This window comes from Oncorhynchus masou, chromosome 1 (assembly GCF_036934945.1).
Source record: "Oncorhynchus masou masou isolate Uvic2021 chromosome 1, UVic_Omas_1.1, whole genome shotgun sequence".
Taxonomy (NCBI): Eukaryota; Metazoa; Chordata; class Actinopteri; order Salmoniformes; family Salmonidae; genus Oncorhynchus; species Oncorhynchus masou.
In genome coordinates this window covers 27189577-27333755 of record NC_088212.1, presented here as the reverse complement: position 1 = coordinate 27333755, position 144179 = coordinate 27189577, and the positions used below count along the sequence as shown (strand labels likewise).

General features: G+C 42.5%; 1 protein-coding gene and 1 non-coding gene across 3 annotated transcripts; both read left to right on the top strand.

Moving 5' to 3' along the window:
- The first annotated feature begins 26136 nt into the window (after positions 1–26136).
- Positions 26137–26206, top strand: trnaa-ggc (transfer RNA alanine (anticodon GGC)). Its single transcript has one exon. It is a non-coding gene; the product is annotated as a tRNA-Ala (tRNA).
- A 55034-nt stretch (positions 26207–81240) lies between these two features.
- On the top strand, positions 81241–143491 carry lmx1bb (LIM homeobox transcription factor 1, beta b). 2 transcript variants are annotated; one of them, XM_064967113.1, is made up of 9 exons: positions 81241–81432; positions 81707–81826; positions 82631–82817; positions 134812–135044; positions 136564–136739; positions 137570–137647; positions 138071–138137; positions 140596–140757; positions 142060–143491. In XM_064967113.1, exons 2-9 carry the CDS (start codon positions 81763–81765, stop codon positions 142209–142211), a joined length of 1119 nt encoding a protein of 372 aa, XP_064823185.1. In that variant the 5' UTR covers positions 81241–81432; positions 81707–81762; the 3' UTR covers positions 142212–143491. The 2 variants fall into 2 exon arrangements, with proteins under 2 accessions (XP_064823185.1, XP_064823184.1); XM_064967112.1 differs by lacking the exon at positions 81241–81432 and having other exon boundaries at positions 81691–81826.
- The last annotated feature ends 688 nt before the right edge of the window (positions 143492–144179 follow it).

Here is a 144179-nt window from a genome sequence, read left to right as displayed (position 1 = left end):
CAGTTGAAACTGGAGCTGCAGCACGACCAGGTGGACTGGGGACAGCAAGGAGTCATCAGGCCAGGTAGTCCTGAGGCACGGTCCTAGGGCTCAGGTCCTCTGAGAGAGAGAAAGAAAGAAAGAAAGAAAGAAAGAAAGAAAGAAAGAAAGAAAGAGCGAGCGAGAGAGAATTAGAGAGAGCATAATTCACACAGGACACCGGATAAGACAAGATAAATACTCCAGATATAACAGACTGAGCCTAGCCCCCTGACACATAAACAATTGCAGCATAAATACTGGAGGCTGAGACAGGAGGGGTCAGGACACACTGTCCGACGATACCCCCGGGCAGGGCCAAACAGGCAGGATATAACCCCAGCCACTTTGCCCCCAAACCCCCAAACCACTAGAGGGATATCTCAACCATCAACTAGCCATCCTGAGTATACACCACAAAGATCTCCCCCACGGCACAACCAAAGGGGGGCGCCAACCCGGACAGGAGGATCACGTCAGTGACTCAACCCACTCAAGTGACGCACCCCTCCTAGGGATGGTATGGAAGAGCACCAGTGACTCAGCCCCTGTAATAGGGTTTGAGGCAGAGAATCCCAGCGGAGAGAGGGGAACCGGCCAGGCAGAGACAGCAAAGGCTGTTCGTTGCTCCAGTGCCTTTCCGTTCACCTTCACACGCTTGGGCCAGACAACACTCAGGGGCGGCAGGGTAGCCTAGTGGTTAGAGCGTTGGACTAGTAACTGAAAGGTTGCAAGTTCGAATCCCTGAGCTGACAAGGTACAAATCTGACGTTCTGCCCCTGAACAGGCAGTTAACCCACTGTCACTAGGCCGTCATTGAAAATAAGAATTAGTTCTTAACTGACTTGCCTAGGAAAATTAAAATAAAATAAAAAATAGGACCTACTGAAGAGATGAGTCTTCAATAAAGACTTAATGATTAAGACCAAGTCTGTGTCACTCACGTGATTAGGCAGAACATTAGATAAAAATTGAGCTCTATAGGGGAAAACCCTGCCTCCAGCTTTTTGCTAGGAATTCTAGGTTCAATAAGGAAGCTTGCGTCTTGTCACCGTAGCGTATGTGCAGGACCAAATCGGAAAGATAGGTAGCAGCAAGCCCATGTAATGCTTTGTAGGTTAGCAGTAACATTTTGAAATCAGCCCTTGCCTTAACAGGAAGCCAGTCTAGAGAGGCTAGCACTGGAGTAATATGATCAAATTGTTTGGTTCTAGTCAAGATTCTAGCAGCCATATTCAGCACTAACTGAAGTTTATTTATTGCTTTATCCGGGTAGCCGGAAAGTAGAGCATTGGAGTAGTCAAACCTAGAAGTGACAAAAACATGGATGAATTTTACTGCATAATTTTTTTGACAGAAAGCTTCTGATTTTTGCAATCTGTCCTTGAAACAGTCTTGATATATTCGTCGAAAGAGAGATCAGGGTCCAGAATAACGCCGAGGTCATTCACAGTTTTATTTGAGATGACTGTACAATCATCATGATTAATTGTCAGATTGAACAGAATGTCTCTTTTTTTCTTGTGACCTAGAACTAGCATCTCTGTTTTGTCTGAGTTTAAAAGCAGAACATTTGCCGCCATCCACTTCCTTATGTCTGAAATACAGGCTTCCAGGTAGGGCAATTTTGGGGCTTCACCATGTTTCATCGAAATGTACAGCTGTGTGTCGTCCGCATAGCAGTGAAAGTTAACATTATGTTTCCGAATGACATCACAAAAAGGTAAAATATATTGTGAAAACAATAGTGGTCCTAAAACGGAGCCTTGAGGAACACCAAAATGTACAGTTTATTTGTCAGAGGACAAACCATCCACAGAGACAAACTGATATCTTTCCGACAGATAAGATCTAAACCAGGCCAGAACTTGTCCGTGTAGACCAATTTGGGTTTCCAATATCTCCAAAAGAATGTGGTGATCGATGGTATCAAAAGCAGCAATAATGTCTAGGAGCACGAGGACAGATGCAGAGCCTCGGTCTGACACCATTCAAAGGTAATTTACGACCTTCACAAGTGCAGTCTCAGTGTTATGATGGGGTCTAAAACCAGAGTGAAGTGTTTTTGTATACATTGTATATATTTGTCTTCAGGAAGGCAGTGAGTAGCTGCGCAACAGCTTTTTCTAACATTTTTGAGAGGAAATGGAGATTTGATACAGGCCGATAGTTTTAAAAATATTTTCTAGGTCAAGGTTTGGCTTTTTCAAGAGAGGCTTTATTACTGACACTTTTAGTGAGTTTGGTAGGTCAACGAGGTCAATGTAAATGTTAAGTAAATGTTAAGGTCAACTACGAGACAGCCTATAGGGAGGAGGTCAGAGACCTGGCCAGATGGTGCCAGATAACAACCTATCCCTCAACGTAACCAAGACTAAAGAGATGATTGTGGATTACAGGAAAAGGAGCACCGAGCACGCCCCCATTCTCAACGACGGGGCTGTAGTGGAGCAGGTTGAGAGCTTCAAATTCCTTGGTGTCCTCATCAACAACAAACTAGAATGATCCAAAAACACCAAGACAGTCGTGAAGAGGGCACGACAAAGTCTATTCCCCCTCAAGAAACGAAAAAGATTTGGCACCAAAAATTCATAAAGAATCCTGCAATGAGATTTTCTGGACTTTTTTTTCCCATTTTGTCTGTCATATTTTTTCATATTTTTTAAGTGGGAGAACTTGCACAGTTGGTGGCTGACTAAATACTTTTTTTCCCCACTATATGCATAGTCGCTTTAACTATACATTTATGTACATACTAACTCAATTGGCCCAACCAACCAGTGCCCCCGCACATTGGCTAACCGGGCTATCTGCATTGTGTCCCACCACTCGCCAACCCCGCTTTGCGACAGTATCAAAAATACATTTTGAATTGTTCTTATTTTCCTCAATTAAGTTGGAAAAATAGGGGGCTTGTCGATATCCATTTCCGTTCCAATTTTCTGGAAGCTTGCTCGGGTATTTTCTGTATACCAGGTAGCTAGTTTCGTATGACAAATGTTTTTTGTTTTTAGGGGTGTGATTGCATTTTGGGTATTGCGCAAGGTTAAATTTAGTTCCTCAGTTAGGTGGTTAACTGATTTCTGTACTCTGGCGTCCTTGGGTGTCTGGAATGTCATCTAGGAATCTTTGGGTTGTCAGAGAATTTATAGCACGGCTTTTGATGATTCTTGGTTCGCGTCCGAGAAGATTATTTGTTGCGATTGCAAAAGTAATAAAATGGTGGTCTGATAGTCCAGGATTATGAGGAAAAACATTCAGATCCACAACATTTATTCCACGGGACAATACTAGGTCCAGAGTATGACAGTGGCAGTGAGTAGGTCCAGAGACATGTTGGATAAAACCTACTGAGTTGATGATGACTCTGAAAGTCTTTTGGAGTGGGTCTGTGGACTTTTCCATGTGAATATTAAATTCACCAAAAAGTAGAATATTATCTGCCATGACTACAAGGTCCAATAGGAATTCAGGGGACTCCGTGAGGAACGCTGTATATGGCCCAGGAGGCTTGTAAACAGTAGCTATAAAAAGTGATTGAGTAGGCTGCATAGATTTTATGACTAGAAGCTCAAATGACAAAGTCTGGGGTTTTTTGGCAAATTGAAATTTTCTATCGTAAATTTTAGCAACACCTCTGCCTTTGCGGGATGCTCGGGGGATGTGGTCACTAGTGTAACCAGGAGATGAGGCCTCATTTAACACAGTAAATTAATCAGGTTTAAGCCATGTTTCAGTCAGGCCAATCACATCAAGATTATGATCAGTGATTAGTTTGTTGACTGTAACTGCCTTGGAAGTGAGAGATCTAAAATTAAGTAACCCTATTTTTTGAGATGTGACATATCGCAATCTCTTTCAATAATGGCAGGAAGGGAGGAGGTCTTTTTTCCAGTGAGATTGCTAAGGCGAACACCGCCATGTTTAGTTTTTCCAAACCTAGATCGAGGCACAGACACTGTCTCAATGGCGATAGCTGAGCTGACTACACTGACTGTGCTAGTGGCAGGCTCCACTAAGCTGGCAGGCTGGCTAACAGCCTGCTGCCTGGTCTGCACACTAACTCATTGTGGAGCTCGGGGAGTTAGAGCCCTGTTTATGTTCATAGATAAGATGAGAGCACCCCACCAGCTAGGATGGAGTCCGTCACTCCTCAACAGGCCAGGCTAGGTCCAATTTGTGATTGAGTCCCAGAAAGAGGGCTAATTATCTACAAAACTATTTTTTGGGAGGGGCAGAAAACAGTTTTCAACCAGCGATTGAGTTGTGAGACTGCTGTAGAGCTCATCACTCCCCCTAACTGGGGGGGGGGGCAGAGACAATTACTCGACGCCGACACAACTTTCTAGCTGATTTACCCGCTGAAGCTATGTTGCACTTGGCGAGCTCCGACTGTTTCATCCTAACATTGTTGGTGCCGACGTGGATTACAATATCCCTATACACTCGCCAGTTTTAGCTTTAGCCAGCACCATCTTCAGATTAGCCTTAACGTCAGAAGCCCTGCCCCGGCTAAACAGTGTATGATCGCTGGATGATTTGTTTTAAGTCTAATACTGCGGGTGATGGAGTCTCCAATGACTAGGGTTTTCAATTTGTCAGAGCTAATGGTGGGAGGCTTCGGCATCTCAGATCCCGTAACGGGAGGAGTAAAGACAAGGGAAGGCTCGGCCTCTGACTCCAACCTGTTGCTTAAAGAGGAGAACCGGTTGGAAGTGTCTGTCGGCTGAATGAGCGACACCAGTTCAGCTATCCAACAGCATTTCCTTCCAGAAGCCATGAGAAAATTTTCCGGCTGCGGAAACTGTGCGAGGGAATTTAAACTACAATCTGTACTTACTGGTGGCACAGACGCTGTTTCATCCTTTCCTACACTTAAATGACCCTTGCCTAACAATTGCATCTGAAGCTGGGCTTGCAGCACAGCTATCCTCGCTATAAGGCGATCGTTCTCTTGTATATTATGAGTACAGCGGCTGCAATTAGAGGGCATCGTGTCAATGTTACTACTTAGCTTCGGCTGCTGGAGGTCCTGACGAACCAAGTCCAGATAAAGCGTCCAGGGTGAAGAAGTTGAATGAAAAAAAGTTGAGCGAGGGAAAAACTAAAAATATAAACATTCATTATAAAGTAAAAACCGTAAAGTTGGCAGGTAGCAAAGTAAGGATAACAACTAACCGCACAGCAGCACATAAACAAGTCTACAAATTGTGACCTGAAATTGAGTATGACGATAGGAATGCGGTGACTGACAGAGTCGAAAGCCTTGGCCAGATCTCTTAACCTGCTTGGTAAATTCTCATAATCTGCTGTGTTAATCTTCATAACCTACTGTGTTAGTTCTCCTAACCTGCTGTATTAATTCTCATAACCTACTGTGTTACTTCTCCTAACCTGCTGCGTAAATTCTCTTAACCTAATGGGTAAGATCTCCTAACCTGCTGTGTTAATTCTCTTAATCTGCTGGGTAAATTCTCCTAACCTGCTCCGAAAATTCTCCTAACCTGCTCCGTAAGTTCTCCTAACCTGCTGCGTAAGTTCTCCTAACCTGCTGCGTAACTTCTCCTAACCTGCTGAGTAAGTTCTCCAAACCTGCTGGGTAAGTTCTCCTAACCTGCTGAATTATCTGTCATAACCTGCTTTGTTAGTTCTCCTAGCCGGCTGGGTAAGTTCTCCTGGTCTGCTTTGTTAGTTATCCTAACCTGCTGCGTAAGTTATCCTAACCTGATGCATATGGACAATTAGGAGGTTATCCTAACCTGCTGTGTTAGTGTTCCTAACCTGCTGTAGTAATTGTCCTTACCTGCTGTGTTAATTCACCTAACCTGGTTATCCTAACCTGATGCATATGGTCTGCTAACCTGCTGCGAAAGTTCTCCTAACCTGATGCATATGGTCTGCTAACCTGCTGCGTAAGTTCACCCCGCCAGCCTGGTAGTTATCCTAAACTGCTGTGTTAGTCCTCCTAACCTGCTGTGTTAATTCACCTAACCTGCTTTGGTAAATTGTCATATAGTGCTGTGTAAATTATCCTAATCTGCTGCGTAAATTCTCCTAACCTGCTGCGTAAATTCTCCTAACCTGCTCTGTTAATTCTCCTAACCTGGTGTTTTAATTCTCCTTACCTGGTGTGTTAGTTCTCATAATCTGCTGTGTTCATTCTCTTGACCTGCTGGGTAATTTCTTCTAACCTGAAGTGTTAATTCTACGAACCTAATGCGTAAGTTCTCCTAACCTGCTATGTTAATTACCCTAACATGCTTTGTTCATTTACGCAGCAGGTTAGGGAAATTATCCTAAACTGATGCGTACGTTATCCTAAACTGCTGCATTAGTTCTCCTAATCTGCTGTGTAAATTCTCCTAACCTGCTGTGTTAATTATCCTAACTTGCTGTGTTAATTCTCCTAACCTGCTGAGTAAGTTAAATTCTCCTCACGTGATGGGTAAATTCTTCTAATCTGCTGTGTTAATTCTCCACACTGCAGTTTTAATTATCCTACACTGCTGTGTTAATTCCCCTAACCTACTGTGTTAGTTCTCCTAAAATGCTGGGTAAGTTCTCCTAACTTGCTGTGTTAGTTCACCTAACCTGCTGCGTTAGTTCACCTAACCTGCTGCGTAAGTTCTCCTAGCCTGCTGCGTAAGTTCTCCTAGCCTGCTACGTAAGTTCTCCTAGCCTGCAGCGTAAGTTCTCCTAGCCTGCTGCGTAAGTTCTCCTAACCTGCTGCATAAGTTCTCCTAACCTGCTTTGTAAGTTCTCCTACGTTGCTGCAATAATTGTCAACACCTGCTGTGTAAATTGTCATAACTTGCTGTATTAGTTCTCCTAGCCTGCTGGGTAAGTTCTCCTAGCCTGCTTTGTTAGTTATCCTAACCTGCTGCATAAGTTCTCCTAAACTGCTGTGTTAGTTCTCCTAACCAGCTCTTGTAGTTCTCCTAAACTGCTGTGGTAATTCTCCTAACCTGCTGTGTTAATTCTCTGAATATGCTGTGTAAGTTCTCCGAACATGCTGTGTAAGTTCTCCTAACCTGCTGTGTTAATTCTCCTAACCTGCTGGGTAAGTTCTCCTAACCTGCTGGGTAAGTTCACCTAACCTGCTGGAGAGTGCACTCTGAACCTGTTGTGTTAGATCCCCTGACCTGCTGCATAAGTTCTCCATCCTGCAGTTTTAATTCTCCTAACTTGCTGTGTTAATTATTCTAAGCTGCTGTGTTAGATCTCCTAAGCTGCTGTGTTAGTTCTCCTAAGCTGCTGTGTTAGTTCTCCTACGCTGCTGTGTTAGTTCTCCTACGCTGCTGTGTTAGTTCTCCTAAGCTGCTGTGTTAGTTCTCCTAAGCCGCTGTGTTAGTTCTCCTAAGCTGCTGTGTAAGTTCTCCTAAACTGCTGTGTTAGTTCTCCTAACCTTCTGAGTAAGTTCGCCTGACATGCTACGTGAGTTCTCTTGAACTGCTAGGTAGGTTCTCCAAACCTGCTGCATAACATATCCTCTCCTGCTGCGTAACTTATCCTAACCTGATGTGTTAATTTTCCTATCCTGCTGTGTAAGTTCTCCTAACCGTAAGTTATCATAAACTGCTGGGTAAGCTCTCCTAACCTGCTTGGTAAAATTTCACTATCTGCTGTGTAAGTTCTCCTAACCTGATGTGTTAATTCTCCTAACCTGCTGTGTTAGTTCTCCTAACTTGTTGGGTATGTTCTCCTAACTTGTTGCGTTAGTTCTCCTAACCTATTGGTTATGTTCTCATAACCTGCTGTGTCAGTTCTCCAAAACTGCTGTGTTCATTTTCTTTACCTAACGGGTAAGATATCCTAACCTGCTCTGTCAGTTCTCCTAACCTGCTGTGTCAGTTCTCCGAACCTGTTGTGTTAGTTCTCCTGACCTGCTGCATAAATTCTCCTCACATTCAGGGTGAATTCTTCTAACCTGCTGTGTTAATTATCCTAACATGCGGTGTAAGTTCTCCTAACATGCTATGTAAGTTCTCTTAGCCTGCTGGTTTTGTTCTCCTAACCTGCTTTGTTAGTTTTCCAAACCTGCTGCATATGTTTTCCTAAACTGCTGGGTAGATTATCCTAACCTGCTGCTTACATTCTTCTAACCTGCTGTTTTAATCCTCCGTTCTGCAGTTTTAATTCTCCTAACCTAGTGTGTTAGTTCTCCTAACCTACTGTGTTAGTTCTCCTAACCTGCTGCTCCTAACCGTAAGTTCTCCTTAACTGCTGGGTAGGTTCTCCTCACCTGCTTTGTAAGTTCTTGTAACCTGCTGTGTTCATTTTCCTAACCTGCTGGGTAAGTTCTCCTAAACTGCTGTGTTAATTCTCCTAACCTGCTGTGATAGAAGAGGAGTGGGAGGCCCTGGTGCATAACTGAGCAAGAGGACAAGTACATTAGAGTGTCTAGTTTGAGAAACAGACGCCTCACGAGTCCTCAACTGGCAGCTTCATTAAATATTACCCGCAAAACACGTCTAAACGTCAATAGTGAAGTGGCTACTCCGGGATGCTGGCCTTCTAGGCAGAGTTGCAAAGAAAAAGCCAGACTGGACAAAGAAAAAAAAGATTAAGATGGGCAAAAGAACACAGACACAGAGGAACTCTGCCTAGAAGGATGGCATCCCGGAATTCGCTTCTTCACTGTTGAGGTTGAGACTGGTGTACTATATAATGAAGCTGCCAGTTGAGGACTTGTGAGGCATCTCTTTCTCAAACTAGACACTCTAATGTACTTGTCCTCTTGCTCAGTTGTGCACCGGGGCCTCCCACTCCTCTTTGTACTCTGGTTTGCGCCTGTTCTGTGAAGGGAGTAGTGCACAGCGTTGTACGAGATCTTCCGTTTCTTGGCAATTTCTCACATGGAATAGCCTTAATTTCTCAGAACTAGAATAGACTGACGAGTGTCAGAAGAAAGTTACTTGTTTCTGGCCATTTAGAGCCTGTAATCTAACCCACAAAGGCTGATGCTCTGCTCCAGATACTCAACTAGTCTAAAGAAGGCCAGTTTTATTGCTTCTTTAATCAGGTTTTCAGCTGTGCTAACATAATTGCAAAAGGTTTTTCTAATGATCAATTAGGCTTTTTGAAAGTATAAACTTGGATTAGCTAACACCATGTGGAACGGGAGTGATGTTTGATGTTTGCTGATAATGGGACTCTGTACGCCTATGTAGATATTCCATTTTCTTTTAAATTGCCGTTTTCAGCTACAATAGTTATTTACAACATTAACAATGTCTACACTGTATTTCTGATCAATTTGATGTAATTTGAATGGACAAAAAAAGCTTTTCTTTAAAAAACAAGGAACTTTCAAGGTGACCCCAAATTTTGAAAGGTGGTGTATATTGGTTACATGATTTTGCTATTGATTACTGCACTGTTGAGTAAAGCTGGCAAGTTAAGCATTTCTCTGAAAATATTTGATCATGGCCGTCAGAGGGATATTTATAGCTCCAAATTCAAGGTCTACTTATGTTCTGCTTGGTCTGTAACAAGTATAGTGACCCAATACTGCATGATGCATCCTTGACTAGGCTACAAGCTGCTAACATTAAACAAATTTCAAAAGGCACATTTTTGCATAGATGACAAAATCCCGCGTTTTTGCTTATCCATTTCACCCCCCCCCCCCAAAAACCATGTGGTCGAAATACAACATTTCAGTTAATCGTGCATCTTTTTTTTTTAAGTCGAGGAGCCTTAAGGTCTTGTAAATAGCTGTCATGTACCTCTATTACCATCATAGACCACTAGTAAGGAGGTTAACTCTAAATCTTCAGGGGATGTAACTGTGGGTTCAAGTGCCCCTCGCGTCAAGCTTTTTTTGTTAAGTAAAAACTGGTCCTCAACACTAGATTCAAATAAGGCGTATGTGACGAAGTGGATGATTATAATAATGCATATAAAACGTTGTACATGTAGTAAGTGTGGCCTACACGTCTGTTATATAGCCTATATTGTAGGGGAAATTATTTATGTAGCAGTAGCCTTTATGTCGGTCTGCAAAAAGGACTTCCGTTTGCAACACACTAACAAAATAAATGTAATTTTACATTTCAACTGGAAAAACGGTATCTCTCCTTGGATTCAAATTTGCCACAAACTGCAAAATGACCAGGAGCCATACTAGCTAAACTGTATGCTATTCGTCCAATTGCAATGTCGCACATGCTTTAGTAATATTTAATAGCAGAATTGACTTCAGTTAAGGACACTTTCGTGAAAAGTTTTCAATCATGGTCAACTATGCCAACATTTGTAATTGCCTGATGCAGATTTGTTCTCAAGTATGGACCCATTGGGTTCAGATATATTTACTGCTGAATCTCAGGTTGCCACATTTCAGCTAGCCCTAAACTGTCTGCATCACACAAGTGCAGCATGTCAAAATCTGATTGGATGCATTTGCTCTATTCCCATTTTTGTTGGTGGTGCACTCTTTGATGGTGTGTACATCTTACAGAGTGTGGCTTAATGGCAGTTAGCCTCCAACCACTATGCTGCAGTAAGGAAGAGCTAGATTGATTAGTGCACAAATTAACGCAAGAAAGAGATCATTCTCCCTCCATAAACAAATTTGCTGTCCTGGATCTCTTATTAATAAGTCAATCCAATTAACATTTCTAAAGAAATGGCTATTGCTGTAGTAAATCTACTAAATTCAATAAACTTAATTACAATAAATTCAGTAAACATTTAGATTGAATGCAGTAGCTGTGTCACTTACACCACTAGGATGCTTTAAGCATAATTTAATAAAATGGCAAAGGAACCTCTGCAAAGCCACTTAACCTTGTAAAAGCCTTGAATACACATTAAGCTAAAGCTTATTTGGACAGGAATAGATAATAATTGATCTGGATTTCTTTGCAAATATTTGATCACTCCATCTAAGTTGTTATTGGGTGACTTCACTGTGGTCGCCTCTAATTGCTGTTTGTCACTGGTCTCACTTGTCATTCGATGCAAAGCTAGGAGGCCACTTTTTCTTTTGGATCCCAAGAAGCCGGCAGAAGTCAATACTGGGGGATACTAATCTTTCTGGGTTTAGTCATGATGTAGTATGCTTTATTCCAAATGAGCGGTGATTAGAAATATATGAGCTGTGCTGTAGCTCAAAATCTTCTGTGCAGGAAGGCCATTGTCAAGTCTGCCCAACAGCACTAGACAACATGCAACATGCAGCACTACAGGAAAAAGCAGCATAATAAGAGTGAGCAAAACCTTGTTTGAATACTGTAGTTCAATGCAAGAAATAAAGATTGTTGACTCTGAAGCTAAGATTCTAGTCCACTTCTCTCAGATGTTCACCTGTGTTACACAGCTGGTTTGTGAAGGAGTGAGGGCACTACAGTATTACCTCGATAACTAGTATCCCAGTAAGGCCTTGAAGTTAACTTTGCCGTCTTTCCAGAGGTCCAGTATGATTCCTGAGTTACAGGAGACCCTGTCTGAGGCCCTGCCAGAGCTGACCACAGAGCCCATCACTGGAGTTGTTGTGGTGGTGTGCCGAAGCAAGGAACCTGCTGGATAATTTTTGGTAAGTAACTTCTTGCTTTTTTAATCATTCACTCTTTTAGATTGAGGATACATTATGAAGCATATTATTTAATAAAATATATATATAGCAATGCTTATCATGGAATATAAATAAATGTTACTGCACTTCGCTCAGCATTTTCCAGTTACTTTGACTTCAAACTCATTTGAAGGCAAATTAATTATGTTATGCATATGCATATGTTGTAAAGTAGGTACAGTACTATTTTGTTAAATTCAATACCTTCTGTAATCACCATTTGATCAAAACCGTGTTCTCAATATCACTGCTATGTTGCTGTGGATTCTACCATTTTGTTTTTGGAGGGTAGCCATGAAGCACTTGGACATGCCCTTGGCTATCACTTCTGAGTAGTGTTGTGTTTTTTTTGTGAGACGAATCAAATAACTAATTCATGCAGTTTACTTTGATGATGGAGATGATTATTGTAGACCTATTTGTTGCCATTAGTCCTTTAGCCTTACCAAAGGCTATGGTTTAACAACCCTTGGTGAATGCCCCCCACAGTTCTGGCACTGTGTCACCATGTTTGTTTAACACTCTCAGCGAAGAGGGGTTGCCGGCTGTTTGGCACCCCAGCAAGTTTGAACAATCTGGTTGTGAGAGACAGAGGAAAGTAGGACAGCAATATCACTGGCCAATGGGAACCATGTTTATATTTTTGAAAGAGTGAGAAGTGAGAGCTAGCGAGATAGAGAGAGGAAGATGTTTTGTGAATTTAGCAAAGCACAAAGCATACACAGTGATATAGCCTGAAGTGGGCTCAAGGGCAGATCTCTACTCCTTTTCTTTCTCTACCCTCTCTCTTTCTTTTTCATTCCTCTCATCCCCTTCTCTCTCTTCCTGCCCCAACCCACACAGCCCAACTGTTGTAATCTCTGGTGGGTTATGGTGGGTTGGCATTGTGACGATGCGTTGCCTACTGGCATTGGGACTGCATGCATACCACATGGCAGTGAACGAGAATGAAAATGCTGCTTGACTTCCTGCTTGGTTTCTTCAGTAGGATAGATCCCTCTGTTACTGAAGGGAATGGAGGTGTTGCTCTGGTAGTCTGGTTACGTCAATGGTAAGTCGTGTTCTTCTGCTGTTCATGTTATAGGCTAGACCTTCTTTGGTTGCTCCTTTTTGAATTTCTCTTCAACAATGACTGCTTTTTAGAAATACGTTTTATGTCGTAGTAGATCAATGAGCTGATTAACTCTTTTGCTCTCCACTACAGTGCATTCACATCTCAGAACTTGAACAGGTTGTTCCTACACAAGAGAGCAGGCCCAGATCAAACACTGCTCCACAGGGATCGGGATCTTAGCTCAAGCTGCAGCAGCCGCCCCACATCAAACACCTTAAGCGGGCACTGGCACTGACACAGACACTTAGGGCCGCAAAGGGAAGCTGGGTGTCATTCAAATTTGCCTGAGCATATAACATACTACCCTTATGAACACATTAACATAAGTTTATTTGAAGGAGTGTGTTGCTAGCCTGAGATCTGAGCCTCCTGTAATTGGTTAGGACCTCCGCTGAATCGGTTTACCAACCTCTGATGACTCTGAATCTTGTGTCCGTTTAATATACTGTAGAGGCAGGGTTGGGTAGGTTACCTTCCAAATGTAATCCGTTTCAGTTACTAGCTTCCTGTCCAAAACTGTAATCATTAACGTAACTTTTGGATGACCCAAACTCATTAACATAATTGGATTACTTTCAGTTACTTTTGGGTTGCTTCATCCTTAGAGTCATTGAAATAAGACAAAAAGGATCCATCAAACACATTTGGTGTGTCATCATAGTGGTCTCTGACTTGTTGTAAGACTCAATCACATGGAACATGTCACGAAGTACTAAGGTGAGTGGAATCAGGCGCAGAGAGCAGGTACAGTAATAGACAGTTTATTCTCCGATGTACATAAACAACGGTCGACCCAACACCCCGGGTGAATGATCCAACACAGGATCATAAAATGACCGGAGAATAAAAACCACAAGTACTCCACCAAAATGACATAAAGACAAAACAATCCCGCACAAAACAAGGGGGGGGACAACCTACTACATATACAGACACTAATTAACTAAAATACACACAGGTGAAACCAATCAGACAAAACCAACAGACAAACGAAAAGGGATCGGTAGTGGCTAGTAGGACGGTGACGACGACCGTCGAGCACCGCCCGAACAGGCAGGAGAGCCAACCTCGGTGTAAGTCGTGACAGTACCCCCCCCCCCTGACGCGCGGCCCCCGCAGCGCGCCGCCACCGTCCTCGAGGATGTCCCGGAGGACGAGGTGCTGGGCGATCCGGGTGGAGGCGGTGGAAATCTATCAGGAGAGAAGGGTCCAAAATGTCCCCCACCGGAACCCAGCATCTCTCCTCCGACCATACCCCTCCCAGTCCACGAGCTACTATAGGCCCCCCACCCGGCGTCTCGAATCCAGAATGCCCCGAACTGTGTACGCCGGGGACCCCTCGATGTCCAGAGGGGGCGAAGGGACCTCAGGCACCTCACCTTCTTGCAGGGGACCAGCCACCACCGGCCTGAGGAGAGACACATGAAACGAGGGGTTAATACGGTAATACCTAGGAAGTTGTAATCTGTAACACACCTCGTTTATTCACCTCAGGGCTTTGAACGGCCCCACACACTGCGGACCCAGCTTCCGACAGGGCAGGCGGAGGGACAGGTTTTGGGTCGAGAGCCAGACCCTGTCCCCCGGTGCAAACACGGGGGCCTCACTGCGGCAGCGCTCCTCTTCTGCCGTTCTCCCGCTAACCGTAGTGAGTCCTGAACGGCTTTCCAGATGTCCTTGGAGCGCTGTACCCATTCCTCTACCGCAGGAGCCTCGGTCTGGCTCTGATGCCATGGGGCCAGGACCAGCTGGTAACCTAACACACACTCAAAAGGGGACAAGTTAGTTGAGGAGTGGCGTAGGGAGTTCTGAGCTAGTTCAGCCCAGGGAACATACCTTGCCCACTCACCAGGCCGGTCCCGGCAATAGGACCGCAGAAACCTGCCCACATCCTGGTTTACGCGCTCCACCTGCCCATTACTCTCGGGGTGAAAACCTGAGGTTAAGCTGACCGAGACCCCCAGTCTCTCCATAAACGCCCTCCACACTCTGGACGTGAATTGGGGACCCCGATCAGAAACGATGTCCTCAGGCACCTCATAGTGCCGGAAGACATGGGTAAACAAGGCCTTTGCAGTCTGCAGGGACGTAGGGAGACCGGGCAACGGGATGAGACGACAGGACTTAGAAAACCGATCCACAACGACCAGGATCGTAGTACTTCCCTGGGACGGGGGAAGGTCGGTATGAAAATCCACCGATAAGTGTGTCCACGGCCGTTGTGGAACGGGGAGGGGTTGTAATTTCCCTCTAGGCAGGTGCCGAGGAGCCTTGCTCTGAGCACACACTGAGCAGGAGGAGACATAAAATCTCACGTCTTTTGCCAGTGTGGGCCACCAGTATTTCCCTCTCAGACTCCGCACTGTCCTCTCGATGCCCGGATGACCCGAGGAGGGGAGAGTATGAGCCCACCGGATCAGCTTGTCCCAGACCCCCCTCGACACGTACTGAGTCCCCACTGGACAGTTTGGGGGGGCCGGCTCTGACCGTGAGGCCTCCTCTATCTCCGCGTCCACCTCCCATACCACCGGTGCCACGAGACATGACGGTGAAATGATGGGAGTTGGCTCAACAGACTGCTCCTCGGTATCATAGAGGCGGGACAGAGCATCGGCTTTGGTATTTTGGGAGCCTGGCCGGTATGAGAGGGTAAACCGGAACCTGGTAAAAAACATGGCCCATCTATCCTGACGTGGATTTAGTCTCCTAGCTGCCCGGATATACTCGAGATTACGATGGTCAGTCCAGATGAGAAAAGGGTGTTTAGCCCCCTCAAGCCAATGTCTCCACACCTTCTGAGCCTTGACTACAGCTAACAACTCCCGGTCCCCCACATCATAGTTTTGCTCCGCTGGGCTGAGCTTGCTCGAAAAGAAGGCACACGGACGGAGCTTGGGTGGCACACCCGAGCGCTGGGACAGCACGGCTCCGACCCCAGCCTCGGACGCATCCACCTCCACTATGAACGCTAAAGAGGGGTCCAGATGCGCCAACACAGGCGCATTGGTGAACAGCTCCTTTAAACGACTGAAAGCTCTGCCCGCCTCTGCTGACCAACGCAAGCGCACCAGTCCTCCCTTCAGCAGTGAGGTGATGGGAGCAGCCACCTGACCAAAACCCCAGATAAACCTCCTGTAGTAATTGGCAAACCCTAAAAACCGCTGCACTTCTTTCACCGTGGTCGGAGTCGGCCAATCACGCACGGCTGTAACGCGGTCATCCTCCATCACCACCCCGGAGGTGGAAATACGATACCCCAGGAAGGAAACGGACTGTTTGAAAAACTCACATTTCTCCGCCTTGCAATACAGCTCATGCTCCAGCAGTCGCCCAAGTACCTTACGCACCAGAGACACATGCTCCGCGCGTGTGGCAGAATAGATAAGGATGTCATCGATATACACTACCACTCCCTGCCCGAGCAGGTCTCGGAGAATCTCATCTACGAAGGATTGGAAAACGGCTGGAGCATTCTTCAACCCTTATGGCATGACGCGGTACTCATAATGACCAGATGTAGTACTAAATGCGGTTTTGCACTCATCCCCTCTCCGGATACACACCAGATTATACACGCTCCTCAGGTCCAGTTTTGTGAAGAAGCGCGCCCTGTGAAATGATTCCATCGCCGTAGTGATGAGAGGTAGTGGGTAACTAGTGGGTAACTAAACCCCACTCTGATGGAATTTAGACCTCTATAATCAACGCACGGACGCAGACCTCCATCCTTCTTCTTCACAAAAAAGAAGCTCGAGGAGACGGGTGATGCGGAGGGCCGAATGTACCCCTGTCCCAACGATTCGGTAACGTATGTATCCATCGCTACCATCTCCTCCTGGGACAATGGATACACGTGACTCCTAGGAAGTGCAGCGTTTTCCAGAAGGTTTATCACGCAGTCCTCTCTACGATGGGGTGGTAATTGGGTCGCCTTCTTTTTACTGAAGGCGATAGCCAAATCGGCATATTCAGAGGGAATGCGCACGGTGGAAACTTAGTCTGGACTCTCCACCGTAGTCGCACCAACGGCAACTCCTATACACCTACCTGAACACTCCTCTGACCACCCCCTAAGAGCCCCCTGTCGCCAGGAACTCACCGGGTTGTGTTTAGCTAACCAGGGAACCCCCAACACCACTGGAAACGCAGGTGAATCTATAAGGAACAGACTAATCTGCTCCTTATGATCCCCCTGCGTTACCATGTCCAGCGGCACCGTAGCCTCCCTAATTACTCCTGACCCTAATGGTCGGCTATCTAAGGAGTGCACGGGGAAAGGTAGGTCTAACGACCCCAAGGGAATCCCTAGCCTTAACGCAAGCCCACGATCCATGAAATTCCCAGCTGCGCCTGAATCGACTAGCGTCTTATGCTGGAGAGAGGGGAAAAAAACAGGGAAAGAAGTCAACACATACACATGACCGACAGGAAGCTCTGGGTGAGTCTGGTGCTTACTCACCTGGGGTGATCTGTCACGAACCGGCTCAAAGCCCGTAACAAAGGGAGACAACGTGGAGATAAGGAGTAACAAAATATATATTTATTAACTAAAGCAACTAAGGAAAATATACAATGGTGTGTGTGTAATCAGTAATCAGTAGTGTAAGTGAGTGTTGTGCATGCATGAATGTGATAATGCAGGGTGTTGAAAGGTGCCAATGCAAACAAACAAAAGGCCACCAAGAACCACAACACAATCTACAATGGTGTCTGCATGGAGAGAGTCTCCTCCATGAATGTGGAAGAGGTCTATTTATCCTGGGACACAACTAGCCCAGGTGTTTCCCATGTAGCTGACGACCCTCCCCAACTCCGCCCACCGGCATCCTAATAAGGAAACAAGAACATAAACAGAATACGGCAGACAGAGTGGGAGGGTCGTCACAGATCGAACAGTGCTCCGCCTGCCCTCCCGACTCCCAGAAGAGTTCCTCCAGCACCGGTCAGACGTGTGCCCTCGTCGACCACAACTGGTGCAGGAGGACACTCCTCCTCCGGTCCCCCTCGAAGCTGCTCCTCCTAAATCCATAGGTATAGGGGCAGGAGGGCTGGGAAGTGGAAACGACAGGGCCTGATCCAAACGCCCGCGGGCAGCCAGCAGGTTGTCGAGACGGATAGCCAAGTCAATGAGTTCCTACAGTGTGAATGTGGTGTCCCGACATGCCAGATCCCTGCGGACGTCCTCCCTGAGACTGCATCTGAAATGGTTGATCAAGGCCCTGTCGTTCCATCCTGCTCCTGCGGCCAAGGTCCTGAACTCCAGAGCAAAATCCTGTACACTCCTCATCTCCTGACGCAGGTGGAACAGCCGTTCACCCGCCGCCCGACCCTCTGGTGGATGGTCAAACACAGCTCGGAATCGGCGGGTGAACTCTGGGTAATTATCCCTCAACGAGTCCGGACCATTCCACACTGCGTTGGCCCACTCGAGGGCTCGCCCAGTCAAGCAGGAGACGAGGGCGCTCTCCTCTCCGGAGGGAGCAGGACGCACGGTAGCCAGGTATAGTTCTAGTTGAAGGAGGAAACCCTGGCACCCAGCCGCCGTTCCGTCATACTCCCGTGGGAGCGTCAGCCGAAGAGCCCCGGAGCCAGATGTGGTCGCAGGAACAGGAGGTGCTGAAGAAGGGGTTGCTGGAGATGAGGTGGGAAGGCCACTCCTCTCCCATCGATCCATCTTCTCCATCATTTGGTCCATGGCAGAACCAATCCTGTGAATCACGCTGGTGTGATGGAGAACCCTCTCTTCCATCGATGGGAGAGGGGACGCGGCTGCTCCTGCTGATTCCATGGTGGTGCGGGATTCTGTCACGAAGTACTAAGGTGAGTGGAATCAGGCGCAGAGAGCAGGTACAGTAATAGACAGTTTATTCTCCGATGTACAAAAACGACGGTCAACCCAACATACCGGGTGAATGATCCAACGCAGGATCATAAAATGGCCGGAGAATAAAAACCACAAGTACTCCACCAAAATGACATGAAGACAAAACAATCCCGCACAAAACAAGGGCAACCTACTACATATACAGACACTAATTAACTAAAATACACACAGGTGAAACCAATCAGACAAAACCAACAGACAAACGAAAAGGGATCGGTAGTGGCTAGTAGGACGGTGACGACGACCGCCGAGCACCACCCGAACAGGCAGGAGAGCCAACCTCGGCGGAAGTCGTGACAGAACAAACTTAAAATTGCGCCTATTTTCAATGCTGAAATTAATGTCGTTGAGAAAACAAAGGTGTCAATGTATTTTTACCCAAACATACTTTTTTAATTGAAAAGTAATCCAATATGTAATCACCTAGTTTTCCAGAAGTATCTGTAATCTGATAACAATCGTTTTGCTGGTAACGTAACTGATTACACTTACAGTTCTGTTTTGTTAATCAGATTACATGGAACTGCCTACATGTAATCAGTTAATCCCCAACCCTGTGTAGCAGAATTATCATTCAGCAGTTTATTGGTGATCTCGATGACTGGGAGGCAATGTGTGCTTCACCTACGGTGCATTTGGAAAGTATTCAGACCCCTTACCTTTTTCCACATTTTGTTACGTTACAGCCTTAATCTAAAATTGCTTAAATAAATGTTTTTTCTCATCACATTTATTAAAAACACAAAACAGAAATTTAGACCCTTTGCTATGAGACTTGAAATTGAGCTCAGGTGCATCCTGTTTCCATTGATCATCCTTGAAATGTTTCTACAACTTGATTGGAGTCGACCTGTAGTAAATTCAATTGATTGGACATGATTTGGAAAAGCACACACCTGTTTATATAAGGTCCCACAGTTGACAGTGTAAGTCAGAGCAAAAACCAAGCCATGAGGTTGAAGAAATTGTCCGTAGAGCTCAGAGACAGGATTGTGTCGAGGCCAAGGTCTGGGGAAGGGTACCAAAACATTTCTGCAGCGTTGAAGGTCCTCAAAAACACAGTGGCCTCCATCACTCTTAAATGCTCTTACTCTTACCAGAGCTAGCCACTTGGCCAAACTGAGCAATCAGGGGAGAAGGGCTTTGGTAAGGGAGGTGACCAAGAACCCGATGGTCACTCTGACAGAGCTCCAGAGTTCCTCTGTGGAGATGGGAGAACCTTCCAGACGGACAACCATCTTTGCAGCATTCCACCAATCAGGCTTTTATGAAAGATGTAAAATGTGGTCTACTGTATTCGCACAATGATTTGTCTTCAAGCTCAAACATTTGGAAATAATCTACTATATCAGATTTTTTGTTTGTTTTGGTATGGCTCTAATGATATTTTGGTTTCAATGGTAGCAGCTGTCTTTCATAGCCTTTTCCCAGCTAAAGTCCCACGAGGCTGCCTATTGTAGGTGCTCGCTCTCATTATTAACTCAGTGACGTTTTCCGTCTTTTGAGCTCTATCAGGAATTACCAGTACTCCCAATAGATTGACCGATTCTATAGCAGTTTTTAATTTGTGCAGCATTGGCAGTTGGATATGTCAGTCAATCAGCCCACTTTATATGTGTACATGACACCAAAATGACAAGTTCAGAGTTCAAAGATTGATATAAAGTCAGATATGTGATTCTTCTGTTCTTCAGACTTTTGGAAAGTGGAAGTGGAAACATTCACAGCAATGAGCCCTGTTGGACGATGGGAGTCACATAACAGTAGATAGTATGAAGAAAATCGAGAGCAAATGCATCCAAACTTTTCTCCTGCTTCTACCTCTGCGACTCTGCAATTGGTGTTTCAAATTCTGGCCGCGTCACCCCCTGCTTCTGGAGCTGTGGCAGGATGACGCCTGAGGTGTCGCCTACTGTAGGAGCGCTGTGCCCTCTTACTCCCCTGCTTGACTTTGGGTTTCACACAGCCAGTCCTTTGTTTACGCTGACAGGATGCGCTGGCTACTGACCTGGAAAAAGTGGCCAAGACGGGTTGTCTTGTAAGGAGGTGGGGCTTTTGGTGATGTATGGGCTTCTCATCAGACCTTTTACCTTGTCCGCTGGAGATGCCTGCACACCCTCTCTCTCTCTTTCTCTCTTTCCCCCTCTCACTTTCCCCCTCTCTCTCTCTTTCTCTCTTTCCCCCTCTCACTTTCCCCTCTCTCTCTCTTTCTCTCTTTCCCCCTCTCACTTTCCCCCTCTCTCTCTCTTTCTCTCTTTCCCCCTCTCACTTTCCCCCTCTCTCTCTCTCTCTCTCTTTCCCCCTCTCACTTTCCTCCTCTCTCTCTCTCTTTCTCTCTTTCCCCCTCTCACTTTCCTCCTCTCTCTTTCTCTCTTTCCCCCTCACACTTCCCCCCCTCTCTTTTTCTCTCAGCCCCTCTCTCATCCCATCTAGTCACTGGTGGTTTTGCATGAGTCACTCCCTACCATGTTTTCCACAGCCAATCACCAGGGTCATTCATCATTATTGTCAGGGTGGTAATGTGTGTGTGGGTGGGTGGGTGCAGAGATCCAGGACTTCTTCGTTTGAATGAACCTCATTAAATATACTCTTCTTTGTGAAGGATCCTCTCGGAGAATAAGTCTGGCAGTCATTTTGGTGATTTACAGACGATGGCCAATGTAACATGACGTTTCAGCCAAGCTTATTTGCTGGTAGCTATGGAGAAGTGTCTGACTCACTCATGTGAGGGTCGTTTTGGCTTCATCATTCTTCAGTTCATGCACACTAGGTGGGCTGCCAACACTGTCGGTCATAGCCTTTTCTAACGTGCCTGGGCTCTTGTGCATTATGTTACCATATCCGAATGCACTGTAAATACTCAAATCTCCCCATTCCCATCAGAATCTTTTGGCAGCACAATGAAGTTTGGTTTTCCTTATTAGAGCAGATCTTTGTCAGGTTGTCTTTAATTAATCAGCCCCATCCCAAGGGATGATATTTTTAGCCACCTGTTTTGGAGGCTAAGGGTCCTTCTTTACCCACACAGGGCACTAATGAGATGGATCTGTAGCACAGGCGACCGTTAATTAAGTATGCAAGAGAAGAGGCTAAAAGCAACACGCTCACACCATACATACATTAACTTTATCCCACCTTTATCCCACCTCATGCATGTTCTTCTCTCCTTGTGTATATTTATATATATTATTTTTTTCTCCCTTTTTTCACGTAGGTTGCACAAACAACAGATGGCTCCAACCCCAACCTGTGGAAGGACGGCTTATTCAAATCCAAGGTCGCCCGCTACCTCTCTGTCACCAGAGATAATGTAAGTGGAAATGTAAACTTCTGCCTTTCCCTACGCATGGTGCAGTAACACCTCATCCCTAACACCTTTTGTTGGCACTGGCTTGCTTGGTTTGCCCTCTCTAGCATTCTCCTGTAGAGCTCTTTGATCATTGAAAGTCCAGTAATGTTCCATGAATTTTAAAAGTCTGGGATTTGAAATGAATGCAAAAACCAATCTGAATGTTGTGTTATATGATTGCATTTTATTCTTGACGTGTGATACCTTGGTGGGCTCCCAGGATTATATTGTTGACGTTCTTGTGTCCTCCAGAGAGGGAGATTTATGATTATTCATAGTATTAGAATGAGCTTTTATTTAAACTATTTCAGTTCATTCAATGAACCTTGTCCCTGTACAGAATGTGGATACCTTCCAGTTATTCTTCAAAGATGAGGCACACATAAAAAAATAAAAATAAATGACATTTTGAATATTTCCTTTTATAAGAAATGGAACTTCAAAAGCTCAGTTCAATAGGGTTGGAAATGGTGCACCTATTTCAAATAACAGTAATAACTCTGTGAATTGAGCTCTCTTTGAACGTTCTCTACAAATCAACTGGTAGACACATTTTCATGGTCTTTTTTTACATATTAAAAACATTTGAGAATAGAGAACAGCGATGCTCCTAGTATAAAATCAAAAGTTACCATGGAATATAAATATATTCAAGTAGTGGGCACAAAGTTGTTGCATAGTTGTCATCAATACATCTGTTCCAACATTCATAATTCCTTTGCTTTCCTGTGGCTAAATTGCCTATTTAATTAAAGAAAATGTAACAGTTCATAACCATATACTACCTATGCTAACTATACTATTGTTTTTTAACTTGCATAAATGAAACTAAATTTGTGACATGTGTTTACTCCATTCATCAGACTGACCAAGTAATGGGCCTACATTAAACAAGTGATGATTTAGATGGGACCTATACAGTACATGAACATTCTTCAGTCCAAAAGGCTGATAGTACGTAAACAGGATTGTAATGATTCGACAGGCACTTCAACCTTTGTTCCTTTCCACAGTTTCTGTCAGTGTCTTCATTTACAGCCTTGAGGTTTGAGTTTATCAGCTGAATGAGTGCCACATTGTACAGCCCTAGACTTTTATTTGATAATCCTATGATTTTACCTCATTGGTATACATAACAGGATTTTTAGCTACAATAAATTATTTCTGTGTGTTCACTTTGACATATTCTCGTTCATGACAAATCAATAATTTATGGTTAGACACTACTACTAATTCTGAAAATACTTACTCCATTAGAATCCTTGTGAGTGTGATTGAAACCTCTGAGATACTTGAGGCTTTGTAAAGGCACCTGTAGACAGAGCTCAGTCTGGTCCACAGTTTAGTGCGTATCACACAAATAGCTTTGCCCTCATTGCTGTGTATTATCTTAAAATTTGTGTCCGCACTGTTTTAAAGACTTTGACACAAATAAAACATGACAGAGCCATCAACAAAGGCTATTTTGTCTGCCAGTCATTGTAGCCCTCTCTGTAATTGTCATTGACAAAAACAGATTCTGCAAAATTACCCACTGAATTATGTGGAAGGGAAGTAAACAGTTTGTGATTTATCATACTCTAGGTTGGATGTAGATGGCCCTTTTGTCAGGTCCTGATGGGAAAAATCTATCTTGCAACCAAAAAAAACAACCCAAAAAAGGTTTCATGCATAGTAATAACATTCATCCATATTCCACCCTGAGTCAGAATAAAAACAATGAATAAAACATGTATCTAGTGGTAATAACTGCTGGGTAAAAGGAGCAGTGGAATCCAGATTTCCGGACGCTTCAAGTCACGGCTCGGTCGCCACACTCTCCAATGCCGCTGTGTATTATTGCAATTTATTATGGGGGAAATTTTCAAAATAATGACTGGAGGCTGGGAGGAGTCATGCTTGAAAATGACAAATAAACAGTCCCTGATTGTTTTTAACCAGTCCCATTCTGATGAACAGGCAATCCTGCCTCGCACATTGTGCATCTCTCGGAGGGTTGAGAATGATTGCAAGTTCACAGATGTATTCAAATTTTTTAAAGAAGCTATTTTGGAGTAATTACTTCCACCATCGTGTCAACTCCTCTCTTTAGAGACTTCCCAAGCTTTTAGGAAATCGCAGATACAATTGTCTTTGTCATTTATTTTCAGACCTTTACAATAACTGAATATCCCTCATCCCCCTCACTACTTTTGGAATGAGAATTGGTTGTTACAGTCTATTACAGTACATGTGAAACGTGCATAAAGTATGTGGATATGTCATTTTTTAATGTTTTCCTGTTGAGACAGTCATCAGATGTGCTCATTGACATGAGGTTGATCGATTTGAAGGACACTCTACCAAAGGGCGTTATACCCATCCAAGAAACAGTGGACACCAATAAGTAAGCAGTTTCCTCTAAACCACATCTTTGCTTGAGAAGGTGAATGTTTTATGGGTGCAGGTTAGCTTTATTTACGATAGTCTGTGGGAATAAAATAAACATTTTGCCCTGGAGGTACAAGTGAAGAGAATCATGAGTCATTGTTTATCTCAGCTGGAGCTGTGCTTTTCTTTATGAAGGGCTTATTTATTTATGTATTTATTTGGGGAGAGGATGAGTGGATGGGATGATCTAATATTAATGAAATGCATTCCTCAATGCTTTAGTGCTCTTTGAATGCTATGTATTCCCCCCTCACTATCCAGGCCTTGAAAATGTCATCATATTTTGGTGTGGGGAGTGAGAACAGCTTGTTTATTATTTGTATTACCATTGCATTTACTCTGCACTTTCTATCCCTGGTTGGAAATAAATGGGCAAGGCACAGAAGTAATATGGGCAAGCATGGCTATGTTTTCTAACAGAAATATTATGTATTGTTGGGCTATGGTTTAATGTAATTTGTATTACTTTATGTGAATCCATGTTTAATGTACACAACTAACATTACGTATGACATTTTACCCTCCATATACAGTAAAAATTGACATTTATATTAGCTAGCAATATACTATGGCTGCTGTAGGGGTTAGCATTTGTCTTTCATTTTCTAAACAAAGATGTTAAACCATCATCATTTGGTTTTTGTCAGTGCTTACAGCGTATTCTCTGTGTTTATATTTTATATCATTCTACCATGCATAGCTGTGACCAAGAGTAGAATTTGGCCTCTAGTTAATGATCCCTAATATGGTCTGTCTCTGTTCTTGCTTGTCAGAGGAGCCTGCCTTAAAGAAGAGGAGGCTGTGTGTAAAGCTCCGCCTACACGTAGACACAAAGACTGCTGTGTGTGACATCCAGATCCAGGGGATGTCCGAGCTTACCCCTGCACACTACACTTGTTCCGCGTATTTGGACAGACCTGTGGAAGGCAATATAGGAATATTGTAATTATTTTCGGACTTTCTCACTGACACCCATAGCATTGTTTTTGTTTGGGCATGCAGTACTATGCCAAGATTCTCGGTAGGCTCAGTTGGTTTGGCAAGATGGCACTGACAGACATGGCAGCTCTGCTTCTAGCTCCAAAGTAACTTTGCAGTATTTAGTTTTTTGGTGTGTTATTTCTTACATTTTTAGCCCATAACTTTTTTTTGTGTTATTACACTCGACCACTGCTACTCCCTTTTCAGATGCCCTCCCTTTAGCAAATCAGATAAAGACTCCATTTTGCTCCTCCCTTCCTATAGGCAGAAACTCAAACAGGAAGTACCCGTGCTAAGGTCTATTCAACGCCGGTCTGACCAATCAGAATCCATGCTTCAAGATTGTTATGATCATGCGGATTGGGATAATGTTGACGTATACACGGACATGGTGAGTGAGTTCATCAGGAAGTGTACAGGGGATGTCGCTCCCACTGTGACTATTAAAACCTACCCGAACCAGAAACCGTGAATAGATGGCAGCATTCGAACAAAACTAAAAGCATGAACCACCGCATTTAACCATGGCAAGGTGAGTGGGAATATGGTTAAATGCAAATGGTGTAGTTATTCCCTCCATAAGGCAATCAAACAGGCAAAACATCAGTACAGAGACAAAGTGGAGTCGCAATTCAACAGCTCAAACACAACACATGGCAGGGTCTATACATTACATTTACATTTAAGTCAATTAGCAGACGCTCTTATCCAGAGCGACTTACAAATTGGTGAATTCACCTTCTGACATCCAGTGGAACAGCCACTTTACAATAGTGCGTACTGTGTGGCTCAGTCGGTAGAGCATGGCGCTGGCAACGCCAAGCGTCGTGGGTTCGATTCCCGCTGGGGCCACCCGTATGTAAAAGTAGTGGCCCCAGCCGACTTGTAAGTCGCTTTGGACAAAAGCGTCTGCTAAATGGGATATATTTTTTTTAAATCATTTAAGGGGGGGTGAGAAGGATTACTTTAACCTATCCTAGGTATTCCTTGAAGAGGTGGGGTTTCAGGTGTCTCCGGAAGGTGATGATTGACTCCGCTGTCCTGGCGTCGTGAGGGAGTTTGTTCCACCATTGGGGGGCCAGAGCAGCGAACAGTTTTGACTGGGCTGAGCGGGAACTGTACTTCCTCAGTGGTAGGGAGGCGAGCAGGCCAGAGGTGGATGAACGCAGTGCCCTTGTTTGGGTGTAGGGCCTGATCAGAGCCTGGAGGTACTGCGGTGCCGTTCCCCTCACAGCTCCGTAGGCAAGCACCATGGTCTTGTAGCGGATGCGAGCTTCAACTGGAAGCCAGTGGAGAGAGCGGAGGAGCGGGGTGACGTGAGAGAACTTGGGAAGGTTGAACACCAGACGGGCTGCGGCGTTCTGGATGAGTTGTAGGGGTTTAATGGCACAGGCAGGGAGCCCAGCCAACAGCGAGTTGCAGTAATCCAGACGGGAGATGACAAGTGCCTGGATTAGGACCTGCGCCGCTTCCTGTGTGAGGCAGGGTCGTACTCTGCGGATGTTGTAGAGCATGAACCTACAGGAACGGGCCACCGCCTTGATGTTAGTTGAGAACGACAGGGTGTTGTCCAGGATCACGCCAAGGTTCTTAGCGCTCTGGGAGGAGGACACAATGGAGTTGTCAACCGTGATGGCGAGATCATGGAACGGGCAGTCCTTCCCCGGGAGGAAGAGCAGCTCCGTCTTGCCGAGGTTCAGCTTGAGGTGGTGATCCGTCATCCACACTGATATGTCTGCCAGACATGCAGAGATGCGATTCGCCACCTGGTCATCAGAAGGGGGAAAGGAGAAGATTAATTGTGTGTCGTCTGCATAGCAATGATAGGAGAGACCATGTGAGGTTATGACAGAGCCAAGTGACTTGGTGTATAGCGAGAATAGGAGAGGGCCTAGAACAGAGCCCTGGGGGACACCAGTGGTGAGAGCGCGTGGCGAGGAGACAGATTCTCGCCATGCCACCTGGTAGGAGCGACCTGTCAGGTAGGACGCAATCCAAGCGTGGGCCGCGCCGGAGATGCCCAACTCGGAGAGGGTGGAGAGGAGGATCTGATGGTTCACAGTATCGAAGGCAGCCGATAGGTCTGGAAGGATGAGAGCAGAGGAGAGAGAGTTAGCTTTAGCAGTGCGGAGCGCCTCCGTGATACAGAGAAGAGCAGTCTCAGTTGAATGACTAGTCTTGAAACCTGACTGATTTGGATCAAGAAGGTCATTCTGAGAGAGATAGCGGGAGAGCTGGCCAAGGACGGCACGTTCAAGAGTTTTGGAGAGAAAAGAAAGAAGGGATACTGGTCTGTAGTTGTTGACATCGGAGGGATCGAGTGTAGGTTTTTTCAGAAGGGGTGCAACTCTCGCTCTCTTGAAGATGGAAGGGACGTAGCCAGCAGTCAGGGATGAGTTGATGAGCGAGGTGAGGTAAGGGAGAAGGTCTCCGGAAATGGTCTGGAGAAGAGAGGAGGGGATAGGGTCAAGCGGGCAGGTTGTTGGGCGGCCGGCCGTCACAAGAAGCGAGATTTCATCTGGAGAGAGAGGGGAGAAAGAGATCAGAGCACAGGGTAGGGCAGTGTGAGCAGAACCAGCGGTGTCGTTTGACTTAGCAAACGAGGATCGGATGTCGTCGACCTTCTTTTCAAAATGGTTGACGAAGTCATCTGCAGAGAGGGAGGAGGGGGGGGAGGATTCAGGAGGGAGGAGAAGGTGGCAAAGAGCTTCCTAGGGTTAGAGGCAGATGCTTGGAATTTAGAGTGGTAGAAAGTGGCTTTAGCAGCAGAGACAGAGGAGAAAAATGTAGAGAGGAGGGAGTGAAAGGATGCCAGGTCCGCAGGGAGGCGAGTTTTCCCTCATTTCCGCTCGGCTGCCCGGAGCACTGTTCTGTGAGCTCGCAATGAGTCATCGAGCCACGGAGCGGGAGGGGAGGACCGAGCCGGCCTGGAGGATAGGGGACATAGAGAGTCAAAGGATGCAGAAAGGGAAGAGAGGAGGGTTGAGGAGGCAGAATCAGGAGATAGGTTGGAGAAGGTATGAGCAGAGGGAAGAGATGATAGGATGGAAGAGGAGAGAGTAGCGGGGAGAGAGAGAGCGAAGGTTGGGACGGCGCGATACCATCCGAGTAGGGGCAGTGTGGGAAGTGTTGGATGAGAGCGAGAGGGAAAAGGATACAAGGTAGTGGTCGGAGACTTGGAGGGGAGTTGCAATGAGGTTAGTGGAAGAACAGCATCTAGTAAAGATGAGGTCGAGCGTATTGCCTGCCTTGTGAGTAGGGGGGAAGGTGAGAGGGTGAGGTCAAAAGAGGAGAGGAGTGGAAAGAAGGAGGCAGAGAGGAATGAGTCAAAGGTAGACGTGGGGAGGTTAAAGTCGCCCAGGACTGTGAGAGGTGAGCCGTCCTCAGGAAAGGAGCTTATCAAGGCATCAAGCTCATTGATGAACTCTCCGAGGGAACCTGGAGGGCGATAAATGATAAGGATGTTAAGCTTGAAAGGGCTGGTAACTGTGACAGCATGGAATTCAAAGGAGGCGATAGACAGATGGGTAAGGGGAGAAAGAGAGAATGACCACTTGGGAGAGATGAGGATCCCGGTGCCACCACCCCGCTGACCAGAAGCTCTCGGGGTGTGCGAGAACACGTGGGCGGACGAAGAGAGAGCAGTAGGAGTAGCAGTGTTATCTGTGGTGATCCATGTTTCCGTCAGTGCCAAGAAGTCGAGGGACTAGAGGGAAGCATAGGCTGAGATGAACTCTGCCTTGTTGGCCGCAGATCGGCAGTTCCAGAGGCTACCGGAGACCTGAAACTCCACGTGGGTCGTGCGCGCTGGGACCACCAGATTAGGGTGGCCGCGGCCACGCGGTGTGGAGCGTTTGTATGGTCTGTGCAGAGAGGAGAGAACAGGGATAGATAGACACATAGTTGACAGGCTACAGAAGAGGCTACGCTAATGCAAAGGAGATTGGAATGACAAGTGGACTACACGTCTCGAATGTTCAGAAAGTTAAGCTTACGTAGCAAGAATCTTATTGACTAAAATGATTGAAATGATACAGTACTGCTGGAGTAGGCTAGCTGGCAGTGGCTGCGTTGTTGACTTTGTAGGCTAGCTGGCAGTGGCTGCGTTGTTGACACTACACTAATCAAGTCGTTCCGTCGAGTGTAATAGTTTCTACAGTGCTGCTATTCGGGGGCTAGCTGGCTAGCTAGCAGTGTAACCTGATTACGTTGTCTTAGATACAAAGACGTTAAAAGAACGACAATAGCAGGCTAGCTAACCTAGAAAATCGCTCAAGACTACACAATTGTCTTAGATACAAAGACGGCTATGTAGCTAGCTAGCTACGATCAAACAAATCAAACCATTGTACTGTAATGAAGTGAAATGAAAATGTGATACTACCTGTGGAGTGAAGCGGAATGTTGACCGGGTTGATGAAGTTCAATTCGGTAGACGTTGGCTAGCTGTTGGCTAGCTAGCTAGCAGTATCTCCTACGTTAAGGACGACAAATAGCTGGCTAGCTAACCTCGGTAAATAAGATAATCACTCTAAGTCAACACACTCTAAACTACACAATTATCTTGGATACGAAGACAGCAAAGACAACTATGTAGCTAGCTAACACTACACTAATCGAGTCGTTCAGTTGAGTGTAATAGTTTCTACAGTGCTAGTAGACGGTGGACGTTAGCTAGCTGCTGGGCAGATAGCAGTGTAGACTACGTTAGGACGACGAAATACGATAATTACGCAATTATCTTTGATACAAAGACGGCTATGTAGCTAGCTAAGAAGAAATTGCTAAGATTAGACAAATCAAATCAAACCGTTGTACTATAGACAATCACGGATTACAAAGGAAAACCAGCCACTTTGCGGACGCTGACATCTTGCTCCCAGACAAGCTAAACACCTTCTGTAGTGTTGTGGTGTCTCTCTTGTTGTGATGTGTGTTTTGTCCAATATTATATTTTGAATCCCCAGCCCCCTTCCCCGCCCCCGCAGGAGGCCTTTTGGTAGGCGTTCATTGTTAATAAAAAGTGTTCTTAACTGACTTGCCTAGTTAAATAAAGGTTACATTTTTAAAAAATTTAAAAATAACTATAGCTCAGGACTCAACACCATAGTACCCTCCAAACTCATCATTAAGCTCGGGGCCCTGGGTCTGAACCCCGCCCTGTGCAATTGGGTCCTGGATTTCCTGACGGGCCGCCCCCCCCAGGTAGTGAAGGTAGGATGCATCACATTTCGCTGATCCTCAACACAGGGGCCCCACAAGAGTGTGTGCTCAGCCACCTCCTGTACTCCCTGTTCACCCATGACTGCGTGTCCATACACGCCTCCAACTCAATCATCAAGTTTGCAGATGACACAACAGTAGTTGGCCTGATTACCAACAATGACGAGAGCCTACAGGGAGGCGGTGAGGGCACTGCTGGACTGGTGCCAGCAGAATGAAGGAGCTGATCGTGGACTTCAGGAAACAGCAGAGGTAGTTGGTGGAGAAGTTGGAAAGCTTCAAGTTCCTCAGTGTACACATCACTTACAATCTAAAATGGTCCACCCCCACTGACAGTGTGGTGAGGAAGCACAACAGTGCCTCTTCAACCTCAGGAGGCTGAAAAAATTTGGCTTGGCCCCTAAGACCCTCACAAACCTTTACAGATGCCGGGCTGTATCACTGTCTGGTATGGAAACTGTACCCCCCCCCGCAACCGCAGGGCTATCCAGAGGGTGGTGCGGTCTGCCCAACGCATCACTCCCAGGGACACACTGACTGCCCTCTAGGACACCTACAGCACCCGATGTCACAGGAAGGCCAAAAAGATCATCAAGGACATCAACAATCCGTGCCATGGCCTTCACCTTGCTATCATCCAATACAAGGTCAGTACAGGTGTATCAAAGCAGGGACCGAGAGACTGAATAACAGCTTCTATCTCAAGGCCATCAGACTGTTATTTAGCCATCACTAGCCGGCTACCATCCGATTATACAACCCTGCACCTTAGAGGCTGCTGCCCTATATACATAGACATGGAATCACTGGCCACTTTAATAATGGAACACTGGTCACTTTAATAAGGTTTACATACTGCTTTACTTATCTATTATGTATATACTGTATTATATTCTACTGTACTACTGTATTTTTGTCAATGCCACTCCGACATTGCTCGTCCTAATATTTATATATTTCTTAATTCCATTATTTTACTTTTAGATTTGTGTGTATTGTTCTGAATTGTTAGATACTACTGCACTGTTGGAGTTAGGCACACAAGCATTTTGCTACACCTACAATAACATCTGCTAAATATGTGTATGATTTGATTTTGATTTTACATAGTCTCCAATGAGCAGGATTCCTATTTTCCTGCTCAAAACAAACTTTTGCTGCAGCCTGCTAGAGGCACCTGCCTTGACATCAATGGTGCATAGCCTGCCAGTAGTACCTACTTTTACCATAGGGACACGAGAGAGACAAGGGGTCACTCTTCTACTCTGATCATCCTGATTTATGACATTGTTCATCAATGATATACAAACACGTTCTGTACTCTCATTAGTTATTTTTTTCAATAGTTCATAGTGCTGTTGTACTGTGCAGACAAAGGGGAGGAAACGTAGCCTAGAGAGGCAGAAACAGCTGAAGAGGAAGGGAAGAGAGCGGCAGGCAGTGCAGAGAGCTCCACCATGCCATACTGTTGCCGTACCATACCCCCATCCTCAGCTACTCTGTCTTCCCCTGCCTGGGGCCCACATAGAAGGAACAGGCCTTTGTACTGCAGCCAAATCCAACAGCTCAATTATTTATTGCAATGAAGTACTGGGGATTTCCAGAGCAAATTGTAAATAAACAATCAAGGCTCCTTTTGAGTGGCGGTGGGGAGGGAGGCTTGGCAGGGGTATCCTGCCATGAGGTTGCCAGCTTGAAGTGCTTTGTCCTGGTATGTTAGAGGCTCGGTGTAGAGTGCAATGTGAAAACCAACTACTTCACAGCAGAGATCAGACTGAGGGAGTGGTATTCAGAGGTGAGACACTGTTCATATGGCTACTCGGTGTGATGAGTGAAAGTTGCTAGTTTTAATGGCAAGGTTTAAAGTCAGCAAACTATGGTTTGACAGGAGAGACCCAAAAAATAGAGTTGTGTGAATCACAAATATTTGGGGAGCAGATAGTTAATAATGTTTGATGCCTCGAAACGATCGTGAAAGCCTAGGCCGTATACCCCCTCAACTGTTACCGATAATCCTTAGCTCTTTTGAAGCACACTTTCAAGTTGCTGAGGCGTTGGGGGGGGGGTGAGAATAAATTGCACATCGAAGCAACACACTTACACACCCCCTCCTGATGCCTGCTGCGATCACACCCTCCTGTTTTTGTATTAACATTCAAATTCATGCCACAGTGTGAGAGCCTTGCTTTAGTGCATTTCCATCGACAATGCACAGACACACAGGAGCAAGAAGGAGGGGCTGAAGAAGAAGCTACCTCCAGCCAAAGTAGACAATGCCATTTTATAAAGCCTATTTTGCTGTTCTCTTCTTGTTTGGCTGCTCCAGAACCCTCATTATAGACAGATAAACAACTAACACTGATAATGTGCACCCTTTCACTATACTGAGTATCTTGTGCTACCATACATTGCAATGTGTGTTTATGAGGCATATAGGCTATGTTTGATTGAATTCCGTCAGTATCTGCTACCAAAATAAGCATTTCTGTGTTTTCAAACTGCTGCGGTAGTTCGGTATCTGTCATTTCTGAAAACTTGGTTGCATCACTTTCCTTATCAATGTTCAGCATATGAGAATTCCCTCCCATGACCTATGCTGCCTTGGGGTTATCTATAAGAACTTTATGGCCTTTTAGGAATGGCATCCCTTAAATGTACAGTAAGTGCCTTTCACAGTCAATGGAAAATATGTTTAAAACTGATTCAATATTTGTGTAAATATTTTATGACCCTTGTAATGCTGGTGATTCCTTACATTTAAAGCTGTCAGCATCTAGGTTAAAGTTACCTAGGCATTGTTTAGAATAACCTGAGCCTCTAGCTAAACTGAAGAGCTATGATGTTACAGATGTAGAATCTTAATTTGAGCCAGTTTGCTACAGCAGGAAAATAATCCTACAGCAACAGGAAATGTTAATTAATATGTGGATTAGAATTCATGGATATCTTCGTAGGGGTTGACTCATTTTCCAAAGTGGAAATTACAAACTTCAGGAGCCTTTGTAAATCTCAAACACTTAGGAAAGTTATCCTGCAACAGGATTATCACATTAAGATCCTATTGTATTTGTACTTTTTTCTGGTCAGTTTTGTCTGGAACATCCTGACTTGCTGCGTGTTCCGTTTAATTAATATCTTTGGTCTGATGTCAACCACTTCAACACTCTTTCCATTCAGAGAGGGGCCAGTCGGCCAGTTCCTTATGTGAAAAAGCTGTGCCGTCCGGTCAGGCTTTTAATGCGTCCACAACAGCAACCCCCTCTCCTCTCCTCTTTTCCAACGCTGCCATTTGTTCTCCTGATAAAACTGTCATTTCTGAGGCTGATATCTGACCTCTAGACAAAGTGGTGGCATAAATTAGCTTTATACTAACAATGTCATGTCTTTTTCCCCCCACAGAATCAAGGTTTTTGGCATTTCTCTTAGAATAATAGCCTGGACACTGTTTAAATCAAATGGCCTAGCAATAAAAATGTTGAGGCCAAGAATCTTTTACACACTGTAACTTGACCATATTTTTACGATTTCGGTTTTCAAAACTGTTATTCATAAAGTATTTGTGTCTGACGGAGGTCAAGCACAATAATTGAAAGAAAAAAAAGTCTCAATCCCAATGCCAGGGTTGGCATGCATGCACTCTCTAACTTTTATATTGTCCTTTCCTCTGCCTTTGACACTTTCCAAAGTGTTCCAGCTGTGTGTTGGCATTGTACCTGTCACCATTCCTCGCTGCCTAACCAGCACTCTCCCTGTACCTGATTCTTGAGGGAGGCCATCATTGTCTGTGAGTGTGCTGTTTTGACAGAGCTCCCAGCCATAACGTCACCGTCACACTTCTTGAAAGCACCTTTTTCTTTACTTTGTGGAATCCTAAAAAAGTTGCAAATGTATCTCAAAATCAAGCAAATGGATGCAGAACTGTGCCACAAACGATAGAATCATCAAGTGAGATCTGATGCTCAGTGTGCTCAGAGATTCCTGTGAATTCAGGCAGCTATTGTTTTCAGCACCTGACACAAAGCTTAAAGGGAGATAATGATGGTTGAGAAAGCAGCCCCTGCAAATCAGGACTGTCTGCATGTTGAAGGTGTGGAGATGTTGTCATGGAAGAGGCTGGATGAGTGTCAAAATAAGAACTACCAACTCTATCAGAGCTCCGGCTCTTCACTGATATTATTTTTATCCTTGTCTTGCCTGTCTGTAGACTACTACTTGCCTGTCTGTAGACTACTACTTGTCTAACAGAGAGACAGCTTCATTTTATTCTACCTCATTTCTATCTCACGACCACAATATCTTCAACCATAAATTGATATTGTGCACTAGCGTAGGATCTAAACAGCTAATTGATCTTATCAAGCAATCAGCCGTACCCTAGTTTTACTTCGAAAATCCTGGCTTGAAAATGTAATGTGAGCCAGCTCAAAGTGAATCAGGTTTTTATGCATATGGGTTTTATGCATATGTGTTTGTGATTACATTCCGCATCGGTTTCATTGGGCCAATGGGCTCCTGAGTGAAGTTGTAATTGTTTAAATCTTTCAGGCTATGTTCCCAGTTTTACGGTAATTTAATGAGGAGCTACACAGTAATTAAATATTCAAATTAGGAACAAGTGTCAATATGGCTCTCGTTGCCTAGAATGATGATGAATTGTAGTCAAAACTCCAGTGGCCAACATAATCTGAGCCCAACCGCTGCCGTTGATTATGTAGCAATACACTTGCCATGTTTTTGTTTTAAGAATTAGACATGTAATTGATTTGCCATATGGTACCCTATAGCCAGTGCACCCAAATTATGTCTAGAAATCCCGGAATTTGGATTGACACAGTTCTTTGTGTTTTGTATGAATATGAACATGAAAACCCTTAGACCTCTTACTTTATATTAGAAAAAAAAAGAGTCGCAATTTATGTGAACAGTTTGCTGATTTCATTCAATCCTGTTTCATTCAATCATGTTCAATGTTCAATCTGTGTTTGTTGGAGAATCAGCTATGCCCTATTCTATGGCATTGTCTGATCTTCCCTTTTCATTCAGTCAGTGGCAACACATCATTTCGTTATGAAGTGCTTTGTTCTTAAACCAGGAGAGATGCCATTTTGAGTAGAATAGTTTTCAAAGAATGGCTAAACAAATCTCAATTTTGACCTTATCAAATTTGTGATATTTGAGCAAAGGGATGTTTTAAAATAGGTTTTCTCTGAATGCTTCATTTACATTTGTGTATCTCAATGGATCTGTTCATTGTTCTATGCAATATCATGAACCATACCGCTCAAGCGCATTTCTTCAAAAGAACGTCTAAACAGTCTTCCTTCAGTTTATCAGTGTTTGTGAAATGTCTCACGGCTTAGAGAGACATGTCCCTTCCTTTTTCAGCATTGGAGTCAACCTTTGCAAGGTAAGGGAAGTCTTCATTAAATGTGGCAATCGGTTCCACAAGATTGATGCCAACCTTTTAAAAATTCACCATTGGCCCGGATTTAACATGGCCAAATGCTGATGTAAATGAACAGGGGAAAAGTCGACCCTATCATGGCAAATAAATCAGAGTTGCAGACTTCAGCTCATAAATACCACAACCTGTCAGGGAGCTTGTTTTATTGCTTTTGATATGAATTATTGCATTTATTTATCTCATCAAAAGAGATAAAAAGGTAAAATAGTGCCATGTTGCCCTCAGAATATGCAGATACTGTCAGATACTGTATGTCGTTAGTTTTGCATTTTGGAAATTCATTGCTCAGCCTCCTGAAGATGCATTTTCCGAACCAAAAACAGAGCAAATGGGCAAACACACACAAACATACACATAATACACAACTATATTTTTTCCAAAGTTAGTTTGCTTCGTTTTTTTCTGTCTAAAGAGTATTTAGTTATTTGTTTGAATCCTTGAATTCAAGTTCCCATTAGTATGATATTACATTAACATCTTTCTCAGCGTTTCCCTACATTTTTGCACACACTGTAGCCTATAGCTACCTCAGATATGTTTAATAATGTTCTGGAGGAGCTCATTTAACTTCAAACCATGTCCAATGTCACATTATGCAGTTCTGAAGCAGAGACATTCCTTGTGCTTGCTGTGGATTTATCGATCAGTGGGGGTGAGTCGCAGGGTGTAATTCATGATAGCTTGATTGATGAGGATTGCAATCTTATCAAGTTTGTTAGCTCCAACTGCCCATGAAGTGCCTGCTTTTTTTTGTAGTACCAGCCTATAGTATGGTAAAACAGACAAGTTCTATTCCTTTAGCACGAACCATCCCCTAATCCTAGACCCAAACCATTAAAGGTCTACCAAAGCCCCCTGGGCAGTTCACACACGGGATAGCTAGTCTCTATATCCAGCACTCTTCTGTCAGCTGTGTCTTGTCCTGATCAGGTCTCTGTTTGATCTTGAAGGGAGTGTGGGTGTTGTTGTGGGATGATGGTGTTGGAATAAGAAGATCCTGCCCTTGTGAATCCCTTACCCTCCTGACACCGATTCTACACCTTGGCATTCTTCTCCAGATCTCAGAGAAAATGCCACCTTCAATGTTGTGGTACACTCGTTTGACATGGCATGCTGCCCTATCTCCTCCAGGCAAATACCTGTAGCGCTCCCCACCAGTGATGTAATGAACTTAGGAAAAAATACTTTAACCTCTTGAAACTCCCCATCCCGGATCCGGGATTGTGACTAAGCCTCAGGCTCATTAGCATAACGCAACGTTAACGATTTCTGAAAATCGCAAATAAAATTAAAATAATGCGTTTGCTCTCAAGCTTAGCCTTTTCTTAACAACACTGTCATCTCAGATTTTCAAAATATGCTTTTGAACCATAGAAATTGACTAATTTGTGTAAGAGTATGCAAAGCTAGCATAGCATTTTGTGTAGCATGTAGCACGCAACATTTTCACAAAAGCCAGATAACCAAATAAATAAAATCATTTACCTTTGAAGAGCTTCTGATGTTTTCAATGAGGAGACTCCCAGCCACATACCAAATGCGCAGTGTTTCCTGAAAGCGTCTGTGTGTAGGAGAAATCGTTCCGTTTTCTACATTGCGCCTGGCTACCGAAACGAACCGAAAATGCAGTCACCTACAACGTGAAACTTTTTCCGGATTAACTACATAATATCGACCGAAACATGGCAAACGTTGTTTGGAATCAATCCTCAAGGTGTTTTTTCACATATCTCTTCATTGACATGCAGTTCGTGGAAGCTTGCTTCTCTCTCTGTGCCCCATGGAAAAATACTGGCAGGTGACTTTTGCGCACCAATTTCGGCGCAGGACACCGGGCGGACACGTGGTAAATGTGGTCTCTTATGGTCAATCTTCCAACGATCTGCCTACAAATACGTCACAATGCTGCAGACACCTTGGGGAAACGACAGAAAGGGCAGACTCATTCCTCTTGCGTTCACAGCCATATAAGGAGATCATGAAACACAGAGCCTCAAAAATCCTTGTCATTTCCTGGATGCCAAGTCATCTTGGTTTTGCCTGAAGCTCACGTTAAAGGGCGCGCACAGAGAAGATATTTGTATTTCTGGACACGTCAGAGTGTTTTCTTTCGAACAGTAGCAATTATATGCATAGTCGAGCATCTTTTTGTGACAAAATATCTTGTTTAAAACGGGAACGTTTTTCTTCCAAAAATGAAATAGCGCCACCATAAGTGTAAGAGGTTAAAGCACTACTTAAGTCATTTTTGGGGGGTGTCTGTACTTTAATTGACTATTTATATTTTTTACAACTTCTACTTTTACTTCACTACATTCATAAAGAAAATATTGTACTTTTTACTCCATACATTTTTCCTGACAACCCAAAGTACTAGTTATATCTTGAATGCTTTGCAGAACAGGAAAATGGTCCAATTCACACACTTATCAAGAGAACATGTGGCCATCCCTACTTCCTCTGATCTGGCGGACTCACAAAACACAAATGCTTAGTTTGTAAATTATGCCTGAGTGTTGGAGTTTGCCCCTGGCTATCCGTAAATAAATAAAACCTCAAGCGAATTGTGCCTACTGGTTTGCTTAAGATAAGGAATTTGAAATGATTCATACTTTTGATACTTAAGTATATTTAAAACTGAATACTTATAGACATTTACTCAAGTAATATTTTACTGGGTGACTTTCACTTTTACTTGAGTAACTTTCTATTAAGGTATCTATACTTTTACTCAAGTATGACAATTGGGTACTTTTTCCTCCACTGCTCCCCACCAACCCCTACAGGAGGAGCACCAGCAGGTGCTGTATACCATATCAGCTTAACTGTCTTTTTATTGCACCAAACTCAACAACATATATGGAGTCTCATTGTGTAGACCCTCCTATAATATGGAAGGTGCAGATTATACCGTTTGTAGTAAGGCTTCTTGCAAATTATCTGATCTCTATTCTAAATCTGTTCAGCTCTCTCACTGTGCCCCAACTTGACCCACTGATAAATTAAAGCTAGTGTTAAATTCCACTCACTTTTAATCATTGCAGAATCAAGTTTTTTCATCTTTTTATCTGTATGTTGTTATGAAAGGGTTTCGTCTTCACCAACGAGTAGATCGCTCCTTTGGTCATTGATCTATGCATATCGTATATGTCTATCTTTTATCACAGATGGGTAAAGAGCTGTGCTTATCTGAAAGAGTGAACACTGCTTCCCAGAGGAGCTCAGCATTACACTCAAGAGAACGTTTAACAGCTGTCAAATATGATTCATCACATGCCACGCTAACATTTACCTGCAGTTGTAGGAGAAATGCTCTTTTAGTAATAATAGAGTGGAAAGTGTACTGAAATTGATCTGGGCTTGGTTGTAGAGTCAGAACTTGCTAAAACGTCGTACTGGCTGGGGTGGTGCTGCTCCAGACGAGGTGTGTGAAGAGGAGCTCAAGCAGGTTTTATCCAGCTGGAGAGAGACACCATGTGGTGAGGATTCCTCTTGTTCCACAGTGGAGAGATAGCGGGGCTGTGACATGCAGTTATCATCTCAGTTATCCCTGTCACACACGGACTGTCTCCTTACTTGTTTGTACAGATAGTCAAGCCTACCAGTCTGGAATTATATGAGCTGACAATTTGGGAAATCATTTTTGCAGTGTTATTTAGAATGTTCATGTTATTGTTTCTGCTACCTGCTACCTACCTCGGTCTATTCTGTGGCATTCCACTTGAGTGACTAGAAGAACCATGGAGGTTCAGTGCAATGCCAGAAATCATACTTTATCAATAGAGACTGTGCTCTATAATTGTACCAATGTCATTTGATGCCTGCTCTTCTATCTCCATGTCACAATGCCTACCCGCCTTTCTTTCTCTTTGAATCACTTTGTGGGGTTAATCTTCCCAAAGTGGCATACTGTACAAAGGCTTTATCTTTCAGCTTAATTTGTCTTGGAAAGAGAGCCTTCCAGCCACACGTAGTAGCCTTCCAGCCACACATTTAGATTGTTAGAGGCAGTATCTTTCCTCCTTCAGTGTGACGACCTGCAGACCAAGTGTGGGGTCGGAGCAGACGGTGGGCTTGTGTTAATTGTGAGCTGTGTGGTGTGGTGTAGTGTGTTGACAGCTGGCCAGGTTCACGTTGGTCTAAAACCATGTGCGCTCTGTCAGGGTTGTACAGGCGGCTTCTTTAGGATTGATGAATTGCCTGCTTTCTTGATTAAACCCTCTGTCACTTCCCAACAAAACAAAAACCCCAAACAAAAAAAAGAACGAGTCGAGGGGAGGAGAGGCAACATGTCTGGGAAAACTGTCATCTTCAGTCACATTATGTGCAGATGTGATGTGCAGGCGCTTTGACATTCATTACCAGAATATTAAAAACTTATTCACATTGATTTTGCAACCTTCTCTCACTTGACAGTTCAAGCTCATTTTAACAAAGATGGAGTTTTCAGAACAGCCCCAACATTTTCTTTATTTCACCAGTATCTCTTTGATCCAAGGCAAGTTTTTTTTTGCCAATTATTCCCTATACCATTGACAGGGGAGCAAGTTTTTCTTGGTGCATTTAATTATATTGAAATATGTATTTATGAAATGTGTTAGGAAATGTATAGTATTGCATCATAATGCATCTTCAATGGTATATAGTATTATATTAATTTACATAATGAGGAGTACTGTTTTATTTCCTGTTGCTTTACTTCACTAGATAACATCATAAGGTGATGGTTTTTTGAATGGAGTTCATATACTATCTGCTTTATTGTGTATCAATTGAACAGCATATTATATTCATCAGAAATCCTCATGATAAAAAGGTAAACTAATAAAAGAGAATATATTAACATTTCTATTGCGTTAATAAAAGAAAAGTGACATTGGCCCTGATCTAACCTAATATGGAGTGCAATTATTTCCCAATCCATTAAAAGAAGTTCAATTAACAGACGGGAGACGGCTCATACTTTGGCGGAGATTCAAAATTAACTTGGGGTTGTGAAATATCATGGCAAAAGGATGACAATGATTTTAGATTTTCCGGAAACGATATTAGAATCCTTATTAAACTATGTGCATCTGCTTTTAATTTGCTCCAAATAATTGGAAAATGCAATGGAGCTCTCCAATTAAAGCGCCACTTTACACTGTTTAATAATACCCTCATAATATTATATCTTATGAAATGACAGGTGAGTTGGTGTATGAATAAAACATAAAGCCCCGTAATAAGAGACAGGAAAAAAAACGAGACAGTTGTTGGGGGGCTTTTAAATGCTCGACATAATTTGCATATATTAATCTCCTCTTTTCAGCCTTATCAAGCATTCCACTGTATTTGAAGTTAAAATAGTCGTGACAGGCAGGGGTACGCTTCATTTTTCCAAGGATTTATTACTTGTATAATTCTGGATCTTTAATAAGCCAATATGACTGATCCTCTGAGTTTTGTGGAATTCGGTTAATTGTTCCAGATGGTGCTCACTGATTATGCAAAATTACTTTCTTTCTTCCTCTTTTTCCCAACTACATCATTTTTTGATTGACTAACACAGAGACAAAAGATTATTTTTAGCCCAGCACTTTCATTAAGAGGCTTCTCATCAGGTTTCAAACAAAAGTTCCATCTTATCTCTCTCTGTGGTGCTCAGCTTGCTGGACTAGCCTCTGCAGAGGGAAGAGTTTAGGCCCTGCTTATCTCCAACTCTAATCCCAACCCACTATGATGTATTTTAACAGCCTTTGCACTTGTGTGGCTATATTTTATAATAACAACATTCTTTAGGCTGAGGGATTAAAATGCACAAACTATGGCTACAGACACAAAAGTCATCAGCAAGTTCTTCTTATTCAGTGGCTTAGTGGCACCTCTGGTGGTTGATTAAAACCCTAACCAGTTTGGTGTTTTCTTCTCCTGTAAGGGTCCATACAAAGTTCACCTGGATTCTGTTTAGCATCAGCTAAATTTAGCTAAATTAATCTTGCGTGGATATTTCATGGGGGGAGGTATTGGCAGATTTACTGCAGTGTTTTAATTTAAATGATACAAGATTTAAAGTATGCAATTCCTGTATGGTAAAACTGTTCGAAATGAAACGAAGCCAAAGGGTTCGGGCTTGCGTCAAGTCATGAAAAACTGCAACGCTTCTTTCTCTAAAACCCCTTAATGATTTATTATTACGGTCAGTGTGGAGAGAGAAGCAAGAGAGGGCTAAAATTATTCTTACTCACACAGTGAAAATCCCCAAAATGTAGCTGGTGGTCATTTTACCATTTTGGTTATTAATATCTTGAATATTACAACTCTTTTATTTTGTCAATTTTACTTTGATAGCTAATTAAAATGATTTCTGTTTTGATCATCTGCTAACTGCAAAAGGTCAATGATTTAAGCATATTAATATATTTCCCAATAAATTACTTCAACGCAATGTTTCTGAACCCCATTATAGACTCAAATAAGTGACTTTGGATATCTTTGCATTTGCAGGCCTGACTGGACTCTGAAGTCACATCCCTCATTGCTCTCTATTCTTCCCTGGGATAAAAAGCAGTGCTCTATTATTCTCAGTAGCCAGACATGGAGACCATCAATGGATGGCCTATCACAGCTCCCTCATTCCCTCCATGTACAGCAGGGTTTGTTATCACACATCTAATTAGAACTTGATAAAAAATATTTCCACAAAATCCAGTCATTAAATATAGTTTAAGGAGATGTATGGTCAAATATGTCTTAAAGATCTTTTAATGGCTCTGCTGACTTGTTAAGTTTGTAATTAATGATCTCCTAAATCATCCTGTAGTGTGATTTAAAGAGCACAATGAAATTTTGGAAATGAAGTCGTTTTGGAAATGGTGCCTGGGGATATTGAATAGTTCTGCTCAGACTGGTTCTCTATGAGGAACTGTGAAGTATGCTTTAGAAATGTTAAAACGCATCGCCCTCTTTACAAAGATGGAGTCATTTGTGTGTTTGTGAACATGGCAAAGGACCTGATTTAAGAAACAGTTCCCATATGATTGGATCAAAGTCTGTATTAGACTCTTTTTAGGAGAACCATGAACATACTTTAAATGGTTATACAGTATACTGTTCGTTGTCCGTAGCTTATGCTTACCCATACCATAACCCCACCACTACCATTGGGCACTCTTTTCAAAATGTTGGCATCAGCAAACCGCTCGCCCACATGACCCCATACACACTGTCTGCCATCTGCCCAAACTGCAGTCATGGCAAGACCCTGGTGAGGATGCCGATTTAGCAGGTGAGCTTTCTTGAGATGGTTTCAGGGATGTAAACAAATTTGTGCACAAAATTACAGAAAAATTATATTTTTGTGAATATGGAAAACTTCTGAGATCTTTTATTTCAGCTCATGAAACATGGGACCAACACTTTACATGTTGCATTTATATTTTTGTTCAGTGTACAATGGACTTTTCATTGTAGCATTTCAACTGAATCAACTGTTTTGTCTCCCCAACACCAAACACTATAGGCCTCACCTCACCCACATACAGTATACCAACCTACACGGTGACGTGTATGAGCATACTCCGATGTGTCAAACTATCCAAAAGGCCTTAACTAATAACCATCACCTGTTTCACCAGGAGAGTAATGGAGTGCTTATTAGCATAATGAATGACAAATGCCGTGTCGGCATTGGTGGATTGGTTTTAGGGGGATGATGAATTGGTTGAGGCCCGGGTTAGTGGCTGCCAAGGAGGCCTCTCTGGCTGTCATCCCTCCTGCTTCCGCGCTGGCACCGCTCATTACTCACCATGTGAGGTGCCACTTTACATTGCCTGGTACTGTGAGCACCGAAAACTTAATAACGCCACCAACAACCTCGCAGGGTCTGCTGCTCTGCCCACAGTCCAGAGGGCAAGGTGCTCTGACAGGGCTAGGAAACGGTGTGAGCAGTACAGAATGGGGACCACCCCTCACTGTATTGTACAGCTGCTCTGATCACAATAGATCACACGTCACTCTCTGATCCTCTTCAGAGGGCACATGGCCATGTGACCCTCTTTCCAGTGTTCTGGAGTGTACCAAGATAGGTTTTTGGGCACAACAAATCCCTTGCATCATTACAGGTTAGTTTTCCCACAGATCCGCTAATTAAGAGGATTTGTGTAATTGTGCCTTCTGCTGTGTCCCATCCGGTGCATGCAATTTATTGTCAGCCCTCTGCCAGCTTTTACACTTGTCCAGAGAGGCGTTCCCCATTTATACAAAAATCCTGCTGCACATTTACCAGCAACCACAGCTGGGGCTCAATGATGGTGCCACTGTTAAGTATTTAAAGACAATGTGCTGCTCATCAAGTTTTTATGTTTATTCAATTCCCAGACTTGTGCTGTGGTCCTCGTGGTTAGCCTACATTGGAAATGTCAAACTTTAACAGTGATGTTTGACTTTGTTGTGCAATTACCAATCACAATATATACAAGCATAATGTGATTGATCCAAACATTTGAATTGTAAAAATTTGTGAGAAGATAGGTCCTCTATGCATGATTGATCATTATGCCTTAGCCTCCATTTTATAGAATTCTAGGTGTCTCTTGTGTCATCATGTGCATTTAGTGTCCATTGCAGAAATGGAAAAAATATGGGCCCTCACATAGGAGGAATCCTCTGAAATTAGACTGCCGCTCTAAATATCCACTGTTGTGCTGGAGTGTTTGTGGCCAACTCACTGTAGGTGTTACTCGCTCTGCCTACTTTCTGGAAGACTGATGGACCAGCACCCTACTGGGACTGCCTCCTGGCTTCCAACCCAGAACCAGATTTCAAGGGCTGCTTGTCACACAGATGGAAAAATAACTCCACTCCCTCCTTGCTAAATGCTCCTCCATTTCCCCTGCTCTCTTTCTCTGTGTAAACCTGGGTGTTTAGCAACCCCACTGCTGCCCCTGAGGAGTCTACACAGACACTCATATAATCCACCTACTGTATACTAATGATCAGCTGCACTGAGACAGAGAACCATGCCCTCCAAACTATCTGGGACTTGTAGACCCCTCTGTTCAGTATAGGAATTGGCATTTCACAATTGTCTCCATTTCATGAATGTTTCTTTGGAATCTATTTTTGTTGACTGCATCTATTTAACTGTTAGGAGGGTTGTAATTCTGAATTAGTAAGGGCATTGAGCCAAATGCCATTTTGCATTTACAGTAACCATTCAAAAGAGCACTTTTTTGCTTCTCCATGGGAGATTTTCAGAATTGCTTTAAAGAATCTCCTCCCCGATCTCCCCCTATGCCGCCTGGAGGAATGAAAAAAAGAGAAAGGAAAAAGAATGGAATTCATAGAGCCATAGTCATTAAAATGATCTGAAAATAGCAACGCGCCATCATCTGTTCTCATAGCACGGGTCAGGAGCTTTGACATCTCCAAAATTCCTCCTGTCAGGGTAGGGGGCCATTTGTATTCTCTCTCATTAGGCAATTTGACTAATGACCTGCCGTGGCTGCAGAACTACTAAGGGACCCTGCGCCTCACGCCCTCTCTCCTGCAGCAGCCTGAGCACACAGCCTCTATTGGAACGGCACAGATGGCATGCCCGGGCGACAAAATAAACTACAATATGTCTCAGAGATGCTTTCGGGACTGGCCACTATTTCTCATGGCAGAGTCTAGTCTGGGTAAGGGCTGTGAGTGGGCAGAAGAAGTCATCCTCCACTTTCTTTATGTGAATCCACTCTCCATTTACCTTAAATGAGGCAGAGAGCATGGAAAGTAACCTAGAATAGAGTATTTGGACACTGGTGTGGTTGTGCACAAAGTTTATATTGTAGAGTAAGGATCAGAAAAATATATATAGTAGGTGCATAAATCCTCAAGAAGGGATACACGGTTAAGATCATGTCTAAAGGGAAGTCCAAGTGCTTGAATGGAAAGTGGAAACTCTTTCACAATAGAGTTAATAGAGGTAATAACTTTTACAAACTGAGTCTGTGATAGATTTTGGCCAACGGGGAAGATTCAGTTGGTTTTTCATCATATTTCACAAACTCGCTCCTGCTGTCCACTCACTGTATCTCAGCAGAATTACCACAGCAGTGGTAGTGTAACCCAAACATTACTGTGCATGGATTCATAGTCACTTTCAAAATAGCCACATGCATATAAGATTGTATTGAGTAAATATTCAGTACTTACACATGATACAGGAGTCAGCCTGATTCAGTTGATAATTACACTGGTCACAGATCAGAATCATGAATCTTTTTTTATTCAACTTTTATTTAAGCAAGAAAGACCCTTGAGGTTAGAAACCTCTTTTACGAGGGGGACCTGGCACGAGGTCAGCAGGAAGTAGTCAGCATGTACACATTACACAAGAGCACATTACATAAAAATTGCAATGGTCAACAACATTTTCTTCTATCAGAGCTTCAATCTCAGACAGCAACACCCTCTCCTCCAGTTGTAAAGTATTGTGTAGCTCATTCCAATACCAAGAGGCATTGTAGGATGATTTTTTTTGCATATTTCAGTCCTTGTCCTTGGAACTGTGAATTAAAGCCCTGACTGAGAGTGGAGGCTGTAGGATTGTGATGTTGTTGCTAGCAAAGATATGTGAGGAGTAGCCCAAGCACTCACTGCCTTGTGCCAAAATACATGCCAATGCCTTCTGGTAGGAAGGAAGGCCACTTCACCATGTTGTGTAGTTCAGTCTGGCATTGGTTATGAACAGCACCGTAAAAAGGCAAAGCCCATAAAATGGACCCTTAAAAGATTCCTTTTGTGATCTGTCGAAACTCTGATTTCATGCCCTCCTGTGCAACACACTGGGTTCTGTCAGAGGTAGTTTTGGAACCAATCAAAAGCTCCAGAAATAAAATCATGTGTCTAACCTATGCAGCAGCAGATTCACTTCAAGTATGAAAGAAAAAGTTCATCAACATTATTTTGTCGTTGATAAGAATTGTGGTTCAAGTTGTATGAGGTACACTACTGTATAGTGTATGCTCGATCACCCACGCAGGGTCTTCCATTATTCAATGTCTGAGCATTTCCCAGTAATCTGTGTGTGTGTGTGTGTGTGTGTGTGTGTGTGTGTGTGTGTGTCAGTCATTGGCTGAATATTACCCTGTCGGCATTAATCTGTGTGTGAGTAGGTTGTGTGTATGTGCGTGCGCGCATGTGTGTGTGTGCATGCATCTGTGTGTGGGTGTGCGTTAGAGCCCTGGAGATTCTGTGTATGGGTCATAACGGGACTGAAGCTGAGGTCCTCGGTGACAATGTATCCAACAATAGAAATATGAGGGATTAGTGCTCAGCGCAGTGTACGAGGAAGCCCTTCCGTCCTAAAACAGTCATTTGTCTGCACCAAGGGGCTGGAGATGACAATGCAGCCATTCCTCATCGCACCTGACGAGCCATTAATAAGGCAATGATCCACACGGGGCGCGTGCTGACTCCGTTCTTTACACTACCATCAGTCAGGTCACAGGGCCCTTACTCGCTAACACCACTGCACTCATCTTCATCCTCATTGTTATCATCTTCATCATGATCAGCATCATAACATCATCATTTTCATTAGGAGAGTCATAATTTGAGCACCTGCACATTTTTGCATTTGCTCTGATTTTATAGAAATGGCATCTACCAAATACATAATCACTCTATAATGCACACATTTTTACTGCACCATTTACACAAATATAGATTGGACCACACGACCAATGATAAAATATTTAGAGATTCGCTAGCACAGACTGGAATATGTTCCGGGATTCCTCCGATAACATTGAGGAGTTTACCACATCAGTCAATGACTTCATTACAGTAATAAGTGCATCGACGACAACAACTCAGGACAAGGGCTGGAACAGGGAACAGGGAACAGAACCGAAAACCAGAAAATAAAAACATTATTTGTAGGAACAGAACCCACACTGAAAACTAAAGTAATCTATACTGTTCCGGAACAGAACCATTCATTTGAAAGCATGGGAATGGTTTAATAATGTTATTTTATGTTCAGGGCATTTTTTTTCAAGTCCCACAAAAATCGCAACAAAGCGTTTATGAAAAGCCCTTATTCTGTCATTCAAACTTATTGCAACGCAGGCCTGCCAGCTGGAAATATTTGCCAGTGGGTGTGCATGTGTGTGTCGGCTACTTGCCACTAACCCTCTGAAGCATAGGTTACTGTAGCCTACTGATGACGTTACAAGTGGAGTTCAGAAATGCTAGTTAAGGATACTATAGTTATCATGTTTAAAATTAGATTTATTAACTACTACTTTTTAATTATAGTGCTGCTCTGTACACACAAGCTTTTTAGATAGCTAGCTAGCAAATGTTTGCTCTGTTCCAACGTTAAACCAACTCAGAATTTCAAAGACATTAAAAGTTCTTCCATATAAGGACTAAGATCTAATCCTAATACGCCAGCTCTGACGCTCGTCGGACGTGGCAGGGCTTGCAAACTGTTATGGATTACAAATGGAAACCCTGCCACAAGCTGCCCAGTGACACAAGGCTACCAGACAATCTAAATGCTGTCTAAGCTTGATTCGAGGCAAGCAACACTGAACCATGCATGAGCGCCCCCAGCTATTCCGTATGCCTATGTGATCTCACTCTCCATAGCAGATGTAAAACCTTTAAATAGGTTAATAACATTCAGACGGATTACCAGGATGCATACTCAGAGCATGCTCTGACCAGCTGGCAAGCGTCTTCACTGACATTTTCAACCTCTCCCTGACACATTCTGTAATAGCGACATGTTTCAAGCAGTCCCCCATAGTCCCTGTGCCCAAGAACGCCAAGGTAACACCTGTCTAAAAGACTATTGACCTGTAGCATGCACATCTGTAGACATGAAATGTATTGAAAGGCTGGACATGGCTCACATCAACATCATCGTCCCAGACACCTGGACCCACTCCAATTTGCATACTGCCTTAACAGATCCAAAGATGATGCAATATCTATTGCACTACACACTGTCTTCTCCCAACTGGACAAGAGGAACATCTATGTGAGAATGCTGTTCAGTCACTAAGCTCATGACCTTGGGACTGAACACCTCTGAAACTGGATCCTGGACATCCTGACATACTGCCCCCCAGGTGTTGAGGGTAGGCAACAAAATATCCGCCATGCTGACCCTCAACACAGGGGCCCTTCAGGGGTCTGTTCTTAGTCCCCTCCTGTACTCCCTGTTCACCCACGTCTGCGTGGTCACGCACGACTCCAACACCATCACCGACAACAATGAGACAGCCTATAGGGAGGAGGTCCGTGACCTGGCAGTGTGGTGCCAGGACAACAACCTCTCCCTCAGCAAGACAAAGGAGTTGATCATGGACTACAGGAAATGGAGGGCCGAGCACGCCCCCATCCACATCGATGGGGCTGTAGCAAAGCAGGTCGTGAGCTTCAAGTTCCTCGTGTCCACATCACTGAGGAATTAACGTGGTCAACACACACCAACACAGTTGTGAAGAAGACACAAGAACGACCTTTTCCCGTCAGTAGACTGAAAATATTTGGCATGGACCCTAAGATCCTCAAAATATTTCTACAGCTGCACCATTGAAAGCATCTTGACTGGCTGCATCACCGCTTGATATGGCAACTCCTAGGCATCCGACCGCAAGGCACTACAGAGGGTAGTGTGCACGGCCCATTACATCACTGGGGCCACACTACCTTCCATCAAGGACCTCTATACCAGCCGGTGTCAGAAGAAGGCCCTAAATATTTACTCCAGCCACCATAGTCATACTGTTCTCTCTGCTACCGCATGACAAGTGGTACTGATGCAGTCTGGAACCAACAGGACCCTGAACAGTTTCTACCCCCAAGCCATAAGACTGTTAACAGTTCACCAAATAGTTAACCGGACAATCTTAATTTACCCCCTTTTGCACATAAGAATTTTGACTCATCACATATGCTGCGGCAACTGCTTATTATCCCTCCTGTTACCTACTGTAGTCTCTTTACCTAAATGTACTGTACATCTCTCCCTCAATTACCTCGTAGCCCTGCACATCGACTCAGTACTTGTACCCTGTGTATATAGCCAAGTTCCTGTTACTCATTGTGTATTTATTCCTTGTGTTATTATTTTTCTATTGTTTTTCTTCTTCTCTCTGGATTGTTGGGAAGAGCCCATAAGTAAGCGTTTCACTGTTAGTTTACACCTGTTGTTTACGAAGCATGTGACAAACAATTTTATTTGATTGATTTGATATTTGTTTTATTCACACAAATTTCTGAAACCTGATTCATTGCCCAGACAGACAAGCCCTGACCATTTATATATTTTTGTATGTTATATTTATCCTTCATTTAACTAGGCAAGTAGGTATTATTTATTTAACATTTGAGTAGGTAGTGTATGCTTTAGACTGGGATTGTTTCAACCAGGAGATTGAACTAACATTACTTCAACACTTTCCACAACTATACTATGTGTCGCTGGTAAATTATCAATTTCTCGCCCAGTGCAATCAGCTCCAAGTTCCTCCATTCATCTGGGTGTGAGATGGACCCACCAGTATGGATGGTGGGGGGATACTAAGTGAAATTCACCCCAACTAACGATAAAGAAGCACCCCAGCCTTCAGTTCTGGGTTAATCTGTGTAGCAGACCCATCAAAAGGGCACAATCTGCACTTCCAATTGCTGGGTATAGATTCTAATGTATTCCCCCCCCTACCTCCCTCTTTGCTCCCAGTGACACAGTAGCACATGTTTATTCACTTGTTTTTATGGGCTTAAACAAGCCATCATATCCACCCAATCAACCAGCCCTGCTGCTGCAGATAGCCCTTCAGCTAGCACTGTTGCTAAATAGTCCCGCTCTGAGCGGGTTGAATCATGCCAGGGCTAGCTTTCGGAATGGCTATAGGGTGATGGTAAATGAGGGCCAAAGGCTAGCCTCTCATCAGTCCTATCTTTATGGTTTAATATTACAGTAGTGGCTTGTAAATGTGATGGTGGATTTCAGGGATAGGTGATATTAAATGTATTTTTCTCAGTGCTTTGTCGTCATTACATTATGGGAGGTCATGGGTAGATTACAAAAATCTCAATGTGGCAAAATAAAAATCTGATTTCTGGGTGAAAAGTCCAGTGTCATGGATCCCTACTGTTGAGGTACACAAAAGGCAGTCATAAGTGTCAGAATGAAGGATCATTCAAATGCCATTGTTTGAAATGCTGTTATTAAGTTGTCTTCTCCACAGACTAATATCAGATCCAAAAATGACTCATGAGAAGCATTTGGTTACATTTATGAGTTCCTTTTCCTGTGCCAGCAGGTTGATGGACTATGGGTTAAAAAAACACCAGTTGGAAGGTTGGCCTCTTGATATTTGTGGCCCCTCAGAGAGAGAGAGGAGCTGGAAGTGGTGTGCCTCGTGATTTTGGAGTTTTTAAGTGTAGCCGAGCTGTGGCAGTTAGTTCCCCCCTCTCGCCTGGAAAGGAACGAGAGCCTTTGTGTCCCCTGTCACCCTGTGTTAATTTGGGCCCTAATGTATTTTATAAACAAAGGGCTGCTCTCTAGCCTGACAGTCGTGACACTGAATCCTGTGCAGGCTGCCTGCAGTAAGGGGTTGCACCATTAATAATCAACTGGCAGCCATCACACCATTTTAACCATGATCATTATGATAAAGGGCATACACTTAATTACAGGCCTGCTTAATTATAGCTCTGTTGAAGCTCATTTGTTTGGTGAAACGCTAATTACACCACCACGCTTTTGGCAAGTCTTCATTTCAATCCACTTTTGCCTGCCGAACACTGTGGCTTATTTTCATGCAAATCAGTATCCGGTGAATGTTTTGTCTCCCTTCTTTCCCCTTTTTCTGTGCGAGTGTGTCTTTGTTTAAGAGTGGAACATCTCTCCGACAAGACAGAATCAGGAATAATCAAGAGTAATTAAAGTGGAGGAGGGCAAGGCGAGGATTTTGGTAGAAGGAAGGAAGTGGGAGGGTGGAGGTACCCAAATACAGTGGAGAATAAAAAAGTATTTCATCTTCAAGCTATTGCGGAAGGGTTGAGGTGGGAGGGGGTTGTGGGGGGTTGTGGGGGGTTATTCATCTATTATACTTTATACTCCTACAAGGTTGAGATGATTGGTTTTGGATGAAATGTATGATTTGTGTTGTCATGTTTTTATTCTCTTATGTTTCCACTGAAAGTTGTATTGTCTCTTTTCAGCATTGGATGGCGTGCCATTCACAATCTCTGAGAAATTTGCAGAAGTAAGTGTTTACAAAAAGCTTTAGAATTATGCTAACGAGATACTTTTTTTATCACATCTAATTGATTAAACTGAACTTCCTCTGCAGTCCTCTCCTCTCCAATCCTCTCCAATCCTCTCCTCTCCAGTCATCTCCCTCACCTCCTATCCTCTCCTCTCCTCTCCTCCAGTGTAGACTGACTGATTAATACATGTAGCCAGGCAGAGCTGGTTCAATGCAGTCCATTTGGCTGGCGGCAGCTGTCACTATAGCACCGTTTGTATTGACACAGAGAGAGAAAGGATGAAAGATTTTAAGCATGCTTACCTAGCCATGTGCCTAACCACCATGTTTCTTGTTTTTATCTCTCTCTCTGCTTTTGATTTCAGATGCAGTGACTCAATTTAATGTGCATTACAATCAAATCCTTGGCAGAGATCGAGGAGGAAGTGAGTAGGGGCTACAATGCTCGGCTGCCGCTGACGTCGTTGGCCCAGAATGTAAAGCAAAAGTTCTTGGAGGTTGTAATTAAGTGTCTGAGATGGGCAAGGACTTATTGGCTCCCAAGCTTGGGCTGGGCAGCCACTCTCTCCGAGAACTGACTAGTTTCACTGTGGGGAAACCAAGGAGGCCATTGTGTCCTGTAATTGCCTGTAGGGTTGGGTAGATTACTTTTCTAAATGTAATCCATTAAAGTTACTAGTTACTTGTCCAGAATTATTATCAGTAATGTACATTTGGATTACCCAAACTCAGCAACATAATCGGATTACTTTCATTTACTTTTAGATTGCTTTCCCATTAAAAGAAGACAAACATGATCTGTCAAATGCATTTAGTGTGTCATCATAGTGGTCTCTGACTTGTGGTCAGATGCTCAGGTTGAACAAACTTAAACTTACACCTTTTTTCAATGCTGAATTGATTGTCATTGAGAAAACATAAAGGTGTCATAATGTATTTTATTTCTCGCAAACATCCTTTAGAATTTTTGAGTAATCAAGAGGTAATGATCTAGTTTCTGTAATCTGATAACAATGTTTTGCTGGTAACATACAGTAAGTGATTACAGTTACCGTTTTTTGTCATCAGATTATAGGTACCTGATTACATGCCTGCCAGAAATTCAGCCCTCTCACTATAGAAACTCATTGCCAGTATGAATCAAATCAAATTTTATTGCTCGCATACATATTGTTAGCAGATGTTATTGCGAGTGTTGCAAAATGCTTGTGCTTCTAGTTCCGATAGTGCAGCAATATCTAACAAGTGATACCAAACAATTCCACAACAAATACCTAATACACAGAAATCTAAGTAAAGGAATGGAATAAGAATATATCAATATAAATATATGGATGAGCAATGACAGAGTGGTATAGGCTGTCTCTCCATGCAGACACCATTGTAGATTATGTTGTGGTTCTTGGTGGCCTTTTGTTTGTTTGCATTGGCACCTTTCAACACCCTGCATTATCACATTCATGCATGCAAAACACTCACTTACACTACTGATTACTGATTACACACACCCTTGTATATTTTCTTTAGTTGCTTTGGTTAATAAATATATATTTTGTTACTCCTTATCTCCACGTTGTCTCCCTTTGTTACGGGCTTTGAGCCGGTTCGTGACAAGTGGGGGCTCATCCGGGATTTTTGAACTATTGGTTTGGGAGACCGTGAAGGTACGTGTTTGGTTTGCATATTGTGTTTGAGTTTGATAGGCCCAGTATTGGTTGCTTTTGTTGTTTGGTTTGTGTGCTGCATTGGTGAGAGATAATGGTTAGTTTCCAGGCCCTGCCTAGCCTGAACTCTTGTTCTGCTTTCTGTTGGGAAGTCAGTCTGAGGAGGTGAGTAAATCGGCTGTGTACCTCGGTGGGAGATTTGGGTAGGGTAGTGGAACTTGCTACCCGGAGCTATAGCCTTTTTCCCTGATAGGTTTAGCGACGTGTTTCATTTTTGGACATGTTTGGCATGGTTAAATGTTTGTTATTTTCGTGTGGTGTCTGTGGACTGAGCAGTTGTCTTGGGGGCACATCCGTGGCTTGGTGGAATTTGCCAGCATGCTGGGGAGTTTTTCCTTGCCAGCGGGCTACAGTGTGTAAATTCCCACCGTAAATCTGCACGAAGACTAGGTTGAGTTATTGTAGGTTTGGGGAAGCTCCGTATCTCATCTCTCTTCTGTGGTGCTCAGGGTGATTGTCATTTCTCTGGTTGTGGTCTGATGTACACAAGTTCATTCGCTTTCCATCAGAGGACCTGTTAGAATTATGTACTAAAGAACAGCTGTTGAAGATGGCTGAACACTACAAGGTTAAATGATTGAAATTAGTGAAATTCTGTTTCGTTGGAAGTGACTATGAATCGTTGGGAAGTGACTATGAATCGTTGGAAGTGACTATGAATCGTTGGGAGTTGTAAAAATTAAGGACCCTGATGTTCTTTTCGTTGGAGTTTGTAGCTGTTGTGGTCTTTTGTGCCATGTTACTGAATGTTTACGTGACTGACCATTGGTTGGGGTTGTCATCTTCTATCTTTCCTGTCGGTTCCCTCCTGTTCTTGTTTTCTTCTTTCCTCTTAAATATTGCTTCCTATGCGCAAAGGTTGCTGAGGTCTGGGGAGGAGGAGGTTGGTTGGTGCAGATGGAGGTGTGAACACATAACCCCTCATCAATTTGGGACGCAGGGGCTGTGTCAATTTGAGACGCAGGGGCTGTGTCAATTTGGGACGAGGGGCTGTGTCAATTTGGGACGCAGGGGCTGTGTCAATTTGGGACGCAGGGGCTGTGTCAATTTGGGACTGCAGAGGCTGGTATGTTCCGGGGTCCTTGTTGGTCCCCGGTTTTATGGGGAATGTGACGACCCTCCCACTCTGTCTGCCGTATTCTGTCTTTGTTCTTGTTTCCTTGTTAGGATGCCGGTGGGCGGAGTTGGGGAGGGTCGTCAGCTACATGGGAAACACCTGGGCCAGGTGTGTCCCAGAATAAATGGACCTCTTCCACATTCATGGAAGAGACTCTCTCCATGCAGACACCATTGTAGATTATGTTGTGGTTCTTGGTGGCCTTTTGTTTGTTTGCATTGGCACCTTTCAACACCCTGCATTATCACATTCATGCATGCAAAACACTCACTTACACTACTGATTACACACACCATTGTATATTTTCCTTAGTTGCTTTGGTTAATAAATATATATTTTGTTACTCCTTATCTCCTCGTTGTCTCCCTTTGTTACGGGCTTTGAGCCGGTTCGTGACACTGAGATGCAACAGATGAATAGAGTAAAAACATATGAGATGAGTAATGCAAGATATGTAAACATTATTAAAGTGCCATTATTAAAGTGACGAGTGTTCCATTTATTAAAGTGGCCAATTAAGTCTTTATGTAGGCAGCAGCCTCTCTGTGTTAGTGATGGCTGTTTAACAGTCTGATGGCCTTGAAATAGAAGCTGTTTTTCAGTCTCTCAGTCCCATCTTTGATGTACCTCTACTGACCTCGCCTTCTGGATGGTAGTGGGGTGGACAGGCAGTGGCTTGGGTGGTTGTTGTCCTTGATGATCTTTTTGGCCTTCCTTTGACATCGGGTGCTGTAGGCGTCCTGCAGGGCAGGTAGCTTGCCCTCAGGTGATGCATTGTGCAGACGGCACCACCCTCTGGAGAGCCCTGCAGTTGTGCGAGGTGCAGTTGCCATACCAGGAGGTGATACAGCCCGACAGGATGCTCTTAATTGTGCATCTGTAAACGTTTGTGAGGGTTTTAGGTGACAAGCCAAATTTCCTCTGCCTCCTGAGGTTGAAGAGGTGCTGTTGCGCCTTCTTAACCACACTGTCTGTGTGGGTGGACCATTTCAGTTTGTCCGTGATGTGTATGCCGAGGAACTTAAAATGTTCCACCTTCTCCACTGCTGTCCTGTCAATGAGGATAGGGGTTTGCTCCCTCTGATGTTTCCTGAAGTTCACAGTCATCTCCTTTGTTTTGTTGACATAGAGTGAGAGGTTATTTTCCTGACACCACACTCCGAGATCCCTCACCTCCTCTCCATAGGCTATCTCGTCATTGTTGGTAATCAAGCCCAATACTGTTGTGTCGTCTGCAAACTTGATGATTGAGTTGGAGACATGCATGGCTACGCAGTCATGGGTGAACAGGGAGTACAGGAGGGGGCTGAGCACGCACCCTTGTGGGGTACGGGTGTTGAGGATCAGCAAAGTGGAGATGTTGTTTCCTACCTTCACCACCTGGGGATGGCCCATCAGAAAGTCCAGGACCCAATTGTACAGGGTAGGGTTGAGACCCAGGGCCTCAAGCTTAATGATGAGCTTGGAGGGTACTATGGTATTGGATGCTGAGCTATAGTCAATGAACAGCATACTTACATAGGTATTCCTCTTGTTCAGATGGGATAGTGAAGTGTGCAATGGCGATTGCATCGTCTATGGACCTATTGGGAAGGTAAGCAAATTGAAATGAGTCTAGGGTGACAGGTAAGATGGAGATGATATGATCCTTGACTAGTCTCTCAAAGCACTTCATGATGACAGAAGAGAGTGCTATGGGGTGATAGTCATATAGTTCAGTTACCTTTGCATTCTTGGGTACAGGAACAATGGTGGCCATCTTGACAGCAGACTGGGATAGGGAGAGATTGAATATGTCCGTATACACACCAGCCAGCTTGTCTGTGCATGCTCTGAGGACACAGCTAGGGATACCGTCTGGGCCAGCAGCCTTGCGAGGGTCAACATGTTTAAATGTCTTACTCACATCATCCACGGAGAAGGAGAGCCCACAGTCCTTGGTAGCGGACCACGTCGGTGGCACTGTATTATCCTCAAAGCGGGCAAAGAAGGTGGTTAGTTTGTCCAGAAGCAAAATGTTGGTGTCCATGACTTGGCTGGTTTTCCTTTTGTATTCCGTGATTGTCTGTAGACATATATGTCTCGTGTCTGAGCCGTTGAATTGCGACTCCACTTTGTCTCTGCTGACATTTTGCTTGTTTGATTGCCTTGCGGAGGGAATAACTACACTTTCTGTATTCGGCCATATTCCTAGTCACCTTTCCATGGTTAAATGCGGTGCTTTGCGCTTTCAGTTTGGCGCAAATTCTGCCATCTATCCACGGTCTCTGGTTAGGGTAGGGTTTAATAGTCACAGTGGGTACAACATCTCCTATACACTTCCTTATAAACTCACTCACCGAATCAGAGTATACGTCAATACTATTCTCTGAGGCTACCCAGAACATATCCCAGACCGCGTAATGCACCTACTGCATGTGCTTGGTTTCAATTAGCCTTACTTGATCTTTCTGACCCAATAACATAGCCAGCATACAGACAGTGGAGATTGAAGTTCATATAGAGCAAATGAAACAATACAAACAGTGTACTAGAGGTCTTTGCGGGTACAGCAGCATAAATTATGAAATATCTCTCTCTCTCTCCTGCAGCAGTCATGTTCAGATATGTACAGGACCTTCCGGATAAGTAAGTTAAAATTACACATACCCGAGACCTGTGACAATCATATCAGATCCGACCCAGACCCAGACCCGTCACAATATTTAGAATTCCGGACCCTCTGGGTCCTGGATCTGGTCTCGGGTAATGGTGGATCTGTGAAGACCTCTACAGTGTACTGTTTCAGAGTGACTACCCAGCACTGACCCCAGGCATAAGCAACATAAATGATCGCTCGGGCCCCCCAACCAAATCTTGCTTAGGGCCCCCAAAAGGCTAGGGCCGGCCCTGTGACTACCCTACAGACATTCTTAGTAAGGAACAAATTAGAAAGTGTGTGTGTGTGTGATTTTACTATTGTTGTGGGGACCAGACGTCCAACAAGGAAAGTTGGGGACATGTCGCTGGTCCACAAAAGGAAAGCTCCTATTTTAGGCTTAGGGGTTAGGGTTACAATTAGGGTTAGAATTAGGGTTAGGAGTTAGGGTTAAGTTTAAGGTTAGGATTAGGTTAAGACTTGGGTTTAGGGTTAGCATTAGGGAAAACAGAATTTTTAATGGGAAATAATTGTTTGGTCCCCACAAGGATAGTAAAAGAAACATGTGCGTGTTTGTGTGTGTGCATGTATGTGTGCGTGTGTGCGTGTGTGTGTTCATTCTCGTGTGTGTGTGTTCATTCTCGTGTGTGTGTGTGTGTGTGTGTGTGTGTGTGTGTGTGTGTGTGTGTGTGTGTGTGTGTGTGTGTGTGTGTGTGTGTGTGTGTGTGTGTGTGTGTGTGTGTGTGTGTGTGTGTGTGTGTGTGCGAGTGTGCGGGCATGTGAGTGTGTGTTTATTCTCGTGTGTGTTCGTTCTCGTGTGTGTGTGTTCTCACACTCTTATTGTGTGTGCACTAAAGAGAGTGACACCCCCCCACCCTCTCTCTCATTAGCACGATATCTGGGTATCAGAACTGCCAGGAAGTGACAGACCACTGTAAACGAACAGGTGCTGTTGGGTTTGAGATGTGTTACAGAGCAAACACTCCCTCATCAAACTGGGTGTCTGTTCTGCTCCCTGGTTCTGTATTCTGTCACATAGTATAGAAATCACACAGAGTCGCCATCTTGTCATCTGGTCTCTGAGAATGGAGCTCATTGTCATTGTCAACTCAGGTACTAATATTGTGTGTGTGTTTGGCCACTGTGGACTGCTGATGGAAACAGCCTGGCAGCTCGTCCCGTAGGCTCGCTCTCCTATCGGAGAGTGTGATTAGCAGCAGGACACATGGCGAGCTGAGCCGGGGAAGTGAAGGGAAGGGCGCGAGGAATCATTCATTACCACGGTGGAAGCTGGAACTGATGAAGTAAATGTGAGATAGTGTAACACGCAGGATTTAGTGAAGTGGAGGACAGCACAAGATTAATGGTGGGGCCAGGTTGATGGGGATGAAGTCACAGCTTAGCTTGATAATTAGTTTCCAAGAGGAAACATCCCTCACCATTGTGTTATTTTTCCTTCTCTACTCTCACATTATTATCTCGCTACAATATCTCTAGAGATGGGAAAATATATAATCTTTCAGTTTAATATTACACTTGCCAAATATATTTTCAGGATTTTTGGAGTGCATATTTTTGGTTAAATATGAAAAATATATGTCATATTTGAAAGTAGGGCTCCAAAATGTAGATGAGGGTTTTCTGTTCTATCATAATGTTGATGCTAAAATACCCAATCAATAACTGTGCTTACTAGTAACACCTGCTCAAACCAGTTGTTAGCATATATTTACAGTTATCAAAAGCTTAGTACTATTTGGAATATTCAAGGAACTAAGATATCTTTGTTTTCAGTGGATCAAAACCAATACCTCTATCAATGTATCTAATTAGTGTAGTATTTAGTGCTTGCAGCTTTTATAATATGGAGACACATGAACAGACCGTCTCTGTTTACTTGTGAGTGGTTTTCAGTTGTCCAGCAGAGGTCACTGTCAGTGTACACTTACTGGAGGAGTTAGCGTTCTCTCTTCAGGGAGAAGAAAGCCTTTACGGTATTAAGCACATTCTAATTGACTGATTTCGAATTTCATTAAAAATAGATACATAAAAGAGAGGTTCTTGGAGGTATTTATCATTCACACATGTAATTGAGGAAAACTGTTGTAATCACATACAATGTTGTAGATAAGAACGTTTCCTAGGCATCAACTAAGCCATATTTCTTAGATGATGTTGGTTCCAGCAATTAGGCATTCTTTTCATTTCCCAAATGACTCGCAAAACTTGTGGAGATTTTAATTGCTTTTAGCCACGCATATCTAATTTGTGTCTTTTTAAGTGTTAATTAGTAAGAGATTTGAGCTGACGTCTTTATGTAGTTTGCACTGCTGAATTTTTTTGTTATTGGCGTTTGGCTAATGATTTTCGGAGTTAGTGTGTGAGAGTGTGTCTGTTAGTGTGGATGTCTCTCCATATGTGTGTGTGCTTCTGACGGCTCTTTTCATTTGCACGTTGTGTGTGTTTCCGAAGTAAACTGCGTGCGTGCGTGCCTTGGTGCATATAGTGTGTAAGCGAGACAGACAGACAGAGAGAGAAAGACAGACGAGGAGAGAAGAGAGAGTGGGCGAGAGACAATGAGAAAGAGAGAGAGAGACAGACTGCAAAGGAGAGAAGAGCGAGAGAGAGAGCTCCAAATAGAGGTGGAATTGATGAAGACAACATGTCACATATTTTTGGCAGTGGAGCAGGGACAGGAAATGAAGCTCTGCTCATCTGGGTGACTGCCGCCCATGTTCTTCCGTGTCACTGTCCTGTCAGCCCGCGTGTAAAAGTGGCAGACAGTGATACATGCTCTTCCTGATAACACCCCATTCCCCCATCCATCATCCACACAGACACACGCATGCTCACACTTACTTCTATGTGTTTATTTATTTATTTTGCGAGGTGTCGTGGCTCAATTTAATTATAACTAACCGTCTTGTGACATGTGATGCGTAACTTACATTTTCCTGAAAGACATAGGGGTGTTGGTTGGACGTAAAGATCCCCAATACATCCATTGTGCTTAGTTGGAATCTTGGAATGTAGCTAGATATTAAAACATATGTTATGATGTTGCAGCATCACCTAGAGCTGTTCCTCAGTATTGCAGATTAGACAATTGAAGTGATGGGTTGGTATTTTGTGGAGCCCAATTATGGAAGCAAAAACATCTGTCTGGATTTATTCTTGGCAGGAACAGAGATACCTCTACAAGAGTCACTTCATTGTTATTGTTTGTCTGCTTGCTTGTTTTAGTAACATTCCAGTGGGCAGTTCAAAGGTGGTACTTCTCTTTCAACAACCTTACTTTGATTCCTGGAGTTTAACAAAGAAAAACGTTTAATTGCATCCAAATATGTTATAAACTGATTTGAATTGCTTTCCTTGACTGCAATTTGTTTTTATTCTTGCGTGTGATGTGGCCTCAAACTAAACATAGAAATAGAAGATATTTGTTAACCTTTGAGAAAGCCTAGAAGAACAGTATGCTGTATAAAATGAACACATCTGGGAGATGGATTGTTGAAAGCAAATTGTTGTTTTCTCCTCAACCCATTTATGCACAGCGTCGCCTTGCCTTTTTGCATTATTTTCCATTCTCATCTTATTCCACAAGGAGACAGTATTTGCTCATATTTCTTCTATCGGGTTATACTCAAACCCACACACCCATCCTGTAATAGTAAAGGCAAAGTGCTCTGGTTCTGAGGGGACTGCTTACTGCTTATACGATGCTTAATCAAACCTTAAATGGTGTTTTCCTTGAAAAGATCTGTCAATGTCAACTAATATTACCTCACAACATATCTGAATGGGTTTGCAGAGGTGTTTTCCAACATAAACAATTTGTACTGGATATACTACTACTGTATGTTGTATCCTTCTATTCTTCTTTCGTGTTTCAGTATGAGTACAACTTCAGCATAGAGCACAGCATCAGCCCGTATCTGCCACCCTGGCACACCCAGAGCCAGTACTGAGAGAGCCTTGCATGGAGTGAGGGATGCTCTGGAGGGACAGGGACTGAGGAACCTTCACGAATGGTCTCCCATTCCACAACAGCAAAGCACTTACTGGAATGATTTCTTTCATGTCCAGATTAGAGCACACATTCACAATAGTCCAAAATATCAGAAGTCGACTGGATTCAAATATATCTCAAAGGAACAGGTAGCAGAAGCCTCATGAGCTGGATTTGAAGTTTAATAGACTTCTAAATATTTTCATATTGGAGAAAAATATTCTAAATGTGCATTTTCAATCACTTCATAGCTCTATATATTTCAGAGTTATGGTCTAATTTGGGAATTTGTGATCAAATTTGTGATCGCTTACGCTCATTAAATTGTTTGTGCTCACTTATTGTTTGCGTTTGCTTGATAAGAGCCACAGTAAACAATTTATCTCATAAACTCAGCAAAAAGAAACACGCTCTCACTGTCAACTGCGTTTATTTTCAGCAAACTTAACATGTGTTAATATTTGTATGAACATAACAAGATTCAACAACTGATAAATAAACTAAACAAGTCCCACAGACATGTGACTAACAGAAATGGAATAATGTGTCCCTGAACAAATGGGGAGGTCGAAATCAAAAGTAACAGTCAGTATCTGGTGTGGTAACGAGCGGCATTAAGTACTGCAGTGTTTCTCCTCCTCATGGACTGCACCAGATTTGCCTGTTCTTGCTGTGAGATGTTACCCCACACTTCCAACAAGGCACCTGCAAGTTCCCAGACATTTCTGGGGGGAATGGCCCTAGCCCTCACACGCCGATCCAACAGGTCCCAGACGTGCTCAATGGGATTGAGATCCAGGCTCTTCTCTGGCCATGGCAGAACACTGACATTCCCGTCTTGCAGGAAATCATGCACAGAACGAGCAGTATGGCTGGTGGCATTGTCATGCTGGAAGGTGATAAACGCAAATCCGACCATCACCCCTGGTGAGACAAAACCGCGACTCGTCAGTGAAGAGCACTTTTTTGCCAGTCCTATGATAGACAAATGATAGACAAAATGCGATTTTTTAAAATCCAGAAAATCACATTGTAGGATTTTTAATAAATGTATTTGCAAATTATGGTGGAAAATAAGCATTTGGTCACCTACCTCTCACAGACCTGTAACTTCTTCTTTAAGAGGCTCCTCTGTCCTCCACTCATTACCTGTATTAATGGCACCTGTTTGAACTTGTTATCAGTATAAAAGACACCTGTCCACAACCTCAAACAGTCGCACTCTAAACTCCACTATGGCCAAGACCAAAGAGCTGCCAAAGGACACAGAAACAAAATTGTAGACCTGCACCAGGCTGGGAAGACTGAATCTGCAATAGGTAAGCAGCTTGGTTTGAAGAAATCAACTGTGGGAGCAATTATTAGGAAATGGAAGACATACAAGACCACTGATAATCTCCCTCGATCTGGGGCTCCACATAAGATCTCACCCCGTGGGGTCAAAATGATCACAAGAACGGTGAGCAAAAATCCCAGAACCACACGGGGGGACCTAGTGAATGACCTGCAGAGAGCTGGGACCAAAGTAACAAAGCCTACCATCTGTAACTGTCACGTTCTGACCTTTATTTCCTTTGTTTTGTCTTTATTTAGTATGGTCAGGGCGTGAGTTGGGTGGGCAGTCTATGTTTGTTTGTTCTATATTTTGGGTATTTCTATGTTTTGGCCTAGTATGGTTCTCAATCAGAGGCAGGTGTCATTAGTTGTCTCTGATTGAGAATCATATTTAGGTAGCCTGGGTTTCACTGTGTGTTGGTGGGTGATTGTTCCTGTCTCTGTGTTTGCACCAGATAGGACTGTTAGGGTTTTCACATTTCTTGTTTTATGTAGTCAGTTGTTCATGTGTACATTACGTATTAAAAAGAACCATGGACACTTACCACGCCGCATATTGGTCCTCTGATCCTTTTCGCCTCTCCTCTTCGGAAGAAGAGGAGGAAATCCCTTACAGTAACACACTACGCCGCCAGGGACTCAAATCCTGCAGTGCCAGACGTGTCCCCCTGCTTAAGCCAGTACATGTCCAGGCCCGTCTGAAGTTTGCTAGAGAGCATTTGGATGATCCAAAGAAGATTGGGAGAATGTCATATGGTCAGATGAAACCAAAATAGAACTTTTTGGTAAAAACTCAACTCGTCGTGTTTGGAGGACAAAGAATGCTGAGTTGCATTCAAAGAACACCATACCCACTGTGAAGCATGGGGGTGGAAACATCATGATTTGGGGCTGTTTTTCTGCAAAGGGACCAGGACGACTGATCCGTGTAAAGGAAAGAATGAATGGGGCCATGTATCGTGAGATTTTGAGTGAAAACCTTCCATCAGCAAGGGCATTGAAGATGAAACGTGGCTGGGTCTTTCAGCATGACAATGATCCCAAACACACCTCCCTGGCAACGAAGGAGTGGCTTCGTAAGAAGCATTTCAAGGTCCTGGAGTGGCCTAGCCAGTCTTCAGATCTCAACCCCATAGAAAATCTTTGGAGGGAGTTGAAAGTCCGTGTTACCCAGCAGCACTGCTCTAGAGGAGATCTGCATAGAGGAATGGGCCAAAATACCAGCAACAGTGTGTGAAAACCTTGTGAAGACTTACAGAAAAAGTTTGACCTCTGTCATTGCCAACAAAGGGTATATAACAAAGTATTGAGATAAACTTTTGTTATTGACCAAATACTTATTTTCCACTATAATTCGCAAATAAATTCATTAAAAATCCTACAATGTGATTTTCTGGATTTCTTTTTGTAATTTTGTCTGTTCTTTTTGAAGTGTACCTATGATGAAAATTACAGGCCTCTCTCATCTTTTTAAGTGGGAGAACTTGCACAATTGGTGGCTGACTAAATACTTTTTTGCCCCACTGTAGCATGCACAATCGATTTTGTATTTCCACTCGTTCAATTTGCAAAGGAATCTGTGAAAATCTAACGCTAAACATTGTTTCAACCAGTCAAATCACGTTCATATTTATTCCTCAGATATCCTAGAACGTAATCAGACTTCACTATATCGTTAGGGGTGTAGTATATCCTATTCGATACCAAATTTGGTCAGAGAGCGTCGCCTTCATGGCACGCCGATGACGCGGCCGGTCTTCATTTGATTGATTGTATCTTTGTCAAATGAGCACCAATCGGGGTCAAACAAAGCTAACTAGATAGCCAATGAGCTGGGCTTCACGGGAATCTTTACCTTGTATCTGTCGCAAAATGTAGGTGCTAACCTTTTGCGGCATCATGCCTTTTCCTTTGGGACAAAAATTATATGAATATTCAGAGTTATGAAGTTATGAAAACTGGTTGTTTTGCAAATGTTGAACTTATAATACAGCTACTAATATTGGAAAAGCTAAATCAAAGTCCATGTAAACAGATTGGACAATAGTCTTGCAGAAAAATGTAATATGAATGCAAATGTCTCCTTCACGATTTACCCAAATGTACCTGGGTGACTTCACACTAAATGTCATGTACTCATACTTCAAGTTATCAAAAATGTATTTTTAATCCTATAGTGCAGGTACCCCCAGGTGTACGCTCAATGCCGTCGGGGGTATGCCAAATAAAAAAGTGATTAACATTTTAATAAAAATAAATAAAAATTAATATATATATACATATATATATATACATATATACATTTTATTAAAATGTGTCACGCCCTGACCTTAGATATCTCTGTTTTCTATATATTTTGGTTAGGTCAGGGTGTGACTCGGGTGGGTACTCTAGTTTCCTCTTGTCTAGGGTTTTTGTATGTCTAGAGTTTTTGTAGGTCTAGGGGTTTTTGTATATCTATGTTGGCCTGATATGGTTCCCAATCAGAGACAGCTGTTTATCGTTGTCTCTGATTGGGGATTATATTTAGGCAGGCCTTTTTTGTGGGATCTTGTCTACAGTTAGGTGCCTGTGTGCACACTAGTAGCTTCACATTTTGGTTGGCTGGCTGGCTGGCTGGCTGGCTGGCTGTTTTGTTTTGGTGAGTTCAGTTCAGTTCATTAAAAATATATGGAACTCTATCCACGCTGCGCCTTGGTCTCATTACGACGACCGTGACAAAATGTGAATCACTTTAAAAAATGTCATAAATGTCATTCCATTTTTTTCCTCCACATTTTCAAACAGTACATTTATATTTTCCAATGGGGCTATACATTTGTGAATGTTTTTTTTCTCACCTGAGTAGGCTCGTTTTACTGCCAAAAATCAAATTAGACCATCTAGTGTTCAGCGAAATAACAACACAATGTCAAATACAGGTAGCCTAGTCAAATAATTAACAACCAATCACATTAACCTTTACTCTCTCCCGGGAAACCTTCACTCTTGCATAAACATTTAGAAATTAAACATGACTATTTGAAAAATAAGCCAAGAGTTTATTGAGCGAGAATAAAGATGACTTTCGAGCAGTAAGACATGTATAAAAGCAACAGATACCATTAATAAGAAGAGGCTAGAAGCATCTTATATGGTGAGCTACTGAGTGGCTAGGACAGGCAAGCCCCATACTATTGTGGAAGACTTAATTCTTCCTGCTGCCGTGGATATGGCTGGGATAATACTGGATGAAAAGGCCCCAAAAATATACAAACAATGCCTTCATCAAACAACACTGTTTCACGACGCATCAGTGACATGATAGGATATGTTTTGAAACAATTACTGCTTTGCATACAAACCAGTGAATTATATGCAATACAGCTGGATGAGTCAACAGACGTGGCGGGCCTGTCACAGCTCCTGGTATATGTCCGCTACGTTTATGGGGTGGTCAACATGTGTTGGTATCTGTACTGATGGCGCAAATGCCATGACAGGGAGACATAGTGGAGTAGTAATGTGCGTGCAAGCAGTTACTCCCGACGCCACTTGGGTTCACTGCAGCATCCACCAAGAGGCTCTTGCTGCCAAGGGAATGCCTGACAGTTTGAAAGACTTTTTGGACATTACAGTGAAAATGGTTAACTTTGTTAATAAAGCAAGGCCCCTGAACTCTTGTGTATTTTCTGCATTATGCAATGATATGGGCAGCGACCATATAACACATACAGAAGTGCACTGGTTATCAAAGGGGAAAGTATTGACATGTTTATATTAATTGAGAGACAAGCTTAAAAATGTCTTTACTGACCATAATTTTCAATTGTCTGACCCCTTGCATGATGATAAGTTTCTCACACGACTGGCCTATCTGGGTGATGTTTTTTCTCACCTGAATGTTCTGAATCTAGGATTACAGGGACTCTCTGCAACTATATGCAATGTGTGGGACAAAATGGAGGCTATGATTAAGAAGTTGGAGCTCTTTAATGTCTGCATTAACAAAGACAGCACACGGGTCTTTCCATTGTATGATTTTTTTGTGTGCAAATGACCTCAAGCTTACGGACAATGTCAAATGTGCTATTGCAAAGCACCTGAGTGAGCTGGGTGCAAAATTACGCAGGTACTTTCCTGAAATGGACAGCACAAACAACTGGATTCGTTATCCCTTTTATGCCCTACCTCCAGTCCACTTACCGATATCTGAACAAGAGAGCCAGATCGAAATTGCACCAAGCGTTTCTGTGAAAATGTTATTTAATCACAAGCCACTGCCAAATTTCTGGATAGGGCAACCACGTACCTATGTGAGAGTGGATTCTCAGCCCTCACTAGCATGAACACAAAATACAGGCACAGACTGTGTGTGGAAAATTATTGAGACTCTCTCCAATACAACCCAACATTGCAGAGTTATGTGCATCCTTTGAAGCACACCCTTCTCATTAGCCTGTGGTGAGTTATTCACAATTTTTTGATAAACAAATAAGGCTTTATATGTAAGACGGCTAAATAAAAAGCAAAATTATTGATTATTATTATATTATTATTTGTACCTTGGTCCTATAAGAGCTCTTTGTCACTTCCCACGAGCTGGGTTGTGACAAAAACTCACACTCATTCTTAGGTTTTTAAATATATCGTATAGTGTGTGTGTGGCAGGCTTACAATGATGGCTAAAAAACAACATTTGAGTGTGCGCTGACTCTGGTGCTGGAGGGGGTTGTTGAATGTTTGTGAAGGGCTACGGGACTATAAGAAGTTTGGGGACCACTGCAGTAGTGCATCTCCAAATATGATCATCTTTTCTACTTCTAATTTAGGAAAAATTGCCATAATGAGTTGGAACAATCAAATAGGCTATACACATGTTATATTCAAATTCTTGTTGAACATTTTTAACTCAAATGTTATTCTATACATTTTATACAGACATTTTAACAATGTCAAAGAATGAATAAACTGCTTACAATTCTCATGACTACCACTGAATCTCATTGTGTCTCCCTTTTGGTTGTCATACCAACATTTAGGATCGAGCCTGTGTACCAGTAGCAGTGATTGAGACTGCAGGGAATAAGTGGAAGGCTGCAACACTGCTCTGCTCTCTCTGAGAGAGAGAGAGAGAGAGAGAGAGAGAGAGAGAGAGAGAGAGAGAGAGAGAGAGAGAGAGAGAGAGAGAGAGAGAGAGAGAGAGAGAGAGAGAGAGAGAGAGAGAGAGAGAGAGAGAGAGAGAGAGATCCAGTCAGCTAGTCAGTTCTCTTTGAAGGTGTACTGTATGTGGAACAAGCACAGACATCCATCACAGAGGCCATCATGAGCACTGTGCAGCAAGAATGAGCAACGCTTCATGACATGTGAGCCACCACTTCAGAGACCCCCCCCCCCCCACACACACACACACACACACACACACATTCCAGCAAATTGTATAATATGTTATCAAAACTTAAGTATTCCATGCCCCCCATTGTAGTCCAGTTTCACAAAGGACCTAACCTGTAATCTCCCTTTACCCCTCCACTCTAGAATCACACCTCTTTCTCTTTCCAAGGGCCAGTGCTTAAGTTTAAATGGTAGCATGTTGTCTCTTCATTTTACAACATTTTAACAACTGCTGAAATGTGTCATTCTGAACGAATGGAGATAGCAGAATCTATTTGCTCATCTCTGCAGATTTAATTTGTTTATGAAATTACATTAATGTAATGATTTGCTTCCTTAATTAGACTCGCTTGTTACCTTGATGAATTAGTGATTTCTGTATAAACAGTGTTAATATGATTTCTACTGAAACTCCTAATGACTTTGGTATTCCCCGGTGTTTAGTGATGTGTGCAACAGATGACAAACCTCTGTGTTGTGATGGTCTGTCTCCTGTTCTGCTGTTCACGAAGGTGACACCCATCACCCCATATCAGTGAAGCCCTAAAGCACAGTGACAGCCCAAGATCGCACCCTCACACACTCCCCCAATAAACTACACACAGCTACACTACATTCATTTAACTTGGCAAGTCAGTTAGGAACAAATGCTTATTTACAATGATGGCCTACCCCGGCCAAACCCTAACCCGGACGGTGCTGGGCCAATTGTGCGCCGCCCTATGGGACTCCCAATCACAGCCGGTTGTGATACAGCCTGGAATCGAACCAGTGTCTGTAGTGACGCCTCTAGAACTGAGATGCAGTGCCTTGGACCTCTGCGCCACTTGGGAGCCCCCATGCACACATACTCTACACAAGAATACACAAACTCATAGGTTTCACTGTAGAGGTAAGCAGGGTTTAGTGTTTTACTGTAGAGGTAAGCAGGGTTAAGTGTTTTACTGTAGAGGTAAGCAGGGTTAAGTGTTTTACTGTAGAAGTAAGCAGGGTTAAGTGTTTTACTGTAGAGATAAGCAGGGTTAAGTGTTTTACTGTAGAAGTAAGCAGGGTTAAGTGTTTTACTGTAGAGATAAGCAGGGTTAAGTGTTTTACTGTAGAGGTAAGCAGGGTTAAGTGTTTTACTGTAGAGGTAAGCAGGGTTAAGTGTTTTACTGTAGAGGTAAGCAGGGTTAAGTGTTTTACTGTAGAGGTAAGCAGGGTTAAGTGTTTTACTGTAGAGGTCAGCAGGGTTAAGTGTTTTACTGTAGAGGTAAGCAGGGTTAAGTGTTTTACTGTAGAGGTCAGCAGGGTTAAGTGTTTTACTGTAGAGGTAAGCAGGGTTAAGTGTTAATACCAACACATTACTCTCTTCACAGTTTGAGACGCTCTCTATGCAGGTTGGGAGAAGGCAGGAGGAGCACTGTGTTATGTGACAGTGGAGTGACAGTAATGACAAAGGTGTGCTCTCTCTGTAATATGAGCGTTTGCTATCAGCCTGCCACAGTATCTGTTGTCTCACACTCTCGTCAGCATTAAACCTATTTTCACCTGATCCATCACATGGGAAGCAAGCGTTTGACAAACAATGTGTGTGAGACTGTTTTTTTTATGACCCCTTGCCCCCTTAATTAAGACTAGTCTTTTGTTGTCTAATCTTTTATCGATTGAAAGGTAATAATTGTAACACAGATCCAATTCGACCAGAATAGAAGCACAGCAGGTCAGATGTGATTTCAGGGCTGAACTTGTACACTTAGACTGTGGCGGCCCATGTCACTTGGGCAATTTTGTGGGGGCGTATTGCTGCTGAGCTGGGGACTGTGGCTGGCCAAGCCCACCAGATTGGCTCAGAATAGGCCCTCCTCCATAAGAACCACAGCTCCTTCACAAGCCATGCCCAGCGCTCCTTCAAAAAGCTCCCTCACATGGTTTCACTTTTCCCTCTGCTCCACTTTGTGATATTGAAAAATAATAATGATATTCAGAGACCACACTGTAAAATCAGAAAGGAATAGGTCTTTATTTTGTCCCTGTTTTGTGTAAACCCATGCCCTAGTTAAAAGGGTAGAGGCTTGCACATGTGTCTTTAGCGGATCTATTTAAAGGTATCTCTTTGTAACTTCCCTGCTATTTCTGGCACTGCTATATACAACAATTGGCATGGGGATATCTTCATTTTCAGCTACAATACATGTGAGAATTGATTTAAGGAAGTTCAACTGAACTCTGGATCAGCACTTCAAAGCTCCGCCTTCTGAGAGTGAGGCCAGATGCACCATAGTCATTTTTTACCTCACACCCAAGACCAGGAACAGTATGTAAGCATGTAGACAGAGGGGGATCTGCCAGTTGGAAATTGGAAAAGGAAGCCTGTATTTATGAGGTGGTTTGAGGGGCTGTGTTAAGACTGGCTTAGCCTCTCACTCTCCCTCTGACAGGCCTGCTTCCTCTGTGACCAGGGAGAGGGAGGTAAAGTGAGTGACGGTGTGAGGCTTGTCAGGGGCAGGCAGCCCGGTAGACCCAGGGCATACAGCAGGCAGGCAGGTCTCCTGTGATCCAGCAGCCCACTGATAAACTCTGCCTCCAATGTGAAAAGAAGCACAGGGAGCCATTAATCCCAGAGCATTTCGGTCTGTTTTTCTATTTGATGTGCTGCAGAGACCATGTCTCTCCCGCTGGCACAGATGGTCTGATCAGTAGCAACGGCATACACACAACTTCCAGCATACACACAACTTCCAGCATACACACAACTTCCACCGATAAACCACTAATCTGATTATAGCACCGGCATGCGCACAGCCCCAACACACCCAACCTACAATAGGCCTCTACACCACAAATACTTTTTGCATTCACAAGATATGGATGAGCAAGAAGTTTAGCTTTGTCGTTTATCATACTGTAGCTTAACACGTGATCTATGATCTGGTAGGTTAGGTTAGCAAAACAGATATTATTAGTATCTAGAAAATTGTTCCTGCTTTACGTGCAGCAACACGTGACACTGTAGTTTATTTTAATGGGCTTAGCGCTGTGTACCTGGATAGGACCATCCATGGTAGAGGGTAGTGGTATTGCTCTAAGTGGTACTTCAGTACTGTTTGAAGTTCACCTAGAGGCCTCTAGTCTCTTTGTTGTTTTGTGAGTGTCGTCAGGTAGTGGAATGTCCAGCCTTTTAGAGGGGAGCTTAAACGTGTGGTCCTCCGTGCACCTCTACCTTAACAAGCCCCAACAGGACTCAAGGGAGAGAGGGATATCAAAACCATCTTGGCCAAGTACAGCAAGCGCTGTGGTGCAATGAGTGATCTCACAGAGGAGAACAGAGCCCCACGGCTCTCCTCTCCTCTCTGCCATGGCGTCTGGGCCGTGTGAGACACATTACTGTAATTGAGCAAGGATGGAGCCGGGCGTGAGGTGATCTCTCTCTCCCTCCGTCTCTCTGATATTTCTCCATATGTGAGATGACCAGTCAGAATCTTTTTTTCCCTCCTGGGAGAGTAGGCCTTCAGCACAAAGTGCCTGTAACACAGAGATCAATTAACTCCTTTCAAGTGAGATCAAAGGGCCAATGTGCTGTGTCCAGACCTCAGCAGAACCTGCAGCCTCATTAAGCTCTTCTGATTGGACACATGAAGGGAGTTTGCTGCCATGTGTCTCATATGTGTGAGCTAGTCGTAAACAATGGTGATGTGATTGACTAGGACGGATGTTTGCAAACAAACCAACTTGGTAATGAGATTTTGTATTTCAGATTATTTAGATAATTCAAAATATGTCTACAACAAATGCGAACATCCCTTCAGACATATGTTTGCAATAATCAACAGCCGCACAAAAATATCAAGGAATAATGTGTTTTCATATCTACTGGACATCAAATACTGTAGTGAGACGTTAAAACTCCCCTCAGTGGAAATGAGAGATTAGTAGATGTTATGTAGTATAAAACTACTATGGGAGAGTTAATGCCACCAGATGACATTGTATGACAAACAGGGAGGGGCTGGAGGTGGTGTGGTACAGCAAGGTGATGGACCATGGGGAGAGAGGAGAGACTTACTCCACAGACAGGTGCAATGACCCCGCACACCCCTGGAGGTGCTACATGCATTTTATTGGACATTTATGGCCGGGCAGCGTTTTTTAACACAGCCACCTGGATGCAATAAAGGGTCAGCTTCTGAGCTCCGGCTGCCCATAGGATTTCCAAGCAACTCCCGTGGGACGCTTGCCCAGTTAAGATGTTTATTAAGCTGAAAGTGGTCCGGAGGGAAAACACAGAGCAGTACTGAGAGATTTGGGCAGCATTCTTCTTGTTAGTTGCAGCGCTCTGCAAAGGATGGGTTTATTTTCCCTGCTGAACCCAGAGGGAGGACAGGGTCAGTTCATAGGGCACGAGGTTGCCAAAGTGGTAACTAGGCACATGAACTCCAGGAAGGAAATTCCAGCAGACCAGCAAGGTCACTTTCTAACAATCACCCTCTCAATTACTCCCACATTACTGAGGGGGGTACTTACCTACATACGACTTCCATGCAGACCTAACCCGTAGCATGTTCAGTGTACATTCCTTTAATTTTGACAAGATTTTTTGTGACTTGCAGAAACAAATTCTAAGTGGTACTGAATGTATTTTAAGAACCTTTCACGTGAATAATCATTCAAATGTTATTAGCAAGAAACCCTGTGCTCTATTAGTACACTATAGATGATTGTTTTTCTAGTGACCTCCGTGAGTACCACTAGACCACTAGTTCAAAGCCCTGGTCTTCAGCCCCAGGTGGGGGCTCTAATAACTTCATTTAGCCTGTTAGCTCTCCTTTAAGGGGCAGAAAACATCCACTAATATATTCATTAGACTTTATGGTTCTCTGCTCTGGCTTTCTCATCTTGACAAAAGCCAGAGAGTCAGTCTCTCTCTCTCTCTCTCTCTCTCTCTCTCTCTCTCTCTGTCTGTCTCACTATAGGTATATGTAACTATTCAGTCAGACGTTCCAAGTATTTCTTTGTTTCTGGGAGGTATATGCTGAAGTTGTGGTCAGTCCATAAGGAGCAGCACGTTGTGATGGAGAGGGGTTTTAGAATACTATGCCTAATGTTCAGGACAGATTGGAAATGTTCACTTGTGAGAGATGCTGTCTAGATCTTCACTACCAGATCTACCCAGCGGATAAACATCTGGTGGATTTCTACCTTTTCTCTGAAGCCTTTTAATGGGAAACACACACTCTCACACACACTTCCACAAGAACACTGTGTTACACCTATGGACTGCACAAGAAAAGTGACGTGTTCGTGAAGTAATTAACTCAATTATATAACTAAAAATAATAGTTTAAGTACTTTTCTAAGTAACTCTGGCCCCTAAGCCATTTCATAGTAGGTGTGACTGTGCATTGCCTACACACATCTACTAAACATTATGGACTTACATTGCATGTATAACTGTGCAATAAATGATGAAATCATGTCTCTGTTTAGCATCATTTGTGATAGTATTGCATGCAATGCATGTAAACGACTTTGGATTTGATGTCAATTGTCTCCAAGTACCTCTGTAATGGATTCTCCATAGTGTGGTGTTCGTCATGATTACACAGCTTTCAGGACTCCTAAAACTAACATGGTGTTATGACACAGCATGGAGTCTGTAGATCCATTTAAAGTGTCTTTCAGTGCTCTAGCCACAAGGTCTGTAGGCACATATCATTTAGAGAGCTCATAGAGAATTTATGCGTCCCACATGAGAAAGATCTGCTTATGCCTGTTGTAAATGGCACATATCCTACAATCCTGCTGGGAACCTTCTACAGCCTTGCTTTCTGTCAGGGGAAACATTATTGTTCTGGAGGCATATCAAATGAACAACACAACCATCCGATGAAAGGCATTGTAAATCGTGCTCGAAGTTGAGAAACGTTTGCCATCGCGAGAGCCTCAAAGCAGGCTAAAATATATTTCTGCAGCTGTTGCACACTTCTTCTATAATTATTTCCCAGGAAGGACACTCTATCGGTCCATGTTTGTGAGCAAATGGAACGTGTACTGTATGTTCTCTATTGTTTCAGCTGAGTAGTCTCTGCTCCGGTCTTTCTATCATCTCCCACTCACAGACACAACTCCCCTGTCTGTCTATTTGGCCTATTAACTTATCCAGATGTGGCTTGGTTTTCTATGTACTGTTCTACAGCTTCGTTCTGCACTTACCTCAGATGCTTCATGTTTCTTAGTCACAGCACTATGCATATGCCAGATGGATCATGACAGCCTTTACCAACAATGGAATGGTCAACTATGGTCACAGCCATCTGGGTAGTGGCACGGAGAGATGTTGGGTGACTGACAGAGATTTGGTACTAGCACTGTTTTGGTAATACAACATCTTGCCATGTGTTTTGGGTATTTGATACGTTTTTGGTTGCATGAAGACATGTTTTAAAATACCTTGTATATATGACACAACGCAGAGAAGAAAGATACCCATATCCCTGAAAACAAAGCCTTTTCCAATGCTGGTTTGACAGTATGTTTCATCTGTTGCTATCTTTCATCTGCTCTCTCCACAGTGATTGATGTATAGTTTGGAGGAGGACTTTTGGTGGGGAAAGTTGTTTGATCTATGTGAATGGCATGCCATAGGCTGACACATTTTTTGTGTTTTACGAAACTCTGCAGTAATGGCAAGTAGAACAACCCTTCACTGGCAACCCAGTATTCTTTACGACATTATACATCATCGGTGTTTGGATAAGATGTGCCAGTCTTGAATTTAGTCATTTTTGATGATATTGTTATTTATTATATTTAAATATTGCTCAGATTATATCACTCACTCATTATAGTCAGATCCAAAATGATTGAAACCCTTGATAAAGATGAGCAAAAAAAGACTATAAAATAAACAACACAAGTACTGAGCTATATTATTATACTGTTACATATGCAAAAAAAATATGATAATAATTGGCCACCCTGTTCTATGCAACATTAAATTGCTGTTCACTCTAACCTTGTGTAGCAATTTGACATTCTCATTTGTTGAGGATAACACTTATTCAAGATTTTGGCATTACACATTTTGTGTATAACGTTATTATGATCTCTTACCATATTAAATTGAAAGTAGTTCTGGGGCAAAAAGAGTAGCTCATATTTCTGCAGTGTGTGGGAATTAACCATGAGTGAGTCACATGTAACTGCTAGAATGTACAGCAGGGGGCATCATTGTAGTGCTGATTTTCTCTCAGAGGGGGTGTATAAGGCTGGGGCTGTGAAAACTATAGAATTTCAGCACTGTTATTTTGCTGTTCTTTTGTTGTTGTTGTTGATTATGTATGTTATATTATGTTTGTTTGTTTTTATTGATGTTGCCAGTAGAACTCCAGCATTCTCTTCCTTCTTTCTATGTACTGTATCTGTACATGTGTTTGCTGTTTGTTCAGAAAGGAGTAACCAGTGTATTTTAAAAACTGGTGTGAAATGAGAGTGTCGTTTTGGGATTGCAGAATGAAATACATATAATAGGCACACATATTTCAATATTTGTATTCATTTTCAGTGTTTTAATGGCTAACTATTTCCCTTTCCTATATTTAGTTTACTATTAAACGTATGTTTGATTAGGCTAAATCAAGGATGTTGTTTGTAGTTTTGGATATGAGTGTATCAAAGAGGGCATGATTGAGTTGCACGATAAAGGATTCTGGTGGTCTGTCCTGGCCTCCAGGAGTGGCCTTCAGAAATGAAGAGTTGAATAAACAACACCTAGTTAATAATATATTATGGCCATTTTGTGTGATATCTCAGAGATCATGTTCTGTGTACCTCAACCTATGCTTGTAAGCAGCTCTTTAATCTACAGTAAGCCATATCTTGTGTGGAGCTCTGGAGCTTTTATCCTTGCCTTTAAAGACACATCATGGAGAGCCAGGGGTTTTGAGGAACATTCATTACAAGATCAAAGTGAGTTAAACCACCAAAGTCCTCCACCACTGCAATTTACTGTATGTATCTGGTGTATGCCTTCAGTCTAGGCTTTTTCACTAGGATCTCTAGACTAAATAAGTCACATTTGCATTAAAGTGAAGTTTGATTTGAGTTCCTGTATTTGTATATCCTTTTGTAGCCATTGTCAATATTTTGGAATACTATTAATCTGACATGAATATAATCTGATCTGATGTATTTAACGTATAATTATAGTGTTTTGTAGAGTACAAGATTCCAGTAAAAAGCTTGACGAACTTTTCCACAAAATGTACTCCCTAAATGGTTATTCTCATTATGTTGATTATTGATTTTGTTGGATATGTTGAACGGAAAGCCAACCTACCAATTTTACTGATTTGACCAATTTTAACTAAATTAAACTCATTATGTATGCCCTGCAATGTCATCATCAATACTTAACATCGTATTTTATGCCCCATGCATATTATTGAAATCGAAAAACGTTTATATTGGTGAGAGCAAACTAAATTGAGGTTGCCTATAGTTACCAGAAATTCGTAGGCGTCAAGTGTAATAAAATGTACCTTTGAAATATGAAAATGCATATGAAAATGCATGTTTATACTTGGCTACATTATACCACGATTTTAGGTTTTCTGTTTTGTATTATTATTGTTATTATTTAAGGTAACAGTAATAACAGTAAATTAATAACTTAAATAAAACGATTTCTTTTTGTGTGTGTAATTCAACTAGTTATCACTATGTTTGAGACCCGTCATTATGATGGTGGTAAAGATATAAAGTTGATATTTGAATTGTATTATCAATATATGATCTATAATATATATTTGTATATAGTAGTTATAACCCGTGTTTAATTCCTTGTCGGTCTATTATAGAGGGTTTGGCGATGAAAATAACAAGTAACAGGTTCTTCGAGCCGATAATGAAATAGGTATTGACCTGACCCCTCACATCTCGCTCAGTGATCTCACAAACACACACTCTTTGCCCCGGGCTCTGAAAGTTAACTTTTCACGGAGGGGAAAAACGTGCCGAATAAAGAATACGTCACATTTGGTTGTCATATCACTGTTGATCTATATATAAGATAATAAAACGATATATATATTTAACGAATTTATTAGCAGTTTCAGTTTTTGTCTCGTGATTATTGGTTTGTTGTACTACAATATCGGCTATTTTACCATACGATAAATGTAATCACAATGGACACAATAATAAATTACAGTTTGTAACCAACAATTTAAAACTTTGACTCAAATTAGTATTAAAAATAGCAGTTTATCATTCGGTTACTTGATTCGTTCTCTTATGTATTGAATGGCCTATTTAAAATATGAATAAAGTAAAAGTTGTTGTTGCTATTTAGGTCTGCAACGAATTGAACTTAAGCTTGCATGCAATTAATTTAATTCAAACAAAACCTCTTGTCTTTTCGGTGGGTGCAATAGAAATGGGTTGTTTTACTGAAAACAGACTATTCTTTGCATACTATTGGGACCTTTCCCAAGGTGCACATGCAGCACACCTGCTGCGTGAAGTTTCTTCGAAAGTAGGACTATGGCAGGACCGGGTTCTCACGTAGAGACCATTAAACGCGGCGGGCAAAAACACAGCTTTTGGTTAAGTATTGGCCTATCCGATAGCCGGTAGTTGGTGTTCATGATAAGCACGTATGAATTGTCTTGTCGATAGGATGCAATGAGAGTAACATGTATACCATCCCCACAGAAGGCAGCTCAATCCCATAGGCCTACCGTTCAGGAAGCTTACTATTGTTGTATCTATTATATACCTATACTCTTCTATTGTACGCGAATTAACTATTTCTCTAAATTAGTTTTCTGAATATGACATAATACCTTTGTCTGATGCCTCTGACATACAGTATATCCTATAGGCAAAGTAAATCCAACATTAGTCTCTGTTGAGGCAGTAGTTTTGTAAGAGATCCGCAGCATATAAACAAATATATTTACCAAATCAAATTCAACTCAATCCAGAATATGTCTAAATAGTCATGCACGAATAATTATTGTCAAGACAATTCTTAATTAAACCCAGTCGTTAGTAGTTCTTCTTCTGAACGCCAGAGGGCATCGGCTTGAACATTGCAAAGTAGGCTACAGTTCACTGTATGGTCCACAAAGGATATCAAGAACAATATGGATACCAGGTAGCTCTAACCTAAAACTAAGACTACACACTGTAGTATCATTCGATCACGTGTAGAACTTTTTTCATAGGATTATGTTATGCATTTTATTTTCAAAACGGCTAGCTTCATTTTGTAATTTGGCTTTCCTATTATTTTCTATAGGCCTATGTGTAATATACCTAGTTATATTTATATATGTGTAATATAGGCTGCCTGGTTATGTTTAATTCCTTTACTACGATTGTAAACGTATTATTATTAGTAGTAATAGTAGTTTTATGTTATTTTTGATTGTTGTTTTGGTTATTTTGTATTTGATGTGGTTGCTAATTATTGTGTAAAATTCTATCGGATTTTATCTCAAATAATTTGCATCGGCCAACACATCATTGGCATCTATACCATATTTCTTATTTATTAGCCTATATGTATACTTATCCCAACTTTGTCTTTGGTTGGATCAGCCCTGCAAAAACATGAAGCAATATTATTGGAAATAAAATATGGGCTAAATGCAATAAACTATTACCGCCTGATTTAGGTTCTTTAAGCTATTTAAACAACGATGAAAATGTTGCCAGTCTCTTTTCTATTGCTGACAAGTCGGTTTGAGTTTGATCTAGTATTTATTTGACTACTTGGACATTTAGGATATCCTTTGGATTTAGACGCTCGGCGATAAATAATATCTGATCCAAGTAATTAACTTAAGCAGAGGACGTCTCTTCCAACTCACCTCCTGCCCGATGTTGTGCTTGATCACATTGAGATTAGAATCACATTAAACCGCTGAGCTGAGGAATCTCCAGACCTAAAGCCATGCATGGGCGACGGAATGGTCAAACCCATGAAGGTGTGCGTCTATTAGCCAATTCAAGACTTTCTAGGCCTTTACTTGGTGTATAGATATAGAGAGGGGTGAGGTAAAAGAGGTAGCCTTGTATCTCAGAGTGACTGCTTGAAGTATCCTTATGCCTCTGAGGTACTGAATCCCTGGAGTACTGCGAAAGGGGAGGCATGACGAATTATCTATAGCACCCTGTGATTTAAGCTACGGTCGACTCACATTCCTCACCTTTGCAGACAACTTAAAACATGAAGCCCGTATTGGAAAGCTAAAATATTTTACATAGCCTTTAAGACACATTATGTTATAGTCTATAGGCCTACATAATGGCAACTAGTTGCATCTAATAAAACATGGTTTCACATGGTTCCTTTTTTACATGTGTATCATTGGTTAAAATTGGAAATAATTGAGGAGTGCTTCTTTTTTTTGTGGGGGATACTATTTTCGATTCCAAGGCTTGCTTTTCTGAGCCATGCTGTCATGAATAAATCTGGTTCCAAGTCCTGTGCATCTCAATCACAACCGAGGACACGTGCGATTGATAAAAAAAGATTAAAGGAATTATAGCCCTCTGCTGAATTATAATGAAGGCCTGTGTCCAGCACAGAACAGCATTGTGTCAGTATGAATAATTAGTATAACTACACTTGTTTGTTTATGATATAAATGTTTGTTTGTTTATGTGAATAAAATGCAATTTTTTTAAACCAAAATTTCTTCCGAAAATTACACCACAATAATAATAGTTTTGATTCCTCGGATGCACACAACCAAAAAGAGAAGCATGTCCAACTGCGCACAATAACTAGGCTTATGCAAATAGGTGCACAGCCAAACAGGTCGCATTCCATGATGTATTTGGCAACAATATTACTAACAATTTAACATAGACCTAAATTATGCAAACGATAGCCCTAATTTATTGAATGAGATAAAAAAGGGTTCCATCCTGTTTTTAAAATAGATTGTACGTGCATAAGCTCTAGCAACATGATTAGAGGATGAAAAAGTCAGTATAGGCTACTTTCTAGACGGGCTACTTTCAAGTATGTTTCTGTGGAAGCCACTCTCACCGTCGGCATCAAGGCTGCACAGTGTTCAGTTATCGCCACCCATCGCCAGGTGCATCGGCTGTACAGGAGTCACTAGGTTCGAGTCTTTGTAGTGCACAGTGGACACAATACCACAAAGCATGTGAACGTCGAAAGCGTAATGGTCCAATACTTAATTTCAAAGCTTTTACTAACCTATATGAAGACATGAAGAAAAAGAAGAAAAAGAAGAAGCATCAACAACAACAACAAAAAACAATAAAAACAACAACAATAGGCCTACTAGGATACTTATACTACTATTCTAATAATTACAATAATTTATGTATTATTATAATTATTATAATATCAATTGTAATAAAGAAGTATTATCTTAACAATGGTTCACTTTGAACTAAATTAATATATATTGCAAATGGCCATAGCAAGTTAAACTACTTGATATACCTTTAGATTACAATGTACAGTATTTGAGTTGTTGTACACTGACTGCATTTTTGTTTCTCTCACCATATTGTGTCTATAGCTTTGTTCAAAGTGATAGGCGAAACATAGTTCAACTTTTAGAGCGCACCAAATGTGAGCACCAATAGCATCTCAATGTCAGTAAATAGTCTAAAAAAGTGACGCGGCCCCAGAGCGGTGGGAGGAGGATCCATTCGCTTCAATCTCGTAATGCAGACTTTTCAAGCGGCAGGGATCCGTCCAAGGGGCATAGCATTTGAAGAGTTACCATTGGAACATTTCACTCATATTTTCTGGAGTTACAATTGTTGTTGTTTTAGTAGTTTTTCTTGGTAGAAACACACGTCTCGAGCGGATAAGCTTCATCCTCCATAGAATTCTCTTCTGGTCACGCGCGGGTGCAAACAAGAAGATAGCCTACAGTATACATATTCAGTCCAAATTAACAGGTGACTGCTCCAAATAGTGTTTGTCAAGTTTATTGTCGCTTCTCATCCAATTCTGTGACATATGACGATTCTGCTTCGGATAGTCCTACAAACAGTGGCGTCTGTCTTAACATTGGGACGACTTTTTTTTTTTTTTTTTTTTTAAGTTAGCGATCTGGGAAAACGCATTGTTTGTGTATGTGTGTGCAAGTAGCCTCAGCAAATATTGTGGCATTTAGCTAGTATTTGAAGCGAAGAAAAGTCTGACAGTACATTGTTATGGATATTGCAACAGGTCCGGAGTCACTGGAACGCTGTTTCTTGAAGAGAAACCAATCCAAGTACCCAAGGATGTTAGACGGTATAAAGACTGAAGATCATCCCCATCGTCAAGCTACCCTTGGAGTCGTGCTTGGTAAGTCCGCATAGTTTCATCTGCATCTAAAAGAGCCCGGAGCACAGACATCACACACAATACGAGAAAGTTCTAGAATATACTTACATTGCTATAAGTGTGTGTCCTACAGTTATACGTGCAGACTATCCCCCCACGAGCCATATGCCTCCTTAACATTTTACATTTTACACCATTTGCTTTAGTTATCATTTTAATAATGAATGTAGTGTATTTACTTCTAGGCCGGCCTGTTTAGCAGAAATAATCGCACAATTATATAATTGTATTTAGAATCTCCCTATTACACTGACAAAACTAGCCTATTTCATTATTTTGTGAAATGATCACTATTTCAAATAATTGGATTACCGTTACTGCAATTGATTGCTGTTTTTTTAGGCATATCACATTTAACAAATACTTTATTTTCACCGCAGGCGGATACCTTCTCTTTTCAGATTTACTGGTTGTGGTATAGATAGCCAATTAAAACACATTCATATCTTTGGTTTCAAATATTTAGATAATTCCAATTATAAGATTAGGTAGGGCCTAAAACCGGGTCTTGTAGTGTGATATGGACTGTTTGTGTCTTTTTATAGTTACCTGTTTATGACATGTTTATCATCTATGACCTTATATTTATTAGCTAAACTGAACATTTACATTGTTTAGCTAATAAATATAAGGTTATATAGATTATAAACATGTCATAAACCGGTAACTATAAAAAAATACACAAACAGTCCATAAAGTATAGTTAATATGCATACTATTGTTAAAACATTTTTGCCCTTTTAACTTATTTTACATCCATTTTAGGGACGGAATGCCATCACCAATCTGTATGTGAAGGATGCCAGCGTCCAATATCTGACAGGTTTCTGATGAGAGTCAACGATTCCTCGTGGCATGAGGAGTGTCTGCAGTGTGCTGTGTGTCAACAACCTCTAACTACCAGTTGTTATTTCCGAGATAGGAAACTGTACTGCAAACATGACTACCAACAGTAAGAAAAATAATATTTACATATAGACTATTCTCTGGTTGTTTTACGCACAATGAAAGAACACCAAGTAGGTTAGGCCTGTTCACTTGGGACGCATGAATGTAATTATGTTTAGAATGTGTCCAACAATTGTATAATTCCAGCCAAATAATCCATTTCAATTTAACTTTATTCATCCCATGATCTTTCAGTAGGCCTACAATATAAGCTGATGTGTACATTTTTTTTCCAGTATTGTCACTCTCACACAGATACGCGCTCCGGCTACTTGTCAAGTTGCCAGACGCTCTTTAGAAAATACGGCCTACATTTATTATATTATATACCTGTAATTGAGAACATTTTGCTTTTCAATCGTTTCTTTCTGTTTGTATGGCATGTGATAATTCACTTTGGTGTAAACCGCAATACGTTTCTAACGGAGATGTGTTCTTATAGCCTATCCAGTATCGACGACTTAGTCAAAACTATAGTCAGTCACAAAACGATTGCTTTTACTGGCACTGAATTATCTGCAATTTTGTGGATATTTTCTGAATTGTTATGACAAGGATCTCTTGAGGCAAGGATCTCTTGGATTGGAGACCGATGATGGCCACTGCAGCATTTAGTGGAGTATTTATCCTAACCGCTGTGTATGGTACGTGGAAGGCACAATTGAACAATTTTAGATTTTAAATGTAGCTAGACCTTTTGTTCGTTTCAAGATAAAACAACAACCAAAACATATCGACCCACCTTTTGGAATAGTTTCTTGAAATTATTTCGTTATTAATCCTATATCATAGTAATAATTACACACACACGAACAAAATAGAACTAGAGGGAGCTATAAGCCTTTTCGAATATAGTGGGCCTATATGAAAATATTGGCTTTAGTTTTGTTCCTTTCTTACATTAGAAGAATAATATGTCAGCATTCGACCATTAAAAAAACTCCACGCGCAAAGCAACAATGACATGCTAAAGATTTGTGGCCTTCGTGGTCTTCAAATGGTTTTACACTCTGAGAACTTAAACTATAATTTCTTGAACTTATTATTATTGTTATTATTCTTATTTGGTCTTTATAACTTTTACTTCAGAAATGTTTAATTGGTAGACTAATAAGACTTGAATGGAAATGTATTGTGAAATTATTTCACATTTTATTTGTGTAGTTATTTATCTATAACCAACAGTAAGAACATGGGCCATTTCAGTAATGGTATTTTACTGCCGATTAGCCGACGTGCATGGTTGGAATGGACAAGAGAGTCCCGGAATTCTATTGGCAAAGTTACCTTTGCGCGCATCCAATCAGTGCGCCTTGATAATAGTGAAACTCACTGGCTGGGGGCGTTTGCTGTTGTCTCGATGGGAGGCTTAAGTTTATTCTGCCTCACTGACTGTGTGCAACATGTGGCACTATGTCCCCACTCATTGTATTAGTGCTCTTCATGCTTGTCACTACATTTGAACCTTTATGTGTCAGTGTTTTTTAACATTGCTACTTCAATCCCTGGGACATTCTAGCTCCCTGCTAGATGCCCTGCAACAAACAATGAGCTACATATATTGCCCTGCATCTGTTTTTGTCAGCCATTCATCCTGCTCTGTCCGACATGACCATAGGCAGTTAGTGGTAACAATGTGGATTTCATAGCAGCAGCTCCAGGATGCCATTGCCTGGGATATGCAGTCAGGAAACAGTGACATAGACAAACGGGGGGGGGGGGGTGTTTAACTATACAAGAATACTAAACAAACAAAAAATTTGACCAACTGGGGACATTTTATTGGTCCTCACAAGGTCAAATGGTTAGTATTAGTGTTAGGGTTAGAATTATGTTTAGGTTTAGGGCTAGGAGCTAGGGTTAGGTTCAGGGTTAGGGTTAAGGTTAGGTTTAGGGTTAGGGGTTAGGTAAATAGGATTTTGAATGGGACTGAATTGTGTGTCCCCACAAGGTTATTAGTTGTACAAGACTGTGTGTGTGTGTGTGTGTGTGTGTGTGTGTGTGTGTGCGTGTGTGCGTGTGTGCGTGCGTGCGTAAAATTGTGTATGAACAGGCAGTGATCTCTAGACACATTTGGGGTGTTGTTTTGGTCGTGAACTTGTTGTAACGGTGTGAGCTTCGAGGATATCCAGAGCCTCTAAACAGCAACCTGCTGATTCCTGTCATGTACGCCCACACTATTATCCATCATTACACAATCCAGCCTCCCTTTCTCCACCTTCCATCAGTCTCAGGTCAACAACTAGCAGGGGGGTCCCATGTGTACACAACACTACCTGTATTTGTTTATTTCATTTGCATTGATGGGATATTTAGAGATGTAATTGGCACCATTATGATTTTTATGACACCAATTTAAGGTGCATATATCAGACCACAAACTGCCGTGACCTGCAAGGCAGACTCCTTGCCATACAACAGGAGAGGTGCCTAATTACATTTCTACAGAAATTGATTCATGCCCCATAATCATATTTGGCTTATTTTCACACCTATAGCACAATTTATGTATGTATGTTCAGACAGAGGAGATTTGCTGATTTTGTGTCCCAGTAAATTCTCCCTCCAATGTATTTTTACAAAACCTGTTATGCTGAATAATGTTATTTTAGAAATAGGGTACAATTTCATTCTATAAATGTTCAGAAGACCTGTTGATATTAACAACGGGATTGAGCATTTTTCCCCGCATTATCGGTCTGCTAATATAGGACTAGTAAAGGCCCTGTGCACTATAAATACAAATATAAAAATTCAGATTTTTCAGAGGGTGCTGCAGAACCCTCAGCATCCCTACTTCCCGTGACTATGATGTGTAGTAGTTTAGACTAGTATAGGTAAAGCCACTACTAACCAAAGGTTGGTTTGGTTGTCTGCTGGGTGGGAGCTGTAACCGTAGAAACCATAAGGTGGTCATTTGTCTGTCTGTCGGTCGGGGAGTGAGATGATGCGTGAGAAGTGTAGTGAAAATAGACCATCCCCCTGATAGCTGCTTCTGACCTGGTGTTGGGAGTTCAATTAGACATCATTAGAGGACACACATCTCCCTGAGATGGGCGTCTGGTCTGAAAAGACCCGTGTAATAAGGGTGTCACTCCACATGTGTTGGACAGTAGACTACTATTGAGGAATGTTTAGCATTCTAATGGTCTGGCTGTGTTGTCTGTTTATGAGAATATTAAAGTGTATTATTTCTGAAGATATATTGTTGTCAACTATTATACTGTGATGCTCAGACAAGTGCAGATGGGTGGCAACAGATCTAGTGAAATATTAAAATTATAATGCATTTTTATCTATATTGCGAACCACTTGATCCACTATATGAATATACAGTATGTTGAAGCAGCAGTATTGTTCAATTCAATTGAACCGCAGTCACATTATTTTAACAGACCACTGAACTCATAACACCAGAGCCCCCTTACCTTCACTCCTTCCCTCGTAATTCTCAGTGTTGGACGATCCCCTGGTGTGCTGATAGGTGCTTTTTATGCTGGATTGGGGTGTCCTCCTGTGAAATTGTGTTTTTTAATTAGCTGTGTTTGGGATGCGGGGCGGTGGATAGGCTACATGCTGACGGCTAGGTTTCTACATAAGCTGCACTAACTTACTGTGTTCCACTCACTGTAGTGTACGACACTCCCACGTGGCCTTTGTTCTCGTGTGAAAAGGGATGCACGCAAAATGGACAAGGCTTTCTCCTGCCTCAAAGCTACTCTTACACATACACACTGTAGCTATGGCATGATGTTTAGATGATAGGATAAAAGACTAGGCAGGTCAGAAACAGTGAGATGTATTCTTTATTCTCAATTTTTTCCAAAAGAAAGAGTGAAAGGGGGTGAAGAAGTAGCTACGGCTAGTGCTGGTGTCGAAGTAGAGGGCCCCTGCAGAAAGACAAATCTAATATTAGCTGGCGTAAGCTGGATAATATTGCTTCAGCTTGCCTGGATTCTTAGTGCACTGACTGGGTTAGCTGTATTCCTCTGTAAGGAAGTATTTGGTTCTGTGTCAGCATTGCCTGGTCTATCCTAGCAACATAAAATGATGCAATCATCTGTCATTTCATAATGTGCCAACCATTTCCCCCTACACATTGTGACCTGTTAAGGGTATTTTAGGGGTATTAATGTGTAATGCCGTGGGCACTTTGTATTCACTTGGTGCATTTCCCACTGGTTAATTGAGTTTCTAATTATAAACTTGTAGATAAAATGATGAATATTTATTGAACAGGTCATAATACCCAACATAATATAGGCGTAGTCATTCGTAAACTATTACTTTACAAAATGGTGTGTTTAATATGTCTGCAACAATGTCTTGCTTAATCACAGTGTGTGTGTGTGTGTGTGTGTGTGTGTGTGTGTGTGTGTGTGTGTGTGTGTGTGTGTGTGTGTGTGTGTGTGTGTGTGCATGTGTGTGTGTGTGTGTGTGTGTGGGTGGGTGTGTGTGTGTGTGTGTCTGTGTGTGTCTTTGTGTGTGTCTTTGTGTGTGCATGCATGCTTGCACGTGTGCATGATAACAGTTGAAAAACAAAGAGCTAGCAGAATACTTTGGCAAGCCACAGAGGCTCAACCATGTTAATGCCCATCAACACTTAAGAGGTCAGGCTGATGGGTAGGGATGTGGGGCCTCGCCTCTGTGGCTTGGTGTGGGGGAGCTGTTGGCCTGAGGAAGAGAGGAGGGGAGTCAGACCTGTACTGGGAGATGTCTGGTGGGTTCACATTAGAATGATAGCAAAGGAAGCAAAGCAACTCAAGCAATTTGTTAGTAGCCACAATAACCTCATCTCCTAAAGTTGTCTGTTAGGGATCCAGTGAAGGAGACAGCGGGACAGGTCAGTCAGATATTAATACTCCCCAGCTATGGTAAAGAAACTAGTACATGTTGATTTTCATCAGCAGCTTCAACTCGTCAGGGGATCAAATGTATTTGCAGAGGATGACAACTATTCAAAACACACCGCAAATGTTTACCGCAATATGCTGCAAAAATGCAATCTAAAAATAACCGCTAGAATGAATATGAAGGAAGCTAAATATCCAGTTGATCATTTCAAAACTGAGAGAGAAAAACAGAGAAGATACAATGAAAAAGGGAGAGAGTTAATGGCACATTAGTAGAGGTGTCAATTTGGGAAAATATAGTAGGATTGCAGTTTTTCATTGATTTTATTGTGAAAAATAGATAAATAATTGCATTTTTTTTACAATGACGTTTTAGTGTATGTACCTGCAAAATAGCATTGTCTCTTTCTTTGCCTGTTCTACAAGCACCCCAGTTGAACGGTCATGTGGAATTGAGACAAGGCCTCTTCTGGCTCAGGATTTCAGGACTGGCCCCCTGCACTCTGTAAATGTGATCCAGCTCTGGAATGTTTTTTCAACACGTAGGCTTTTCACAGATACACAAGAAAGGGGTGGCATCAGGGTGGCAAGTGCTGCAGTCCGAGTGCTGTCTGCTTGTAGCTCACTCTCACAATAACCTCACACATTCTACAACCACATGGGGTTCTGGGCATACAGTGCATTCGGAAGGTATTCAGACCCTTTGACTTCTTCTACATTTTGTTACGTTACAGCCTTCTTCTAAAATTGATTAAATGCATGTTTTCATCATCACTCTGCACACAATACCCCATAATGACACAGTGAAAATTGATTTTTTTTAAATGTTTGTAAATGTATTAAAAATAAACAGAAATACTTTATTGACATAAGTATTCAGATCCAATGCCATGAGACTCGAAATTGAGCTCAGGTGCACCCTGTTTCCATTAATCATCCTTGAGATGTTTCTACAACTTGATTGGAGTCCACCTGTGGTATATTCAATTGATTGGACATGATTTGGAAAGGCACACACCTGTCTATATAAGGTCCAACAGTTGACAGTGCATGTCAGAGCAAAAACCAAGCCATAAGGTCCAAGGAATTGTCCGTAGAGCTCTGAGACAGGATTGTGTCGAGGCACAGATCTGGGGAATGTTTTACAACATTGAAGGTCCCCAAGAACACAGTGGACTCATTCTTAAAAGGAATAAGTTTGGAACCAGGAAAGGAAGACCCAAAGGTACCAGCATCAGAAATTGCAGTCCAAATAAATGCTTCATATAGTATTTGTATTTATTATGGATCCCCATTGGCAGCAGCTACTCTTCCTGGGGTCCAGCAAAATTAAGGCAGTTTATACAATTTTTTAAAAACATTACAGCACATTCACAGATTTCACAACACAGGCCCCTACTCCAACACTACTACATATCTACAGTACAAAATCCATGTGCGTGTGTACAGTGTGTATGTTATCGTGTGTGTATGCATGTGCCTGTGCCTATGTTTGTGTTTGTGCTTCACAGTCCCCTCTGTTTCATAAGGCATGTTTTATCTGTTTTTTTTAAATCTAATTTTACTGCTTGCATGAGTTACTTGATGTGGAATAGAGTTCCATGTAGTCATGGCTCTATGTAGTACTGTGTGTCTCCCATAGTCTGTTCTGGACTTGGGGACTGTGAAGAGACCTCTTGTGGCCTTTCTTTTGGGGTATGCACCTATGCATTCAAAATGTCAACACCTCTCATCACAAGTAGTGATGAAGTCAATCTCTCCTCCAATTTGAGCCAGGAGAGATTGACACACATATTATTAATATTAGCTCTCTGTGTACATCCAAGGACCAGCCGTGCTGCCCTGTTCTGAGCCAATTGCAATTTTCCTGAGACCCTTTTTGTGGCACCAGACCACACGACCGAACATTAGTCCAGGTGCGACAAAACTAGGGTCTGTTAGACCTGCCTTGTTGATAATGCCACTGGTTTTACTTATAGCCAGTGGCATGTCATTAATGAAGATATAAAAAAATAAAGGGCATTGACAGCTGCCCTGGGGAATTCCTGATTCTACCTGGATTGTTGGACAGGCTTCCTTTAAAGATCAGCGATAGAATCGTAGTACATTCGAGTGTAGCTTAGTAACGTCATTTACACAAGCTCATTGATAGGACATTGTTTTTGCACCAGGAATGGTCACATTTCTTACCATGGAGCTGCCCAAATCACTGCTGGCAAGAAGGACGAGGAAATCCGCCCACTCCCACACTTCACATGATTCGGAGAACTCTTTATGGATGGGCGAGAGGCAAGATAACTTGAGCCCGGCGCCTGGTGCAGGCCTCCAACAGATGGAGAAGCCCCGCTCGATCTAGGGCAGGGATGGAAGTTTGCCGATGTTGACTTCAAAATCTTAGTAGTAGGCACTGTGGCTGCGGACACAGGCACCCCCAGCAACAAACATGCAGGAAGATCAGGCTTTAAGGACGGCGAAGCTATTCATTGTTTGTATCTGCTCCGGGCCTCTCATTGGGAGTGTAGACTGCTTTGCAGGAGGCCGCTGTCTTCGGTGTCCACAGCTCGTGACATGCGACCATCATTGATTGCCTTGCTCCTCTTGCTGTTCTCCATCGACTCCGATATCAAATGGGGGAGCTCCGGGCAACACCGGCCATTAGGATAATGACAAACAACAAGGCAGAGATGCATCCAACAAGTGCAAACGCCGTCTAGCCACCGGCTTGGAAAATGTAAACATTCCACTTTGTATTTTTCCCAGTTTCCTACGTAGACTGGTGACCTGCATGATCAAGGAAGCCAACTCAAGCCTATAATCCTCGGCAAGCAAACAATTGCCGCATTGGAACCAGATCATTGGAGTGATCTGGTTTGTCCCGAAACAAAGCGTAGTAGATACAGCTCCTACAGCACTGGAACAGTTAATTTATTTCTTCAAATAATGTGGGATCCGTTGTAAAGCTCATCTGGTACCAACTTCGTTAGCTTGGTGGCTAGCAGCTTTGCGTCTCTCTCAAGCAAGCTTCAACCTGTCTGTTAAGCGGGAATCCGGGACAAGAAATAGCAGTCCTAGCTGTTAAAAGCTAACCGCGTCGCGGAATCCACACATTATTCATATTTAATGAATAGCGGTTTTGTTTTAATCAAAAATAACAAACCAAGTGTTTTCAGCATAGAATGTTCAGCTGCGCACTCAAGTAACAGACACATCTCAACATCAACTGTTCAGAGGAGACTGCGTGAATTAGGCTTTCATGGTCGAATTGCTGCAAAGACACCACTACTAAAGGACACCAATAAGAAGAAGAGACTTGCTTGGGCCAAGAAACACGAGCAATTGACATTAGACCGGTGGAAATCTGTCCTTTGAGCTGATGAGTCCAAAGTTGAGATTTTTGGTTCTAACTGCCGTGTCTTTGTGAGACGCAGAGTAGGTGAACGGATGATCTCTGCATGTGTGGTTCAAACCGTGAAGCATGGAGGAGGAGGTGTGATGGTGTGTGGGTGCTTTGCTGGTGACTCTGTGATTTATTTAGAATTCAAGGCACACTTAAAACCAGCATGGCTACCATAGCATTCTGAAGTGATACGCCATCCCATCTGATTTGCGCTTAGTGGGACTATCATTTGCTTTTCAACAGGACAATGACCCAAAACACACCTCCAGGCTGTGTAAGGGCTATTTGACCAAGAAGGAGAGTGATGGAGTGCCGCAACAGATGTCTGGCCTCCACAATCACCCAACTTCAACCCAATTGATAGGGTTTGGGATGAGTTGGACCGCAGAGTGAAGGAAAAGCAGGCAACAAGTGCTCAGCATATGTGGGAACTCCTTTAAGACTTTTGGAAAACCATTCCAGGTGACTACCTCCTGAAGCTGATTGAGAGAATGCAAAGCTGTCATCAAGGCAAAGGGTGGCTACTTTGAAGAATCTAAAATCTAAAATATATTTTGATGTGTTTAACACTTTTTAGGTTACTACATGATTCCAAAAACCCTTGAATGATTAGGTGTGTCAAAACTTTTGACTGATTTTGTATGTACTCTGACACTTGAGCAAATGTCATTACTTCAAAACAAATTTCTCTCTGCCACTCTTTTTCTTCATCTCTTAATGAGATTAGCTTCCAAACACTGTCTGCCCAAGCTGACTGACAGAGATCTGCACTTTTATCATAGACTGTGACACTAAGCTGTGGAGTGCTTTGTCCTGGGTAGAGGGCCTGACGGAAACAGGGGCTCCTAATCCCTTTACTTGTGTCAGGTCCAAAGAGGAGGAAGAATGGATGCAGAATAGGATGGGGCTCAATAATGCCTCAGCTCCAACTTCCCCCTAAGCCTTCTTCCACAGCCAAGTGAGCAGGAGACTGATCTTATGAGTCACACCCCCACAAACATTTAACTCACATCCATAGTTCAGTTATTTACGAAAAATGGTGTGTGTGTGTAGGGGGGTGCACATACAGTGCATGCAAGTGTGTGTGTGTACACTTGAGCACAGGTGTGTGTTTGTGTGTATGTGAATGAGTGCATGACTTGCAATTGCTGGAGGTGCAGTCCAGGATGAGATTAATAAACCTGGGCAGTTCCCTGGTAGAACCCCAACATAGGCTTTTGTCTGCAGTCCCCTGAGTACTGTGGGGCTTAAACTCCTTTGTGTGTACCCTTACAGTAATCCGTCTCCAGCAGGAGTCCCCTGGGGCACTTTATTTACTCATTCAACTGTTTGGAAGTCTGTTAGACTGCTGATCACATGCACTGAAACAATCTGATTACTTTAACCAGGCCTGCAGATTCCTCCCCAGCCTCTCTCCTGTCTTGACTCATACTGTATCTGATGGAGGCTGCAGGTGGGCGGGTCACTGGCACTGCTCTGGCTCATCTCCCTGGCTGACTGACCTGTCCATCAGCAGCCTGTGTCTCTCATGCCAATGGTGTACAGAGGTGTTCAATACGAATGCTGCCTGTAGAGTAGCCTCCAAGGTGTATTCACTATGAATGTTTAGACAATTATCACCTCATACAGTTACAGTATTGGCCTGCAAATAAAAGTGTTGGTTGATGTTGGTTCTTCTACAATCTATTAGTGTTTACAGGTCAGATATGTGGTGCTGGGGCAACTGAAGTAACAGTAACAGGTCTCTCAGAAATATGTTGTACTTTTTGGCTCCCCTGCTCAATAGGCCATAATTCAGTAACAACAAGAACGGCAAGTAATGTGTCACAGTGTATAAAACGAACAGCTCCGTTTTATTGGAAACCAGGAAATGTATTGTGTTCTCCATCTATCAAGGAGAGCCAGGGCCCTGGATCCGGGGCTAAATCCTGAAGCCGGGCACAGCAGGCTATCAGGGACTCTAAATATGCTTAGGCCTATTCCCCTGGAGCAGGAGGGGAGAAAGGTTTAAGTAAACTGCAACGATGACACTCAGACCAGCGGAGGCTTCCTAAACCTCCTCTTTGTTTGGGATCACCACTGATTGACCATCGCTGTCTTGGCAAGAAAAATAATCCTGGAATGAAAACATTGCAGATTCGGTTTCCATGTGTCTCTCCCAACCTCTCTGGTCACCCCCCCCCAAACAGCTAAAATGATTTGTGCTCAGGGTCCCGTGACCCATGGAAGCTTCAAAAAGCACAGAGGGAAATATTTGGATGATATAAATGAGGGAGCTGGAGGAGAGGGAGAGGAGGGGGTGGTTGTGGGGTGCTGAGTGCTGATGACCAGTGTAAGACAGATGTTGAGGCTCTGTAGTACTGTGGTGATGACAGTGGAAAGTGTTTACTAGTGAACTGAGTGGCTGCCTGCCCTGCCCACCCTGTAGGACACAGACGCCATGCTTGAGAGAGAGAGAGAGAGAGAGAGAGAGAGAGAGCAAAAGATAAGGAGAGAGAGAGAGAACTGAGATATACGAGGCATTTCATCATCAGAGAGACTATGATACTGATCGTCTCTGACCCCCTCCCTCCCCCCGCACCTCACCTTCTCTCTCTGCTGGCGGGATCTTAATATTTCCCCGAAAACACCCACAATACATCTTCCTGGGACATTCCAGCTCTCGTGAGCACTGCAAATTGACCCTGCACCTTGGAGAGGGCTGGATAAAGGGATGAAATATGGAAGATTTACAGAAAGAGATAGAACATTGATATATTTTGTTATGAAGTGTTCATGAAGATTCATGTGTCTCAATTCTGTTGAAATTGTGAAAGACATTGAATAGGAAAAACACATCACTTCCTCCTTTAATTATTTATTGTTTCTCTTTTTCTCTCTCTGCATTGTTGGGAAGGGCCTGTAAGTACTGTTAGTCTCCATCTGTTGTTTACAAAGCATGTGACAAGTACAATTTGATTTGATATACTTTGTTTTTGTATGAGAACTGTCACTATATGGATTCTACAGTATAGTCTATGTTGAGAATAGTGTGAATCTTATTTATTGACCTCTGGATGATTTGATGTACTTATCATGTTGTTTTGTTTGTTCAGTTATTGCAATATCTCATCATGGATAATACCTTTCAAAGAGTTTTACTGTACCTCCACAATCTCTTTTGATTTGTCTCTCTTTGGCCCTGTAGCTGTTTACATTTGTTTAATGCCAGTGCCTTAATGAGATTGTTATTTTGAGTCAGTGAGGTGGAAAACCCCATCGATGGAAATACATGCACAGTTGAAGTCGGAAGTTTACATACACCTTAGCCAAATACATTTAAACTCAGTTTTTCACAATTCCTGACACTTAATCCTAGTAAAAAAAACTTGTATTAGGTCAATTAGGATCACCACTTTATTTTAAGAATGTGAAATGTCAGAATAATAGTAGAGAGAATTATTTATTTCAGCTTTTATTTCTTTCATCACATTCCCAGTGGGTCAGAAGTTTTCATACACTCAATTAGTATTTGGTAGCATTGCCTTTAAATTGTTTAACTTGGGTCAAACGTTTCGGGTAGCCTTCCACAACCTTCCCACAATAAGTTGAGTGAATTTTGGCCCATTCCTCCTGACAGAGAGAGCTGGTGTAACTGAGTCAGGTGTATAGGCCTCCTTGCTCACGCAAGCTTTTTCAGTTCTGCCCACACATTTTCTATGGGATTGAGGTCAGGGCTTTGCGATGGCCACTCCAATACCTTGACTTTATTGTCCATCTTGCCACAACTTTGGAAGTATGCTTGGGGTCCATTTGGAAGACCCATTTGCAACCAAGCTTTAACTTCCTGACTGATGTCTTGAGATGTTGCTTCAATATATCCACATAATTGTCCTCCCTCATGATGCCATCTATTTTGTGAAGTGCACCAGTCCCTCCTGCAGCAAAGCACCCCCACAGCATGATGCTGCCACCCCCGTGCTTCACGGTTGTTCTTCGGCTTGCAAGCCTCCCCCTTTTTCCTCCAATCATAATGATGGTGATTATGGCCAAACAATTCTATTTTTGTTTCATCAGACCAGAGGACATTTCTCCAAAAAGTACGATCTTTGTCCCCATGTGCAGTTGCAAACCGTAGTCTGGCTTTTTTATAGCGGTTTTGGAGCAGTGGCTTCTTCCTTGCTGAGAGGCCTTTCAGGTTATGTTGATATAGGACTTGTTTTACTGTAGATATAGATACTTTGTACCTGTTTCCTCCAGCATCTTCACAAGGTCCTTTACTGTTGTTCTGGGATTGATTTGCACTTTACACACCAAAGTACGTTCATCTCTAGGAGGCAGAATGCGTCTCCTCCCGAGCGGTATGATGGTTGCATGGTCCCATGGTGTGTATACTTGCATGCTATTGTACCTTCAGGCGTTTGGAAATTGCTCCCAAGGATGAACCAGACTTGTGGAGGTCTACAAAAAAAACAATTCTGAGGTCATGGCTGATTTCTTTTGATTTTCCCATGATGTCAAGCAAGAGGCACTGAGTTTGAAGGTAGGCCTTGAAATACATCCACAGGTGCACCTCCAATTGACTCAAATTATGTCAATTAGCATATCAGAAGCTTCTAAAGCCATAACATCATTTTCTGGAATTTTCCAAGCTGTTTAAAGGCACAGTCAACTTAGTGTATGTTAACTTCTGACCCACTGGAATTGCAAAATAGTGAATTATAAGTGAAATAATCTGTCTGTAAACAATTGTTGGAAAAATGACTTGTGTCATGCACACAGTAGATGTCCTAACCGACAAAACTATTGTTTGGCAGCCCTGTGGCAGCCCTATGGCAGCCCTATGACAGCCCTATGGCCCTATGGCAGCCCTATGACAGCCCTATGACAGCCCTATGATAGCCCTATGACAGCTCTATGGAAGCCCAAACTGTCTCCGGCCCCTGTGCTTGTCGCTACCTCCTCCTGAGAGCGGGCGGGTGAGCGGGCCCAGCCCCCTGGGGTGGGCGTCTGTCTGATGTCAGTCCTGCAGGACTGCCGCTGGGCTCTGCCCCTGCCGACACAGGGGACAGGCATCCCACCTCTACACCCCTAGGCTGGGATCCAGCTCTGAAACCCAACCCTCAGTCTAGCGTTGTGATCCCAGCTGGAGAGACAGCGCCTGCTCTGACCAGGGCCTCTCTCTCGGTGTGGAACTGGGGTCACGAGTTGCCTCTCTCCCTCTGCTCAGTCTACTCTACACCACAGCAGTGTGCAGTGGGACTGGAGAGTCCTCTGCTTTACACAGACTGGCGGTAGAAGACTTGTTATTGGCAGACTCAAACACAACAGACCGATGGGTTGTGTATCTACAGTAAATAAACAGCAGTTACTGTAGACCCAACAGTATTTGTTTGAAAAGTGTTGTATTTCACAATTGCTGTTTGAATATATATTTATTTTAGGGATGAAATATTTTTATAATTCTGGTACCAGCACACGTTTGACCTAATAACCAATATTTACTCGATTCTACAAGTTTTGACACTTTTTCTATTCTTTCACTTTCAAAGCCTCTTAAGCAGATGGGCGGGGGACAATATTGTAAGTATGTGTGTATATTATGTTCATACAGTGCATTCGGAAAGTATTCACACCACTTGACTTTTTCCACATTTTGATACGTTACAGCCTTATTCTAAGATTATTTCAATCGTTTTTCCCCTCATCAGTCTACACACATGACTCCATAATGACAAAGCCAGTGGCATAAAGTACATAAGTAAAAAATACTTGAAAATACTACTTTAAACTTTTATTTTTACTTCACTATATTGCTAAATGAAATAATATACTTTTTACTTCACACATTTTCCTTCACACCCAAAACTATGTTCAGCAGGACAGTAAAATAGTCCAATTCACGCACTTATCAAGAGAACGTGTTCATCTCTACTGCCTGTGATCTGGCGGACTCACTAAACACAAATGCATTGTTTGTAAATGTTGGAGTGTGCACCTGGCAATCCTTAAATGTTAAGAACAAGAAAATGATGCTGTCTGCTTTGCTTTATATAAGGAATTTGAAATGATTTATACTTCTACTTTTGATACTTAAGTATATTTAAAACCAAATACTTTTAGACTTTTACTGAAAAAGTATTTTACTGGGTGACTTTCACTTTTACTTTAGTCATTTTCTATTTTCAATCTTTACTTTTACTCAAGTATGACAATTGGGTACTTTTTCCATCACTGGACAAAGCAGAAACGGAACAAAACTGAAATATCACATTTACAGAAGTATTCAGACCCTTTACTCAGAGCTTTAAGGCACATTTGGCAGTGATTACAGCTACATGCTTGGCACACCTGTATTTGGGGAGTTTCTCCTATTATTCTCTGCAGATCCACTCAAGCTCTGTCAGGTTGGATGGAGAGCGTCAGGTATTTTCAGATCTCTCCAGAGATGTTCAATTGAGTTCAAGTCCGGGCTCTGGCTGGGCCACTCATGGACATTCAAAGACTTGTCCTCGAAGCCACTCCTGCATTGTATTGGCTGTGTGCTTAGGGTCGTTGTCCAGTTGGAAAGTGAACCTTCGCCACAGTCTGAGGTCCTGAGTGCTCTGAAACAGGTTTTCAACAAGAATCTCTCTGTACTTTGCTCTGTTCAGTCTCATAGCAAAGGGTCTGAATACTCTGTTTTAAATTTTTTATAAATTTGCAAAAATGTCTAAAAACCTGTTTTTGCTTTGTCGTTATGGGGTACTGTGTGTAGATTGATGAGGAATATTTTTTATTTAATCCGTTTTAGAATAAGACTGTAATGTAACAAAATGTGGATAAAGTCAAAGGGTCTGAATACTTTCCGGATGCTCTGTATCTGCTTTTGTGTGGTATAATACATTCAGTGAGTGAGTGAGTGAGGGTGGGCATAATGTCTGTGTTTGTAGTGGATCTGTCCCGCAGCCAGGCATTGGACACGGTGTTGGCAGGCAACACAGTCTGTGGCTTCTCCTCCCGGTTGCGTGGCTCTGGAGGCAGTAAGCGGTGCGTGCCACCCAAACCACCACCCCCTCCATCATAGGCAGGCTGGCCCTCTCTCTGCTCTCCCTTTCTGGGCCCTGAGCCCTGGGCTGTGGCCTGTGGATGAGTGCTACATCCTGGCTGTCAGCACAGGGGTTAGCTGGGGATTCGCCTGCGGTGGAGATGTAGTATCAGGCCCTGTCTGTCAGTTCCTCGTTCTCCTTCCTCTCACCCCTTTGCATGGTCGGCCTGCAGTTGCACAACACACACACCCCTCCGGAAGACAGGACTGCGAGTGACTCAGATCTCTCACATGAAAATGAAAGGATTGCCCTCAGAATAGGCATATTCATGGCCATGCCAGTGAAAAGAGGCTGTTTAAAACCCTTAAGTGCTCTGGTGTTGTGTTTTCAAACAGACCGGTAAGGCTTTGACAGATGGTTTACTATTTCACTCTGTATTTCATTTCAGTCCTTTTTTGCGGATACGTTCTAGCTTCAGGGGGAATGCACTGACCCAGAGCCTGTATTTGCATACAGTTGCTGCTCACTTGTGACCTCTTATTCTGAGTGGATATACACATTCATCAATTGACGAATGAATAGTGCATGCAAAACGTCAGTCGAGGGAATGTTTGCATAAATGCTTCCTCCAGTCCAGGGGTGTTAATAGGTGTGTGTGTGTGTGTGTGTGTGTGTGTGTGTGTGTGTGTGTGTGTGTGTGTGTGTGTGTGTGTGTGTGTGTGTGTGTGTGTGTGTGTGTGTGTGTGTGTGTGTGTGTGTGTGCTGTAAGTTTCTGTACATGAGCATTGTAACATTAGTGTAAATAGCTGAACAGGCTCAATAGGCTTTTGGAGAAAATGGAATAATCTTCATAAATATCAAAGCTTCTACTCTTACAGAGTTACAGTGTATCTCTATGGCTCTCTATGTCTCTCTCTTTCACATATATACCCTAAACATCTTTAACCCACATGATCAGAGACACATGTAGGATTTGCGACCATAATCAGATTAATAGGTCCATCTACGCATTAAGGCGTCTTTAGGCTTTCAACTGGGTCCCAGTTACCATGGCACCAGCTGGATGGTATGTAAGCTCAGAGCATGCTCTCTGACACGTCAGATCTAATGCAATAGATACTACATAGATCCCTATATTGTCACATGCCATTTTACAGTCTACCTCCACTCATATTTTGTATGTTATCAAATATTCTAACTAATTAAATTTGATCCATTCTTTGTAAGTTGTACATCTCCATATCCTTCTCTTTCAGAGACAGAAGTTAAAAAAAAAATACTGTTGGCCTTGAATAAAGTGCATTAGCTGAAGTATGTTTCTAATCCTTATTAACATTCTCCAAAGTCATGTATGAAATACAGGTTTGGTGCCACACTATGCAGCACATGTTTTTCTTTTTCTCCACAACTATTTCTCAGAGAGAGAGATCATCTACACCCGCTGCTCTTCCTTATTTTATTATAGGTTTTAAGTTCACCATAACTCTGAGATGGGAATGAATGCAGAGGAAAGAAAAGTAAAACAGCTCTTTCAACCTCTCTTTCCTGTTCTAAATGCCCTTCATTGGATAACATGCTTTACTATAGCTATCAGGGCTGTGATGTAGTTGGCGCTAAGAGTTTTGAATTTTTTCTTATTGTTCATTATCGGTAGTAAAATAAAAGAGCACAACATCATTGAGGCGACTGCAGAGCTAAGTCTGTGAGCTCATGCCAACTGCGTCAGTCTTTCTTGTCTGCTTCCCAAATGTGCATAGTAAAGACTATAAATGATGTGTTTCAAAGGTTTCCTCTTGTAAATCACGTGTATGTGACAGCCCATCGACATACCATGCAGTATTGAGCTCTTGTAATTACATCAATAACTACAGTACTTGCTGATATCATTAATAGGTGTGGTTTTATATTTACATAGGGAATCATCATGACTATAAAGTGGATTGGCAGGTGCAGTTATTCTCATGTCACAGTACTTAGTAGTGGAGTGATGTTGCATAGGGTTTGATGGGTATTCTTTAGATACTGTACACACAGCCGACCCAGAGATGTCTCCCTCCCTCCCTCCCTCCTCCCTCCCTCCCTCCCTCCCTCCCTCCCTCCCTCCCTCCCTCCCTCCCTCCCTCCCTCCCTCCCTCCCTCCCTCCCTCCCTCCCCCTCCCTCCCTCCCTCCCTGGCCTAATAAACTCCCTCCCCCACACCACAGATCCCCCCAAAGAATACACGCATCCAGACATCCACTCCCTCCAGGGGAAGCGTGTGGTTTTGGAGCCTCTCATATCCTGGCACTAATAAACTCACACACACACCACACACCACAGATACACCCCCTCAAAGAATACACGCATGCAGACATGCAGCACTTCTGGGTCCAGGGGAAGCGTGTGGTTTTGGAGCCTGTCAGGGAGTGATGTCCCACAGAGAGATGGCAGGAAGATGAGAGAGAGAGAGAGAGAGAGAGAGAGAGAGAGAGAGAGAGAGAGAGAGAGAGAGAGAGAGAGAGAGAGAGAGAGAGAGAGAGAGAGAGAGAGAGAGAGAGAGAGAGATGACCCTGGGGGAAGAGATGGAGGAGGGGTGGCCATCTTTGCCTGGACAGATCCACCCACCTTCTGTTGCATTGGCAGTTTATGTAGTTGGTCAACATGTTAATGTACATATTATTTGGTAAATACTCAATTGACCAGATATGCCATATCTATCGATTAATATCAAGGATGAATTTGAGACTGAATCCACAGTAGATATATAAGCAGAGTCAAAGCTGTAATGTACAGCAAGAGCCTTATTATGTCACAACTTTAGCTCTGTTTTTATGGGATTTCTAACCAACAAAAAAAAAAACCAGAGAGAGCAAGAGCAACAGACTCTTGGCAGAGTCATTCTCTGCAGTTATAACTTTAGAAACTACTTATAGTTTGCAATATTTGAGAAGCTGAAGTGAAAAAGTAGCTTTCTCTCCCAGACAATGCGTAATGAGGGAACTGTGGGGTGCGAGAAACAGCGAGTGGTCTCTGGAAGCGCCACTAACACAGGGATCAGCAACATTAAAAATGATTTACACCCCAAGTCCTTGAAACAGTTTTTTTTGCTCAATAGCTCCTCTTTTACAGATATTTCAGGGAAGTAATAAACTGCTCTGACAAGCGTTTGAGTGGCTCTGAAACATCCCTTATGGGCAGTAGGGCTCCATTTCGGTTGCATCGGCTAATTATGGAGCTGCTGTGTATGGGGGCTTTGTTTGAGTTATTTCTTGTACAATATTACACAATTGATATTTGAGTGACAGACATCCTTCAAGACTTCCAATCTTCAGGTTGGTTGCTTGGTTCAACATTTACCTTAAGCCATAAATGAATATAGCTCTTATAGGAAAACAATAGTGGAACGAAGTTAGGAATGCTGCGTGGCTCCATGGTAGCCTCATACAGACTCTGTTTTTCTTGATGGTTTAGCTCTTTTGAAGCTGGCTCCACGGTCCAGAATGGAGCCCTGCACAGTGTAAGATGTCATACTCACACTGTGCTGACCAACATGTGCCCATAACATTTAATGGCGCCTTGGCAACTGCTAATGGAAACTTACTTTGCCTAGTAGCAATCACGTTTAGTTCCCCTTCTTCTGGTTGCATTTCTATTTTTTTTTACAATAATTATTCCTTTGCTTCTTTGATATACACAGGCATGAACACATGGTTGAGAGAGGAAAAATATGCATATATCTGCTAATTATTAAGATTATTGATGGGATATATAAACCAAAACGAAAGGGAACATTTGTCTTGAGTAAGGCACGGTGCCCTGCTCGCTGTGCCCTCGGCCTGAATGTTTGTATTCTTGCTGGGAAAGAGAGGAACATCACAGAGTGTTCCTCTGGAGCTGTGTGCCTGGGACTGTGACAGGGGCTGGGAGGGCAGAGAGTAGGACGAGGAGGAGGAGGAGGAGGAGGTGGAGGAGGAGGTGGAGGAGAACCAGGTCATGCCATGGCACATGTGTCAGTGTGGGATGAAGAAACTTGTGAAACTCTAACAGGTTGAGATGTCCAAGACTGCTTGTGATTAGTCACTCTGATTCCTTTTGACAAACAATTCCTGTGGTCTTCTTCATGCTCTCTGCAAATGTACTTCCGCTTTCACTGTTGTGTGCTGTGTGTTTTGTTGTGGCATGTCTTTGTATGTGTGTGTTTGATTGTGTGTTATGAATAATATTCGATGAGTTATATTGGCCTTCAGATGTTTTCTATATTTATGCTTGTAAAACTGGTTGTTTGGATCATGGATGCTAATTGGACAAGCTGTGTTCCAAGCCATTCTGGCATTGGCCATCACAAGCACACTATGCTTGCTAACAGTTGCTACCATCTGAAAATGAACACTGCACCCCCATAAGAATATCATGTTGCTGTTTGAATCATCTCTTGTATTTATCTCAACTCACACGTTATTTCACCTTGCTTCAAGCCTAGCATTTATTTTGTTACAGCGCGGTTAATGTAAGCATCGCTGTCTGCCTGTCCATCCTCACAAACAATGTTTCACTTTTGATTTTCGATCTCTGTACAATACATAGAGTGACCGGTGCCAAACGAGACGAGACAACTTTTTCTGGGCCAGGCAAAATCACGCATCAATGTCATTATCATGGACATATCCAAGTAAATGCCAAAACAAATAAAAATGCAGCTAGTGTACTGTCATTCCAGGCTCAGTTTGAGGTGACTGAGTTAGCTGAAGTTGTCTAGCTAGCTAGCAAGTGGCAAGAACGTTATCCAGTCTGCGTAGCAACCATTTTGTTTAGAACAGACAACCAGGTCTTTTGCATTTACATGATTATGTTTGAGTCATTTATCAGACGCTCTTATCCAGAGCGACTTACAGTTGGTGCATTCATCTTGAGATGGCTGGGTGGGACAACCACGTATTACAGGCATAGGAAGTACACTTTTCCTCAATAAAGTAGCTGTCAGCAAAGACAGAGCGTCTAAAAGGGGGGGGGGGGGTGTAGTCATTTCATAATGTAGTCAAATGAAAGTGTTGGATCAGGAATGTATTTTTCGGGGGGGGGGGGTTGAGGTGAGGGAGATTATTTATTAGTTAAAATACTATTTGAGAGGTAAGGTTTCAGGTGCTTTTGGAAGATGGCATGTTTCAGGTGCTTTCGGACGATGGTCAGGGACTCTGCTGTTCTAGCTTCAGGGGGAAGCTGGTTCCACTTTTGGGGTTCCAGGACAGAGAAGAGCTTGGACTGGACTGAGCTGGAACTTCCCTAGGGGTGGGAGGGCCAAGAGACCAGAGGTGGCAGAACTGAGTGCTTGGGTTGGGGTGTAGGGCTTGAGCATGGGTTTGAGCAAAGGACTATGCAAAAATAATTAACGACTGGGTCGCATCTGTAGCAACATGACCGAAAGAACGAACAACCAGATTTTTGTCCGGACTATATCTTCTGGTGGAAGAATGAAATGGTATGAATTTACTTCTCAAAATAAAATGTAAAGCTGCAATATGTTACATTTTTGGTGACCTGACCAAATTCACATAGAAATGTGAGTTATAGATGTGTCATTCCCATTGAAAGTAAGTCTAAGAAGCAGTAGATATGTTCTATGTAATTTCTATGCTTCCAGTTCGGTTTTGTAACACCAGCTTCAAACAGCTGAAAATACAATATGGAAAATATATTTCACAGCGGTTTAGATGGCACAATGATTATCTACGCTCTACTTGCTTCTTTTGTCACATAAACTGAAATTAGGCGAACTGTTCTAATTTTAGCAACCAGGAAATGGTGGAGTGATTTCTGCATAGTGCATCTTTAATGAAAAGATGTAATTAATTGTTATTTATATATGTTTGTAACAGTTTTATAAAAGTAATAAGGCACGTGAGGCAGTGCTGTATCATGAATACAGTAACAGGTAAATGGCATTGTTCGGCCCGACGCCATATACAGCACTGCCTCTTGTGCCTTATTGCTTAATTAAAAGACAGTTAGTATGGTAGTATGAAGATCATGATTATGTTTAGGTCAGGGTCAAAACCACATTGTTTGCAATAATGTGTCTGGTTGGCCATATCAAAGCCAGTCATGTCTAAACTGTCCTTTTGAATGTGTAGAGATGTCTCACAGCAGAAGGCGTTACGCTGGTTTTGGGGTAATTTTGTAATGCCTTTCAAAGCTTCAGATGAAGCTCTTCTCCTGAAATTGGGTGTAGGTGGTCTTTTGGTTGAGAGAGAAGCCAGGTATCTCTGCAGCACAGACGGTATTCAAAGATTCATCTCCCTGTGAATAGCATAGCCTACTGTCACAACGAGAGAAGAGTTCATAAGATAAAACCTCACCACAACAGCAACGTCTGTACAACGTTATCTTCAGAAAGCAAGAACTGAAAGGAGTCATTGAATGCCCTTTATCTGTCAGCGTACTACAATAATCCCAAGACATTTCAATAGGAGAGCCAGTTGTACGATATGTTCTTGTGCCTTGGGATGTTATCTGTTTCTGGACTTCCTTGCAGATGCCTGGCATCAAACCTCCTGGCACTAAAAGTGTCATGAGAAGGTACGTGTTTATGGTGAAGATCCATAAGGTTAGAGGGATCAAAGCCCTGTTGAAAGGACATTAGGCAAGGAAACAGGAACAAATAAACAAAATGGCCTTATTTTTGTCATCCACGGTTAATCATGCTATCAGATTTACAACTCGTCCCAGAATGAGAAACCATGCCGGGGAGAGGCCAATTTCTTTACTATATTTTTCTTTATTGCTGTGAAAAAAAGACGGAAAATAAAAACCAGACCACTTGAACATAAGAACAATAGCAGTTAAAAGTAGGGGAGAGGAAAAAACTCACAGAAAACAGTTGAACTGTCACACCACAGACATACAGTATATTCTGTTTTTGGCTCTTTTTTTATTGCTCTGTAATATTTTATTTTCTCTGTCCAGGATTGAAACAGAACACTAATTGGATGAAAATTGTGTTTGACAGCATTTTCATTCTCAATGCATTTCTGGGTTTGTGAGGAAACGTTGAGCAGAACACTGTGTGAATGATGCATTCATGTCAGACAAGAACCAGTATGTGGCTCGGTTCTGTTACTCAGCCGTTAAAATACTGGAATTTTCTGGTGCTCGTCGGCTAGAGAAGTCTAATTGATCTGACTGTTTTAGCACGGACTGTCTTTTATTCTTGAAGTCTAGCTGAGCTTGAAGCTAATGGCTGAAATGGTCTTCACTACTTTTAGACAAAAAACCCGGCTTAAAAATGCTTTGGAATAGCATCATCATTTTGGGGGTTGTTATTTCAGCATTGTGGTCAAAATAATAAATGATAGTTTCAGACCTGATGATGTAATGATTACATCAGTAGTAGAAAAAGTTGTATTTATTTTGTAAAAATTGTACAGACTGAGGACAGTAGGTGAATCATTTTGTAAGTGTTTCATACATCCTGACAGACAGCTCTGTATTGGAATGCATCTTGTGTGGCTTGGAGCAATTTCTTAACTGAATCGTGTTGTGTGTGCATTTGCGTGCACTCGTGTGAGTGCATGTGTGTTGGGTGTGTAAGGTGAGATGACGGTGGTCATAGTCAAACCTGTGTTAGGGGCAGTGTAGCCTACCACCCAAGTATCTGGACCTGCCCTACCTGGTCATCTACAGTGGAAAGAAAAAGTATGTGAACCCTTTGGAAATTCTTGGATTTCTGCATAAATTGGTCATAAAATTTGATCTGATCTTCATCTAGGTCACAACAATAGACAAACACAGTCTGCTTAAACTAATAACACACAAACAATTATACATGTTCATGTCTTTATTGAACACACCGTGTAAACATTCACAGTGCAGGGTGGGAAAAGTATGTGAACCCTTGGATTTAATATCTGGTTGACCCTCCTTTGGCAGTAATAACCTCAGTCAAACGTTTTCTGTAGTTGTGGATCAGACCTGCACAACGGTCAGGAGAAATTTTGGACCATTCCTCTTTACAAAACTATTTCAGTTCAGCAATATTCTTGGGATGTCTGGTGTGAACTTCTCTATAGAGGTCATGCACAGCATCTCAATCGGGTTGAGGTCAGGCCTCTGACTGGGCAACTCCAGAAGGCATATTTTCTTCTGTTGAAGCCATTCTGTTGTTGATTACTTCTGTGTTTTGGATCGTTGTCCTGTTGCATCACCAAACTTCTGTTTGCTTCAATTGGTGGACAGATAGCCTAACATTCTCCTGCAAAATGTCTTGATAAACGTGGGAATTCATTTTTCTGTCGATGATAGCAAGCTGTCCAGGCACTGAGGCAGCAAAGCAGCCCCAAACCATGATGCTCCCTCCACCATACTTTACAGTTGGGATGAGGTTTTGATGTAGGTGTGCTGTGCCTTTTTTTCTCCACAGTGTTGTGTGTTCCTTCCGAACAACTCAACTGTAGTTTCATCAGTCCACAGCATATTTTGTCAGCAGTGCTGTGGAACATCCAGGTGCACATTTGCAAACTTCAGATGTGGAGCAATGTTTTTTTTGGACAGCAGTGACTTCTTCCATGTTGTCCTCCCATGAACACTATTCTTGTTTAGTGTTTTACGTATCGTAGACTCGTCAATAGAGATGTTAGCATGTTCCAGAGAACATGAACATTTCTGTAAGTCTTTAGCTGACACTCTAGGATTCTTCTAAACCTCATTGAGCATTCTGCGCTGTGCTCTTGCAGTCATCTTTGCAGGACAGCCACTCATAGGGAGAGTAGCAACAGTGCTGAACTTTCTCCATTTATAGACAATTTGTCTTACCATGGACAGATGAAAATCAAGGCTTTTAGAGATACTTTTGTAACCCTTTCGAGCTTTATGCAAGTAAACAATTCTTAATCTTATGTCTTCTGAGATCTCTTTTGTTTGATGCATGGTTCACATCAGGCAATGCTTCTTGTGAATAACAAACTCAAATTGCGTGAGTGTTTTTTACAGGGCAGGGCAGCTCTAACCAACATCTCCAATCTCATCTTATCGATTGGACTCCAGGTTAGCTGACTCCTGACTCCAATTAGCTTTTGGAGAAGTCATTAGCCTAGGGTTTCAATACTTTTTCCAACCTACACTGTGAATGTTTAAATTATGTATTCAATATAGACAAGAAAAATACAATAATTTGTGTGTTATTAGTTTAGGCACACGTTGTTTGTCTATTGTTGTGACTTAGATGAAGACCAGATCAAATCTGATGACTAATTTATGCAGAACTCCAGGTAATTCCAAAGGGTTTACATACTTTTTCTTGCCACTGTATTAGACTGGTGCAGGTCTAAGTGGGACTTATTACTTGTGAGATAAGTGTGGAGATCAACCTGATCCTACTCAGGGAGATATATGAGGTGTCGACACTTCAAGAGTTGCACCTGATCAGGAAAAGAATGGTGTGAGGGTACAATTGCGACCCCTGGCCCTCTTTCTTCAACCCACACTGCAGCACACTAGATCATTATCTGACTTACAGGGTAAGGGTAGCTTACACTTGCATCTTAAATTCATCCATGGTCATTTGTTATCTTGTTTTCAAATTTGAATTTATATAGAAATACAGTCAATAAGATCTGTTTTCTCAGTATGAACCAGTCATATTTTCCCTCTCTGATAAGGTATGTGGGGGAAACATTCCTGGTTGGTTGGTATGAGCCTCAGGGCCTACACAAGTCTACCTCCTTCTTTTGAAGTTCCCTGTAATCCTTCTATATCTCTCTCTGAAACATACCTCGGCCCTCTTACCTTTTTATTTATTAGACAATCCCTCACCTGTAAAATATGATGAAGATGACATATTAGAGGTCTTCAGGCAGATTGCTGCTGCTGCACATAGATTAATGGCACGGAGAGTGTTTTCTTAAGCACTTAAAACACATTTGAGCTTTACATTAGAAGATACTTACATGCCAAGAGTGTTTGCACATTGGCCAGGTGCCAAGACATGTTTCTAAAAGTCATACCAGATCACTTCGGTCCTGCATATTAACAGTAACCGTACACCCAAACGATTACACGTTCATTACTGTACATGATATTAGTCATATCAAAATGTATGGTTACTTAACATACTCATCTGCCTTGACATTTAATAATAATGACTTTAAAATACTTCAGTTATTTTTCTGAATAATGTAGCATTAGTTTGCATCAGTTTGTTTTATTACAATTGTATAATGAGGAAGTTTTGGTGGACTAATCTCACGTGTCAGTGTCTGTTGGTCATCTGATGTGATAAAACGTCACCGGTTGTTCTTATTGAAGTGAGAGCTGTTGGTTTGACCCCGACATACAGAGAGAGTCTCCTAGGTGGCAGACATGATTGTCACTCAGCTCGGGTGGTTTTTTAATCATTTGATCTGTGGTGGGGACCTCTCCTGAGACACGGGCGACGTTTAGCAGTCTGCAGCTTAGGACCCCAGGGCTCGTCTAAGTCATGCCCGTATCTGAGCTGCCGTTATTAGCTCTGCTCTCGAGAGCGTGTGGCTCATCTCCCCCCCGAGAGTGGCTGTGAAATGGAGAGCGTCGAGCAAGGCTCCGCGGTGGAGGGGCATATAACAGTAATTACTCCATTGATATTCCTCACACAATAATGCTGTCATCAGTCATTTGCATAACCCCGCTCTCTTCACACAGGCAGATGAATGCATATGATATTGTCATGTGCCTCAGGGAGTTTATATTATTTATGGATATATGTTTTTCTCTCCTTTATGCTGCCAGTACTAGACATACAGAAGCTATGATCAAACAGATGCTGGATTGTGTTTAGTTTAGCAGTGCAACACCATATGTTGTGTGTTTAACTGTACTGCCCTCTGATACTGTAATCGAATATAATTGTCCTTTAACAGGTCCGATGTCTTTCTGCTGACACAATGGAATTTTTCCACAGTGTGATTTGGGTGATTGGGATCAGATTTGTTGGATTTCTCTTTAACACTTTGACTTTTGATGGGACATCTTGATAGAGAAAATGAGGTACGATGCATTAGGTGGGTGGATGTCCGTGTGTGACACATTCTCCGTCTCTATAGATGAGGGCTGAGGGGTGTCACTGGATGCCATAGGGCTTTGCCTCAGCCCTCAGTTAATAGGCATTGGTCATAGGCTGTCTTCTCTTTATTTCCTTTGCTCTCCTGCACCTGTCCTCCCAGCCACGTCTCCCGCTGGAGTAGGGCCCTCAGGCACCGCATCATTTGTTGTTGTGAAGAGCCAGGGGGGTGGAGGATGGGTCAACTGAGGAAGATGTGCTTCAGAGAGAAGCCATCGGAAGGGGTGGGAGAAGCAGGCGTTCCAGTCAAATCTCAGCTGTTGAATATTTAATGATGCCTGGAGTGTTTATTTAGTTAGCTTGTCGATTTTTACTGCTCTGTCAATAGAAGATCCCATGTAGCAGCGTGCTGATGATCTTTATTGTCTTGCCTCCCAGGAGAGGCCCGGCGCTAAACGCAATTATGGATTTTCTTCCACTGCAATGTGTTTGATATTTTTACTGATCTAATTTGCAATCTGGTAGTTTATTGTTTGGCATTTTAGTGGCGCTCAAGTGGCGAGGCAAATTTGATTTCCTCATAATTCTTTCTAACATCATTAATGCTGTTAGCACATTCACACAGATCTTAAATAAAGCCAGAGAATCCTCCCATAGATGAAAACATTCCTTTTTTATTGTCTCTACCCTATTTTCATTTGACTGATTCTGGTTCTAATTACAAATCATCTCGGTAGTTCAATGTCTATGTGAAATATTACATTATAATAGGATTGAATGGTGGGTCCCGTTGCTCTGCTAAAGGCATATACTGCAAGTTCAATAACATGTATAGAGCTTTTGTGGGCATAAGAGGGTGGAATCAAAACAGTATTTCTCTCCCTAACACATTAGGCCACATTCTTAGAGACAAATGAGGGCATTTCTCACGACAACCACAGAGGGTGTTGAGGCAAAAAAATCTATCTTATATTTTTAGAAGGCTGCATTGTGGTCCGGTTGTTTTTGCAACAGAGCTAATGCTGTTAGCATGTAGCTCTGTGAGTGATGTGTTAGTTAGAAGCCCAACATTAGAGCTAGCTAATTATGGTAGCATGTAGCTTTGTGTGAGTGATGTGTTAGTCAGACGCCCAGCAGTAGTGCTAATAGTGTTAGCGTATATAGCCCTTGAGAGGGATGTGATCGGTTAGCCAATGATGGAATAGTGTTGTGTCACCAAGGCCTGCTTCCTCACTCGAGGAGCTGTCACCTTCATAAGTGGACGAGCAGAATTAGTGATGAAATCTGAGTCCTCCTAATCTGATGGTATGCTTGACACACAAAAGTGACAAAATAGCCCTCCCAACCAGTGATGAATGAGTAATGGCTACTATAAACAGAGAAGTCAAAGCTGTGTAAGGGAGAAGGGACTGATACTCATCTTTCCACCTCATTTTGAACCATTCAATATACCTGCAAATGCAAGTGGTACATGTCATGTAGTCTCTCAAAGTGGGGGAATTTCGTGTCTCAATACATAGAATTCGATTCCTATTACACTTTCTGGCCAGCTATGTCTCAATAGCTTGGTTGGTTCTAATCTGTTGCATAATCTGTAGCCTCTAGCCTGAGGATCTAGACATAAGGTTAGCTTATCCCTGTAGAATGTAAGGCACGAGAGGAGAGTGATGTGAGTGTCATGAAGAGCACACAGCAGCATACCACCAGTGGGGTGACAAGCAGGCCATGTCACACACACACACACACACACACATACACACATACACACACACTCCACATATTCACGCCTGACTTTGTTTCCAAAACAAGCATTTGACACGTCAAAGGCAGAACCCGCCGTGTTCAGAGCACCACATCGCATTAGTGCAACCTTTTCTCACCTGACTGACTGACACACTCTTCAGCCACATAGCTAGCAGGATTAGATGGCTATAATTGGGAGCTATGTGTGTTTTATTTTCTTTAACGCCATCAGATAGGAGTCTAGGCTCACTGAACCTATGACCCAAGGGTTATATAGGCCACACTGAACAGGGACTGTACTATGGATGCTTCGGATGATATGACAGTGCTACATTTAGTTCTCGCCCAATATTAAATTACTTATAGTTATTTATTTCTGGTGTTGCTTTTCTCAAAGTATATATATTTTTAATTAGGGGAGATTATCTAATCAAAATGTCAAAGGTTTATTTGTTTAAACAGATTTGGACCAGTAGGCCTCAACCATGAAATGTGAAAGTAATACCTTAGAATGACGTATGGAGTGCGATAATAAACATATATACAGCTATCTTAGAGAATGTTCTGATTTATTCACTGATACTGTTGAAATAGTCTAAAGCTCCCACACCCTGTTTTACTCTGAGCTCTCTGCCATATTTCTGTCTCCACTACCTATAAATTACTGGAATATTATAATCCCATTGAGTATGATGTTGATTCATATGAAGTACCCACCCTCTTAATATGAAGCTCTTTATTAGAGCACACCATGCTCCATTAAACAGTAAACACATTGTTTTTATTTGCAATTATCCCCTCAATTGCTACTGGTTAAACCCTAGCCTGGAACTGACTCCCCTTATTGTGTTGAGACATTCCTGACAAAAGACAAAGTCCTCTCTAAGTCCTCTCTAATTGAACACTCTCATTAAATCATTGTGAACTTCCCCTGCTCTCATCTCATGTCGATTGCGGCTTGGGAAGAAACTCTAGTGGAGAATTCAAAGCCCCTCTCAGCCAAATCTGAGCAGAAACCAATCCAGTCTGAGAGATGAGCAATGTTTATCTTCCAGTCTTTCCCCTGATAAAAAAAATCTAGTTCCGTTATCAGAAAAGGCGAGAAGGGGGAGAGAGCTTGAAGTAGAGGAGGATTTCACAGGGAGAGGAGAATGTCATCCCTACATAATAGTTTATGATTCATCCCTGCACCTTTGACTAAATAATGAGAGATGACAATTAGAGCAAGCCATGGGAGTAGGAGTCAAAGGGCTGAGATTCCTCTTGGCAGAGGCAGCCCTGTCTGAGTTTGCTCACAGCAAACTCAATCCAGATGTCACGGCCCGTGCTGCCATAAGCCCAAGCTGCTGCCAGAGCAACACAACAGAGCCTTTCTGCCATCCACCGATCCAATCTCTCAGCCTTCGTGCTGCAAACATGACAGGAGACTCTCCTGGAGAGAGCTGGGGACGGGCCCCCCTCCAGTCCAAATGAAAGAATTCCAGCTTGCCCCCCTAACAAAGCCAAGGGCTGCAAAGTATCATTTCTACACATGCTGTGATTTATCTAACCCTTGGTTTATGTCTGTATCCTTCACCTCCCTCCCTCCCTCCCAGCTCTCTCCCTTCTCTCTCCCTTGCTCTGTCTCTATTTCTCACAACATACACATGGGAGATCAGTGAACAGATTTGAGTTGTGTGGGAAACACCATCATATACTGTAAGTAGGTCTATAATACATTTACACAGAGCATATTTAATATCATACATTTAATTCATCCTTATTCATCTATTTCTATTCAATTGCATGCTGAACATCATCTATTGCTCTATAACACATTTCAGTTATTTCAGCCAATACATAGCTGGGAATCTGATGAGTTCCTTTTTCTTTATTTCCTTCAGACGGGTTGGAGGGGGGGGGGGTGTCTTGTCACTCAGCACACCGGCAGCATCAATGGGCCAGTACGGGAGAGAAAAGGCCAATAGAGCACTATTGATATGTTTAACTAATTAGCCGTGATGACGGCAGGTGTGATTGTGGGCATGGCAGTGGGGTCGGCTCGTCATATGGCTGTTAACAGACACGATATTGCACTGTGGCCTGATCTCTCCATTCCCACACAATGGCATTAGAGGCTCCCCAGGGAAATAAAGAGTCCCTCTACCCTATCCCCAGTGCTCCTCAAATTAACTCCCCAGAAGGTTAAGCTCCCGGATTCATAATTATTCAAGCCCTTTCTCCCCATCCACCCTCAACCCCTCTCTCTCCCTGCCACTTCTCCTGAGTGGCACTCGCCTTTTTTTTGTGGGAAACCCTAGGAATTAGATTAGCTAAGACTGACCTGTGAACATATAGCCAGATGACGGATCCAGCTTGATCTCTGCCTGTCTAGCTGTCTTTCTATCTAATCTAGCTGTCTATCTCTCTGATAGCAGGTTATTGCTTGTGTGAAACTCCCTCTGGATGAGGTGTTTTCTGCCTCACCTTTTCTGTAATTGAATAGGTGTGTGGCTCTCAGAGAGAAGGCCATGGTCATAGATCTAACTTGCATGGATATCTTTATGAGGACAAGAGATGGTATCTTTTGCTGGTGCTTTAGATGTGATAAATTACTATTTGTTCCTTTAGCATGTATCAATGTCACAGACAATACTGTAGTACAGCCAACTAACTGAATGGCATGGTATGAGCATGATGTTACAAAAATCTAAGATGTATTGTAATATGTGATTTTTGTTGGCTCTTAGTAGGGTAATAATTTCTTCCTCATATCCACCATCTTAAAAAGAATGCTTGTGGTGGTCAGAAGTCAGGCACTGTACTGCTCTTTAAAGCAGCTTCATTTCTAATGTCATCCACAATGATTATGTATGGTTTTCAAGGATTTGACCATTTTGGAGCCATAATGCATTTCTTCCATACAATACTGTATGGATAATCCAGTAGAGGAGAATACCGGAACATTCTGATTTGCTAATAATTGATAGCATAAGAGGCTAACTTGACTATGTATGCAAACTGAAATATAGTGTAATTCTGCTGCCAATAAAGTCAGTTTTAATCTACAACTATATCTTAGCCTCTGCAATGTATCATTGCCCTTGTGGAAGTACACAGATGCCTTATCTGAGAAGCAGAAATACACCCTTAATAGATGTTATGGTTCTCAATCAGTGTAAATCTACTTTGGGTAGGTACCTCTCTCCTCCACCTCTGAAGCATTGGATCTGTGTGGGTCTGAAGTCAATTGGGTTTCTCCAGAGGCCTCAGTAATGTAATGAGGAACTGGTCTGAGTCTGACTGAGGGTTGTTGGGCTCCTTCTCTTCTCTACAGTCACATAATTAATTGTGTGCTTCTACAATGCACAAGGAGGGAGAAAGAGCTCACCGTCTCCATCTCATGACAGATATGTTTGTACTTGATGCATCATGGTAGTGTTCTGTGTGTCCTGCATGTCTCCAGTTTTTAAATGGTTTATAAACCCATTCCTTCATGGCCTACAGAGGGTTAGTTACAAAATAACCATGTCCCTTTGGGCCCTGTTAGGAGACCGAGAAAAACACACACACACTTCTCAACCAGGTACTCTAATGATATGTATGCAGTTTAGATAATGACTAAGAGTGAGATAAACTGAAATGTTTATTACCGGTAATAGGATCTCCAATGCGCTACCCCTCTTAAGCATCAATGGGCTGTGTATTGTTGCTCTTGTTCCCCCAGTTTACCAGTGGTAGCATGAGATGAACTGCCAGTGATAAGTATGTCTCTTTAAGTCTTGTTGTAGTGCTGGCTGATTTCCTCAACCAGGAAGTTTAGGACTCAGGCCATAGACATCAACACAACCCACAGCAAATCAAAGCTGGCTTTAGATAAATAACTCCAGAAAAACCCTGACTTGTATAAACACCCTGCCCTATATTGGAGAGGGAGGTTCTGCAGTGGCTGAACCCATCGTTTGTTCTCAGCTCTATTTTTCTTTGTGCTTGCTTTTGGGGGGGGGGGGTTCTCACATGCATGGTCAATTAGTGATAGATGACACATACCTGGGGCTGTCAGAATGATGGACTTGAGTCGGCTGTTCTCAGAGGTGGAGTAGAAGTAGCAGTCATAATAGGAGGTGTCAGGCAGGCCTGTGTGGAAAGGCTTGGGGACCCATAGATGGGTAACATTTCAGAGACATGATGGAGCCTGGCTCTCCCTTTACATAGATTAGCTGGCAGTGCTAGACCAGGCCCAGGTCCACCCAGAGGGCCAGGAGGAGACAGATATACACCACCCCATTACTGTGGAGCTGAGGGTCCAACACAAGCTTCATTAATAATCTGATGATGAATCACTACGTTAATTAACTATTTATAGCTAGTGCCTGATCCCTAGCCTCCTCCTCTCAGCTGACTTCTTAAAGGTTTGTATACAACACTTCCTCATGTATTTCCTTTCTTTAGTGTAGATATGTAGGGAAACTGGTAAAAGAGATGGCAATAGTACAAATTGTACAACAGGTGGTTTGGAATTCCCATAGTTATGCTGTCCATAATATACTACACAACACACATGGCCACATTCATAAAAAAGTGCCATAGTTTACATTGTTACTTAGCAACCAATGTTACCTCTTAACTGTGCATAGGCGTGCAATAGACCCGAGACTGCTGCACAACTCCCCTTGGGAGTTACAGAAAAAGATTGAAGTTTTAAAACTGCAGTAAAGGTGCAGTGACTGCAGTCGACTGTGGTGTTTTGGATAGGCGAACTGTTGCCATTTTGAACCGTTTCATGTGTCTGAAGGCACAAACTCTGCCTTCCAGGTGGGCCCAGAGAGTAAATCAAGTGCTCTATAGGCCTACCGCTGGCCAATCGGATGGCTCAGATTACCATGTCTGCAGTAAAGCGACAGCTAAATTGATACTGTGAGATTTCAAATCGTTTAAATCCATGACTAGAGAGAGACTGTCAACAAATACAGCAAAGCGCTGCTGTTTTTATGACTGAGTTCATGTTTACGTTCTTACTCAGCACTGTCAACACTTTGTATTCAACACTTTTGTAAGCCACAAAATGTATGTTCTTCTTATTTCCACTCAGCGCAACAACAAGTACTGCAGCAGTAATGAATGAGTAGGAAAGTGTATCTACAGGCTTGCATGGCTGTTATTATTAGTGGCTTGCTTATTTTTTTAAATCAAGGAATATTTCACTTTCTCTGTTCATAGGAGTAACAACATGAATTTGTGCATGAGGCAGAAATAATGCTGTGCGACTCATGTTTCTCCATCAGCTGGAAAATGGTGTCCCTTTTGGTCAGTGGAGGAAAGGGAGGACGGAGGTATGTTGAGAGGCGGACCCTCAGTCTGCTGCTCTCTCCCTCCGCTGAGACTGACCATCAGAAGCAGGCAACATCAGCCCAGTACAATACAAACAATTTAAATATATGCTCACTCAGCTGTGCCTCACAAGTAATAAAACAAAGGATCTATTATCGGTGTGCACATATAGCCTACCTTAAATTTTGAAATATAATTTAAAAACATGGCCTGAACAACAATGCATTGGCAGGACTATTCAAGCAAAGCCGATATGCGGTGATAATGTACTGTATTGGGCCTATAGCTTACTGCACAAACCTCATTGCTACAGTGCTGTTTTTAATTGGTTAATGTTGCACAGGCGTATGTGTTTTAAGTGATGTTAAAACATCTGGCTGCTACTGTAGGCTGAATGATAGAACAGCTATTTCCATGTTAAAATGTTATGGGATGCTTTTTCCACATTGTTTTTGATGGTAGGCCACTCTGGTATGCCTACATTATGATCAAATAGCCACAGTAGCCTTCTTGGCCACTGTTAAAACTATAACATAAAGCGGGTACAGCCTCAGTGTTCACAGCAAACGCGTGCTGGAAGTAGCACATCATTTTCACAAAATTCAAGTTTGCTTTCTAAAATTTTGTCAGTGTCGACAACATTTTGAGGGAACATTGGTAGCAATGCACTTTTACAGATCCACTGTCTCATTTGACCAGTCATGTAACTTATAAACTTGATCTCCACTGTAAAAAGCATCTCGACATTATCTCCAACATTTGCAACATTGTTGCAAAATTGAAATTCAATCTCTGTCGTGTCCCATAATAATGAATGTGTCGGGAGTCGGAAAGAGACAGACAAGCAGCTTTTCTCAGCCTGTCGAAATCATGAAACCGAATAATTGTATGGATATATACAAAGAAATGTCAATAGAAAAACAGGTGAAACGCAACAAATTGCAGCTAGTTTGCCATATTTCCAGCTTCATTCTGAAATGATTGTGTTAGCTGTGTAGTTGGCTAGCTAGCAAGGGGAGGGAAGAGCCTCCATAGCAACCATTTTTGTTGTTGCCATAGCTACTTGCAAAGTTCTGGAACTATCAACCAGCGCTTGGGTAGTTTTGCTTTACGTGGCAGTCAATACGAATAGAACTAACGACCAGAAAATGCCTAAAATTGCACTTGTCAACCTTTGTTAGTGAATGTAGCATCATGTTTTGTAGAAAAATGTATGGTTTAGTAAAGAATCGTACTTTTCAATGCTGGTAACCAATTGTATGAAAGCAATAATACACTCGAGTCCATGTGTTATGACATTTTTATCATGCATTATTGCTTAAATGTATGATGCCATGCTTAAACAGATGGATGGAGCAGTTGGCAAATAAAGGGAAAAATATATCAAATGCACTATACCTTTTTTACTTTTACTCCTGTGTGCTGTGCTTCTTTATTTTGGGGGTCTTGTTTCAAATATTTTTTTATCATTTTCACCACAATGTTATTTTTTTTTGCATGTGAGTACATGCGGGGTCAAATTTCTTAAACTCTTAACTAGATAAGGGAGGGGCTAATTAAATCAAATTCATTATCCTCAGCTTCAGAAATCAAGCAGTTGTATTGGAAATAAGGTTAGTCTCTCCCTCATCCATCATGCCCTAACTAACCAATTTCCAGGCCAGCCTTTTGCATGCAGCATTATTACCTTGTCATAAACAGTTACCTTTAAGATCCTTGAATCAAGCAGTGATAGCAGGAGCTTTTATCACATTAGTTTGTGCTACTGTGTCAGCCTCTTTCTGCCTAAGATAAAGTACACTCCAAATAATCCTATTACCAATGCTGGGAAGAGACAGTGCAAACGACCACTAGTTAAAGCTGCCTGATAATTCCCCATAATTAAGATATACTGTATTGTCTCCCACATAAATACTTTTTAAATGGGAATATGGTGCTATTTCACTAAACAACGACATCTTTCCACCTTTATTTTAAATGTTTAGGCAAATGTCTTTTAAATGCACAGTTTGGTGGATGGCTGTTCCCGCATCTACATCCTCACATTTTCGTCTGACGTGTCAATCAGTGAATGCCGGTCTCATGTTGCCTTTTGACTGTGTGGACTGACTGTTCTGACCACATTAGACACACACTCCCAGAGTTCTAATTCTGCAGCTGCATGTGTCAAGTCACACTGTGACCATTGTCTGAGGAACACAAAAGCCACCAAAATGTATACTCCCAGCTCAATTGAACTGCCTCACTGTTTATCTCTCATGACAAAACCAGAGGTTCTACCATCTATGAATCTTTGAGACACACACTAGAGTCTGATAACACACTAGAGTCTGATAACTTTTTGTTGTTGTTTGGAACCATGGTGGTCACAGTATGGTCACAGTGTGTTGTGAATATTATTTATAAGGGTGCACCATAGGACCAGCAGCCCTTAAAACCCATTCAGTGATGAAAGCGTACTCAGAAGCACATGGGGCTTGTCTTCCACTCTATGCTGGAAAGTGAATTAGTGAGTGACAATCTGGAGAGGGAGAGAGGAATCAGAGAATTGTGTGTGTGTGTGTGTGTGTGTGTGTGTGTGTGTGTGTGTGTGTGTGTGTGTGTGTGTGTGTGTGTGTGTGTGTGTGTGTGTGTGTGTGTGTGTGTGTGCGCGTGTGCGTGTGTGTGTGTGAGGGATAGGACAGGGTGGGGGGGCTCATCACTCAGTGTTTACTCACAGTAAATGGAGTTGAAATAATGGTGTTTCTCTGAGGCCAGACAATGGCCCAGGCCGCGGGCCATGGGCTCAGGCTGTGGCAGAGCTAGACCAGGGCACTTCAAATGAAAGACTGGGCCTTGGGCCATGGTAACACCAGTCGTGAAGCAGACACCCCTCTGACAGGCACCTGGGAAGGACAGTGGGGCAAGGGGCGGGGAGGTAGTGTGGGGGTGACAAGGCCTCAGGGTTCTGTCATTAGGGTATAGAGGTGGGAGGTGGAGAGAAGGGTGACTGCCCTGAGGATAGGAGAGCTGCAGGCCCTGGTGGCACAGGGGGCCACACACCCCCTCACCCCCCTGGGACTGACCTCGGCTGGTGGGGCGCGTCGTCCTTTTAGCCACCCAGCACGTCCCCATGACCTCTGGCTGAGTCTGTGCTTCACCACCCCTACCTGCTGGGTGCTTATATGCATATTGTGTGTGTGGGTGCTTGTGTGCCTTTCCCCCTACTTTTCTGTGTGTTTCAGATGCTTTTCATTAGCTTTAAGCTCTGCGTCTTCCCCTTTATTTATCATTCTGTAACATGAAGTGCTGCCACTGCATTATATAAACAGCTGCTTTTTGTAAGCAGGTCCAGAGAATGGGCTGCTCCCAGCCACGATGAGGGGGCTGCAAGTGCCCAAAGGGAGTGTAAAATTGGCTTGTGAATACACACCCTTTCACTAGCTGAGAGGGATCACCAAGGTTGTCAGTGTAGGAGGATACATTCACTGTCACCCTTTCTGAAGAGAAATCGAGATCCATATCAGTTGTTTTGTATAGTGAATGGTGTTTGGTAGACAAGCCACATTCACTGCACATACAGCTGGTACAACGTCACATACCCTAGAAAGGTTGGATCTCTGTTATCCAGGGTGCATCCTCTTACCTCACAGCTGATGGCACTTACAGGGTATGTTTAGAAAGAAGTCCTGCTGAGGTGTTTTTGGCCTTAAGAAATACTTCTAACTAAATGGGTCAAATCCCTTGGTGGATAGTCAGAGGGGTAGTTTTCAGTCAGGAGCCATGGTTCAACCAGTGAGATGTGTTGTGGTCAGTGCTGGTAGGGAATGTTGGGAGTCAGTGTGTGGGTTGGATTGTGGGGAGAGTGGACGTGCTCTGCCATGCTTTACCGTTCCCATCTGTGCCTCGAAGGCTCCACGTGAGAATTTTGTCCAACCTGTTCTCTTCCAGCTGGAGTGATTCACACAAGCACTCAGCCAACCGCATGAAAGAGAGCTGTGTGTGTGTGTGTGTGTGTACGCGTGTGCGTGCATCCAACTCACATCCATAGTTTAGTGAGTTACGAAAATGTTGTGGGGGGGGGCATCTCAGACAGACAACTCCTTTGCCAGATCACTGGAGGCGAAATGCATGCTTGAATACTTGAAGACATGAACAGAATAGCCTCACGGTAACATAAGATGGCAACAAGTATGGTGGAAAAAACCCATTCAAGATGAAACACACAAAAATACCTCCAATTCAGATATACCAATACAAGTTTCAGCAAGTAAGGAACAACTCAGACAACTATTTATTGTTCTTTTGGGGTTGTTATTTGTTCCTTGCACAATGTCTAAACATTGCAATATGTTACTCTCATCGCTGTGATGCAGAGAAATTGCTTTTCATGGTCGTCTCTCTATATTGCAGCACATTTGATGTTCTGTATGCTGTTGTTATAGAAACTGCTGGGCTCTCTGCACATAGTAAATGCAGCCTAATCATTCCAGTTTCACAAAGGGACTATACTACTGCTCAGGTGCTGTGGCATTTTCAAGATGGAAGGTTTAAAACACAGAACAGTCCACATAAATAATGTTGTAAATGTTATTTTAGGAAATATTGCAGACTTGATATTGTATACTGTAAAGCAGCAGAAATATTAAAGGCCCAGTGCAGTCAAAATTCAGTTTTCCTGTGTTTTGTATTATATTGTACAACAGCTGATGAAATTGTTACCCAGAAATGATTTGATATTGAGATTAAAAAAATGTCTGCATTGTGCCTTTAAGGCTTAATATGTGCAAACAAGGATTTAATTGCTAACCCTCTCATTGCCTGCAGCAACTTACCTCTTAATGAATCTGTGCAGACCTTTCCAAGTGATTTTATGATTGCCCTCTCGTTTGATGATTGCCTCTCAGGGAAAATGCTGAATATTCCTCTCTGATTGTCATCCCTTACTCCAATTACATAACAGTGTCAAATCAAATGTGTTAGCATTTGAAAATAACCCAATACCTAATAAAGTGGTATTTGAGTGCAGGATTTTCTTCCAGCGTTTTGATTTGGAGTGGCACCAGACCAGTTCTGTGACTGTATATCTGTGTGTAAAACAAAACCAAGTCATGTCCATGTTTCAGTTGTATTATCATACCATAACTGACCTCGTTATGACATTGCTGGTCTATGCGTCATGCTGTGGCTTTGGCACAAGGTCCAGAATGCTTCAGCTAGTCAGTTTCCTTCTTCCCCTAACATTCCAGAGGAATCCTGGGCCATCGCTCTATCTGATCTTATTCTCTGCAGTTTCCGTCTCTCTCTTTAAAAGCTCACAGCTCCCTGTCATTGGTGCAGTGATATATGAGTGACAATTCTTTGTCAACAAAATGAAAGCACCTGACTTCAGCCTTTATGCGCACATATGTCCATCTATTTTAGAACACAGACAATACGTCACAATGTCAATCTTCAGTAAATTGCATGTTTTGTGTGAATGCTTCACTTCATGAATTCACATGTTTTATTTAAATCTTCCTCAATTGGCTCCTCTCTCACAAAACATAGACAATACAGAGATAATCAGGCACTGAAAAGCTTTGTGATCTCACAACATTTTCATTTGCCTCGGCCAAAGATACTTGATATTTATAGGTGGTCTGTAGGCAGAGCAGCGGAGTAGATTATGCTTTTGGGGGAAAACAGCAGGTTTTTGGTTAGCTCCGTGGTGTGTGTGTGCCCCTCTCTCTGTCTGCCACATTCCAACACTGTCCCCCCTCTCCAAGGCTCTGAGATACCAGATGGTTTCTATGGCTACGGCCCTACATTCATGCCAACCATTCACACTAAAGACATATTTGTTTGCCTAGTGTAACTATGTCACACAAAACGTGTTTTAGCATAACACCTGCTAATCTTGGATTTAGTCTTTTGAAGGGGCCTGCGGTTCAGAAATTCAAATATATTCTTTGTATGCTAATCTCAGTGTTAATCCCTGGCCTTTGGGTCCTGAAACATCCTGTCATTGAAAAATATAGTTTTTTCCCCCCATCCTGTCCCACTTTCTCTCATTTGTTCTCTCTATCATTTTACATTGTCTGTGGCTTCATCTTCTAAAGCTTTTGCTATCCCTGTCTAGAAAAAGCCTTTCATTATATTTTTTGAGAGAACCAGAGTTTACAGAGGTCCCTTCAGTGAACTCTGTCCCTAGAAGAAGCAGCAATGGGATTTTGAGTAAACCTCCTCCTCTCCCATCAGCATCCCAGACATCTCCCTGGTTAATGTGTGCTGTGCTCCCTCCCTAGAACATGTATTTTAAAGAACACTGCCTCTGTGTCCTGGCTGTGGCAGGGATGCTGTGGTGTTCTCACGCTGAGACCCTCCAGGACATCCATCACAAACATGTTATAGCTCCTGCCAATGTTGCCATGGCAACATGCTTACCCACAAAACAATATTTAACCAGATCTTTTAAGAGCCTTACTACAGTATGGTTAAGTTGCCTGCCTGCACTCTGGGCATACCCTGTCAAAAACCTTTTGGAATTAATACTGCACATTTTTAAGAGAGTCTTTTGTAAATTGTATGACATTATGAAGTTATATCAATCTGATACAATATCTGTATAGTAGATTTCATTTTACAGCCCAAATAGTTTTTCAGAGTCAACTATGGGAGTCAGATGAGTAGCTGTTGACTTTATTTCTCTGTGTGCTATGCTGTTCACAGCTAGGTGCCAACCTACAGTATGCCTATTAAATGTGCATTTGTTTACTTAGCCAGACAGGAACACGAGGGCTGAAGGGGGATGTTCAATTCCGGACCATTGAGTGAAATATGAATGAAATATATTTTTGTGATAATTGTGCTGGAAATGTAACATTTTGGTTTTGATTTCTTCTCATCAGTACTTTTCTGTAATTAAGATAATACCAAAGGATAATTAAAGCTGATCTCCATCCAAAGTGATATCAAACCAGTGGATCGGAGCCGTCTGAGTTAAGAGGTTTACGTCGCTGAGAAAGACAGAATCAGTGGAGAGAGTGAAAAAGCAGGAACACAAACAGACCAGTGGACAATAGCTAAGCCCTGGCTGCCTGGGATTCTTCTCTTGTGACTGATTTTCGGCTTAGGCTGAATCTCTTTTGAATAAATTGAGCCCTTCACCCAACTATCCAACATCACTATAATCACCACCTCATTGCTGATCATTAAAACCTGGGCAAACACTTGTCTGCACCAGTATCCTAAAGATGAGCGGAAGCAGAGGGGCAAAACACACATGGGATTCTCTTCCAGATTGTCTGCCTCTCCCGCTCTACCTATTAATCCAGTGTCTTTTCAACCATGGTAAACTCTACAAGATGGACAGGGCATGGTTTGTGGTAGAGGGGCAAGCTCCATTGGCCTCTGCATGGAGCTGTGGAATTTTTCATTAGTGAATAGCTGGGTCACAAGTGGATCCAAAGCCGTTTTAATATTGTGTTCGCCCACAGATTAGGAGCTGAGAAAAGAAACCAAAACGTGATGTTCTCCACCAGACCCTGTCTTTGCATATTTGCAGAACACTTCATATTACTGTTTGTTTTATTTCTTAGTCCAGGACCCTCTGGGGTCAATAGTAATTATAAAGCCCTCTGCTCCAAATGTTTATTTTTAACTATTTCACCGCTGAATGTAAAAGCTGATGTTCCATATCTATTTCCCCCCAAAATGTCCCAAAATATAATTCTAGGTTTTTGTTGTTAGAACCCCATTATTCAATACATTTAAACAACCATGTGCATCTTAATTCCTAGGAGTGCTTCTGTATTGTGTTGAGTTGAGTTTACAGAGTTTATAGTTTTTTTGTGTCTTGAACATTTCGTCTTAGATTGGTGTTTGATGGAAGATCAGGTTATTCATCATCAAAGACCTCCATCTATACTTACAGAAAAAAACTGGAACTTTAGCCATTACTCTTGGTTTATTTTATGAACTGTTCTTTTGAAGGATGATGTCAGCTCTCAGATGCAGCGGGTGGTAATGAGCACACAGGCCCAGAGCCTCCTCTGCCCTGACTGCTGCCCTAAGTACAGCAGGACTCAGGTCCACTGTCATAAGAGCCGACTGTATCTGTAGGCATTTATAGGCAGCAGTATACTCCAAAACATCTTAGAACTATGTATCCAACTGTAGCTAGCCATCACCAGCTCCCTCTCTCAAAATAAGCAATCACCCAGGATGCCTCATTGAGTGGGCCAAGCCCTTAATGGGGGGTCTGCTACACCTCACCTAGATTAGCTTGGAAGGGACAGACAGAGAGAGGCCCTCAATAGAGTTATTAAAAATATCAAATGGGTGCGGAGGAATTTACAGTGGCTTTAAATGGGAGCTATCCCCAGCCCTCCCTCTGTTCTCGGCAGCTCTCATTTGCAGAGCATGTGCTGTTAAGATGTCAAATCTCCAGCAGGGCGGCAGGTGAGATGGGCCATACAAACAGTTTCAGTTACTTTCAGCTAGACTGACTGGTTTGGAGTGAGAAGAAGCAGAGCACTCTTAATACCAGTCTGGTAATTCACAGCCTTCTGCCTCATTTGTAGAGGAGTAAGTTCAGCTGTTTTGAATCCAAGATAAAGGTCCAGTTTAGAGACAGTTACAATTACATAATGGGCCTAAACCTTTAGACCAGGGATTGACAACTTTTATGGGGGTGGGGGCCACAACAAACAAAGTAAGTTGAAACAGTAAGTTGAGACCGACTGGGGAAATAAATACAAAATTGGAACTCAGTCGGTCTTCCCAGGGCCGCCAGTTACCTGCTTTAGGCTTGAATATTATGCTATTAATTAGCAAATGTACATGTAGATGCAATACTCTATGTATCATGTAGATGCAATGTAGATGCAATACTCTATGTACCGTAAGAGTAGCGCATTTGAGTGGTGTTTTTTTGTCACCCACTCTATTACTCAGAGTGAGTGATGACACTGTATGTGTGGATGAAGGGCTTGAATGTGATGTTGCATTGAGCATCCACCTTCAGAAACTACAGCTGTCCAAACAGCACTTGTGTACCTGGCTGCCTGCTCATCGGCTTAGTTGTGTACTCAGCCTCTTCTGCTGGCCAGCCATTTCACTGTCCTTTCACATTTCAACACTAGCTTTTCTCTCACTGTGTGCTACAGATGTGAGATCTTAATTTGATCACTCTTGTTGCTACGAATTTTCCTGCAGCGCAGGAAGTGCAGATGAGCTTTGTGATTTGCATACATTCACTGAAAACCACCAATAACACATGGTTGTATTCACAGTATTGCACTTTTCATGTAACCTACTTTTGTCCAGCTAATACCCTAACCACCGATCAAGCAACATTATGGACTAAATGTTCAAATCCTGTTGCTGCAGAATTAGTTTGCTGTGAAAATATATGTCAAATAATGATTCCAAACCTGTAGAAGCACAACTCTTTCCCTAACATGCATAGAACGTTATCCCGCTCGCTCTCTTGACTACAGAGTGAAAAAGATAGAGGTTAACTGTATGGTGTTAACTTCTTGAAACTCCCCATCCCGGATCCGGGATCGTGACTAAAGCCTCAGGCTCATTAGCATAACGCAACGTTAACGATTTCTGAAAATCGCAAATAAAATGAAAATAATGCGCCTACTCTCAAGCTTAGCCTTTTCTTAACAACACTGTCATCTCAGATTTTCAAAATATGCTTTTGAACCATAGCAATTCACTAATTTGTGTAAGAGTATGCTAAGCTAGCTTAGCATTTTGAGTAGCATTTAGCACGCAACATTTTCACAAAAACCAGATAACCAAATAAATAAAATCATTTACCTTTGAAGAGCTTCGGATGTTTTCAATGAGGAGACTCTCAGTTACATAGCAAATGTGCAGTTTTTCAAAAAAATATTATTTGTGTAGGACAAATCGCTCCGTTGTGTTCACGTTTGGCTATGAAAAAAACCTGTATACAGTTATAGCCTGAAGCTCATTAGCATAATGTAACATTAACGATTTCTGAAAATCGCAAATAAAATGAAAATAATGCGCCTACTCTCGAAACGAACCGAAAATTCAGTCACCTACAACGTCAAACTTTTTCCGAATTAACTCCATAATATCGACCGAAACATGGCAAACGTTGTTTGGAATCAATCCTCAAGGTGTTTTTTCACATATCTCTTCATTGATATATCGTTCGTGGAAGCCTGCATTCTTCTCTGAATTCTGTGGAAAAATACTTGCAGCTGACTTTTGCGCACCCATTTCGGCGCAGGACACCGGGCGGACACCTGGTAAATGTGGTCTCTTATGGTCAATCTTCCAATGATATGCCTACAAATACGTCACAATGCTGCAGACACCTTGGGGAAACGACAGAAAGGGCTGACTCACTCCTCTCGCATTCACAGCCATATAAGGAGACAATGGAAAACTGAGCCTCAAAAATCCTGCTCATTTCCTGGATGCTGTTTCATCTTGGTTTTGCCTGTAGCTCACGTTCTAGGGCACGCACAGACAATATCTTTGCAATTCTGGAAACGTCAGAGTGTTTTCTTTCCAAAGCTACCAATTATATGCATAGTCGAGCATCTTTTTGTGACAAAATATTGCGCTTAAAACGGGCACGTCTTTTTATCCAAAAATGATAGAGCGCCCCCAGAGTTTCAACAGGTTAATTTGCTTCTGTTATAAACTCACGGGAAAGATGGTGATAACAACTCAACAACAACACCATGGGACTCCATATGTCAGACTTAAGTAGCCAACAGGTTGATCAATGCTTGGAGGAATGTGGGTGTTGTTCTTGGCTCTGTTTTCTGATGTTTGGTGCCGCAGAATGTCTTGTAAATGATAGACATAGCATTATGATAGGCAGCAGTGACATGTCAGGGCCCTGGTTGATTAACTGTCTGACCTTTTCCTATAGGTGTGATGAGGCTCTCCATGTCCTTTTATTCACCCACAGTTGACTGCCAGGTGGTGCCCACAGGGTTTACAGTGTCTGGGGATCCTGGAAGGCCAACATGCTATAGTAGAGTACACCTCCACAAACAAATTGCAATTTTAAGGAAACAAACAGCAGGTATAGAAGTTGATACATTTTGCCATATATAGCGATGTGAAGACATTTAATATTTATACCAAAGACGACATGACACAACTGACTAAAAGCAGAGGACTGTTGTGTAGAGTTGTGTAATACAGTGATATTGCCCTAGACTAGTGTAACGGACGTGAAATGGCTAGCTTAGTTAGCGGTGCTAAATAGCGTTTCAATCAGTGACGTCACTTGCTCTGAGACCTTGAAGTAGTGGTTCCCCTTGCTCTGCAAGGGCCGTGGCTTTTGTGGAGCGATGGGTAACGATGCTTCGTGGGTGACTGTTGTTGATGTGTGCAGAGGGTCCCTGGTTCGCGCCCGGGTATGGGCGAGGGGACGGTCTAAAGTTCTACTGTTACACGAGCTGGCAGTCTGTGTGGCCAGAGGCTTATCTGAAGAAATCTCTCCGTATTCCAGTACATAGGAAATCATGTTGTCATAGAAATACTGTGTTAATTTGAGCCAGACCGGCAGAGGGGGTAACACCTCCTCATCCCAGAAGGTGGCTCATTATACTGTACAATGTTTTAAACATAGTGATATCGCAAAATTGGAATTTTGGGGCAGGTGCATATGAGTTATCATGTAGCTTGCTTCAACAAGGTATCTTAGTAAATGCCAGTCTTGTGAGAGAGTTGTTACATTCAGCAGATGCTCTTAACCAGATACTTTCAGGAGCATTTAGGGTTAAGTGCCTTGCTCAGATTTTTCACCTAGTTGGCTCAGGGATTCAAACCAGCAACCTTTCGGTTGCTGGCCCAACCCTCTTAACCGCTAGGCTACCTGCCACCCGTTGTTGTGATGGAAAAGGCCCCTTTGGGCCATTAGTGGTGTGCACATTTTCCTCTAATGCGTTTTACTTTTACCTGCTGGGAGTTTAATTAAAAAACAGAGGCTCAATTTAAAGCCCATTACTATGCTAATGTATTAAGGGTGGGGAGGGAGGTGATTAAGCAGCTTTTAGAGCTGACTGGAGCTGGCCCTGGGGACTAGAAGGATGGCATTTCTTATTTGGCTTCATTACTTTCTACACGTATCTATTTACAACAACCTAAGATACTTGCTGAGACCTTACTGCTATTGAGCTATATCCTTTAGGATTATTAAAAGTAATGCTGCTCTAGACTACAATTGTGTGCTCTAGATTTGAAATTGGATTGAGAGTAAATTAACAAGTTTTGTGTTGATTTGGTTATGATGACAGTCCATACTCTCCCATGTCAAGTCGCCCTCTATGTGTGTTTTGCAACTGTGGTTATCAATGTAAGCAATTAGACAAAGTAGGGTTGTAGTTCAGGCTGCTATATTTAGAGCATGTGCCTCTGTGATCTAACATAGAAGCCGCTGTATGTAGTAACCAGCAAAAGTGTACATGAAGTCATTTTCTAAAAGGTGAAATAAAGTTGAAAAGGATCGCCTTTATTCATCATTGCATGAAAATACATCCACAACCAGTAAATCTGTTCAACTGTAAACCTCATCCTCATATTCACGCTGTTACTTGCTGACCACACTGCTCGCGTCGTGTGTGTGAGCATTGCAAAAGAAATGTACACATACATGTTTATTGAATCATTGCACTCACACTGCTTGAGCGTGTCAACGAGCGTCTGCGTAGATAGGCACTAAAATAGAACTTGGTTGTATTTGTGACGCGCGACGCACTGCAAGTCCTGCCTCTCCCATCTCCGCATTGGTTGTTAGGAGCATGTACCCACATGGGTGATTGAAAGATGAACTGAGGTTCACGCTCCAGTCCAGTCGGTGGTGGTAATGCACCTTAAAGTTTGTTGCCAACCGCCATATAAAGTTAGAAGAAGAAGAAACCTGAAGGAGGAGAGATTACTAGAAATGAACTCGGTTCACCGTTTTATCTGTGGATTAATTGTCGGAGTAGAGGACCTTGTGCATTTCAGGTAAAATAGCAACCATACTTAGCTAGCTAAATTGCCATAAATGTTAAATTTTTTTCAACCTGTCCCAAATTAATATAATTGGTTGATCAACGCGGACGCACCCGCGCGTGTGTTCTGGTCAGCATGTTACACTCCAGTCTTCATTGCAACAGAGTTACCATGGGAGCTGCTGTTATTGGAATTGTTATGGAGCTGCTGTTTATCAGTAACTTTGGTCTCTGGTCTCCCCCTTCTCAGCCTTCTCTCCATCCACCCATCTCCTTGGTCTCCAGGACACAGGCAGCTTGGGCTCTTGTTGGACTGCAGTGGAGATGGATAGTTGGGGAGAAAGTTCAAGCCAGAGATGTAGCCTGTAAATAAATCAATGAACTTCCAGCCATGCAGTGTTGACCAATCACTCCACAGGTCGTCAGTCTGCAATCAGTGTCCGGAGGCCTTCCTGTGGCTGTGACCCTGGCCCATGCACCTCATCTCTCACGTCTGGCTGATTGACATGGCTAGCCTCACAGGCCCACCCGCTTCCTAGTGAAACCAGGAGGATCTTCAAAGTGATAGTTTACAGCTGTTTCGTGGGTTAATCCTGATCCTCTCTTTCTTTTGAAGGGGATGCGGTGACATAATAGCCTGGGCTATTCTTCACTAAATTGTTATGCTATTTCTCTGGTTGTTCAATAGCAAAAGGGGAGAAGGTGAGATGGGAACATGTGTTGCTAAATGTACCTTGATTATCAAATCACAAACTCCTCCATTCCTCTCTCTCTCCCCTGGCCTTCCCTTTTATCTCACCCACTCACCCTGATCCTTATCACTGTGGTAGAAGCATTGAAAATAATGTCTTTAGTGGGAAATCATTGGCAACATGTGGTGAAAGCTTAAGATGTTGTCACACTTTAAATTGCCTGTAATCAGTTCAAAGGGAAAGTTCATACTTCTCCAGCGGGCTTTAGCAGGAGAAAGAAAGAAGAGGAACAGGGAGGTGAAAACCCCACGACTCCCAAGGCTGAGGCCTCTCAGCTGCACTGAGCTTAGCCTTTGACCATGCAGGGATATTTTTTAGAAATATCTTTATCTGACAAAGCTTGTCAAAAAGTTTGGTCTTCTCCATCTGAAGAGGTGCTTTGAGGGTTCATAGCTGCACCATATCGAATACAACTATGCTGTAGTAGGGCATTGCTCTAACGAGGTGAGAGTCTGGGTTTTTGTGAATCTCAACTGACAGAATGTATACATGACAGAGAGAGAGGGAAAGAGTGAGGAGGGAAGAGAGAGAGATGGTGAGAGACATAAGGATGGAAGGAGGAATTGTGTGGACAAAGGATTGGAAGGAGATAATGATTCCCCTGGGAGCCCTCTTAAAGGTATCTGCTGAGAGTATGTCTTCTTCTAGTGATGAGGTCCAATGCTGAGAAGGCCTGGGTAAATGTTGACACTTTGCTGCTGGAATCGTGATCATTGATCCACACAGGAGGGTCTTATGGGCTAATCCGTGCGCTCAGGTGTGGCAGGAGAGAAACACAGATCCTGACTGCAAATTAAAGGAGGGACAGACGATCCTGCTGGTGGTCCTTTTATTGGTCCCTGCTCTATCTCTGTCCTCAGTAAACATACAGGACACCTGCTCTATCTCTGTCCTCAGTAAAGTTACAGCACACCTGCTCTCTCTGTCCTCAGTAAACATAAAGGACACCTGCTCTATCTCTGTCCTCAGTAAACATACAGCACACCTGCTCTCTCTGTCCTCAGTAAACATACAGGACACCTGCTCTATCTCTGTCCTCAGTAAACATACAGGACACCTGCTCTATCTCTGTCCTCAGTAAACTTACAGCACACCTGCTCTCTCTGTCCTCAGTAAACATACAGGACACCTGCTCTATCTCTGTCCTCAGTAAACATACAGGACACCTGCTCTATCTCTGTCCTCAGTAAACTTACAGCACACCTGCTCTCTCTGTCCTCAGTAAACATAGAGGACACCTGCTCTATCTCTGTCCTCAGTAAACATACAGGACACCTGCTCTATCTCTGTCCTCAGTAAACTTACAGCACACCTGCTCTATCTCTGTCCTCAGTAAACATACAGGACACCAGCTCTATCTCTGTCCTTAATAAACTTACAGCACACCTGCTCTCTCTGTCCTCAGTAAACATACAGTACACCTGCTCTATCTCTGTCCTCAGTAAACATACAGGACACCTGCTCTATCTCTGTCCTCAGTAAAGTTACAGCACACCTGCTCTCTCTGTCCTCAGTAAACATACAGGACACCTGCTCTATCTCTGTCCTCAGTAAACATACAGGACACCTGCTCTATCTCTGTCCTCAGTAAACTTACAGCACACCTGCTCTCTCTGTCCTCAGTAAACATACAGGACAGCGGCTGACTACACAACAAACTTCCTACCTCATCTTCCAGAGGGGTTAATATTGGCAGCAGAAGAAACTGATTGATATTTGGCAGATAGATTTGATTGAGTCAGTTGGTCATTTTTTTGTCTTATGATTCATAATTATATTTATGCGTTTGGATGAAAGTAATAATCTAACAATGCTGGCCCAACAACTCTTGCATCTCTTCCCTCTTGCCCCATTAGGCCTAGCCTACACTACAAACTGCAGACCCTGTTCATCTTATGTGTGGAGTCAGCACAACCAAGTTGATGTGTTTATTATAGTATTTTTATGGATCAGCGTAATCATCATATAATCCACGTCTTTCCCTTGTCTCCTGTGGGCATGTTCTCCCCACCGCCTGGACCTCTATCTGCTAATCAGGTAATGTTAGGGAGGTTGAATGGCGTGCCTCCCCCTGGTCGGCCTTCACTGCTCACACACTGGTGTTGTTTTAAAGAGCATTCTTTAGGAGCTGAACTTGGAAAGGTATTAAAGCGGGATTAGGGTCCTCCACAATCCAGTGCTTGTGTCATTCAGGGAGCTGTGTTCTCTTCTCTGCACCGTGTCCCTCCACCCCCTTTCTGTTTGATTGTGGCTAGCCACGGGAGTCGGAGTGACTAGGCCTTTCAAAGGAGAGAGGTAGGGTTAAATCCCTAGTCCAGTGCTCCCTGCTAATTCCCCTTGTTCCTTAGAGAAGGATTTACTTCTGCTGCCAGCTTCTGAAAGGCCCTCTCTGCCCATCCGAAAAGTCGCCGTTGCCTTCCTGTGGAGGTGTGGTTGCTATAGAAGGGGCGTCATGCATGGATATTCCATCTGAACCCCACTGAGAATGGGGAACAGGGGCCAACAACAGGCTAGAAGTCCGGATTAGATCAGAGGACAAAGCGGGACAGGAAGATTCCAGAAGGGACAAATAGGAATTACAGCACCAAAAATAATGCAAAGTGACAGAGAGGGGAAATAGAAAAATAATGGCTTACAAGATTAGAATCAGAGAGCAAAAGAAAGAGAAAGAAAGAAGGGACTGAATAAGAATGTTTTCATCTGGGTGAGAAGATTTGAGAGAGCGGTTGAAGGTGACTGTGCAACCCGGGACATATAAAACCATACTAACAAGTCATTTCCTCTGCCTTTATACTCTCAGACTAAGACGCCAATCATTAGCTAAACATTAGAGCTGGACCTCTGGGCTGGTCTCCACACATTCCTCCCCCAATGTCCCTCAATCCCAGCATGCAACAGTTAGACAGTCCTTCTTTCTTAAGCTATGAATGATTATTGATCTATCTTTGAAAAAGCAGGTGAAAATGTGGATTTGTGTAAACAGGGATAGCCAATTTGCCAAGCAACTGCATGGTTGATCCACGAGGGCTATCAGTGTTACTGATCTCTTTTGGTTTTACGTGTATATGTTTGTGGTAGACTTTGAATTTTAGATGCTTGATGTCCCTGCAATAATCTTTTGATACGCAATGTCTGACTTTTCATATTAGGTGATCATTAAGTTTGTATGAATAGTATATTTTGTTGTGATCACAGTAATGTCATTGTTGAACAGATGTGCGTGATGTAGGTCAGCAGGTTGTTTTCACAAGAAGTCAGCGTGTTTGCAAAAAGTACTTTTTTTAAGGGATTATCCTCAAGGTTTTTCCATAGTTGAATAATAATCTTCTTAACGTATTGTAATAAATGACAGATTAAAGGATTTCATCAACCCTACGTGTGCTAATTCTGATATCTGATATATGTTGTTTTTCCATTATAGTGAGAAAGGTTCCAATAGCCTAGTTGGTTGGAGCACAGTGTGGGAAAATTAAGGTCAGAGGCTAGTTTTCACACTCAGGTCAAATGTGTTCGCCTCTTTGGATAATAATGCAATATTTTGTATTACACATTTTATTTGGAGGTTATAATCATTCAGAAAATGTCATAGTTGCTCTATTATCAATGTCAATGATCAATTGTGTGATAATACTATTAGATAGCTTATAAAATGACCCATTCACTGGAGTAGAACCAGTCTGATCTGTAGTACAGTCTGATTTGTAGTACAGTCTAATTTGTAGTACAGTCTGATCTGTAGTACAGTCTGATTTGTAGTACAGTCTGATCTGTAGTAAATGGCAGCTCAAAGATGGACCTAATATGAGATGTTGACACAAGAGACAGCAACCAAACATGTACTATCTTGTTTCAACCATGCAAACAGCTGCTCTACTGAACTGTGTGGCAGACAAACTCCCTAGCAATTTTAAATCAACATCTACAATAACATTAGCATGACAAAACCTTCCCTGGGTTACTCTCCCCTCATATTTACACATATTCATCACTATCGCTCATCCCTGTCCTGTTTCAGGAGCAGATTATGTCAATTGCTGTGCTCTCTCCCTTGCACAATGAAATAGATGTTCACCAGAAATAGATAGGCGGCTGCCAGCTGTCCTCCAACCCAACGCAAACAAAGAGCACGCTAGTAAATCCAGCTTCAAGGCTGGCCAAGATCAACCACACTCTCTGTTCCTTGCTCCAGCTAATGGGGCTCCTTCTGAATGACAACAAATGAATTAAAAACTCTCCCAGCAACCAATAAAACAATACAAACAGTTTTACATCTTCATGAAAGGACAGAAAGGAAGATGGAGGTGTTGTTTGGGTACTGGTAATGTTGCAATGTACCATAGAGGCTGGTTTAGGATGGCCTAAGGTGTAACCTTAGATGAGGTCTGATATGTAGGAGGAGAAGAATAATCAGATATAGTGGGTGTAGAATAGAATGGGGAGGAGACACAGTGGGCATGTTCCACTTCTAGGCATTAATCAAACGGACCATGCTGACAACCTATTGCAAAAGTTACACAGGGCCAAATATATCAGATGCTAATCCGACAGAGAAACAGTGATTACGATAAACAAGTGGAAAAGACATGTGTAGGGTTTTAATGTGTGGATTCTAATTGAGCATTATAACTGACTGATCCCCATGTTGGCCAGCTGTCTGAGGCTAAGAGGCATTTGGGTGCCCATGACCGAGCGCTGTTGGTGTGGCGTGGGGCTGGGGCAACCTTAGGCACTTTAACACATAAGCTCCAGTCAAAAGAATCACTTATTGGTACTGGCTGCCCACAGGATCAGTCCACAGCCTCCTGCCCCCTGCCCCCAAACCCTCTTAATCAAAAGCCCATGGTGACAAGCCAAGCTAGGAAGACTAAGTAGACCCCCTTGACTCTGTGATGAAATAATAATATTAATGTTACATACGTTTTCAATGCATCAATTAGTAATGGTACCTTTACTCTCATCTTCTTCCGTAGATTGTTTGCCACCAAGTGCAGTGGATGCCTGGAGAAGATCGCCCCCACAGAGTTTGTGATGCGGGCTCTGGAGTGTGTGTACCACTTAAACTGCTTCTCCTGCTGTGTGTGTGACCGGCAGCTGAGGAAAGGGGATGAGTTTGTCCTGAAGGAGGGCCAGCTGCTGTGTAAGAGTGACTATGAGAAGGAGAAGGACCTGCTCAGTTCTGTCAGCCCAGACGATTCTGACTCAGGTAGGACCAAATCCTATCCAAGACCAAATCCTATCCCAAAAACATATTCTGGTTGAGACACCCAGTCTTTTGTGATTCATTTTATTCTAATGGATATTATGGGCAGTGAGCAGAAGCCAATCTGTATTAATGGCTGTTAGGTTCTTGTGTGGGCGGGCTGTTGTGCTGGAAGGAATATAATCAGTGTATCATGTTGACTGACGGGAGGATTTGGGGTCTTTCTGCGGAGGGCCGAGCATAGCTCCTCTTATCTGCTTCTCTGTGTTCCTTGCATCTTCGCCTCGCCTCCATACAGTGAGGCATCTCACCAAGCCTTACTGTTCAGACCCATCTGGCTCTCATTTAATCACACACACAAAGGCAGAGAATATAACAAACCGTCTGTGCCTGTGTACACTTTTGTCAACTTATAGGAATATTTGTTTAACTTCCGCGCTTCGTTTTCTCCCAGTGTATCACACTGGTATTTTATGGAGGGTCTCCAAAATTCCGGAGTTGACATGAACAGAGTATAACCTTGACGTATGCAGCAGACAGAATGTTGAAATCAACTGGAGAAATACCGTTTGGCCTACTACACCACACTATTTACAGTAGAGATGATCAGAACCAGATGACAGCTTACAGAACGGAACCACGATGTGTGCATCTCTAAGCAATCACTGGAAGCCCACATCATTTGTTGCTTGAATTGACATTGCTGCTGCTTCTGAGAACACTGCCTTTCACTCACACAGGCCTTGTATTATTTACTAATGCATTTGGGGATTCGTTATTCAACACAGGAGTCAAAGCCATTATGTTTAGTGTTATAATTATGATTGTCTTTCTATTACACTGATATTGCTTATTAGATTAGCAGACTATTTTGATGATAAAGCAATTTAGCTAGTTTGTTAAGATAGCACTTAATGTGTGCCAATAGAGAGAAACATCAAGATCCCTTTATGGACACATTTAATTACCATAGACAATAAAATCTACATCAGCTTTCCACCTTTTGGTAACTTTTGCAATTTGTCTCTTTATGCATAGTGTCCCTTCAGTCTTTTTGTCTGTTGGGACCCAATGTGTATTTTCCTTTTATTTTGAGTTTGTGTGTTTCTAAAAAATATATATTTCCCATTTCCTTTGATATCTTGAGTTAATTTCCCATGCCTTTTCACGTTGGGGTGGATCTGCTATGTAGGATTCTTATCAAAGATTTATTTGGTGTAAAACAACCATTGTAATGAATTACCAATGACACAATGTCAAATCTAATGACAAATGTGCATTTTTCATTATGCTTTTCAGTCCTCTGAATGTCTAGTCGTGCATGTGGCCTAATGTTTTTGTAATAAATTGATAAAAATGTATTAAAACCACATGTGTCTCCATTCATTATGGATACAGTTGTGGAGTCTGAATCTCTTGGAATTGAAAAGAACAGACCATATATTTATCAGTAGACTGTCAGGGATGTTGTCAGCTCAAACCCATGCTGATATTGGTGAAAAATGTCTGTCTATCTATGCAGAGAAAAGTGACGATGACGATGTGGATATCAAGCAGGAGAAAGGCACGGGAGGCCAGGGGAAGGGAGATGATGGGAAAGACCCCAGGAGGCCCAAGCGGCCACGCACCATTCTGACCACTCAGCAGAGACGAGCTTTCAAAGCCTCCTTCGAGGTATCCTCCAAACCCTGCAGAAAGGTGAGGCCCTTTCCTGTCCTGATCTCTGCCACAGCAGCTCTACTCTCACCAGACAGACAGACAGACACATACAATACCACTGTCTGCCTACTGAACACTGAACAGAGCTGAAAACTAACACTATTTCACCTCTTACGCGAAGACAGCTGGCTGCAGTTTGAGCTCAAAAGTAGCTGAGGAGCAAGTTTATGTACAGAAAATTACCTGTAAGAATGGCCTACATTGGAAAAGCTACTTGAAATGTCTGCATGGCTACATTATACACACATTGTGAACTGAAACCTGGGTTTTGTGAAACAAAATCAATCTTTTAAGCTTGCTTTGACGTGCTTTTGTGGTATACGGTCGATACAAATCCACACTAATATTTTAGAATATCCCCCTGGACAGACTGGCATGTGGAGAACTGGATGCATGCCATGAGGCCTACAGTAGTTTTACAAATCAAATTCTCAAATTCAAAAACTCTCCAGCACCTCAGAGCTGTGCTTTGAAGTGGCAAGCAGCACTCTGGTCTGTGTTAACTGAGGTAGAGGGTAACGCAGCCCGCCTGCCCTGCGCCAAATGACATTCTGAGAGAGAGGAACTGCATTTAGCGTAGGCCCTAAAAGCATTCACTGCACTCTGTCCAGAGCTTTGAAGAGGCAGTAACCAAGCAGTCCAAAAAGACCGCCACATTAATTCAACATTTGAAATCAAAGAAAATAGAGGCAAGTCGCCCACTTGGAAATATGCCACAAAAAAAATTTCAAAAGCACATACGATTCCAATCTGTAGTTAAGTTTGTTTTCTTGTATGATGTTGAAATGCTTTTGTGTTGACTATTAAAGGTGAGGGAGACTCTGGCTGCTGAGACAGGTCTCAGTGTTCGTGTGGTACAGGTGTGGTTTCAAAACCAGAGAGCCAAGGTGAGAGCATAACCACCCCAAAGGCAGTGTTATTATATGATGTTATTTGTTACTAATCAAGAGAACAAAGTAACAACAGCAATGGTGCACATGGATTGGCTGGAAAGGGCAAAACATTACTTACTCTAAAACAGCTATCAAATCACCACAGCTATCAACGATAAATTTAACTTTTTCATTGCATTCCTTTCAACTCTGTAAAGTTAAAGTGCAATGCTTGCAAATCTACCTCAGTCTTCCATTAGATGTCTCCACCCACTGCCTTTTTTGATATTATCTTCAAAAGCCTTTGATAATGAAGTACAGTCAGATATGTGTTCCTGTAGTTCACTCAGGGGTGAGCAACAAGGAGCATCATTTTCAAATTAAAAAGAGCACATGTTAGTTTGGGGAGTACATTAAAACTCTGTCTCCTTCTTTCAGATGAAGAAGCTGGCAAGAAGACAGCAGCAGCAACAGGAACAACAGAATTCTCAACGGCTTGGCCAAGGTACAGTACACATCCTTCAGTTCAGCCTGAAATAGGGCAACACCCACTGTCCCAGTATCATTTTTAATAGCGGTTTCAGTAGTTTAAAAACAGCTGTTATTACCATGATTTTAGACAGTTATTTTGCATTTGACATGATGTTTAAATGGTGATCTGGGATTATCACATAGCAGAAATGAAAATTATGTTTCAGCCAGCTAAACGTGTAGCATGACACTTCAATGAGAAGCACAGAGGCAGGATAATCACATACTGTACACCACAGCTCTGTGTGACCACTCTAAAGCATGGCATTAATTGAGGAACATGCGAACCATGGGAGTAGAACGGTCGTAATGGCTTCTGCTCATGTGTGACCCCCCTCATATTATCCCTAGTGTCCACTGGTGTGTGGAGGTGGAGGAGGCTAGCTAGCGTCTGTGGCCCCAGTCAGGCGTGATACAAGGGAGACCGTGCCTACTGTGTGTGTGGGTGGAGGAGGCTAGCTAGCGTCTGTGGCCCCAGTCAGGCGTGATACAAGGGAGACCGTGTCTACTGTGTGTGTGGGTGGAGGAGGCTAGCTAGTGTCTGTGGCCCCAGTCAGGCGTGATACAAGGGAGACCGTGTCTACTGTGTGTGTGGGTGGAGGAGGCTAGCTAGCGTCTGTGGCCCCAGTCAGGCGTGATACAAGGGAGACCGTGTCTACTGTGTGCGTGGGTGGGGAGATTTACAGCTCAAACCCTGTTAAGCATCCTTGTAAATTAGATGACCTGTTCTGTGTGAGTACTGTAGTCTGCATGCTGTAGCCAGGTCCAACTCTCGTGTCCCCGTTCAGATACTGCATCTCAGGTAGCCTAGTGGTTAGAGTGTTGGGCCAGTAACCAAAAGGTTGCTGGATTGAATCCTTGACCTGACAAGGTAAAAATGTGTTGTTCTGCCCCTAAACCACGCAGTTAACCCACTGTTCGCTGGTAGGCTGTCATTGTAAATACGAATTTGTTCTTAACTGACTTGCCAAGTTAAATAAAGTTTAAATAAAAAAAATAAAAAAATGATGTCATACACACAGGAAGTTAGAGCCACACCAACACGTGTTCACAGACAATCTTCAAAGCAAATAAAAACAGAGGAAAATAAAGAAATATTGCAGATAATGGCATGGGAACACACTGCCAGGCAAAAAACCTAAACCAGTTGTAAAATGTTTACAAAGCATATTAGATTGGGATTTTAAAATGAAATGGTGGTAATGATATCATTCCAGTCATAGACAAAAGCTTAATTGGAAAGGCATACATCCACTATGGAGGAAGCATCTCACAAAATATGGTAAGAAAACACAAGAATTATAACAGTGAGAAGGAAGAATCAAAACCAGACATACAGTAGACATAAGATTCATGATTTAAGAGATGTTGCACTAGAGAAATTACAGTTTTACAAGTTAAAGGAGCTCTATATTTATTTTCTGTGGAAATCCCAAGGCTTACATTGACATTGTATTACTGAACAGACCGACATTGCCTTGGTACTGAAAAGCCATGAAGATCATTGAATCATTTTCGGATACAGTATAAACTTAATGTAATAATGCTTTCATTTTATGGACCAGTTTGTAAAACTGACCTCGTGGTGTGTTAATTTATGGACCTTTTGTCAAACTCTCTAGGAAAAGGAATATGGTCATGCCCTGAAATCCCCAAAAGTGCATACTGTGGATAGGATTGTATGGGAGGAGATAGGATTTACAGTGCCTTTCAGCATGACAATAACCTCAACACAAGGCCAAATCTATACTGGATTTGCTTACCAAGAAGACAATGAATGTTCTTGAGTGGCCGAGTTACAGATTTGACTTTAAACTACTTGAATATCTATAGCAAGACCTGAAAATGGTTGTCTAGCAATGATCAAACATGTTTTCACTTTGTCATTATGGGGGTATTGTGTGTAGATTGGTGATTTCTTTCTTTATTTAATCCATTTTGAATTCAGGCCGTAATAACAAAATGTGGAATAAGTCAAGGGGTGTGAATACTTTCTGAAGGCACTGTATGTATTTAAGATAACAAAATCCACTCTGTGCTGTTAACTTAAACAAGAAAAAATCTCAAGAACATATAGAACTTCTGGAACTAAAAATAAATGAATGACAGACATCTTTTCACAAGGGCTCACCAATGTAAAGGAAAGTGCAGGATGGTGAGCTCCAGTCTTAAAGCAACAAGGGCTGTGTGTGTGTCCCACTCACCTCTGAGTGATTCAAGAGCAGCCTTCTATCAGGAAATGCTGGGAGAATCTCCATTGGCCACAGCAGAGCAGGGAGGGTTTCCATGGAGACAGTGCTTTTGGTCTAGTTTCTATATTAGATTTAGAGTCGATGGCTTTCCTTCCAGCTGAAAAATGCTTATCAAGTAAATGCCTCTTCCACAACAGTCTTAATGTAAACTCTTTCTCCGTGTGGTTGGCTGTGTTACAGAGGTGATGTCCAATCGGATGGAGGGCATGATGAACTCCTTCACGCCACTGGCCCCGCCCCAGCAGCAGCTGGTTGCCATGGATCAGAACGGCTACAGTACGGACCCCTTCCAGCAGGGCCTCACCCCCCCACAGATGCCCGGAGACCACATGAACCCATATGGTGAGCATCAGACCCCCTGCCCCTCTACTCAACCTCACACACTCCCCAGTGTGGAACATGTGTTCAGGCCACAGACCCCTGGTTTTGGCATATCGCACAAAGTACAAGAACCCCCCCCCCCCCCCCCCCCCCACATGAGATGACACAAACAGGCCACTGGTTTATTTTGAAGTTCATTTTGAAATCAATCCAACATGTTTTCTACTACCCTCCTACTCCCATCCCACAATCACTCGCTATGTTCTCTCTATGCATGGGGTTTGGTGACATGCTCTGGTATGTTAACTGACAGTTTGCATTGCGGACTATGTGAAGAGCTTTTAGATAATCCAAAGGGCTTGCGGTAAATTATAATCAAAACAATGGTGACCATGATGAGTGAAGTAATGTACCACCATGCAAAATAACTATGGTGACCATGATGAGTAGAGCAATGTGCCACGATGCAGCTGCAAGCAAGAAAAAAACAAATATTTGAATCTATCTTGAATTTGTTGTTCTATTCTTCCCTTTACTTACACGGGGTGAAACGGGTAGAAGAGAATTCTGACCAATGTAAAAAAGATAGCTTCTTCAACTTGATATCATTTTTTTAAGCCACCATTTTGTTTCTTGCAATTGCAACACCCAAAGTCCCAGTCTCATCACACTCCCTCTATTTTTATGGGATAAATAGAGGGAAGGATGATATTGCCAACACATTAAACGATATGCCTCTTCATCACTCTGTCCCCGTCTTGTGCAACAGTGTCATTCAAATCTGGAGTGCAATAAAGTTAACAATTCCCACAAGGAAAATAATAGGACAAGAAATGATGAGATGCATATTAAGTTCTTTGTTGACATGTTCCTCTCAGATCTATAGTAACTGTCCCAGGGAGGCAGGACAATGACTTCAGAGAGTTATTGTCAAAACAGTTATCAGAATTACACTAGTATGTAATGGGTCCTGTGTGGCTCAGTCGGTAGAGCATGGCGCTTGCAACGCCAAGCGTCGTGGGTTCGATTCCCGCTGGGACCACCCATATGTAAAAGTAGTGGCCCCAGCCGACTTGTAAGTCGCTTTGGACAAAAGCGTCTGCTAAATGGGATATATTATTATATTATTATTAATTCAAAGTGGGATTCAAGACTAACAATTATTCATTTTCAAGACAGTCATAAATACAGTACATCATCAGTATTATCAGTGCAATTGGAAGTTGCAGTTTGCTTTTATTCAATGTGCCATGTTTAGTATTTATTTTTTATTATACATGATTATATTCTTGCAACTTATTTTTCTCTTTCTCTTCTTTACAGGTAATGACTCAATTTTCCATGATATAGACAGCGACACATCTTTAACCAGCCTCAGTGACTGCTTCATGGCATCTTCGGAAGTGAATATGCAAGCACGTGTGGGACCCATTGACCGACTCTATTCCATGCAGAACTCTTACTTTGCATCATGAAAGAACCACATACAGAAATGATGTTATGTAATATAGCAGATCATCCACAAAATCTGCTTCTCAACTTCCTCAACTGCCTCACATCAAGGAGTTTCCACACTGCTATGGACAAGACATAAGCAACAACCTCTTCCAGTGACTCCTGGATCATTTGCAGACAATGGACTCAAAGAGAGAGAAACTAGTTTCTCAACCGTGAAGATTCCCTGGGATGATTCTATTTCCTCCTCCTTTCTAGAGATTATTTGTAGCATATTTGTATAGTACTCTCACAGAAGTAGCACATCTTTCTTTGTCCACCTAAAGAAATTTCATTGAGCCACTGATTTAAAAAAACTCTTACCAAATACTACAAGCCTACCAGTTCTCATAATGCATGACTCCATAGTTAATTGTATGACCATAAAAGTGAAAAACCCTTAAAAAAATCATGTGAATTGTTGAGATGTCAGAATGTGGTGTTGAACTCCATGTCCTCTTTAAAATGCGTTCAGCTTGATCACATTGATAGTTTTAGCCCTACAGAGAAGATATGGTGTTCATAGTAAATAGACAGTGTGTTCACAAGAGAGGACGTGAGTGTGTATTTGTCCGGGCGTCGACATATACACATTTGGAAAAATAAATATGGAGTGTAGTGTCTGTTTAGTGTAAATACTCCCCAAACAGATTGGTTGTGCATGTAAAAATGGAAAACATTCTATTTATTTAACTATAACATGCTCTTGAAGGTACTTATGAATCTGAAAAGCTTTATTTAAAAGGACAATATTTTGTTATGTAACTAATGAGTACCAGTGGAGGCTGCTGAGGGGAGGAAGGGTCATAATAATGACTGGAATGGAGTCAATGGAATGGTATCAAAAACATAGGGTATCAATGGGTTTGATACCATTCCATTCACTCCATTCCAGCCATTACAATCCATTTCAGCCATTATTAGCAGCCTCCACTGGTGAGATTATTAAAATTCATTTGTATGCCATTTAATTATGAACCAACCATAAAACTTTTTCTTCAGCCAAGCAAATGAGCAAAATTGTGCTATTTATTTTGTACAGATTTGAGACCATGTCAAATGTACATTTTTAATGTTAAGAAATTGCTAAATTACCAAAGTCAATTGGTTCATTGAATAAACAATATTTCCATCTCCTGATAATAGCTTAATTCATGCTACACTAAAACATTGTTGTACTCAAAAGACTAAACCTCATAATAGCAAATTCAACATTGTATTGTGTATTTTCATTGTATAGTAATAGTTAAAGCGACTGAACTCAAGGTTTATTTTTTATTTTTATTAAACTCTGTGAATGGATGAAATTTGCAATTGCAACCATGTTCGTTTTTAATTTTATTGAGAGAAGGAGAGAGAAAGAGAGAGAGTTGGGGGGGAGAGAGAGAGCATTTTGTTTATTATCTATTTCACTTGCTTTGACAATGTAAATATATGTTTCCCATGCCAATAAAGCCCTTAAATTGAATTGAGAGAAGAGGGAGGGAGAGAGGGGGAGAAATGGGTCATTTGGGTGACCGAAAAAGAGAGCAGGATACTGTAGCATGGCTTGAGTAGGCTCCAGACACACCCCCAGCAGCTGCTTGAATGTAGGCTAGATACCACCTGGGTGATCCTTCATCTCCCTGACAGCCCCTCAATAAGGTCAGGCAAGCTGACACTTCCTCCAGAGCCTTGCCTTGCCTCCTGCTTACTGCCTACAGTCTCTTCTAGTCTTAGCTCTATTTTATCATACTAAATGAAGTGATACTTCTGTCCATTCAATTGTATAGTCCTCCTCATCCTCCCATTCTATGTCCTTTTATGACTGCAGGTTGACATTCTGCGAACAGTGAATCACATGCAATTGTATATTTGTTTAGCTTTTAGCTGCTGTGGTCAGGATGTTCACTTCTATTTTTTAAAATCATAACTGGGTAGTAAATGCCCTTTCTTTTTTTGCTGTGTGT

What these genes read in the sequence shown, in the direction of transcription:
- lmx1bb (XM_064967112.1), top strand. Translation starts at nt 81,691, where the DNA reads ATGGATATTGCAACAGGTCCGGAGTCACTGGAACGCTGTTTCTTGAAG. An exon ending in CCCAGACGATTCTGACTCAG is followed by an intron (nt 135,045 to 136,563) that starts GTAGGACCAAAT and finishes CTATCTATGCAG; the next exon opens with AGAAAAGTGACGATGACGAT. An exon ending in AGACCACATGAACCCATATG is followed by an intron (nt 140,758 to 142,059) that starts GTGAGCATCAGA and finishes TCTTCTTTACAG; the next exon opens with GTAATGACTCAATTTTCCAT.